Genomic DNA, 144,179 nt, shown 5'->3' on the forward strand with positions numbered 1-144,179 from the left:
TTCTTCATCATGTTAGTACCTTCTACATAAAGAGCTAGATGCAAAAGTATATAGGATTCAATACCAAAAATGTTTTATACCTCCTTTCACCTAAAAATGGGACTAAGGCTTGGTTCTACCATTGCCTTGATGATCAGTAAATTCAGTGTTAAGTTCAGGGCTTAAAAATAATCTTGTCCCTATTCTAGTAATTTTTTTCCCTCTTTGTAGGATTTCTGATCTTTCTGATTTTATTTTTAGTGATCATATTACATGTGACTTTAAACATGCTTAAATATTTGGATTTTTTTGGAGGGGAAGGGAACAATTAAGCTATTTAATTTCAAATAAATTATGGGTGTACATATATAATGTTTGCTCAGTCCAAACCATGATTGCAAATAATTGTTAAAGTTTTAGTTTTTGTTTTCATTTTAAGGGAATTGTGAATAATTTAGCAGTTTCAGTTTGAGCAATGCGTGTTTTCATCTTTTACTTTTTGATTTAAAAGGATGAAATTTTCCTTTTAGTTCTTAGAAGATGGAATTGATGGTAGGCTCCAGACCTATCTCTGTAGTGAGATCTCAAACAATATGGCTAGTTTTCCCCTCATTATCTTCAGTCATAAAATAAGGGAGTTGGATTAGGGAGGTTTAAGGGATTCTTTCCTGATCCAGCGTTATACTATTCTAAATTTAAGTGTGTTTGATCTTTATATTTAAACTCCCAATTATCGAAAGAGAACACACTCAGAAATGACAACAAGGAGTGGCCACATGAAGAGGAAGTGTCCACACTTGCATCTATTTACAAAGACACCCCCAGGAAATAGACTGTAATGAAACATTTCATTCCAAAATAGATTTCAATGTTATCACATAATGAAGCTCTTGAAGTTCCAAGAACTCAAAATTTGTTCAATGATCTGGCATCATGAAAGTAGATCCTTAACCAGACAAAAGAGCTAATTCATTATGGGGGGGAAATGAGATTTAAAATAGCTACAATTTCTTATTCATTCTAGTTAGTTTTATGAAATTATTATCAACATAAAAATATATTTTTTTGTTGAATACCATGCAAAACAGGAACAGACAGGGAATAGTTTCAGTATTCGGATTTGCTTTGTTTCAAACATAATAGCTAACAATTACTTTTTTCTAGCAGTCAAGATAAACAAAACCATCATCTGTGAAAGAATTTGGTATTAACTTTGTTGTGAAATGCCAGGTAATCTTTACATGCTGCAGCAGGTTAAAAACTGCTCATTTACCTTTAGTACTAGGACGAACTCCAAACAAAAATATGTGATACAAGTAGGTTACATAGCATTAGAAATGTGTTTGTTTAAATCTGTCTTACATAGTTTTCTAGCTAGCTGCCCCTGGTAGATCACTGTACACAAACAGGATATAAGATGCACCTTTCATATCAGATATGCGAGGATGGGACTTTAGTACCTGTGCCTAAAAGAGCAGGCCAAGAAAAGTAAAGAAACATAGTAGATGCTTAGTAGACATTTGTAAAATGAGTGAGTGTTTTTGTATGTTATCTTGATCAATCCAGTGTCTAAAATTGAAGTTAGTAGCCTTTGTCAAAATGGATCTGACTTCTCCATTGCACATGGAACACGTTAAAAGGTGTGTGTAAATATGTATATATATTTAGATGCTACTGATATGAATTACATTTCTGGTGTAGCATATATCTGTTTGAGGTGGTTGATGTAGTTTTCTCCTGAAATACTGAAACAGAATTCTCTACTTGTGAGAAATCCCTTGAGCCTCAGCTTATGAGGTGCTATAACCTATATTTTAATCTTGGTATTGAGGTTTTCCAAAGGATGTGTCTTTCAAAACCTCAAAGGAAACTATATATATATTTTTTACAGCCAATGCAATCAGCCACAGTATAAAAACAACACTTTTCTGAAGGCTTATAAGAAAGAAAGCCAAATACTTTGAATCTCAAGATTTGGCCGCAAAGGGCTAAAAGTCATTATGTGATAACCTACACTTCCATTGGTTTTCCATTTTTGTATCCTGAAAATCATTTGAGAGTACACATAGGGAAACAAAGGTCATATCAACAACTAACATAGGGCAGGAATAGAGATTCCAGGACCTCCTGGAGACAGAGCAGGTGTGTTTCTTTCAGTGTTACATGCTGTGAGTCAGGAGGAAAAGGCTAAATTATCATTCAAACTCACATCCATAGTCTTCACTGGGCCAACCAAATTAATTTAGGTCCACTAGTCTGAAAGACTCAGGATTGAACAGAAGAATGAGAATGTTGTCATTTGTAAGATGTTGGTAAGGAACCTGGAGATATTCTCTTCCCTCCCTTTCTCCCTCCCTCCCTTCCTTCCTTCCTTCCTTCCTTCCTTCCTTCCTTCCTTCCTCCTTCTCCTCCTGGTGGTAGTGGTTTTCTTCTTCTTCCTCTCCTTCTCCTTTCTTTCTGTCTCTCTCATTCTGTCTCTTTCTTGTGTGTTTAAATTCAATGCAGCTGCCTCACAGGTCTCTTTCCCACAGAAACAGGATGTGCTGGTACAGATACAGTAGGTAGAGGGAAAAGGCAACTTTCCTGCTGTGGCTGCATCTCAGGGAGGGGTTCACTGTGTAGTTCCGGTTGCTGCACTGTTCATTCATCTGTGGTCCTACTGTTCTTTTCACAAATTGGGACCCTGGGACAGGTCTGAAGTTGCATTTGAGGGTATCTCAGTTATTTATACATAACGTTTACCACTCTCCTTGCCTTTCTGTGCTATTTACTGTGCTTCTTTCTTCTGCTGTTCTTGTCTAATCTATTTCATGCACTTATAAAAAAAAATCCTGTTTAACACAGGGCTAATTTGCTCTTTTGAATGAAAATTTTTAGTTTCCTTTGGTCACATTAAAAGCAATTTTAGCCACTCCAACTAGAGTTTTAAGATCCACAGGGACAAGAACTAATTCTTTTAAGCTAACTTCAGAATTAGGACAATGTTCAGCACATAGTAAACCTACAATATATATTGACTGGTGGGCGAATGTCCCACTTCCAGGCCCTTGTTCTCTTTAAATTTGCAGGGGTACAGGCCAGTTGTGCTCATTTTTTAGATAGCAGAGATTTGGTGATAAACGCCTGGTTTCTCTGGAGTAGATTGTTGTTGATGATCTTCTGCTATTGGTATTGTTCATGACTCACAGGTGATAGGGATTAATGTTGTCCCCAAATGAGTCTTAATGTCTATTACTGACCCAGACTTCCAAGCTAGCTATCACCACTTTTGCATTGAAGCAGTTGGCATTGCATGAGTATAGAAGCTGCATACACATTGCCACATGGAATTCACTTGCCTGATTGTGTTCTGCTTCTTTGTTTTTGGTCATACAAAAGGGCATTGCCACAGCTGCTGGATTAAGTAATGGCTCAGTATCTGTCTTCAAGGTCATGAAACATGCTATCTCTTGGGACAAGGGTAAGAATTTCAACTCCCATAAAAATCCTCAAAACAATCCTCTTTATTTGTGAATTACCCTACCATGGATCACCTCTTCCTCTCAAAAAATATACTGAAGATATTGTGTGTGTGTGTGTGTGTGTGTGTGTGTGTGTTTTAAACTTCTGGCATTTCCCTTGTTGTCTTTCCTTTAAGTGCTCTACATTCAGAATTCCTAAAAATGTTGAGATTGTTTTCCAGATGTTAGCTTTAGAGCCTGTTCCTGAAATGAGAGCAAGTGAAGTACCTTAAAATATTTGGAAGTCATTTTGTTTTATTTTGTTTATCATCTAGATTTTCCCAGTGAGAATGTCCTGTTGAGAATGCATATCTTAAAATCTTATAACTCTCTCTCAGTTATTGAATTCATATTGTCAATTCGTTTTTACTATTTTAAGCTTTATCACTAAAATTTGGAAGACATGATGAATGAAATTGTTATTTTTAAAGAACCCAAGGAGACAGTTCTTGCCATGGATGAATATATTATTCATCCTGTAAATTTGAAAACAGAGAAGTCCTCTAGTACCAAACATTCTTCTAATATATACCAGCACCATCAGTCCCTTTTAGGACATAACTGAGATACTAAGGAATTAACTTCTTCAAGACACAAGGAAGAAGTTCCTCATACAGAGGAACTGACTAGTACCACCCTGTACAAGCCAATGAATTCATTTGGCATTATTGCAGAAATGCAATTAAATCAGTAATCCCCAAGCACCTTGTTTGTTTTTCAGGTGTGATTTTTAGACTTTAGAAAAGTACAACCAATTTAAGAGGAAGAAGGGATTACACACAGGTGTGTGGTGGCACACGCCTATAATACCAGGTACTCAAGAGCATGAGGTAGGAGGATCACAAGTTCAAGGCCAGCGTGGATACTTTAGCAAGATTCTGCATCCTCAAAAGAAAAGAAAAATACCTGGACATGTAGCTCAATGGTAGAGAGTTTACCTAGTATCATGCACAATGCCAAAGTTCCATTACCAGTATTGGGGGGAAAAAAAATTAGAATCACCTTACTCCCACTCCCATCTGAACAGAATAGTTCTCATGACATTCATTGTCCATTAGAAGGTTTACTTTTAAAGCAAAATTAATATTTGCTAGAAATGACAATTTTAAAGTAATGGATTCTCCATCCAAAGTATTGATCCGATTTTAAGAGCTGAATTTCATATCTCTTTATTTTATTTTGTAAGTAGCAGATAAGAATTTAAAACGACCCTCATCTTATATTGTTAGATAATACCACAGAGAGTATTTCTAACCTCAGTTTTGGCTCCTGTCTACTGGCTAGACCTATTTAAATTACCTAACCTGTTTAATGAGCTCCAAAAATAAATATATATTATAGAGAAAACTCAAACACACCCACTATTTACAGAGAAATTATACATAGAGGGCACTTCTTCAGTATGTGACCCAAATAACCCACATCAGATTTAATTCAATATGGGAACCTGGGATTACACTGGAGCTGTTATCTGGGTCTAACATAACTGCAAAAGCATCTTTAAAAGGTAATACAATCTTGGATCGTCTGTTTCCTAACAAAGATTGAGATCTCCCTGAGAAGAAAATTAATGCATTCTTGTTCTCCCTTTCATCATGATGAGTTAAAAAGAAATTATTTAAATTAAATGCAGTTTCCTTGGAATTTCGTAGCTAATTCTAAAATGAGAAATGAGCCAGTAAGTAATCCTGTTATTTCTGACAGTGCCCAAAATAAGAGGGAAAAAAATTCTTCCTGGCAATCTCTCTTCATTGTGCAGACATCACACATGCTGAGAGGTACCTGGAAAGGCATCTCACAGAGGCAGCAGGTTTCACCATTGAAGTTCATTCTATAAAAGAAGATCATTTCTATAGTGATGGTGAGGAAACTCAAACCTTCCAAGACTTTGATGCAAATGGGTTTATCCAGGTAATTTTTGGCAGGTGATACAAGCCAGCAAGGGAAAAAGAACAACATGGAAAGTACTGAAAGGGAGCAGTGGGTGGGAAACAGGGCCAGAAAGGAGACGCCAATGATAATTTCATACTAAAAACCTTGCCTAGGGCCTCCATGTCTATTCCTTCCACCAATGCTACTCACCGAGATCCTGAAATGGCCCTGAACCTGGTGATAAGACCTATGGGGAGTGGGTGAAGCAAAATAATAATAATAATAATGATAATAATAATATATTTGTGTTTTGATATTGTGTGTTATAAATATCTATAGTGGATATAAAGTAATGTAAGAGAGTAGTTAATAGATCAAATGGGTCAACACTCCAAGAGAGGAGACAAATTATAATGAATTTAATTTCTGAGAAAACAAAGACAATTGAAATTTCAGTATGTACAGTGTTATCCCTCTTAGTCATGAAGAATATTATAGGGTTCTAAGTCTCAGCTCATCTAAATTTAGAAGGAAGAGGTCAAATATTTCTGAAAAGGAGCAAATTTGGCATCCTTTAACCATTTCAAGAAAGCATTTTCATGATGTCAAGGGAGCAGTTCAAAACTTATTTGTTGCAAACTTATTTTTGCGGTGTGAGGAATAAGATTGCTGGTGACAGTTCAACTTTCCAAGAGCTGGGTCTTTGCATGGTATGTATAGGGATAATGTCTCTAAGAGATGCCATGGAGTATAGGTAGAAGAAACCTTTTGTGAAGGGGAGATTGAGAATAGAGGAAAAGAAGAGAACCTGGATGTGAACTTGAGGGGGGGGTATTTTAATGTGGAAACATAATAAGCCCTTTCTTTGTCTCCTTTTTTGAAAGGTCATTTCTTCCTTTGTGTATTTCTTCTTTCTCTGACAGATCTAGTCCCCAGCAGTCAGGCAGTGGGGAAGGCAGAGTGACATTTCCTGAGTCCTAGCGCCACAAAGCACCAGCAATGTGTTTGGCACACCCTCTTTTGAAAATCTGTCTCAGAATATTTGGTAGAGAAGAAAACTGTCTAGTTTTCATTTCACATGGAAATTTATTTCATTGGTTTCATGTCACAGTCCCACAACTGTATAAAGAGTCTTAATGTTCACAAACACAGCAGTGACTCAACAGACATGTGCTGCCACGCTGTAATCCAAAGATCTGATATTAACTACTGAGGCCATTAATGCTTTTAAAAGGAGCTTTTGCTAACTAAACAATCAAATACCGATAATTACTTGTCAATTTTAGCACAGTTCCTGTCACCCTGAATAAACCATTTTCTTTATATTGTGAATGACGAACTTGCCAATAGAACTTTCAATACTAAAACTGCCATGTAGAACAAAACATCTCAGAATCAGTTAACAGGTGTAGCTGCAAGGTAGAGCCTCAGAAATCTGATTAAATGCAATGAAAACGTCTTTGTCAATATGTCAAATCTGGTGACTTCATTTGAATTCAATTCCTTTCTTCTATACCTCATCAACATGAAAAAAAAGTTTTCAAATCATATTCATAAAACTGCTCCTTTACCATTTTTGTTGATCTATAATTTTTTAAAAAAATGAGTTTTTAGCACTTTTAATTTGCATGAAAATAATAATAATAATACATTTAATTATTATTATTTTTATTATTATTGTTATTAGTGCCAGTGGTTGAAGCCAGGGGATCTTAACCACTGAGCCACATCTCCAGCCCATTTCATGTTTGTTTGTTTGTTTTTTGAGACAGGGTCTTACTAAATTGCTTAGTGCCTCACTAAGTTGCTGAGGCTGGCTTTGAACTTGTGATCCTCCTGCCTCAGCCTCCCAAAGTTGCTGGGATTACAAGCATGCTTTGCCTTATTATTATTATTATTATTATTATTATTATTATTATTATTATTATCATCATCATCATGGTGCTAGATATAGAACCCAGCACCTTGTGCACACTAGCCAAGCATTCTACCACTAAGCTACAGCCCTAGCCCTTGTATGAAAATTATTCACCTGATGTTAATTATTGGTTGCCTTTGGGGATACTTAGAGTCTTGATTTTTAAATAATTGTTCCATTTTTTTTTACTTTTATGAAACAATTGAAAATGTGAACCTTGACCAAATATTTGACAGCATTAAGGAATTTTGTTAATATTTTGAGGGTGGGATAATTATTATTTTTTTGTAAGACTAAGTGGATTGTTTATTATGCTTTGTCATTGGCTTAATCACTGAAGAGATGTTGACCTTCTGTATTTAGAGCTCTGTGCTCCAGAGGAGGTATTTGACACTGGGCCATTACCAGGTGATAATTATTCCATCTCTGTTTAAAGGTCTTGCCCAGATTGTTTAGCTATTTTAAATCTTAGTTCACTCTTGAGCACTTGCCACTGAATTCCAAACATTTCAAAATGATAAATTATTCTTTATGAAGTCAAAGAAGACTGTGTTAGCAGTTCTGAAGTAACTCATTGGATGTGATATGATATGTTAACTTGAATATTATTGCCAAAGGATCTGTGATGAATACAACACTTGGCTTTACTTCTTTCTTAATATGTGAATTCAGTTTATACCAATGTAATACGTCTATATATATGTATTTTTAAAAATCATCTAGTGTGACAACAACTTTGAAGAAAAGCAATAGATTTTTTGTACCCTACCTCTCACCCCAAATACCCAAAACTAGATCAATGTCTTCGAAGCAAAGGCCACAAGGTCCCAACTAACTGGCTCAATAATCATTTCAGTAAGGGAAAACCCAGGCCACAGGGAGCTACAGGGTTTCTCAGTTAAAGGGATCTGGATTTGGGGTGATTCAAGGTTAGTTTCCGGTTTTGAATTGGAAGCTGTATAAGAGTGAAGACAATCCTATGATTCAATTTTCTAAAGAAATCCTCTTTATTTTCCAGCAGTGCAAACGATTGAACACAAGACTTTATGCATGCTAGACAATTACTGTATCAGTTAACTACTTACCCAGCCCCTCAGTAAATTTTTTTTTCCATAGTGAGAGAAGACTAGAGTGAAGCTCGGGATGACCTTGTTAACCAGCAATCCTTTCAGCTGCTGGGAGAAGGATCTGTGTTGTATTTTTAGGGCTTGGACAATGTTCATTTGTTATCTTCATTTAGGCATGATTACAGAATGGTCTTTATGTTGCATCGACCCATCAGAGTGGTGATGTTCTGTGAGATCTTTATGTTCAGAAGGAGGATGTCAACACTCAAATGGAACTGCCAGTTGGTCACAAAGGTAGTGGTGGGGTAGTTCCACCAGCCCAGCTGGTGGTCCTGGGGTAGTTCCTATAAGTCAGGAGGGGTTTTTCTCATTCCCAGAGGCAGTTACATCCAACTTTTTAGCAATCTCTTTTGGGACTTACCTCCAGATTCCTAAATGTTAGTTTCTCTTGGTTTTCAAATATTTGATTTTATTTTTAAAATACATGACTTCCTTCTGTAGAAGTAACACTTTTAACTCCCTTATATCTATACTACTGTATATACTTCCCACATACACACCTCCTGGACCCATCCTGGTAATATATTTACATTGTAATTTTTATTTTAACTAATTATATAAACACTTTCATTATTATGGCTATGTAAGTAATATTCATAACAGAACTATACAGTGTACTATAAATATATATCCTTCCCTTTCAATTTGGTTTTATAAATGTCTTGCATTTCATTGGCTCAGTTATCAATAATCTTTCCCCCAAATTCTCCAAGGAAAGAACAAAACTTATCTTCAAATATTTAAAACATCTGGAAATTCTCCAGTTTTTCCTGTTTGCAGCTTCCTGGAGATGACTACCCGCAGTGGTGGCTCATGAGCCCCAGAACCTGTCACCTTGAGACTTCATATTAGGCATTTAATTTAGCTGTTTCCTTCTAGATTTTCTGTTAACCTGATCTCAACACCTTCTTTTTTCTTGTTTTACCTTGTTGCTTTTAGTAGAGTTAAGTCCCTTAGAAGCTTCCCAGGAAATGGTACATAGAAGGCAAATACTTGGATTTTGCATCCTGAAATAGCCCTTTTTTAACACACACACACACACACACACACACACACACCTTGGGCCAAAAAGAGTTCAGAGAGGTTTGCCTTCTAATATTGAAATTACAGCTCTATTATCTTCTGTGTGCCAGTGCTGCTGTGAGAAGTCTGATGACTTCTGATTTAAATGTAACCTGTTGTTCCCCTTTGGAGGCTATTAAGATATTTGTTCTCGATGCTTTAGATTTTCATGGTGACAAGACCAATTTTGCTTCCTTTCTGTATATATCTTTCCAGGACCCATCAGTCTGAAATATCATATCCTTTTATTCTGAGAAATATGTTTTTTGTTTGACAATTTCCTTCTGTTTTTCTCTTTCTAGAACTTATATTTGTCAGACCATCTGGATTTGACTTTTAATTTCCCTTTTTTCCTGTTGTTTTATCTCTTCATCTTTTTGTTTGACCTTTTGACAGATTTTTTTTTTTCAATTGCTTCTTTCTGCCCATTTACTAGCTTAAAATTTTCTGGGATCAGCTGAGTGTGGTGGTGCACACCTGTAATCCTAGTAACTCAGGAGGAAGAGGCAGGAGGATTGCAAGTTCAAGGCCAGCCTCAGCAATTTAGTGAGGTCCTACACAACTTAGTGAGACCCTGTCTCAAAATAAAAAATAAATAAAGGACTGGAAACTTAGCTGAGTGGTAAAGCCCCCCCTGAATTCAATCCTCAGTACAAAAAAAAATTTTTTTCTGTAACCATATTTGAATTTCTGAGAGTTATTTCTCATTGGTTGGATGTTTCCTTTTTAAGAAAATTTCTTGTTTTATGGATACATTTTTTGGTCTTATCCTAGATTCTGAAATGTATGTATTTTAACTGCTGAAAGTAGTAATTATAAATGTGTTTGGTGTTTTTTTTAATTTAATTTTTTTATTGGTTGTTCACAACATTACAAAGCTCTTGACATATCATATTTCATACATTAGATTGAAGTGGGTTATGAACTCCCAATTTTACCCCAAATGCAGATTGCAGAATCACGTCAGTTACACATCCACAATTTTACATAATGCCCAATTAGTAATTGTAGTATTCTGCTACCTTTCCTATCCCCTACTATCCCCCCTCCCCTCCCCTCCCATCTTCTCTCTCTACCCCATCTACTGTAATTCATTTCTCTCCTTGTTTATTTTCCCATTCCCCTCACAACCTCTTATATGTAATTTAGTATAGCAATGAGGGTCTCCCTTCATTTCCATGCAATTTCCCTTTTCTCTCCCTTTCCCTCCCATCTCATGTCTCTGTTTAATGTTAATCTTTTCTTCCTGCTCTTCCTCCCTGCTCTGTTCATAGTTGCTCTCATTATATCAAAGAAGACATTTGGTATTTGTTTTTTAGGGATTGACTAGCTTCACTAAGCATAATCTGCTCTAGTGCCATCCATTTCCCTGCAAATTCTATGATTTTGTCATTTTTTATTGCTGCATAGTACTCCATTGTATATAGATGCCACATTTTTTTATCCATTCATCTATTGAAGGGCATCTGGGTTGGTTCCACAGTCTAGCTATTGTGTGTTTGGTGTTTTATTCTCTTCTGTGTGTCGTCTTTGTTTGTTTTTTCCAAGTCCTTTATTCAGGTTTGTTAGCTTTAGTCTTTAATTTTGTGTTAGAGTCATATTCAAATGTCTGACCTCTTGAGCTGTTACTTCATACTTAAAGGTGAGGCATGAGGAACATTGTGTAGAAACTCTGCATACATGGGGCTCATGAGTAGGAGCTTCATTGTGGAAAGGTTGGCAGGGACAGGGAGGAGCTGGGAATTGGGGGAGGGACACTAAATGATTCATTACCAGTTAGTTAGAGTGTTTGGTTACTCCAGAGAGGAAGTCTTCAATTTTATGCCTAGGATGTTATGCTTGTCAGCCCGTGTTCTTATTTAGGGCTAAGCTGAAGAACAGAGGGGAAACTCATTAGACTCAGAAGGCTACAACAAGAGGATCACCAAGTTCAAGGTCAATCTGGGCAACTTGGCAAGACCCTGCCTCAAAATTAAAAAAAAAAAAAAAAGGGGGGGGCTGGGGATGTGGCTCAAGCGGTAGTGTGCTCGCCTGGCATGCGTGCGGCCCAGGTTCGATCCTCAGCACCACATACCAACAAAGATGTTGTGTCCGCCAACTAAAAATAAAAATAAATATTAAAATATTCTCTCTCTCCTCTCTCACTCTCTCTTTAAAAAAAAAAAAAGATAAAAGGGCTAAAGATATGGCTTATTGGTAAAGTATCCCTGGATTCAAGTTTCAATACCAGTGAAACAAATAAATACATAGGTAAATAAATAAACTTTGAAAAATAAAATTATGGATATAATCCGTATAGTTAACATGGTACTTCCGTTCCTTTCTCCATTCAGCCTAAGCCATGGTCCTTTCTGCTGCAATTTCTTCATAGAGAAAATCTCAGAGCTTCAATGCGTGGGAGAGAGATGCCTAGCTATTTGGGACAGAGGAGAGGGACATAGAAATCTACTGCTCCCAAAACCAGTCACAAGGAAAACTTCCGTTTATAGCTTCAAGTTCACTCTCACACTGAATGTTGGTAGGTGTGTCCAAATGCTGGAACCTTCTGAGGTTTTGACAAGAACTGTCTCCCCTCCTCATCATTTATATGCTTAGATGTCAACTGTCCTTGTTGATCAAATCACTTATCACTTGTCTGATGCTTTCAATCTTCTAGGAGTTTGTTGATACCTTTGTCAACCGTTCTCTTTATTTGGAGTTTATATATTGTTTACATATTTTTCATTGGTATCTTAGAAGAAAGCAGTTAAAATATATGCATTTGAACCAGAAATGTTAGCTTTGATTTTTACCGTTTGTTCCTTTAAAACATTTAACAATCGGTAAGCACTTTGAAAAATCTTATATTTCATTTGCATTTTTCCAGTGTACTAAGTTATTGGGGGAGAGCAAAAGCAAGACAAAATTTTTAAAATTTCCTTTTCCTTCTTCTTTTACCCTTCTTCCAGTTGTATGAGACTGTCTTCAACAAACACAAGATGGGCACTCAATGGCTGATTGCACAAAATCTTTGATGCAGCCAACTACAGAAAAAAAATGCCAACATCAGATAATAGAACTAATAATGTGGAGTCATAATCAGAAGCATTCATAACTCTCTTACATTGGACCTACCCACTAGTATTTACCACAAAATCCATAGAAAACAGCACACTTTATTAGGCCCCCAAATTTTATTATCCTCATCTCCAACAGGATTAATAGGTGGTCAGATCTACTTCAGAGCCTTATTTCCTCAGATAGCAAAGGAGAGACTATCCTGCCTACCTGAATTTTATCTTTAGCACATTTTGGTGCTTTTGATGTGAACAAATATTATTGTTCTTTCAACCATGTAATATTTCTAATGAGTTCAAGACTGCTAACGTCTTAAAGTCAGTGGATGCACAGGATTTTCAGTAAGAAAGTAAAAGGAATCATAACGAGTATTGACAGTGAAGATGCTAATCAAACGTTAAAACCAATCAGATGAACTTGTGCAGTTAACTCGCAAAATGTCAGTTCTTCCTGTGGTTAGTGACATCAATTAATTGAAAACGAGATGCAGGAACATGCAGATGCTTGTTTTAACAAGTCAAAGCAGCGTGGCTTGTGGTAGGTCTCATTTTGTAAATATTACTTGTTCTTAAGAAGCTAGACTGAGAACAAGTTGAGGCTTGAGGACAGCAAACATTATAGAGGCTGAGAAGAAAGGTTGTTAGTTTTTGTTCCTTCTTTATTTTTTCCCCCTCCCTGAGAAAGGATTTTCCCACAAGTCTATGAGGAAATGAATGTAGATTGGTCCAGTGATCTGGCATTTCTTTATCAGTTTCATTGAACACTTAAACATAGACCTGGTATAAATTCTTTGATGTTTTCTACTTCCAGGAATTCATTCATCACCTAAATTCTGACTTTTCATCTAAGAGCACATTCTAAAGGATTGTTCTGAGTTATATGAATCTCTACAAATCCAAAGTTAATCAGATTATCTGCCCATCAATCCCAGTGTTCCTCCTAAATCCCTGAATGGGTTTACAATCTATGAAGCTCCCTAAACTGAAAATTTTAGTTATATGCCACTACCAAGCACAATTCTTTTATCAGGGATCTAGAAATATTTCTAAAATAAGTGAATGGAGGGATTTTCAATGCTTTCTATTCCTCTCCTTCAACCTGACAGCTGAAAATTCTATCCACTCCACTTCAAGTCCCTCGTAAGGCATCTCCTTCTCCTGTCTGCAGGTCCTCAAGCCTTGTGTCTTGTGTCTCTGACATCTAAGCCACCTGCATCCCTGCAGCACAGATTTGGTCACATTGTAGATTCATTTGAAAATATTTCCTCTCTTCTGTGTGCAAAATAAAATTCTAACTTCCCTTCCTGACTCTCTGCCCTTCTTCTTGCTACTTTGCCTGACCCATGAACCGAACCTTCCTCCAAAGCCTCACTTTGCCTTCTGTGAGCCCGCTCTGGGGTTTTCCTGGGTTGCAGTGTCCCTTCCCTGTGTTCTCTTACGTGACCCAATCCTGTTCATCCTTTAGCTCCTAATTCAAACATCTAAGCCTCTAATCAAAATTAAGTTTTTACTCCCAAAGTTTTCATGATACTTTTTGTTCATACTTCTGCCCTAGTTCTCAACAATCTAAGCTATATTTTAATAATCTGTTCATGCCGTTGTCTCTCTCTCTCTCTGAAGTCCCCAAAGCACTTAAATAGTGCTTGGCCCTCTGTAAATGCAGTGGAAAGTTTTCAGAATTGGCACCGAATTAAAGCCATATGTACATTATTTTGGGAATTACACATATGTTCCAGGAGTTAGAGAAAATAAACTAAAATGGAATCAGAAAGTCTTTAATATTGAGAAGAGCCTGAAAATATTTTTAAAATGTGATCCATGATGTGATATGGACTCATATTTCAAAATAGGGCTTCTTTCACAAGGAACAGAGGGTCACTGCAAAACAAGATGGTCAGCAGAGACTCTCTCCTGGAGCCAATAGTCCCCACACTGCTCCTCAACTCCCCCCTTAGATTCTCAGGCCCAGACCTGTGGCTTTGTTTCTTGTCTTTATTCCCTGGGCTTGTGTTCCTATCTAGTCTTCCAGGTGTCATGAGTGTAGCTCTAAGAGCCCCAGTGCTAAAGATGAGATAATGTGCTGCCTGTGGGAGGGAAACATTCCAGGTCCCCTTTGGAAAGCTTTCATTTCACTCCAGTACATCTGAGGGAACAGGAGCCTCTTTCAAATGCACCACCCTGTACCTTTGGTGTGTGCCCTCCCTTCTTCAGGGAGGGGGATTGGAGAGCCAGAAGCAGCCTGTTCTGGTGCACACTCCCTGGGGGGCCCTCCATGGAGTCCTGTACTGCAGTTGCCCCATGTGTAATGGGCTCACAGAGTGGGCAGCAGAGTTGAGAGCTTGCAGTGACTGTATTTTTAAATTATATATGGCAAAGACTCCTTGCTCATTCAGAGAAAGCCACTCTTCAGGTTTGCTCTCTTTTATTGAGAAGGTATTTCCCAATTACAGGGAAATTATCAAGGAGTAAGAAGGCCAAGTTCCTATCTCCATCTAGCTGCCAACTTACCATATAAAAGAGAATTAATTATACTTACCTAAACAACGGCAGTAGGATCTGCTCCAGTAGAAGAATCCTTTTTCTTTGAACTCTTTACTATAAAAATACTATATATATATATATATATATATATATATATATATATATGCTAATCAGTAAATTGTAAGGACCCCCATATGTAACTATATCCAGTTTTGACAACTATCAATTTTTATAGCTGATCTTATTTTATCTATATCCCATTCCTATACTTTGCCTTGAAACAAACAGGACATCATATTTGTTTTTCATTCACAAGTATTTTTAAGAATGTGTATTGCCAGTTCTGGAATCCATATTTTGTTGTGTCAAAGCTGAAAAGGATTTGAGCTTCATTAGTGTGTTGAATTTGCAAAAGCGAGCTGAAGAGTTGGGTTGTGTGAAGTAGCTGTATCCCCGTGATTAATCTATTCTGTACACAAAAGCAAAGGGTTTGGAAACGCCCCTCCTTTGGTCACCTAGTAACTTTTCACTAGTCAACAACAAGCTGAATAAGCTATTATGTTGCAGGAAAGTGCTTGACTAGCTGACTTGGATCTTCTCCTAGATTTTAGAAGAAATAACCATCACCAGGTTTGAATCAGCTAAACCTCTAGGCTTTGCTGGCAGGAAAGAGGCATATTATTTTTGGAGCATAAAATGGATACAGAAGACTTGGGCTCAGGTAAACTAGGCCAAATATTGAAGCAGATTTGGAGACAAAACCAAATGCTAAAGCAGGCACTCCTGGGTGATGACCTTTGTGAGGGGCCTGGGGCGGCCACCTGGTTGGCCACAGTGGTCTTTCTGGGTCAGGAACTCAGTGGGGCTCTTCACCAACTGTTGGAGCACACTGCAGGGACCCTGTGTTCCACCTGCCAGCAGCTGTATGTGCTGCTTGACAAGGAGAACGCATGTATCTGGAGGCAAGGTAAGTATCTTTTTGATTTATTCCTTTCTCTAAGAAATATTGATAGGACACCATCTAAGAGATGCTACAAGCAGACTAACAAGCCTATGGTAGAGTCTCTGTTTATAAGGGACTGGCAATAGAATAGGGTAAGACAAATTCATAATAATGCAAGGAAGTGGCAAGTTGGTCCTACTGGAGATAAAAGACTGAAGTCTTATCTCTTTGGAATCAGACAGGATCCTATTTTTAGGTGATACATTTAGAATTTTTCCAGAAAAAAAAAAACCCAAAAACCAAAACGTGATATTTGAAATGAAACTTCAGTAATGAAACTTCAGTAATGAATTGGAATTATGTAGTTAGAACCTTGAGAATCTTGAGGTATTATTAACAGGATACAAGGCTTAGAGGCCTAGTTTGGGGCAGAGAAAAGCAGTTTTTCTATATTGGAATATAACATTCTATTTCTAGAGACATTTGAGCCAGGATAACTAATTACAAAAGAACTTGAAGGACTGGGGTGATGTGGGATAGGAAACTGGATCCCCCCACACCTATGGGGCAAGTTCTTGGGAACGGGCCCAGTTATAGATGCTGAAACATACAGTGAGGCATGAAAAATGAATGAATTGATGAATACAATCTTAGACAATAGCAGTTACTCTACCCAAGAGTATAGGTGGCATCCTGAAGTCCAGCTGTAAATAATAGTGTCAAGCTATAGGGGCAGTCTCAATCCATCAGGAAAGCAGGGTGAATATTACTAAGAAATTCAGTCTAGAGGACAAATAGTGAGCATCAAAGAAATCTGCCAAAGGCAGCAGGGTCCAGGAGCTGTCAGCTGGAGCTCATGATGAGGTTTCCAGTGTCTCTAGAGAACATCAAACATGATCTTAGGTAATGTCAAGACAAGTCTTCAGCTACCAGAAAACAGGGAGTCCAAAATAAAGACAGGGTCTCCGGTAAAAGACAAAGAATAGGTTGTCAGAACTGGAGCCCAAAGATAAGCCCAGACTAGTGAAGGGATAATTTGGTGATGATTCTGAAAACATTGAGCTATGGACCCTTAAATCACAAATTCTTTAGTTCAGAATCTAATCCTAAAAACCAATAAGATGCTAAGCCCTCTAGAAGTCATCAGGTGACCTTTGTCATTTGCAAGAAGAGGGATGTGCAGATCAGAGACTGTTATGAAACGGGAATGGAGTGACGGATGGCATCAAATCAGGTCCTAACGAAGGTTTACACTGACGTAAAGAGCCTGGACTTCATTGAGCAGCCTTTGAGCAGACACCGTAGGTTCCTGTAGGCATAATAAGAGCGGCTCTTTGAACGACCAATTTGAAAATTTCTAATGACCACCAATCCAGTAGGAGAAATGGCGTAAATCTAATCCTATTCTCATGGGAGAAAACAGCTCTTCCCCAATATATCAGCAGAAAAAAACACAGCTACAGCATTTCTGCTCTCCAGGCCTCATTTGGAGTGTTTAGCTAATTTTAGGCTCATCATTTTGAATGGGTAATTGTTTAACTGTAGTAACTTCAGAGGCAAAGGAGCAAATCTCAAAATCACACCAAAAGAGGAATGATTGAGGGAGTAGCCAACTTCAGTTCTTACCCCAGAGAAGGAGGTCATGGTATTTGTTTTAAAAATTCAAAGCATTTTCTTGAGCAAGAGAGATCAAATGTACTTTTTCTACCATGTTTAAAAGTAGCTTGTTTCTAGTTCCTAGAAGTGTTTAAAAGGTCAGTTGTGCAAATCAGCCTTTCTTCAGGAGGTTGGCTTAAGTACCCACTAAGGGTCTTGGTAGGTTTCTAAGATTTTTTTTTGCCATATTTCATTGGAGAAGCATGATTTGGTTTAGTTTAGTATTTATTCTTTTGTGTGTGTGTGTGTGTGTGTGTGCATGTGTGTGTGTGTAGAAATTATTGCTTTCATAGAATGCCTCATGAAAATGAAGGAGCATTTGGGGAACACTGCTCTTCTTCTAAAGAAAGAAGAAAAGGAGATGTGTAATTTATGCAGGATGCATGATGAACATACTCCACAGCGGACAATGACCACCATTCATGACACCAAAGCAACAGACATTGCTGCAAGAGAGGAACTAAATGTCATAGAAACAGCTACTGTTTCTCCCACAAATGAGGAGGAAAGCCATTACACAAATCAGGTTCAGTTAAAAGAAAATAAAACACATATAAATTCTGAATTTGTGGAAAGAGAAAACAATGTGTCATTGAATGGAAATGTTACAGGGCAAGAAACGTCACAGAACACCATGTTCCCAGATAATGCAGAAAATGAAGATGATAAACAAATAGGACACGTGACTGCTGAGAACATAAATGGCAACAAGAAGGAGATTCATGACATAATCCAGATAACAAAAAGAGAAATTCAAGGGACTTCAGAAAGCCAAAGAGAAGAGATTACCACATCCTCAACAAGACGGGATATCTCCAGTAAACTTGTGAATAATCTTCCCAGTGACTCAGACAGTCTAAAGCAAAAGAGTAGCATAATGGAAAAGGAGTAAGTAAACACAATGTGAGATATGCCTTTCAATATCTACCTGTTTATGTGTTTTTGTAGTTAGGAAATGTCTTCGCCCATTTGGGTTGCTATAACAAAATAGCACCAAGTGGGACCTTTTAAACAACATAGTTCTGGAAGCAGAGAAGAGAGAGAAGGTGTTGGCATATCAGTGTGTAGTGAGGACTTTCTTGTTCATAGATGGCACCTTCTTGCTGTGTGTGCACATGGCGGAAGGGGTGGGAGTGTTTCTGGGGGGCCTGTTTTATGAGGGCAATAATCCCATTCATCAAGATTCTACTTTCAGGACCTAAGCATCTTCCAGATGGCCCCACCTCTTAATGCCATTACCTTGGTTGTTAGGATTTCAACATATGAATTTTAAGAAAGTACAATCATCAGGACCATACCAACATATATGTTATTTATACATGAATACGATTTTACATTTTCATGTCATATCTCTGACACATATTATACATCAGTAATTCAGGTTAAATTCCCCCCTCAGAAATTGATGTGGCTGCCATTACTTATATTATTTGTTTCTTACAGTTTTAGAAAACATATGTATTAAATGTTTCTTTAAAATAAGAAAGAATTAACTACATGAGAAAGTAATAAAAACAATTGTTCAAATCATTACTTTTTGAATTGTAAGAAAAAAGTAGAAGATTGAAGAATGTTAAAAAAAATTAAAAGAACATTTTCTAGCCTCTTATTTATTTATGTTTTTTCTGGCTTCAAGAAAATCACCATAATTTTTTAACCTGTGTCTTTTGAACTCTGGAAACTCATGGATAAGCCTTGGGAGCTTTTAAATTTGATTCTGTATGTTCATGCCAATTTTATCTCCTTGGAAAAATTTCACAGTTCTCATGAGACTCTCTAAATGTCCATGATTTAAACAGAGGGAAAAAGATTTATGAATCTGATGTATTTTTATGAATTATATCCCCTTCACAAAACTGCAAGTATCCTTTGTCTAGATAGAACAAAATATCCACAAATCATAATTTCCCAGATAAACAATACCCCTAGAAGCAATAGGGACTGGGGGGTGACCACTTGTTTTGGGAATTAGATAGACTTGATTTTTATTTTCTGTTTTATTACACACTATTTCTGTGACCCTGAGCAATTTGCTCCATTGTTGACCTCATTTTTCTTGTTTGTAGAAATAATATATATTTCCTGGGTATATTTGATAAGGTCAGAGGAGAAAATCATGGAAAGGGCCTACCACCATGCCACTCTGTAGGTGTTGGTGCCCAGCTAGATGTTAGTGTGCTATTTCATTTCACCCTCAGCTACCCTCACTTTCCCTGCCTCCTCCTCACTACCTCTCTTCACCTATCCCCTCCACATCACTGCTATGATGTATTGATTCTCTTTCAGATAAATTTACAGTACCATTTCCAGGACAACATCACTAACAGAGTCGGGGATCTTTGGCAAGTCAATATGCTCACATTGACCCTAGTTATCTATGAAATGAAGAGGTTCGGTTAAGTTTTGCTGTGATGTCCCCACAGTCAGACTCTAATGAAGTGTATAGATGACTCGTTCAATATAGGAAAGACTGCTGTGGTTTGTAAGAATTACTGTCCCTGCAAACCAACTGCTACAGTTTTTAGCATGTGGTTACCCATCTCAGTTGAGAAAAACATCAACACTTTATATCCTCACATTCAGAAATGACTCAAAACATCAGTTAGTGAGTCATAGGCCTGAACCACTCCCTCTAACACCTCCTTTAGGTGTTCCCCAGTTAGTGATTTCCTCTTTATGGCATCCAAATCAATTGTGCTTGGCTTGCATGTTTAAGAAGATGACTATTCATTCCAGTCTTCCAGGCTAGGAAGCCATCACACCACATAAAAGTACATGTCATAAACAAAACCTTTCTCAGAATCTGCTGTAGTTCCTGTATGGTTACCTTTCCAGAAGAACCCTATCTTCTTCAGAGTAGCTGTCCTGGTGTGTACACAAAGGAGAAACAAGACTAGAATAAACCAACAAGATTATTTTAGTGACTAGAGACTAGATAGTATTTTATTAAGGTTGAGGAGTATGGGAAGCCTTTGTAGTTCTCCTCATCCTACTTCATCTGTTGATTGGGAACCCATAGCTCTGGAAGAAGAGTGCATTGAGAGAGTGTCCAGACACAGAGGTGGATTATTCCTGAAGTCACTGTACCCTCAATTGAACGATGTTCATTTTATGAATTAACTTCATCACTATCACTAGAGAATACTCTAGCAGACCAATGCTCTGTGTAATCTTTTGTTCCTTCTCACTTTATGAGTTCAGAATTATAAATATAAATAAATGATTCTCTCTGTAATATGAGCATCTTTTTTAGATTTCTGCATTAAAGTGCCCTTTAAAATTCTATATACCAATAATATCAGTACATATATTGGTACTGATACATACCAGTATGTAAAATATACTAATAAAATTCTATATACCAAACCCAGATAAGATTATTTTGTAACTGTAAAATATTGCTGTGCTAAATATATAGATCTTTTTATTTCTCTCTACCTTTGCTATGTTTCAATCATTTCCCTAGTACAAAATGACAAATAGAAGAAGAGGAGAAACTCAAGTTGGTAATTTTAATAGAGATCTAATAGTTACTGAGTACCCAGCTTATGCTAATTCATTACTATAAGAAGTTTAGATGTTTTGTCTCATTCAGTCTTCACAACACATGATTATGGATGAAGCAAACAGTACTTTGGAATCATTTGAGGAAGTGTAAGAGTTGAGTTTGAGTTATTGTGTTAAATATGGATGGAGCCAATTATTGGTTCTAAAATTTACAACCTGTGAGATATGTAGCAAGCTAAATTTTCTTTCTTTTCTTCCTTCCTTCTCCCTCTCCCCTTCTTTCCTTTCTTTCTTTCTTTCTTTCTTTTCAGCCTCCATCTCTATTTTGTGGTGGTAAGGATGGAACCCAGAGCCTCATATACACGAGGCAAGCACTCTACCGCTGAGCTACATCCCCAGCCCTGTGGTTAGATTTTCTAACCCTGATTCCTTGTCTGTAAAATGGTGATGATAGTAGTCCTCATCTGACACAATAGTTGTGAAGATTAATGAAATTATGTAGACTTAAAACCTGGACCATAGAAAACATTAAGTTTTAGCTATTTTAATAATAATTATTGATGTCTATGGTCATACAAATAGAAAGTGACTGATCTCAAGTTTGAGTTTAAATCTATAAGGCTCTAAAAGTCTTTGGTAATTATAGTAGTTAAAATGAGAAAAATATTGTCAAATTAAGCTTTTGGAATGATTATTTGAGGATTGCAAACAATCTGTTCCTAATTACTACTGAATTCAATCTCTGAACCATTCTCAATCTTTCTAAAAAAAAATAGAGTTCACATCACTCTTTGATCTAGTGTGTTTATACAATTATAATACCTTGTACACAAGTACTCCCTTACCTTGTAATGTGGGAAACCATTTAGTAATTAGTTCTTGGTCTATCAAGAAGCATCAGCAATCTTCAAGTTCTTATTATGAAGTAAACGATACTAAGAAATAAATCAATCACATAAATAACAATAGTAGTCACATTAGTAAACAATAATTATGGCTAACATATAGTATAATGCCTACTTTCAAATTACTTAATATATAATAGGTCACTTAACCCACAGTTTTCCTATAAAGTAGATATCATTTAATACTACTTTATAGTTAAGGAAACTGGCATAGACAGGTAGAGTACCTCTCCCAAGGTCACAGGTTTTATAGGGAGAACTGAGGTTCGTACCAAGGCAATATGCTCTAGAGTTTGTGCCCTCTGCAGAAAGCTACGAAGTACATTTAAAAATAATAATAATTGGAAAAATGACATTCTGTTGTTTCTGCAGGTATCTAATGCTGAGCGAGGAGTCTGACCCCCAAGTGTCTTGCTACATTACCGCACCATCACGTGTCCTACAGCAGCTGGAGTGCCGGATAGTTAACAGCATGAGTTGCTTAATAGTGAGTGATAATGAAGAGCTGGTTAGCAATGTCATCTCCATTGAATGCTCAGATAAGGAAGAGAGAATTCCATTTCCAATATGCATTGCAATTCCATTTACTGCACGTTACAGGGGAAATTACAGAGACATCATGGTGAAAGTGTCTGACATAAACCTTCAGTCAAGTTACCTAACCCCAAATTCTCTAGAAGGAATGAGAGGAAGTTACAAGGTCAGTAAATCCTTGGCTACATTTGCATTTGCTGTAGGGCAGACTAATAGATTATATTGTAGATATAATGGCTCCATTGATAACAAAGGGTGGATAGGTTTGTGCCAATACATTTATACTTTTTTGCCATCTATAAAGATCAGAGAGCAGAAATGACTTGCCAATGTCAGGAATTGAGAACTTGGATCTAGGACTCAGCAAGTGTTATTTTTTCACTTAGGAAACAAAAGTGACATCATAGTTTAATTAACTTCATGCTTTAGCCTAGCTTTAGAATAGCATATCTAATGTGTTGGACCCTGGCTAAATTTAAGAGTGTTAAAATCCCCATGTGTTAATGACTTTATTTTTATCATTCATGAGTTTTAAACTATGCAAAAAAGGAAAAATTGTGTGTGCCTCCCTTGACCTAGTAATTAAGTCTATAAATGGAATTCAGCGTGCACATAGAAGATAGTGTGCATAGTGGTCAGTATTGGGGAGGTGGGGGAAGATTGGTGGGGTCTGAAATCAGGTTTCTATACTTTCTGGCAGCATGAACTTGTGTAAATTAAAAACTCTTTCTATGACTTAGTTTCTTTATCTGAAAAATGAACACGATAATAGTGTCCACCTGATAAGATTGTTAAGTATTAAGTAGACAACGCATTTATGAGCCTAAGAGGAAACCTATAAATACAGGCTAGTTGTTAATAAATTGTCACTTTTCATTATTGACTCTACTGTAATAAATCTGAAACTCTCTATGATCACAAATTCATATGTTGCAAAGAAAGGATATACACAATTATTAAATTTAGTACTGTAGAATTGATGGGGACTAATATTTGAGGTTCTTTTTAACCTATTAAAATATTCGTCTTTTCCATCTTTATGTAAGTAGAAAAGACAGAGCCTGGGGAATACATGTCAAAAATCTTTATAACATATCTCTATATTTTCTGATTTTGGTTTTTCCAAACTACAAACAAGATTATGCAATTGAATAAGCAAACAAAGCCTATTCTAATCACCCTTTCCAACTCATTCAACTAATTCATTTTATATTTAGTCTAGCAAGTCATTAAGTATGAAAGTCTGATCCACACTGCCCTTTGTTAGACTTTTTAGTCTGGCCAGTTTGCGTGACTGCCACAGTAAAGTAAAATCTGCTCCCAGCATGTGGGCTTTCCACAAAATGAGTTTGAAATTTGCTCAGTAAATGGATGATCAAAGCAAAAGAAAAAGAGAATCATGGTCTACCATGAAAAATAAAACCGTATACTTTTCCTTTTGCAGTATTCTGATGGTAGTTATCCCTAGTTTTAGCTCAAGAAAACTTAAATCCTGGATTCTTTCCAGTTTTTTCTGTGGGTCCTATGACATTTAAAAATTCTAATTCCTAAAAACCCTTTTTGTTGCCCAGTGTCTGCCAAATGTGTTCTCCTGGTTTCCAGGAGACTTTTCTTGCCTGTTTCTCACTATTTTCCCTCTGGCCAGTTGAGAACATTCATGCCTTGAATTTTCCCAACAATGAATTCATGCAGTGATATTGTGAAATCTCCTCCTTAGTCAGCTTTCAAATGATAGATTATTTTCCATTGTGATTGTCCTTGAAATGTTTGTGTGTGTGTGTGTGCATGATTATCCACTCATGCTAGGGCGGAGTCCACTGGCTGGTGTTTGGGGAAGCATGAATACACCGAATTACATCTAAGTCTGCCTCCTCATTTTAAGCTTTGGTGATTACATGAGGAGGTCATTTCGTTTTCATTTATGTACTCAGTTCTCTTTTGTGTGATATAAAAAGCTTGAATATGTGCCTGCATATATGATTACACATTTGAATGTCACTACATAAAAAAGAAACGCAAATGTATCCTTCTGCAGTCATCTGCTCCCACTACATGAAGAGAAATAGAGAAAATGACTTAATTTTGGCATCCTAAAAGATTCTGAGCTGTCAGAAGGACGAATTTGCTAACAGTACAGGTGCTCCAGCATTTGAATAAACTACCCAAATAATGAAATTCTACTCCTCAGAATTCCCAAAGACAGGGCTGAATGTTCTGAATAAAAAAAAGAAGACTAGTATTTAAAATCCATTCTAGCTAAAGGAGTCTAGAACTCCAGAAGCAATTAATATTTGTGAGAACACTGAATATGATCGCCTACCATACATGTACATTTGAGAGGATCTAATTTTAAAAATACATGGACTTTTCTTGTTTGTGTGTCATGCAATCTGAATTTGAGAAGCTTTTAGTTAGCTGTTTCTACTTTATCTCACAGAAGAACCCATTTTCAGTTAATTGGATCATTCCAAATCCTGGTGATCATATTGACAACCTATGGGTTTTTCTGAGAGTTCACAGAGTGTGGACAGCATGTACTTCCCCAGACAGTGCTGTAGCTTGTTTTAACATCTGTAATCCACACAGGGAACCTGCGCGGCCGTGAAAGCTTACAAGTTGGGTATATTTTCAGTTGTGTCTTGTTTAAAGAGAGAGTCCTTTACAGTAACCAAAAACGGCCTCACTGTGAAGTCATGCGTGGATTCCCGAATATCCTTGAGTTACCCCCCAGGAGTTTTCAGCTCATCGGTGCTGGTACAATTAAAGGTAAATATGAGAAATCAATTAGCTCCTTCTCCTAGCTCTGCTGGCCCTAAAGATGAACAAGATGCAAATATTTCGTGTAACAGTCAATGAGTTTACCTGTTATGGATTAGCATGCAGTGATATCAGCGAATATGATGATTCTGAGCATGTTGAGTTTCACTCCCAAACATATCCATGCTTTGTTTGAAAGTCCTTCCCAGCTGGTATTTGGCACTGTCTTGTTTATTATATTTATTATCAAACACAATGTTGAGTATATATGAAACAATTGATGGCAGATTTGTGGACATTTATATGACTCAAGATTTGCATCTGAGAGTATGACAAAAATAGCTAATCAATTAAAATCTTTATTATTATGACTGTTTGATTTCACTTAATTATGAAACATTAGCTTTTTTTGAGTCAGGATTTAACATATGCAAACACCGTTTTCAAAGAGTATAATGATATATCAGTGTCACTTTTTGAATATTTATTTCTTCAAATAATATTCCCTATTTTTCCAGGCTCAACTCATGCCCATATTTCTCCCAATTATTATCCTAAGTGCTAAGTGAAGCAGAAAGATGGGAGGAAAACATAATATAAATATTTTATTCATATTCTCCATAAATTTTGAAATTTTGGCATTATGTTATCTATTTTTATTATTAACCATTTTTATATGAGAAGGAAACACTTAAGTAAATATAGTCTTGTTTTTCTAGTTTCTAAAGATCACTTGATTTAACAATAGTTATAATTAGAAATTATATAAAATGTCTCTTTTGTTTTCTAGGTCATTTTGTTGCCTACAATTTAGAGTGCTCCTTAGTTATTTATAACACAGGACAGGGAAGCCAGATTTCAGAAAGACTTTGTAAACAAGGATCCCAGAGGCTGTTCTATAATATAAAACAGTGTTGTTTCCAGTCCACAGTGGACACAGTAATGCATGAAGATATGTCCTGTCAAATTTTAAGAAAATGGCTTAGGAATTATATTCTGCAATATTTGCTAATGTTTTATATATTTTGCTTTTAAAATATAGAAATATAAACAGTGTTTTCCTTTGTTTAGATCCAACCAGTGGACCCATCTCTGATTGCATATTTAAAAGCACAGCAAGAAGCTTCCTACTCAGTACTGTCCACAAGTCCTCTGATTCATGTTCAGCACCCATCAACACATCCTTTCCAGAAGCCCGTTACTGTATTCCTACCTTGTTTTCCACACCAAGATAAGAAGAATCTTGTGTCGGAAAAAGATCATAAAAGAGCAATTACTGCCACAACAAACAGGATCACACCTCTATATGTCTACCGGTGAGTAAGACCCCACTGTTGCTCACTGATAAAATGGTAAGCAAAGAAACTTAAATGATTAAAAACTGTAACAAAATGTCTTCTATTTAGAGATCAGTATTGAAATATTATGAAATAACTTTAATTTAGAGATAAAATATTATTGATCTACTAAAGGAAATAAAAATTTTAGTTCTAATGAACCCAATGATTGATATAAAAAAAAGATCAAATGAACTTCCTTTCAAAAACTTATGATGTATTACAAAGATGTGGCATACTGTTGTAATTATTGTATTTAAAAAAATCTTCTGTTAGTGTAAGGAAAAAAAATAACCTGACTTTTTAAAAGAAAAGTTAAATTTGAATTAATATTTACCCTATAGATAAATCTATCTGTAGGTATATTCTTTCTCCCAGTTTAATTGCTTAAACAAAATCTCCACCAATAAGTCAAATACACGTGTTAAGCTATCACCAAGAAAGAAAATACTAACAACAAATATAATATACAAATTAATAGCAATCTTGATCTTATTTCCTATCTTTTCATTGAATATTTATCCTTTTGTTTCTAACAGAAAAGGCAGAGAGAGGCTTTTCTTTAGTTGTGAAGGAAATACTTTTTTCTTTTAAAAACTAAATAATGGTTGTAGAAACTTACTTGAAACAAAAACTACTTTTAATTGGGGGGCTACTATGTGCCAAATTGATTATGTACATTATGTCGTACAATCTTATTGATGAGAAAACTTAAACTCAATGACATTAAGAACTCATACAAGTGCCCTAACAAGTGGGTAATCTTGACCTGGACTCACATATCTCCATTTCCAATCATGCCTTTTATTTAGCTATCATCCCTTTGGTTTGCGGCTAGCAAGGTTAGAAAGAAAGGGGTAGATTCTTTGCTCTTTGCTAAAATGTGTGCAGTTTAGGAAGCAGGCAGCAGTAAAACGTTGGAATGTGCCTGGGGGAAGCAATCAAGAGGACTCTGGTGTGAAGTATCTAGTGATATGTCTTTTGCTACCAAAATTATATAGATTGTGTGTAACCCAAGTGGTAATTTAGTTAGTCCATGTTCCTGCAAGTGAGACTTTTAATCAGGAGAATTTTGGAGATTCCAGTTTAAAATACAGTGGTTTTAAAGACTGAAATTTATTCTCCTCCAACATTAATGTCTATACTTATATTTTTAAAAAAGAGTGTAAACAACCTTAAAAATGGATTGTAGTTGATTGGTAACCCATTGCCAGAATCTAGTAAGTGTTTTTACTATTTATAGAGTGTATAGTAAGAATTAATATAAATAACTTGTGCTTACCATGTACTTTACATTATAAAACAAAGCAACTCCATTGGCCTGAAAGATAACAAGAAAAACCATGTGTGTCTATATTTTCTGATTTATATATATCAAAGTGAATCCAAATTTACCTCTATAATCCATAAATACCATCCTTTATTCATTAATTATTCTTTTTAAAGCATTATAGTTATAAGCAGTGCTTGTATTCATTTTGACAAAATCAGACATGCTTGGAATTTTATCTTATTCCCGTTTTCCCCCACCTTTCCATGACCTCCTCTCTCCTCCTTTCTCCTTCCTCAACCCTACTGGTCTTCTTTTTGCATGTTTATTTATTTTTTATTGATACTTTTACCTATAGATAAAGGTGAAATTCCCTGTGACATATTTATATTTGTGTATAACATAATTTTATAAAGTTCATTCCTCTTTTCCTCCCCTTTCTTGTCCCCCTTCCTTCTATGCTCTCAATCTCCTTCTATTCCACTGATCTTCTCTATATTCTGGTGGTATTCCATCCCTGCTCCACACTTTGTTTACTTGGTTCTCTTTGTTCTGCTCTAGCTTCTACATATGAGAGGAAACATATGACACTTGATTTTCTGAGTCTGGTTTATTTCACTTAGCATGATGTTCTCCAGTTCCATGCATTTACTGGCAAACCCCATAATTACTTTCTTTATTATGGCTAAGTAAAATTCATATATACTCTGGAGTTTTATATATATATAAAACTATTATATATAATATATATGGCTATTATATATTGATATGGCATTATTGTTATTGCAGGTTGATTTTGGTACTTTTGGATAAATACTAAGGAGTGAGATAGCTAGGTCATATGGTGGCTCCATTTTTAGTTTTTTGAGGAATCTCCATACTACTTGCCAGAGTAGTAGTTGTGCTAATTTGCAGTCCCACCAATAATGAATGAGTGTACACTTCCCCCCCACATCCTCCTCAACATTTAATATATTTGTGTTTTTGATAATTGTCATTCTGACAGGAGCAAAATGAAATCTTAGTGTTGTTTTTATTTTTGTTTCCCTGAGTGCTCGATATGTTGAACATTATTTTATACATTTGTTGGCCATTTGTGTTTCTTCTTTTGACAAATGTTAGTTCTTTTGCCCGATTATTCATGTTAACTTTCTTGAGTTCTTTGTAGATTAATATCCCTTGTCAAAGACTTTTTCCTACTCTGTACACTCTCTCTTGACTCCCTTAGTCATTTTCCTTTGCTGTGATGAAGCTTTTTTAATTTGATGGCATCCCAGCTACTGATTCTTGCTTTTATTTCTTGAGTTTTAGGAATCTTATTGAATAAGTCAGTGCCTGCACCTAAATGATGGAATGTTGATTTTGTGTTTCTTTCTAACAGTTGCAAGATTTCTGTCCTAATTCCTAAGTCTTTGATCCATATTGATTTGACTTCTGTGCAGAGTGATAAATAGAAAGCTAGTTTCATTCTTCTACATATTAATATCCAGTTTTTCCAGAATCATTTGTTTAAAAGGCCATCTTTTCTCCAACATGTATTTTTGGTAACTTTGTCATGTATCAGCAGATGGCTGTAAGTATATGGGTTTGTCTTTGTGTTTTCCATTCTGTTCCATGTGTCTTCATGTCTACTTTGATGCCAATACCATGTTATTTTTCTTACTGTAACTCTGTACTGTAATTTGAGATTGGGTATTGCGATACTTGCTGTATCAGTATCAGTTTTCTTGCTCAGAATTGTTTTGACTATTCTTCATCTTTTATTCTTCCAAATGAATTTAAGGACTTTTTTTTTTTTAGTTCTGTGATGAATGTCATTAGTATTTTGGTATTTTTATGGCGATTTCATTGAATCCATAGACTGCTTTTAGTAATACATCTATTCTGACAATATTAATTCTACTTATCTAAGAACATGAGTGGTCTTTCCATCATCTTCAATTTCTTTCTGCAGTAATTTCTAATTTGTATTGTGGAGATTTTTCACCTCTTTGATTAGATAAATTCCCCAATATTTTGTTGTTGTTGTAGATGTTACCGTAAAACGGATTTTTTTTTTCTGATTTCTTCCTCAGCAAAATCACTGTTGGAGTATAGGAAAGCTATTGATTTATCAGTATTGATTTTGTGTGCTATTTACTTTGCTGAATTCATTGATTAGCTCAAGAAGCTTTCTAGTGAAATATTTTTGGTTCTTCTAGATATAGAATTATGTTATCAGCAAACAGAGATAGCTTGACTTCTTTTCCTATTTATATCCCTTTAATTTTCCTCTGTTGCCTGATTGCTCTGGCTAGAGCTTCAAGAACTATATTGAATAGAAATGGTGAGAGTGGACATCCTTATCTTGTTCCTGATTTTAAAGAAATTGCTTTCCATTTTTCTTCATTCAAGATGATGTTGACTTAGATTCTGTCATATAAAGCTTTTGTAATGTTGAGGTAAGTTTCTTCTATCCCTATTTTCTCCAGAATTTTTAAAATTCGAACCTTACAGTTACACATAATAGTTGGGTTTATTCCAGCATTTTTTACATGCATGGGTGCTGGATTTTATCAAAGGCTTTTTCTGCATCTGTTGAGATATAGTCATATGATTCTTATTCTTAATTCATTTTTAAGTGGTAAATTACATTTATCCACAAATACAATTTTTGAGTTATGAGTTCATTTGCCCCTTCTTTTCTATAGTTTCACATCTGTCACAAATAGCAGGGCAGAATATAGAGAGAAGTTGGAGGCATTGTATTGAATTGTCAGGAATGAAACTCCCACAAATGTACAGATAGAGGCAAATGCAATAAGAGCCTGGTAGAAACATGTCCTGGAGGTGACATTTTTTCACGAACTCATCCTACTGAAAACCTCAGAAACCTAGTCAGCACGTGTAGGAGAAGGTCTCTATTCAATCCAGAGGAATCATACTGAGGAAAAATACTGAGGAAATCTTCGACAAACACTGAAGATTTCCCTCCAAATCTGAGAAAAAGATTCAGTGGCTACCACTGAAAATGGTTGGTTAGTGAACATTTAACCAAGGATAAGAAAAAAAAAATTCTACATGTTGTTTTAACAAAATAAAAAACAAGATTTCAACAGAAGAGCAAAGACAACATTGAAAACTCATAGAAATATTGAGAGACTGTCATTTTGATATTTTCTAGTCATTGGAACAATAAAAATTACAGATTATTGGAGATTATTATAGAACTCTATTTTGTGAGTTTAATGTTGCTCAGTAAGCATACTTAAAAAGAAAGAAAGAAAGAAAATGAAAGGAAGGAAGGAAGGAAGGAAGAAAGGAAAACAAAACCAAGGAACAGAAAGTCATCAGGATAAACCAGGAAAAGATAAAAGGACATTAGGATAAGGTGGTATAAGATAACAAGTTTAGATGAAAAAGGATCAAAGCATGATAAAGAATCATTACAATGTGGCATAAACTAATTATTTATTTGAAGGAGACCAAACAATCATAAAAAAGCAAAAATCAAAGGCATAATTGAATTTAATTTTCTGACGTTGATTAAAGACTTGAGTTAGAAAGTGCTGACTGACTGACTAGAAATAATCATGTAAAGCGATTTACATCTAGTCTCAATGTGGTGTTATGCTTTGAGTCCAAAATATCTCCCAAAAGCTGAAGTGTTGAAAGCACGGTCCCCTATGCAACAAGACTTGGAGAAGTGACTTAGAGGCAATGAGTGGATCATGAGGGCTCTGACCTCATCAGTGGATTAACCCACTGGTGTGTGGACTGTGGGGAGGCGGGACTTGTTGGAGGAGGTAGGTCACTGGGGGTGCATCTGGAAAGGACCCTGCAGCCCCTTTCTCTCTCTTTCTCTGCTTCCCAGCTTCCATAATGTGAGTGGCTTTCCTTTGCCACACCCTTCTGCCTCACCTCAGGCCCAGGGCTTGGCTAACTATGGACTCAGACCTCTGAAACCATGAGCCAAAATAAACCTTTCTTCCTCTAAGTTGTTCTTGTCAGGTATTTGATTCTCAGCAATACAAAGCTGACTAACACTCGTGGCAAACTCAAACGTAGGATTAAATAAAACATAAATCCATAAACCTCCATCAGCAAAAAGTAGATTAAGTAAAAAGGAATACGATCAATATGAACTCAGTCTTATTCTTGGCAGCACTAATATCAGTGGGGAGGGTGGTAGGGGGAACAGACTCAAAGTCCTAAAAGGAAACATGTGGAAATAGAATTTTCACCAAGCTAAAGTAAAATATTTTGCTGTTTTTTTTTTAAATATAGGGCTCAAATATGTACTACTTATATATTCTTAAATAGACAAGCAGATAAAAGTTAAAGGTGATTTAAATAAAATAAATTCAAGACAGCAAGAATGATAAACTCTTAAACTTTATTTTTAAAAAATCCAGCATTGAACATAAATAATATGAAAGTCAAAAAAAAAAAAAAGAAAGAAAGAAAAAGAAAAGAAATGTTTGGTTGTTATTTTCCACGTTCATGGTCAGTGCAACCCTTCTGACTTTCCAGTTTTATGACTGAATCTGTTCCAGCTCCCTCTTTGAGGCTGTTGATTTAAACTCTAGCATCCAGCTCCTGGTGCATGGTTGGGGTCAGGGAGAAGAGGCTGACAACCAAAGGCATGTCCATGGGCTCAGTCGCTCAAGTTCTCTTGAGGAAAGAAAATTCTTGCTTTTTGTGATCTTCTATTTCAAATCTAAGGGATTTTTCTCTTCACCTCTGATATGTGTGTGTGTGTGTGTGTGTGTGTGTGTGTGTGTAATGGGAAGATGGCTCTTTGTTATCGTTTCACTTGCAAATTTGCCAGCAGTCTCCACTTCTTTGCCTTTGCACATGATCTCTCTACTAAGGAAGTCTTTTTTTCTACCACACCTAATTGAAGAACCCTTGATTACTGTGTGAGCTCTTTCCTTCTCAGTGAAGACATCCTGAGATCTCTAGGAGAGATTAAATCCCTTTCTCTTTAGGCCAGCTCATTCTTTGTTTCAACCTGTATTTTACTGTAATAATATATATTCTTTTTTCCCATTTATTATTATTTAGGAGAATTGCAACATGGTGCTTTAAAAACATTACGTAAATTAAATAAATACGAGCAAATGTGTGTTAAGTTTAAATTGCATGACTAATTTGATTATACTTTCTGACAATGTCAAATTGATATATTATACTATTCTTTATTATTATTAGTGCCATAGTAAATACATTTTCTACATCTAATGGAACACAAAGCAAGCAAATGAGAATCCATTTCAACTTGTTATTTACATTCTTTTTCCCTTAAGTGAAATCCAATCGAACATTTTCTATGGAAACAGAAGCATCATGAAGTAGTAATCCATACTTCACAAAATAAAAAGGATCAAAATTAGTTCAGGCCAAAGCATAGTCTGAATATTAAGAACAAAATATCTGTATTTGATCACATTTTTTTCATATCTGAATGATTTCTGGAAAAAGGATAAAGAGATTTCATTATGAGCCATAGGACTAGCGATGTAGCTCAGTGGTTGAGTGCTGTCTAGTATGTACAAGACCCTGGGTTTGATCCCCAGAATCACCAAAAAGTGAAAAATAAAATGATGAGCTAGGAAATATTTCACGATGACAATGAAAAGGAAAAAATCATTGCTTAAATAAAAACATTCCATGTTATGAAAGCTGTATTTTAGAGAGGTAGTAAGGAAAATACCTTTTCGTCTATGAAACATGACATATTCTATATATTGCTATTGTTTTTAATATCTTGCTTGAATGCAATGTGTGAGTCATACCAAGAATATTTGTAAAATATACATAAATCATATCACATAATAAAAGAGACAACGGATTATGCTCCTACATAACTTAAGAAACTAAACATCATTAATGAAATTTCCCCTCCTTACTTGTCCCTCCCTTGTACTATCCCCTTTTCCCCCACTCCAGTTGCTTCTCATCCCCACCAAAGTTAAATGCTATTCTGAAATTTTGCAGCAGTGCTTGCTCTCATTCTATTTGTTTGACCAAACATACTTGCTTGCATCCCTATGCAAAGTCTCATTCCTTTTCTGCAGTGCTCTGCAGGCCACAAGTGAGTTGCAGAGACAGCTCTAGTCCTGTGGGAAGGTACCAGATCCACAAGGGCATGGATTCTGAGAAAACCAATCACCAGGGATCCATTTCAGTGACCACCTCCCTTGTGTGGCATAAGATTCTAGGATGACAGTGCTTTTTAAAATCCCTGAGGCTGTAACTGCACTCTTTATGGATCCTATTATGGATGTTAGAAAGATCACAGTGGAGACAATGATGCAGTGGGTACACTTCCCCATTTTAATCCACTCTGCTCAAGTTTCAATATATGTATTTGAAGCAGCCTTTTTCTAAATCCCATATTTCCTTTCTTTTCTTATATTTTCTATCTATCTATGTGTGTTATAAGCTCTGTAGTTTTTTTTTCACATTTCAGTTCAAAAAGACAATACTAAAAATATTTTACACTTTAAAAATCTACTTTTATATGTCATTTGAATTGTTGTTTTGGACAAATATTACTTTTTTATTTTTTAAAGTTCTATTTGGCTCTTATTGAAATTTCCTCAATCATTTCTGATAGTCTCTTGCTGCCTGTTTTTTTCTTCTTGAGAGTGTCCTTTATTTTACTCCACTTTCCACATGTTCTCATCCCCCCATCTTCAGTCTTTGAAGTACTTTGATTTGTTGCCTCCTTCTGTTGACTGTCCATGGTATTCACCTCCTCATTTGTTTGGGAACTTTAATTTGTGAGTGTGTACTGGTGGGCTTTTGCCTGAGTACATTGGAGTTACCTTTCTCCAGATGGTATCTGTTCTTGCCTCTGCTGAGAACCAGCTGCTACTTCCTTGGAACTACTTCAGCCTCCTTATGAAGGTGCACCTTTCCATTCGGCTGTGATGCCAAGGATTGGCGGCTTTATGTTCTGCTCATTTGATTATTGCTTCTAGTTGTTTGCTCATAAATACTAAATTGCTGGAAAGGCATTTGTCCTCATAGTAATCCCATTGTTCCTTTCTGGTTGCTAATAAGTGCAATCTTGGCTTTACACATTTTTTGGAAAGAAGTTTGGGGAATTCTTTTAAGATTCCCCTTCTTGTAAAGCCAAAAAATTGTATAAATAAAAAAAATCAAGTACGTCAGCATCTAGGTGTTCTGTATTATGGAGCAACAGGTCTCAGATCATTCATTTCCAATTTGTCTTTTATAGTTTTGTTTTACATGTGATATCAGTAATATTTTAGAGAAGCAACTAAAGAAATAAACAATAATTTTATAGATAACAAGAACAAATGTTCTGTATTTTCCCTTGTGCTTATGTACTATATGGTTAACACAGGAAAATCTCATTTACTAGAATAAAATATTTTCAGTAAATAATTGAAACAAATGTTTTCTGAAAAAATAAGATTTTTATTATTTATCAAACTTGAAAATAGAGTATTTGAAATATTTTTACTTACTTTCGTATACACCATTTTACTTAAGAATATAAAGTTGTGAATTGAAATGTCAAAGGAAATTTTAATTTTTCTTTAAATCAAAGAGAAACAACATTTGAAAAGTTCTTAGTAGTATCTATTTCTACTTGTTAAGATAAAGTATTGAGATGACTTGGAGCAAAAAAATTTTTTATCATGGGAAAAACTTTTGAATGTTCTTTGTATGGTATTAGCGCATTTGTGGAAAGATAGGAAAGGTAAAAGAGAGCACTCTTGGACTTGAGAAAGTACACTTGAGATATATATATATATATATAAAGTTTTTTTATATATAAAGTTTATATATATATATATATATATATATATAAAGTTTTGTCTACATAACACCTTATTTTTGGGAATTGTACTACAATTTCTAGAAAATGCCCTTTCTGTCCATATGGGTACAATGGTGACTTCCATGTTTATCCATGTCACTACTTACAATTAAACACTTGGCCCCAAATAGGCTGTTCACAATTCCTTAATGTTTGAAAGTTTGATGTGGGAAGGGTCTTGGACCCAGAAATAGCAAGGTCAGTTTCCTGGGTAGTCAAATTCTCCAATGTAAAACTCTGAATTTTCTACTGTATAAAAAAATTCTCACTATTAACTGAGAGGAAAAAAATGGAAAGATGCAGAGGTAAAAATAAGTAGATAGGGATGATGTTTAACAGATAAATAGATAAAAAAATGTGCAATATGTATAGATAAATAGATATAGACATATCTATATCTATATAGATATGCCTATCTCTATCTCTGTCTATATATCTAGAGACCAAATTTTGAGTGAAATAAGTCAGACTCAGAAAAGTAGTATGTTTTCTCTCATACATGAAACCTAAAAAAGTAAACAAAAGAAACAAATAAAAAGGGAGACCAGTAGGGTAGAAGGGGACTTAGGGAGATGGATAAAAGAGGGTGAGGGTGTATGGCGAGTGAAATTAATCAAATTATGTTTTTAATGTATGCATAAATATACCACAGTGAAACCCACTATAGTGTATAATTAACATGCTCCAATAAAATAATTTAAAGTGCTCATTTAAAAATAAAACAAATCCATTTCAACAAAAAGAAAAAAAGATGATTTTGAAATCAAATACAGCTTTTCTCTGAAATCTTCAATATTTGTCTATATTTGCTCCATTAACAAACAGGTATTATTTTAATTGATTCATTTTTATAATTGGGTACAATTGTTTTGGGTTTCTATTACTTTCCTAAAAGAATCTTAACAGTGACACCGACTTTATCTACATACTTCTTGGTGCATGGGGCTTTTTATCCCTGGGAATGATGGGTAAATGTGTAGAGTGGAAACAGCTTCTTGAAAAAGAAGGGATGGAAGTCATTGCTACCTTTTTCTGTGAGGGGTAGCATTACTGAAACATTTCTGTTGGATTGAGGTGGATATTCAGAAGTCAGCTAGCAAAAAAAAAAAAAAAATGGCTTAAAGGAGAAGGGAATTTGAATGCCTGACCTACGTATGTCAATAGGTAGGCCATGAACAAAAAACATGGGGACTTTCTAGCACCACGGACACTCCTTTGGAATAAGGACTGTGTGTGCAGGTTGAGGACCAGTCAGTGGGCTCACTAAGATACAGTGGGTACTTAAGCGCAGGGTGGGATAACTGAATTAAATATAAGCATAACAATGAGAAAAGAGTTGTCTTATAGTTTCTTTTTGATTCTTGAAAAACTACTGTGACCTGGTACAATAGTGGAGCAGTGTAGCATCACATCACAGGAATCCTCTGCCCTCACCAGCAGTGAGACAGCAACACAGCCAAGCATAAGAGAAGGAAGACCATACAAAAGACAGCTGACTGCCTAGATTATGTCGCCTGTGTTCTCTGCAAGATGACTGTAATTGGGACTAATGGCACCTTGGACTAAAACCCTGAAGGTTCATGAGCCTTAGTCAGAAGTGATAGTTGAATCAAGAAAGAACTTTTCTCTTAGTGTTATGATAGGGACTGGTCATTTGAATTGATATCTAAAGGTTATATATTAGTTACAAATGTTGAAATTAGGATGCATGATTTGACACAGAATGTAGTTACTATTTTACAAGCCAAATAAAAAACCAGGTAGAAAAAGACTGCTAGACATCCATTAAAATATTGTAGCATTTGGCTCTAGGCAATGTAACTAGGTGTACTTTTCTTTTTCCATTTACTTTTCTATTTTAAAATAGTTGTACAATCAACATGTATAACCTAGAATGGGAAAAAAATTAATTTTTTGAGTGTAGCATGCCATTTAAAATCAGTACTTTAATAGCTAAATTATAGTTTTCTGAGAAAAAGTTAGTGACATTTACATTTAAATGACTATGCATTATGCATACCACAAAGGAAATATTCTGAAAGTAAAATATGATATGTGAATTTTGATGATATGATTGCTTGCCAAATTATGCATCATACTATTTTTTTTCACAAATAAAGAAACATGTGCATTTTAATTAGTATTCTCTATGAGCATGGTTCTGTCAGTGTACCTTTTGGCCAGGATAAAATCTGGTCATTATTGAATTAACAAATTGTTTTAATAAGGGTTTGCTATATTTTATGCAACTATGATGACATCATAGTTAGGTTTTGTGGATCCTTAAAATTACCATTCATTGTCAGACAATAATAGCTGTCAAATTTAAAATATATATATATATTGTTAGTTGTAGGTGGACACAATATTATTATTATTATTATTATTATTATTATTATTATTATTATTTGTGGTGCTGAAGATTGAACTCAGTGCCTCACACATGCTAGGCGAGTGCTCTACCACTGAGCTACAATCCCAGTCCCCTAACTTTATTCCTGAAAACAGTTTTTAGTGGCAGAAAAGCAAATTTAAAATGTTTAAGTGAAAAGGAAATTTTTTGGTCTATATAAATAAAACGTCTATGGCTACATTTATCTTTATATTTTTTTTAATCAAGAAGATCCTCTTTTCTTCTTTTTTCTTCTTCTCTTTCTCTTCCTCTCCTTCTTTTCTTTCTCCTCCTCCTCTTTCTTCTGTCTTGACTGTGCCAACTCAGTCTCTGACTTGCCTACCCCTTATGCTGACAATGTGGCTCTACTACATATTTAGAGCTACTGTTCATGGAAAAGAGCATAGTTCTTTTCTCCATGTATATGCATAAAAGCCCATGGCTTAATTCTCATTCCAAATCTGATATAAATCCATCTCTGAAAATTTCACTGAAACAAGAAGGAAGATATAGTGCAGATTAGCCTAGGTTATGTTAGAATGACAAAACTACCAAACCCAAGGATTTGTAACAATAGTCTTTATGTCTCACATATACTGTGTGGCCATCAGAGGTAGGCTGCCTCTCAAAACGTTCTCACTCTAGGATGTGGGCAGATGGAGCAAGTACTGATTGATTGCTGTTATAGTGGTAGAAGAAAGACTTTTGGATGGAACCATTAGCAACAAAATGCATGGACTCAAAGTGACACATCTATCTTTCATGTACAATGAATTATCCAGAACTAGACACATGGTTCCACTGAACCATAGGGGCCAGGACATGCTGGGAATGTTTCTATTCCCTTTTGAGTTGTAGCACATTTTCCATATCATGTACTATGAACAAGGAGAAATTGGATATTTGGTGAACAGCACTGATGAATGCCAATTATACTCACTCCAGGATCTGGGCATGGGGTCATCTCATCACACTTGGGAGCCTATAGTCTCCCACAGAAAAATTTAAACTATTGGCAGAAAAAAAAAGTGAATAGCTTCCAGAAAAAAAAAAAGTCAACATTATACTTAATTAACTCAATTTATGGTAAATGACCAAGGTTCTTATTGAGTCAACCTTCCTGTGTGAATAAATTAACTACCAGGGCTTAAAATTTTACCATCTCTGTGGTTATAATCCAACAGTCAAGAGCTAAATATTTTTACCCTACTCTTGATTTTAATTTATCTCCTGAAATAACTAATAAAGATTTTTCAAGGTAGATATTTTAAATCTTGTGCAATTAGTAGCCGCTAGGTAATAGGACAGCTAAATCTGTTAAACTATGGTGGATTTAAGTCTATAACCCCCAAATAGATGTGGGATTCACACTTGTATCTTCATTCTTGTACATAGCTAGAATGTTTCTATTCCCTTTTGAGTTGTAGCACATTTTCCACCTAAGACACTCAGCATCAAGGACTTTCCTTCTTTTGGCTTTGAGGAACAGATAACCTCTCAAATGAATTCAAGAAAAAAGTTATTATAATGCCACAATAGTTAAGCTCTAATTTTCCCATCTTGAGAATTTTTGCATCTCATTAATCATCTACTTTCTTCTGTAGCATCTATTTTCCTCTCTTAAATCTATTAATTTCCATCTCCAGGGCTCTACAGCTAAAGGAAGGTGGCAAGTTACATTCTCTGAGCTTCTTAATTCCAAAGAAAGAGAATCAAACTGGCTGACTGTTAGAAATTGATCTACTGTTAAACCACTTCTGGTTGGTGAGAAGTATCATGAGGCATTTAAAACTGATCCTTTCAGGACCTTTGTTTGGCAGGTTATGTGAGAAGGAAAATTATGCAAGAAAGCTAACTGACTATGCTTGATTAGATTGAGGGTATTAATATTACTTCTTTTACTCACTACAGTTATAAGTGATTTATAATTATACAAGTATCACTTAAACCTAAGATGTAGGTAATACAATTATTCTCATGTTATAGACATAAAAACTGGCGTATAGTCAAACCAAAAAAATTCCCATGGCCATTTGTGAATAAGAGGCAAAGCCACTGAGGAGTTGAAACTGGGCAGTTCTGTAACAGAATCTGTGGTGCTACGTGTTACGCTGCACGACTACTCTTGGCTATTCTAAAACATTTGGTTTATATTAGGAAGTTCATTAATGATTTCAAGAGTTCCCTTTTACCTCTTTTGCCTGTGGTAAAATGTTTCTCATTCTCAAAATCTCAGTTTTAAAATCAGCATTTTCACTTTGCAAGCTTCCCTGAGCATTTCACATCTGCTCCTAAACCACTGTATACCTTCCTTTAATTACCACACAGATCACCTTGTAATCAGATAATCTTTTGATACCATGCTTAGGTAGGCAAGTGCTGTATCTACTTATCTTTGTCTTCCTGGTGTCTGGTGTAATTACTGGCACATAACATATACTTAATGCATTATTATTGAATTATTCACCTGATAAAGAATGAATGAAGGCATTATATATGGTGTACGTTAAGTAAAATTTACCAATTTCTCTTCTGCTGCCTTTATATAGGACAAAAAGTGCTTCCACAAGAAAACTTGGGAACAATACCTGTGAATCTTTGAAATTACTGGGATACAGAAGCCAAGACACTGGTTGGTTTGGGCTTGATGATGTTGTGGTGAGAACCATCCAGAGTGGCTTGATATCATTTGAATTGCATGAACATTTAGAGAGGTAATATAGTACTAAACGATTGGAGTTGATTTTCTCTCCTGATGGTCTATCTTTGATGTTTGTGGAAATCCAATCACAGGATTGGATTTTAATTCCTCAAATAAGAATATAAAATCCCTTTTAAGATCTGCTTAAAATATAAACTAGAATTGACATGAATATGCTGTTTGTAATTTCTTTCATGATAGTTTAAAACAAGTGCTTTTGGAAACCACTCATAACTTAGATTTCGTTTTATAGGTTTCTTTCAACTCCAGAATACTTTTAAAATAGCATCTTCGTTTCTGAAATTCACGGGGATAATAATTAACTGTTCATATCTATGCTCATCTCATAACTATGTATAGATGAACTGAATTGGTTATTCCAGTGCCCTCATTTTGCCTTCTCATTTCCATGTTTTCTAGACGGTCCATTACGAGGAGCATTTGAATCAGTTTTAAGGTTCATGAGGAGTAGATACTCATGAAGAGAGGGCAATCACCATCTCTAAAGATAGCCTTTATTTTATAATGAAAACTTGACATCTACAATTATCTTGGATCAAAATTCTGTAGAAAAAAATTCTAAAAGTGCAATTTATTTACTGAGGAGCCTCTTAGGCCAGTCTTGTAAGGAAATGAAAGGAGGTAGAGCCAGGGAGGAAGATAGGAAAACTCTGGTTCTAGCTGAAGTTTTTCCCCAGCTGATACCTCAGGGGGGCTCTGGAGTACTAGGGAGCTTGGCTCTGTGCCCTCACATCAGTCAGTCCTTGTCTGTGGGAGAAGGCTTCTCTGAATTAGGGGGTCCTGGAGGGCAACTTCTGGAAATGAACTGAGAAATGACTGGTCTAACCCAGGGTTATGGGTCTGTATGAGTTTTCTAGTGCTGCTGTAACAAAATATCACATTCTGGATGACTTGAAACCTGGAAATTTATTGTTTCACAGTTCTAGTGACTGGGATTCCAAAACCAAAATGTTAGTAGGGTTTTTTGTCCTTCTGAGCACTGTGAGGAAAGGATCAGTTCCAAGGGTTTTATTGTCTCATAGATAGGAATATTCTTGTTCACATGGTGTTCTCTCTGTATGCCTTCCTGTGTTGAAAGATCTCCTTTTTGTGACACCATTTATATTGGGCTAGGGTCCACCCTAATGATCTTGCCTTAACTTGATTACCTCTGTAAAGACCCTTTCTCCAATTAAATTCACATATTAAGCCAGCTCTGGGTTAGTATTGCAACTTACAGATTTGAGGGTGGGGCACAATTCAACCCATAACAGAATTCATCATAAAAATTCTTACCACACAGGGGCTGGGGCTGTAGCTCAGTGGTAGAGCACCTACCTTGCATGTGTGAGGCACTGGGTTCCATCCTCAGTACCTCATAAAAAAATTAATAAGTAAATAAAGATATTGTATCCATCTACAACTACAAAAGTATTAAAAAATACTTACCACACAGAGATAGAGATGAATATTTCAGTTCCCACTTTATTATGGTATATATTCTGCATCCTATAAGGAGTAAATAGTTTATCTTAAAAGTATCTCTCTTCTATATTTTGAAGTAATACTTTGGTAATTCTAGTTAAAATATACTCATGCTTTGCTTAAAGACAGGCTATGTTCTGAGAATTGCATAAGTAGGTAGTTGTGGTATGATGTGAACGTCAGCATGTACTTAAACAACCTGTGTGGTATTGAGTACATCAGACCTAAGGCTGTGTGCTGTAGCTGACAAACCTGTAAAACATGCTAATGTGCTAAATAAATACTATGGGCAATCTTGACACAAGAGTGTTTGTGTATCTAAACAGAAAAGGTACAGTACAAAAACAGTATAAAGATCAAAAATGGTAAACTTATATAGGGTGCTTACCATGCATAGAGCTTGCAGGACTGGAAGTTGCTCTGTGTGAGTCAGTGAGGGTGTGGTGAGTGAATGAGAGAGCTAGGATCATATACTTTACACTTAGGCTGCATTAAATTGACAAAATAAATAAATAAATAAATAATTTAATTAATTAAAAACTTCACTAATACATTAATTTGCTTACTATAACTATTTTTGCTTTATAAACTTAAAGTTTTTAGACTTTTGACTCTTGTAATAACACTTAAAGCACAAACACATTGTACAACTTAAAAAATATTTTCTTTTGTTATAGCTTTAATCTCTAAGCTTTTTCCTACTTTTAAAATTTGAATTAAAATGTTTTTTTTTTAAAAAAATCTTTTGTTAAAAACTAAGATGCAAACACACATATTAGCCTTAATCTACACAGGGTCAGAGTCATTAGTATCTGACTTCCAACTTGGCATCATGAGCCCCTGGAAGCTCTTCAGGGACAATAAAATATTTGGAGCTGTCATCTCCTATAAGACAATGCTTTCTTGAATACCCCAAAGGAACCTGCCTGAATCTGGTTTATTGTTAACGTCTTTTATATAAATAAAATAAAATCACTCTTAAGTGCCAATAGAAAGTGCATTATAGAAATATATAAACCAGTGACATACTCATGTATCCTCATTATCAACTATTATGTAAATTCACATATTGTATGTGCTATACTTTCGTATGACTGTAAATGTGGTAGGTTCGTCTACACTAGTATCACCAAAAACACATAAGTAATGTATTACATTATAATATTAAGATGTTTGTGATATCACTGGGTGATGGAAATTTTTAGGTCCGTTATTATCTTATGGGACCACAGTCATATATATGGTTACCATCAACTGAAACATTATGTGACTCATTATTGTATGACTTAAGCTATGATGTCATGTTTAGAGCTGAGCCTGTATGACTTCTCTATTTAAGATCATGTTTGAGAATTTAGTTAGATCTGAGCTCATGTCTTGACGGCCAAGGATTTCACTAAAGTCACTCATGACTGTAACTGGATTGTCATCAGCACATCTGCTTTTAAGGAAAGTTTGGATGATAAGGGCTTTTTTTTAAAAAGATATTGATCTATTACTAGGTATTGGTGGTGTTTGTAAGGCTGCATTTCCCCCTGTGGTCTTGTCCCTCTTCTTCTGTGCAGGTTCATTGTACTTCACCTCTCTTCCACTGTGGACAAGAGCCATTTGGTTTCTTTTGTAAAGTCTTTGGAGAATGCCTTGCTCAGCACCACTGCTTGCGTAGTTTTGTCGCACCAGAAGGACAATCCACACAGAGTGGTTGTTTTAGTGGTGCCTTCTAAAGATTTAAACCAGACACTTAAGGACTTGCTCTTAGAAGGATTTGGAGGACTTCCAGAGTCATCTCGTCATTTCCAAGTAAGAGAAGGAGAACAACTGCTTTTAAGGTTTACTGGAAACATATTTGGTTCAAGTAAGTATAGAGAATTCTCTTTAAGTCTTCTATTGTCTTCAAGCCACAAATTTCAGAAGGAGTTCCTTAAACTAGAATCACCAAGGAAACCTTCAGAGAATCGAGGGAGGTTTGCAGGAAGAAGGAAGAGAAAAAGACATACTTCTTCCTTTCCAGTCTCCTCTCTCCTCAGAGGACGCTTCTTTTTTTAGAGCTAGATTCTAAGTGATATTCTTTTTTTAAAAAATAATTTTTTAGTTGTCAGTGGAGTTTATTTTTATTTATTCATATGTGGTGCTAAGAATCGAACCCAGTGCCTCACCATGCTAAGCAGCACTCTACGATTAAACCACAAACCCAGCCCTTTAAGTGACATTTTTTTAGAAAGGGTCTTCTCCATGATGAATCTCCCAGTCCCAAGCTAGAGTCTTCTACTTCCTGAGTAGCTCCCTCCATGCTCCTTTCTTAACTCTTGCCACATGCCATCTCTTTCCATATGTAACTATGATTTGTTAAAAAACATTAATCATAGTGGTCCCTGACTTTTGATGGTTTGAATTAAAATTTTAGTCTCATCATGGTAAAAAAGCTATATGCATTCAGTAGAAACTGAATTTGGAATTTTGAGTGTTGATCTTTTCCTGGGATAGTGATATATCCTGTGACACGTCCTCTACTTGTGGTGCTAGGCAGTGAGCTGCAGCTCCCTGTTGGCCACTGAATTGTCATACTGTGTAGTGCACTGTCACTAAGCTATGGAGTTTGGTAAGTTAAATATATTTAATGCATTTTTAATTATGATACTTGAAACTTATGGTAACTTATGATGGGTTTATAGAGAAGTAGACCCATCATAAGTCCAGTACCATCTGTATATTACTTCTTTGATGAAAACATTTATTATTATTAGTAGTAGTAGTAGCAGTAGTAGTAGTAGTAGGTATTGAACCCAGTGGCACTTAAACACTGAGCCACATCATAGCCCTTTTATTTTTTATTTTGAGGTAGGGTCTCACTAAGTTGCTTACGGCCTTGCTAAGTTGCTGAGGCTGGCTTTGAACTTAGAATCTTCCTGACTCGGCTTCCTGAACCAATGGGATAACAAGCATGCCCAGCTAAATCCTTATTATTACTCTCTACTGTAACTACAATAATATCCAAGCTTTTTAACATGCCTTAGAAGGAATTAAGTTTGGAGTCAGTGAATTATCAATAAATGTGCAGATAGAACTATATTCCAGTGTAATGACATTATTGGTTGTTCCATATATTTTATTTTATATATTTAAAGGATGACTCTCAGAAAATCTACAGGTTTCATTAAACTTCAAAAGGATCTGTGGCACAAGATAGCTTAAAAACCTCAGATTCAGATGATACAAACTGCTAACCTCCCATCCCCATATTTATGTAGTGTTATTTTTTTGTTCACATTATCAATCTTATCATAATTTAAAATTTCTTATCTATCGGTTTACTTTCAGTTTATATAACCATACTGTGTTCTTTGCTGGAACAGAATATCATGAGGCAATGACCATGTCTGTCTTGCCTTATAACTTCTGAACCTGAAACATAGTGCCTGGTATGTCAACAGCTTTCAATAATTGTATAGAGAAAGAATTTTTTTCTCTAATTCAGGAAATGACATCAGACCCCAGTGGGTCTTTGTTGCTTTAAAAAATAACTGGGCTAGGGATGTAGCTCAATGGTAGGGCATTTGCCTACATGCCCAGGCTTTATCTCTGAGCTCCTGATAAAACTTATTGCATGAATGATAAGGATGTCAGAAAAGGGGAAAGGAAAGAAGAAGAGGTAGAGGAATGAAGGGTAGCAAAAAACCCTTTGTACTCAGCTTTCAGAGCAGAAACCACCATGTCCACGTAGGGAAATCTCTCTAATGAAAGATAGTCAAAAACCAGAAGTGCCCCACCCAAATAATGATGCAAATGATTTTCCTGCAATACTTGGAACAGCAGCTGTGTTTACATGCTGCTCTAAACAGGAGTTGGTTACTGTTGTTCTCATAGGCAGGGAAACTGAGTGTCCTATTGTCTGCAATGGAGTCTGGGATGCATGCTAGATTAAGAGTGGGTGAGGTCAGCAGGTCCATGTACAATTCTTTCACATAGATGAAGTCAAGGAGCTTATCTTCACTCAAAGAAAGTGAGTCAGTCAGGATGCCAGGATCTTTTCTACTTTGCTTTTCTTAGAAATCATGCTCAGACCTGAAACCTTACTGGACTTTTCTCTGCCTAAGAGGAACAAGAACTTCAGTAAAGAATACATATCTGTCCTTCCATCAGAGCCTGGGGTAGTCTGAGAATCTCAAAGTGATGAAGCCAGAGGATCTTTGCCTGGAGGGCTCTCCTTCTCTTCCATCCCAATCCCTTCACCCTCAATTCTTTCTCCCACTTTATCTCTGCATCTCACCTCAATGGTCATGTTTAAAGATGTCTCCCCATCCTCCCTGATTATATCAGTCCTTACTGTTTGCAGAGTCTTATTTTACTTCTGAAGACCTTCACTTCTTCTTTTATGTCCCTGGTCACAATTTTCTATCTACTCATTTGATGGTCAATGCCGTTTTCTCTGATGGCAGTCCTATGAGCAAAGGGGCTATTCTGCTGGTGCACACCATTCAGTCCCCAGCACCTAGGATAGTGCCTGGCATCCAGAAAGGGCCTCAGTGAGTATGTGTTGGAAGAAACAGAGACAAAAGCTTGTGGAAAGATTTGACTTTATAGTGCTAAGAATGGTTCAAAGTATTTAAAACATTAGTTAACAAATTTAGATGACTATCCTTTGAGAAATGCCCACATTTCTCTTTCCACTTATGAATAATACAGATGAATCATTTGAGTTAGATTTATGTCTATGCCTTCAAGGATAAAAGCTAGATAGATGCTTTCTGTGGTTTAGTATTGGTCTTTCTCATTCTGGACAGAGCTACAGGCTGCTTTCTTTTCCTGGGTTGGAGAGTCAGTTCAGCACTTAGACTTTCTGTTGCATTGCACTCAAGCTCCGAGTGCACAGAAAACCCAGAAAGTGCTGGGAAGCGCTTTTGCAAGGTTTTATATAATGACACCTTAGCAACACCCCTAACAACTAGGGAATGCTCTGTGGAGGTCTGTGTCTCCTAAAGTTGCCCTAAATACCTTTTGACCCAGGAAAGTCATTTACCTAGACATGTGTAAGATGCTTAAATAACCATCCTTTTACATATTTACCAAGTATTCTCTGCCCTCATATAAATTATAGCCTAATGGGGAGATATAGAGAAGAAGTAAATAAATGAATAAAACGTACTGCTTAACATGGCTGAAAAGTGTGTTCTGGAAGAACAGAGTAGGAAAAGGATGAAGGGAGTCCTGGAAGAGTTGCAGTGTTGCAATTTTACATAGTCATCAGGGGAGACTCTTTGAGAAAACAGCATTTACACAAGGTGAGAGAGTAAGCTGTCATCCGGTCTCAGGAGAATTTGTCCCCAGCACAAGGTTTGTAACTGCAGGTGAGCGGAGGCAGAAATGTGCCTTGTGTATCTGAAGCCCATTAGGGCCTGGCATGGCTGGATCAGAGGGAGTGAGGAGAGATTGCAGGAAGTGAGGTGAGGATTGATAATGCCCTGAAGGCCCTTGAAAGAACCTTGCCTTTTATATTAAGTGAAGTGGGGATCTACCAAGGATTTTCAACAAAGGAGTGGCATGATTTGAGGGAGATTATGGCTGAGTAAGGTAAGGGGTAGACACAAAGAGGTCAGTTAAGGAGCCACTGCAGTTAACTGAGCAAGTAAACTGAAGCTTAGAGGAAGAGGTCATAGAGGATGGCTTAGATTATAGAAATAGCTGAGCTAAGGCTCTCATTAGGATTTTTTGGGGTTTCCCTTATTGCTAGCCCTTTTGTTTCCTCATCTGACTTAGATTCTAAGTGAAAGCATATATTTCTATGTTTGCAACTTTCTATAACATCAATGAAAAGCATTCAATTTCTATTATTAAGAAGAAAATATATTGCCATAAGAAAATATATTGCCATGAGAAACATCTAATCAGTTGCAAAATAGAAGTGAATTTTGCTTAATATGACAAGTATTTATTGACCAGCTGGTACTTCAGGGTCCTACAAGGTTCTATGTACTTTGTATGTTGAAAAGGAGAAAATGATTCTCAAAAAGTCAACTAGTGGTAGATTTCAGGCTTTGGATATGCAACAAATAATTCTCATTTTTTTCTTCTACTCTAATGTGTCAGAAAAGGAAGAAAAATATGGAATAGTGAAATTTCTTCATACTATTTGTCCTTTTTTGCAGTGTTATACAATAATGAAACTCTAGATTTTAAAAATTTCCATGATGCTTTCTAATATTAGATCATTCTATTTATTGCTAGTAAACACTAATAATTTCATCCTGGTTTTATATGTAAATGTGATTTTTAGAGATTACTGATCTTTTAAAAACTGGTGATTGGAAGTATATACTTTAAGATCTGAATAGAAACAATATAGCTATGAGTCACTTTAAATTCTTGTATCCTGTATATAAATAATTCCTTATGAATAATTGTGCACCTGGCAAGGAATATAATGTCTCTTAAAGGAAGGAAGGAGAAATCTACCAAGCAAGATTTTATTCAGATCAAAGTAATAATATTTTTCTTGATAGTACTTGAGTGGCAGGAAATAGAAGTCAACCAGCTATTACTTGAGTGATTTATGACTTAGTGTATTTACACTATATACTTAATGGGAAAAATAATTGAAAATTTCATTTAATTACTCCCTATAAAGAATAAAATTCTTTAAAGAAAATTATTTTTCCAGTTTTTACTTTTTAATGACAATCATTATGTATATTAATCACCCAGATAATTTATCTTATTTAAAAAACCAAAGTAAAACTCTTTTAAGAAACAACCCTGGCTGGTCATTCCTTTTTTAGAAATCTGTTTTGTTCACATCGCCAGTTTGCCCCTCAAATACAGACTTGTGCAAAGCTATCTATCTTTGCTTTCCCTAACCTACATATATTCTGGTTCTAGATTTAACTGTGCTTTAGAATTTCACCAAAATGGCATCTAGCAGTCACAACAGGAGAAGGACAGAGGTGTCTTCTCCTCTATCACTGAATTCTTCTTTTATTGGGCAAAATGAAAGAAAGGTCTTCTGTGAGAGCTATGGGTAATCAACTATATTATGGCCAACAAAAGAAGTTCCAACCTAGATATTAAAGCTTCATCTTGACATTCTTAACAAAAAAAAAAGTAAGGGTTGATTTTTAAGCATTCATATGAAAATAATAGAAGCCTGCTTCTTATTGTTTGCTGGTTTTGCTACAGTTTATTCAGCACTTAGTTTGTGCTAGGCCCTTTGACAATCATTATATATATTTTCTCATTTCACTCCAGAATTATCCTACGAGATAAGTTTATTTTGCCTGTTTTAAAGAAAAGGCAGTTACGACACAAGAAACTCAGAGGCATAAAAGAACTTTGACCAACAGTGTAGTGTAGACTAATGGTGGCGGCTGGACTTGACTCCAGATCTCTATGTCTAAAACATGTTATTTTATCTGCCACATTATAGCTTTCTATATATTTTGCAAAATATAATAAAGTTACCTTGGGGAATAGCAATGTCCCTTTTGCTATTGCAATATCAGTATAAAAAATCCACATCGACATGGTAAAACTCCCATAAGTGAAAGGTTGTGTTCAGAAACATGTCAGTGTTTTCACTGAGGAGTTGAGAATTCTTACATAGATTATTGTTTTAGGAGCATCCACTACTTTTTGTTTGTTTGTTTTTACAAATTTCTTACAAATTTTTCAACACAAATCCCAAACTATCCCACTTGGAAGTTCTAAAATAGCATGGTCCATTCTGAAAACAAGAAAAAGTTTTATATCTGTGCTATTCAGTAATGTAGCCACTTAGACATGTGTTGTTACTGAGCATTTTAAATGTGGTGAGGAGTGGAATTTGAAACTTTCTTTAATTTTAATTAATTTTCCTTTCAACCTGAATAGCCACAGTTATAGGAGAGTACAGTACTAGAAAGTCTATTGTGAGGCTATGATAATGTACAACCCAGTATGAACAAGATAAAGGACAAAGGTAATTCTTGAGACTGAAGATAATTTTCTAAATACTGAAAGAGCTGAATATTTCTAATAGTTCCTTGCTATAGCAAAAGGGGAAAAAACAAAAAAGAAAAGATTTTTAAATCTAGAAATAGCCAGAGAGAACCTCACCCACCAACAAATGAAACATTCTTCTAGTGATAATCTGTTCTTAACCGATTGTTGGTTTTCCAAGTTATGTTTGACAAGATGCAATAATACAACAAGAAACTTTAATTATATGTAGAAATTGGATGAATATTTGGGCTTTAAAAATTAAGACAAAGTGATATATCTTAATGGCAATGAATGCATTTTACTTCCATTTAGGCAATGGGAAGGATTATGGAAAAGAATATCAACTTATTTTTCACTTGCAAAGAAAACCGAGGCTGGAACTCCAAATCAAAGAGGTGGATGAATTTGGAAACTACAGCTGTCCTCATTATAAGGGAACCATTGTATTTTATAAAGTACCTAAGGAAAAGATAGTTCCCAACCTGGACCAATCTCTCATACTTAATGAAAATCATTATGAGTTGCCAATTTGCAAATTACCGTTGAAATTGCCAAAGGTGAGTTATTGTACTTTCCTGAATGCTGTATTTTGTTAATTCTTTGTAATGCTCTATCACAGTCAGTTCTGCAGGCAAATGAATATACAAGTTTTTTAAAAAAATAAGAATAAATCTCAAACAGAAGGAGTAGGTAGGCCCAATGTTAGAATGGTAAAATATATATTAGGATTGATTTTTTCATATCAGTTTTTCTAACAGAGCAATTCAAATTAATCTGTTCCTCATAGTATGTTGTTAATGACTATGGAAATAATGTTATTCATTTTCTGTAACTACATCTGACTAGCTGGGGAATTGTTTATGAAAACATTGAATACATTTAGGAATGTATCACTTTAAGGAAAAATTAGATTGATTGGGAAATGGAATCAAAATATTTTCACTGAGTCTTAATAAATCCTGTATGTTTATTTTGTGAGTTAATTTCTCCTATGTAATATTGTTACTGTTATCAGAAAGTGAGGTTGAATTATTTATTCAAACACATCAAACAAGTAAATACATTATATTTATTCAAACATCCAACATACAAATATATGCATTTTCTTTATTTGTATACAATTTATTTATGACTTAGTGTATTTACACTATATACTTAATGGGAAAAATAATTAAAAATTTTATTTGATTACTCCCTATAAAGAATAAAATTCTTTATTCTTTAAAGAGAACTATTTTTCCAGTTTTTATTTTTTATGTCATAAATAGCTGAAATGTTTTCCACAGATAGATAGTCCTACTTGTAAATGAACCAGTAAAATAAGTAACTAATTAATGAATATTTTTGAAATTTTTTTTGGATACAATATCTTTATTTATTTATTTATTTTTATGTGGTGCTGAGTATCAAACCCCATGCCTCACATGTGTGAGGCAGACACTCTGCCACTGAGCTATAATCCCAGCCCCTAACTAATGAATATTTTTAATTGAGTTTCTGGAACAAGGAATATACTAGGCATTATGATAAATACAAAGCTATAGAAGATAATATATGACCTAACGCTGGTTGTCTCAAATGGTAGCTACTAGCTACATGTGACTATCATCAACCACTTGAAATATGGCTATTCTGAAGTAAAATGTGCTGTAAGATTAAGAAAAGCACCAAATTTTAGACTTAGTAAAAAAAAAACTCATTTAAAAATTACTTCCTATTGATTACGTGATAAAATTTATTATTTTGGTTATATCAAGTTATATGTTATTAAAATAGATTCCATTTATTTACTTTTTTAATGTGACTCAAATTGCACTTATATGGGGCAGAATTATTTGATGTTAATTTGCAACCCAACTGAGCATGCAAAATATGTATACAAACTTACATAAACGTTCCTTGTTATACTAATGTATAAGCAATGCATTAGCAGTTGTTCACAGGTGGGAAATAGCTTCTCTGGAGGCTAGAAGTTTTGTAGTGATTATGGCATTTTATCGAAACCTTGAAATTTGTTAAGAAATTTAATATGAAAAAAAGCAAGTCAGGGTGAAGGAAATTCATACTTCATGTGAATACCATCATGGTTTCAAATATGCCCAAGGTCTTTCAAATGCTTTACATGCATTCTATCATTAAATCCTCAAGAAAATCCTATGAGGCATTTTCATTGTTCTCATTTTATAAGAAGTTGAAATAGAAAATTTTTAGGCAAATTGTCCAGGATCCTGTAGCTAAGTCAATAGCAGAGCTTACCATTCAAAACCAGGAAATCTTCTTTACCTGGATTTCACAATCATGCTGTTGCCTCCGTAGCAGATAAAGGTACAGATAAAGGCATTATCTCAGTCAAGTTTACAGGACAGAGTTGAGGGCTTCTAGATTCATCCTTGGAGTTATGTGACAATACAGTATACCGTGCTTTAGTTTGGAGATGATGTTAGAAATATTTAACAAATGACATGATATGGACACCAACCAACCAAACTGAAACCAACCAGGGAAACAGGCTTCTAGAAACATTAACTTCTTATGTCCTGGTTTGAAAGAGATCTTGGGGTTCCTGCAAGGCATGTTAGGATGGCAGAGCCAATTGAAAAGCATATTATTCATAATTGTATAGCTATATAAGTGTATACCCATGATCAGTTTTCTTGCTATGAGTTTTCATTTGCATATAGGGCACTATTTACTCTGATAGTCACAATGCTGGCTCTTTCTTTTTTTGGAAATTTTATAGTTGATGTGCTTATTTATTTTGGCTTTATTTTTAGTTGACATAATAATTGTACATATTGGGTTGGGGATGTAATTTAGTTGTAGAGAATATTCTTAGCATGTGTAAGACTTTGGCTACAATTTTCAGCACAAAAAAAGCATATGTATTTTGTGTATTATAGCATGATGTTTTGATATAGGTATACAATATGTAATGATCAAATTAGGCTAATTAGCATATCTATCATCTCAAATATTTATCTTTTCAAAATGGCTAGAAAAGAGGATTTTGACTTTTGTAGGTGGTCCTTTTCATTTAGATTTCCGCTCACATTGTTGTTATCTTTATTCTTCACCTTCTTATCCAAAGTCACTCTTTAACCTGTAATCCTCTTTAGATTTATTTCCTGAAGCTCATTCGTAAGTGGAATGATTAGATTTATAATTTGTTCACATATTTTCTGTCTGCTTTTGCTCCCTGAGAAAGCAAAGTCCATGAGTGAAGGACCTGGTCTGTCCTTCCCCATGGTCGATCTCTCCATCAGTGATGAGAACTATGCATGGGGAATTCAAGAAATAGTCATTGAAAGGACTATTCCAATTATTTCTGTCAGTAATTTGGAACCTGTTTGTACAAACCCTCCACTGGAAGGCTAATGAGTTGACTGGATCAACATAAAGATTTGGAGTGGAGAAGTATATTAGAGCTGCTCTGGAGACAGCACCACTGGGCCTAGGTCTTCCAGAAAGCTCTATGTTCCATTTCCATGGGATGTTTAGAGGGAGACATGACTGGGGCTGGAATTCTCTGGCAGATAGTGTTCAAGGCCTTACTTTGATGATGGCAGACAATTTAAAGAAAGGCCCCAATGTTAAGAGAGAACTGTCTCAAAGTCTAAAACTGTGACACCAATTCATCTCTCAGTTATCTGTGTTTTCTCTTTGGCTTATCTGACTTCATGAATTAGCCAAGCTAGAGAATTAGCTGACGTAGCCAAGCTAGTCAATTTAGGGGTATATATAGATTTTCTTTGATGAAAGTCTTATGAGTGATGTGCCAGGGAATTTTCACTAGTCTTTTCTCTGTTTGATTCTGGCACACTTACTCCCCACCCACTTGCCTGGGTAATTCCTATTGGCCCTCCCTTACACCTCTTCTTGAGTGTGACCTCTTCTGGGATTTCCCCTCTGTTTTTATTTGTTTTTATTTTTATGTGGTGCCAGGGATTGAACCCAGTGTCTCACTAATGCTAGGCAAGCGCCCTACCACTGAGCCATAACCCCAGCGGGATTTCCCCTCTGTACCAGGTTAGGTGTTGCTGGTACATGCAGCCACAGCATTCTATAATTCCTCTGTCATTTTAGTTACTGTGTTTCATTATAAATCATATGTTTATTTTCTCCCTAATGGAGTAGAGTTTCTCAGGCTTTTTAAATTTTCTTTTTTTTATTGACTTCCTTGGGAGTCATCTTAGACTTTGTATTCTCTAATCACCTCTCTCCATGGAAATTTAATACCAAAGAAATACTGTGTATCTGATTATATACTTGATGTGCATCCATGCTTTAAACATTAAGAGTAAGTTTCTTCTTGTTATCACTCAGAACAAAGTTTCTTTAAGAGTGTCACCTTCACAGTTGAGCAGGTGTGCATGGATAGTAAAGATCCACACCTGGTCCTGCTCCACTTTGCATAGTGTGTACCTGATGAATATTTGTGAATGACTAGATGAATGCGCTAATTTCTGCCAGTCTTCAAAGTATCCAACCTTGAAATTGATGATCTTGAAACTATATTGGCACATTTAAAAGTAGTACATTTTCAACATCTGCTACTTCTCCTAGATGAATCCACTGCTGATATGCCATCTGTACTTTCCTTTTCTCCAAGATGGATTTGCACAGGGCTTTCCAGATTCACTCCCTCAGCCCTTTCTTGTGCCCAAAGTGTTCACAAAAAAAAAAAAAAAAAAGGTTTGTCAGAGTTGAGAAAGAATTTGTGGCTGTGGAAACTTTTTTTTTCCTGTTTTATAGCTAGCATACCTAAATAGGAATTGAAACTATGGCCTTTATTTTTGTGAGAACAGACTTCTACAAAGTTCAGGGTTGAAAACCCCTAACTCAGCTAAGCAATATTAGAATGTACAATTTTTTAGGAAATGGAGCTAGCCTTATTATAGCATCTTGCTAAAGATGAACACAGCTTTATCTATACATTTGTACATGTAGCATAAATTAGGTGAAGGTAATTTATCAAAACTAAAAGTTCTTTATAACAGAAGAAAAATAGTTAATATTTTTTGCAGTATAAATGCTGTTGTTTAACTTTTCCATAAATAAAAAAAGATATCAAAGTGTTAAACATAGAGCAAATTCAATTCAACCCCCCCCCTTTTTTTTTCAAAACTATCCAACTTGAAAAGATGCTTGTATATAAACTTTCACCCCAAACAAGGCAATCTCTGTAACTCGGTAAAGATCTGGAGTACTGATGAGATTGTTTACGGAGTAAATACAGGTTCAAGTTATCTTTTGTCTGTAAGTTCAAAGTTTTAAGAAAAGAAGATGAGGACATAGCTCTGTTGGTAGAGTGCTTGTCTAACATGTACAAGGCCCTGGGTTCAATCCCCAGCACAACTAAACAAACACAGAAACAAACTCTAAGGAAAGTTGAGAAATAAACATCTCAAAGATATTATTGTAGGTCATTAGGCAATAATAATTTTTTTTTTGCCCAGAAAAAACTTTTACTTATTATTACACTTTTTATTTATTATTCTATAAAAGTAGTAAATTTGTATATGTATACACACACACACACACACACACACACACACACATTAGCACACACATAATTACAAGGTGTGACGTTAATGTGCTGTTTGATGCCCAGAAGACTTGAAGGCACTTTCTAGGCTTTTGCTTTATGCTTGTGAGGATATGTGTCTTTACTCGTTCAGTTTCCATATTTCATTTATTCATATATTAATTCATTCATTAAACACTAAATCCCATGATCCTATTATTCAGTGTTGTTGCTGTGTGTATGACCTTATCCTTCCCTACCCCTCTTCTGTAGTCTTTCAAAGGGAAGAGTTACCCTTGAAGCCATCAGTCAAATCATTACCTGCTCTGCTTCAAACACTAAAATGACACCCAGTTTCACTTGGAATACAATCCCATACATCCATGGGGATGTGCTCCAAGGTCCTCAGTCTTAGAATATATCCTGGGTGTTTGGCATATTTTAGATGCTCAATAACTTTTTTGAATGATCGAATGAGTTCATAAATAGAACTTGCATTTTAAATACCAAAAGTGTGGGGAGAAAAGTAAGAAGTCCTGTGGAAGAAAATAAGCTAGCATCAGAAGATGGACAGAATTTGAGGTGGCATAGCCAGGAAAGACCCACCAGTGATGACAAACAGTGGCCAGAAGCCCCTCTGCCTGCGTGGCTGGGAGAGCTTCTGGCAGAGTGAGGGACACTGCAGGTACCTAGGCTCTGCGAAAGAAAGACTGCAGGGAAGGCCACCATAGCTAGTGTACACGTGTGGTGATGCCAGGAGATTTGGAAGAGAGACAGGGTCTTGGTGAAACTTCAGTTCAAGATGCTTTTCTGGAAATGCTCATATCAGCCTTGGATGTGAAAATATATGGCTTCAGAGAACAATTTGCCTCCTTGTCTTTTCTAAATTGCTTCTCAGTCTCCTTTTAGAAGTGTTGAAGAAAATTCAGTTAATAGTGTGTATATTTGTAATTTGGTAGAAACAAAGCAAGTTAAAAAAAAACACTTCAAAACTTTTTTAGGTGGAAGGAAGTGGGAAGAGTGGTTGTTTTTTTTTTTTTTTTTGTATGTGTATGTGCTTCTGAATAGGTCAGACGGGTTACTGTGACATTAGTGTCACCTTGTGTTGTGGCCGCCTTTTACTCTTCCCACCTGCTTCTGACGGTTTTGCTTTGAAGGAAGGAAGGGGTTCAGAGCTGATGGCTGTTGTCTCTCTGAGGCCGGGAGTTTCCCAGGAACAGCTAAACTACAGATTTACGTAAGCCAGCTCTTGACCCAGGTTTTGCTTAGTTGAACTTCCTTTTTTTTTTTTTTTTTTTTAAATAACTGAACTCATGACTTGTCATTTTTAGTAAATCCTGACACTGCTCCAACATTTACATTTTTCACTGCATTGAATAGCATGCTGTGTCAAAGAGAGGAAAAGTGCAGATTCAGTTTGTTAGAATCGCCACTTTCTCACGATTTTGGACTTTCTTTACCATCTCCCTGACTGGCTAGGCATGGTTTCTTTCTTTAATTTTTCTAACAATGTGAAATACTAAAGTGATCTTGACTAAATGAGGTGAGGCTGAGGTATGAGAAATGTCTACAACTGCAGACTATTCAGCTTTACTTCAGCTTTTAAGCTGCAATAAGTTTACAAAGTTATATTGGAATTCAAGAATAAAATAGACTTACTGTCTTACTGGTTGTTATTAAGAAAATGATTAGAAAAAGCACATGCATTTTTTAAACCCCATAAAAGAAATCAGGGGTGTTTTGTTTTGTGGTTCCTTCTGTTTTTGTAGGAATGGTTAACTTATGGCAATTTAAAAAATTTTCTGTAACTTAGTTTCATGCTTTCTACATTACAGGGAATTCTATTTATGAGTAAGGGGCTTCATACTCCACTATCAATAGGAGAAAGTCACTAGAGTCTTAGTAAATAGAAGTATTATATTTATATTAATTTTTTTTCCTCTGAAAGTTTTTCAAACCTTCCCTCTCTTTCCAGTGTCTTAATTCTGACTTTTCTTGCCTCTCCCTTGACATGGCTTACACTTCTGGTCTTCTGTGCCTGTAAGCCATCAGAATGAGCTTCAGAGAAAGATACAGTTGTACCCCTGTCACTAAGAGATATGGGAGAAAGATGAATAAAGCTAGTTTATTCAGAAACAGGATCTGGAAAGTGTTTTTGTTCACCAATTTAATCAGAGGAAATTCTTTCTTTTCTCCTTCTCCTATTCCTTCCTCTTCCCCTGTCTCTCCCTTCTTTCCTTCCTCCTCCTCTCTCCCCTGTTCCTCTTTTTTTAACCTGCAACCCTTGTTCATCAAAGGGGAGAGTTTGTCTCATTTGAGGACAGAATAGCTAAATCCGAAATTGAATACTTGGTTGTCATGTAGCTTTCAATAATTATTCTTCTTCTTCTTTTTCCTCCTCCTCCTCCTCCTCCTCCTCCTCCTCCTCCTCCTCCTCCTCCTCCTCCTCCTCCTCCTCCTCCTCTTCTTCTTCTTCTTCTTCTTCTTCTCCTTCTTCTTCTTCTTCTTCTTCACAGGGATTAAACCCAGAGACACTTAACCATTGAGCCACATCCCCAGATCCTTTTTATATTTTATTTAGCAATAGAGTCTCACTGAATTGCTTAGGGCCTCACTAAGTTGCTGATGCTAGATTTGAACTTGCTATCCTCCAGCCTCAGCCTCCCAAGCCACTGGGATTACAGGCGTGTGCCACTCTGCCCCACTTCAATAATTCTTTTACAAAGGAAATTCTTGCCTAAGAAAATTCAATAAGTAAAAGAGTAATTGGCATTTTTGCATTTATACTCTTGAAATTCAAAAAGTAAAAAGTAACATTTACTTATTCAAGCAATTTTCTAACTATATTTTTTTCACTGCAGATACACCAATCAGCTTATTAATTAGCAAATACTAATAAGGGCCTAACATATATACTTTATAGGACTTAAAATATAATAGTAATAAATGTCAAAGTTCTAGCTTTTAAGGAAATTGCAGTTCAGTTCAGGAAGTAAAACATAAATACTTTAAAAATTGTAAAACAATGCAAGAGATAAATAATAAGCAAATACAATATAACAGTACTGAAAGACAGGAACTGGTGATTATCAAAGAACAGCCAAGATAGCCAGAAGAAGGGAACAATTCTGGAGGACTGAGGTGACCTGGGGGTGCTTCACATAGCAAGATGGATTTAAGGATGCTTAGGACCCGGAGAGGATGACGGAGGGACAGTGAGTTCCACACAGGAGGGGCGATAGGAGCAGAAACTGAAGCAGAAAAGTACAAGGTGTGTTCAAGAAGGGATAATGAATATACCTGTGGGGTCAGAGTGGAAGATTTGACAAGGTCATACTGAAAATAAGTTTGGAAAAGATCATGGAGGGCTTTGAATGCCTCATTTAGGTCGACCAAATGATTGCAACTGTTATAAACAAGGCCTTCTGTCAGAGTTTCATCCAGAGAATGTGATCAATTTTATGACCTGAAAAACACAAGTCAGGCAGACATTCAAACCAGAGACCCTTATCATATGACTAAGCAAATGAATCACTCATCGATCGGTATTCTTGGAATGGCTATAATTGACGATGAAGATGTGGGTATTTAGTTTATGATTAAGTTCATCTCTCTCTTAGTAATGAGAAGTCATTGGAAAATTTTAGCAAGGAGAGTCATCAAGTTTGTTTTTAGTATCACTCTCTTGCCATTAGAAAAAGATGAGTTAAGCAATGGTAAATGAGAGAGCTACTGAAGAGTCCATGGAAGAGATGGTGAGGGTTTGATGTAGATGGAGGCAGTAAGGGTGGCAGGAAGAGAACAGAGTTGGAGAGATTTGGAATTTGGGACCAACAGGCATTGGTGGCAGAGTGAATGTGTATGGGGCTGGGAGGCACGAGGACCATGGGGGAGAGAGGGAGTTGTGGAGGGGGTCTCTCTGGGACCCTGGTCTGAGTTATTGTTTTGTGATATAACATAGTGTTTCTTTGAATTTACTTTTTAGGTGTTGTTTGAACTTGCATTTCTTCTCCATTGGAATTCCAATAATTCTGAACAAAAGCAGATAGATACCTTTGGCCCATAAAGGTAGCTTATGTGGAAAGTGCTGTTACTTTTTAAAGCCATTCAACAAATCAAGAGAGATATACAACACTGTTAGAACTTATATTACCTTCAGCCTCTTCTCTTCTTCATTTCACCCCTAATAGACTCTAAGCATAATTATTTCTAGACTATTCTAACAGATTTTTTTTCCTGTTTCCTTTTCTTTTTGCCTATAGACAGAAATAGCCTTTAGGCCTTTCTGACAAAAAAAAAAAAAAAAAGAAAGAAAGAAAGTTACTGGAAAGGCCTGGACAGCTACAAACATCTTCCTCTTAGGCCTTACCACAGTGTAAGAAATAACCACAAAAGCCTTTCCTTTTAAAACATGAAAGGGTTCTACTAGACATAACCCAACCCGAAAAAAAATTGGGAAAAGATTCTGTCAGCTGTGAAGACTCCACCATTAATTGCTTTATCAATGTCCCTAGCTTGCATTCATTTATTCCTTAAATAGTTTCATGAAGCAATACTGAACTCATCCTAGGAGAAGGGATTACAGAATTGAATGAGGTATGTTTCCAGCACTGAAGATCAGCCCCAGAAGGAGAGAGCAGAGTGCCATGGTCAGGGACACTACCACAGAAATCTCAACATTGCCCTAGTGGTTGATTATAATTCTCTTTGCTTATAGACCTATTGCCAGCTCTCTTTTCTGTTCTTGGCCACCTTTCTCACAATCATCAGTATGTTTTTTCCCCCCAAATCAAGCATTATTTTATCAATATTCTGCTAAAGCTCCTCAATTGACACTGAATGTCCATTGTCAAAAAATAATCCAAGGGCTGGGGATTTGGCTCAAGCGGTAGCACGCTCGCCATGCGCCGGGTGCTGGGTTCGATCCTCAGAACCACATAAAAATAAAATAAAGATGTTGTGTTCACCGAAAACTGAAAAATACATATTAAAAAATTCTCTCTCTCTCTCTCTCTCTCTCTCTCTCTCTCTCTCTCTCTCTTCTTTATCCTCTTTCTCTCTTAAAAAAATTCAATTACCTGGGCCCTTTACAAATGCTCACATCTTAGCCCCAAGATCTTTCCATACTATATTTGCCCAACTAATCTCTTGTCCTGGTTCTACTTAAGATCTTACTTCCTTTACCCATTACAGTTGTGACCACCTCAGAGGTTCTTTCCATAGTGGCTCTTGTGACAACATTAACTCCACACTTAGCTCTGCTATCACCTCTTGAGAAGAAGCCCTTGACATTCCCAAGAATAATTAGCAAAATTTGGTTACATATATCACGCTGTATGTATAACTAAAGCACTGTCACTGTATTAACATAAGGTCTATTACAAATTTTATTTATGTAATTAGGTAACAATAATAAAAAATGATATTTATTCTCATTTCCTGCCAGAAATTTGACAACTGATTTACTGAAAGTGAGTGGTTGAAGAACTTGAGGCACAGAGACGTTTTCCCCAAAGAGAAATAGCTGGAGACTGGTGGCAGTAAGGGTGGCAGGAAGAGAATAGAGTTAGAGAGATTTGGAATTTGGGACCAACAGGCACACTTTGAAACCAAGTTGGTCTGATTTCTGTGGTAGTGCCCTGACCATGGTACTCTGCTCTCTCCTTCTGGGGCCGATATTCAGTGCTGGAAGCATACCTCATTCAATTCTGCAATCTCTTCTCCTAGGATAAATTCAGTATTGCTTCATTAAACTATTTAAGGAGTAACTGAATGCATGCTAGGGACATTGATAAAGCAATTAATCTATTGACAGCTGACAAAATCTTTTCCAAGTTTTTTTTTCTGGTTGGTTTATGTCTAGAAGAACCCTTTCATGTTTTAAAAGGAAAGGCTTTTGTGGTTATTTCTTACACTGTGGTAAGGCCTAAGAGGAAGATGTTTGTAGCTGTCCAGGACTTTCCAGTAACTTTCATTTTTTTTTTTTTCAGAAAGGCTAAAAGGCTATAAGCCAAAAGGAAAAATTTTTAAAAAAGAGAGAAAAAAAATAAGCAGAAAAAAATTCTGTTAGAATATTCTAGAAAGAATTATGCTTAGAGTCCATTAGGCAACTTGAAAGGTCTTCTGTATAGGAAGCATAGTCTATGGGTGAAATGAAGAATAGAAGAGGCTGAAGGTAATATAAGTTCTAACAGTGTTGTGTATCTCTCTTGATTTGTTGAATTGCTTTAAAAATGAATAGCACCTTCCGCATAAGCTACCTTTATGGGCCAAAGGTATATGCTTCTGTCAGAATTATTGGAATTCTATGCAACAATTTTAATCATAAAAGGCATTAACATATATGGAACACTTGATGTTTGAAGGGCTTTGTTTAAGTTCCTATCTAGTCCTCATTGCCAGTCATGTGGGGTAGCTACTGCTTTACCCATTTGGCAGATAAAAAATGTACCACCAGAGACACCAGTTTAGAAATAAGATTTCTTTCCTTGGCTGACTTCATATATGTTCAATATGTATCTTCTGAATTGCCCAGATTCTTGCTCACTTTATGTCTGCAGCCATCACTGGATGTACCTTCCTTCTGTCTGTCCCAGTTCCTGAGATTCTTTGGGTTTTCCTGAATTTATCCATCTGGTGACCAGAGTCCTAAAGCTGTCTCCTTTTGTGACTGAGCTAGCTCATCAAGGACTGAGAGATGTATTTATGAACTCTTCCCCTTGGCAAAACCATAATCAGATTGAAGGCTTAAAAGGAGTGATTTCCTAAGAAATAAGCAAATGAAAAAAAAAACAGAGAAGTAAAACATAAAATTGGTTGTACAGTAATATTGCATGGGTTTAAAACAAAAATCTAAGCCGAACAAAGATATGGATCTACATTTGCTTCCCAAACATAGTCACTAGTTTTATTTCCAAGGAGACCACCCCAGGTTGGAACTTCTTGCTCTGAACTTTGTTTTTATTTTGTTCCTCAGTAATCTTTTCTCTATGCAGAGGCACTTCCTTTTATTGTGAGGGCCAAGCATCTCTGACTTGCCTCCAGGAAGTTGTAAGAAGGTCCACAATGACAACAACAACGGGATATTGGATGATGCTGGTGTCTTTTAATTTATTTATTTAAAAGTTGTGCGTGTATGTGTGTGTGTGTGTGTGTGTGTGTGTGTGTGTGTGTAAAGACTTCAGTACACACAAAAATAGAGTAAATATGCAATGAACCCACATGGACCCATCTTTCATCATTTTCTGCTGTGCTTACTTCATCAGATGGCCTTGTTCCTTCTTGTGGCAGTCTTTTAAAGTGAATCACAGACATATCAGTTTATCTGTAAATACTTCAGAATACATTTCTACGGGGTAAGAACAAAACAAAATGACCACAGTTCCATTGCTAGAATCAAAAAAATATTTAGTGATTACTTCTTAATATCTTCTACTATGCAGCCTCTGTTCTGTATTAAACTACTGACTCAATTTCTTTTTTTCAGTTGATTTACTCCAAAGCAGTATTCCCATAAAATCTGGACATTACATCTGATTTTTGTGTCTCTGCCACTCTTCGTTGAATTCTCCACGTGGGCCGTGTCCTTTGCAGACATTATTTTTGCCTACCTCTATGTACACTGCACAAGTAGGAACCACCTTTTCTGTTTTCCAGTTAGAGAATTCCAGAAGTATCTAGATGGCTTGCCTCAGCTTGCAGACCTCACAGGAGCGGAGGCGGACTGCAAAGCCATTCCTTTCATGCCTACCTTCTCCTCCTATTCTTTGCGCAAGCCAGATCCTTGCTTACTTTAGGCCTGAGATGTTTACCACTATGTCGTGTTGCCTCTAGCATCCTTTGCCCCTTGAGGGTGTTCGGAAATTTAAACTCTTTCAAAGAACCGGTTAGGAAGGGTGGTTGGATCTTTTTGAAACAAAGGTTTGGAATGGAGCCTTGGATGGTGGTTTCTCTGTTTATTTGGAATTTTTCAGCTCTCGAGTCAGAAGCAGGCTTCCTCTTTCAGCTTCGTTTGAAGGCTTAGCTACTTAGGAGCAGCCTGATAAACTTTCCTGTCCTGTTCATTTGGGGCACAGAAGCTCTTACTTCATTTTCAGAGCAGAGGTCACAGCCATTCCTATAGCAGGGAAGGACCTGCTTTCTCTGGCTCAGGTTACAAGTTTATATCCATTACTTTCTGTTGACGACTTATCACTCAAATGTCCTTAAAAATGCTGTCTTTAGAGTTTTGAAAGGCAAAGATGTTTTTCATTTGTGTTTACACTGAAAAGTATCATTCTCAGAGAATAAAAGAGATGCTCAGTTATAATGCTCTTCCCCAAATTTTGAAATTGCATGTACTTTACTTATTTTTTCTAAGGGCAATATATATATATATATATATATAATAAAAATAGATTCACATGATGAGACACTTGTTCTCTTAATCCTTTCTCTAATCTTTTGAGTAGATAGATCTCAGGTTGGTGTTAATGTATTTTTATATCTAACACTTGCAAAGTTTCCTTTTTTTTTAACAGAGAATTGTTCTGAAGTTTGGAAATCTTGGCTGATAACAAAACTTACTAACACTTTTTTAATGTACTTATGTTTAGCATTTTCTTATATTTATACAAGTGGAAATTTTTCCATTTATGGTAAAAATACGAGATTTTCTTTTAAAACTATTAATATAGGCAAGAAATAGTATTTTTAAAGAAAACATGGAGCAATAACAGGTAATACCTTGAGCACATATTTCATATGATGGTCTCCTTGAAGTTATATGATATAACTCAATACCTTATCTGAATGTCTATTAAGCAGGTACTATTATTTTTAAAATGAGGAAACTGAGGAACAAATAGCACACTTTGCTAAAGATCACAGTTTAGTGAGTTGTCTGAATAGGAGCTGAGCCCTTTGCTTCCTTCTAATCCTTCCTTCAAGGCCAGAATCTGACATATGAAAATGGGGAGCATAATTTGGAGGTGCTTGCTGGGATGAGCAAATGGAGATTCCAAGTTATACCATCGCACATACTAGTTTTAACTTACAGATAAGGGATCTGGATACTTAAAGATGGTTAAAATGTAATGTGCATCATTTTGTATGTATGATTTTGGTCAAGTTATTTTCTCTCTCTAAACTTCTCTCATTTGTAAAATACGCATAAGTACCATGGACACGCACACACAGAGAGACACAGGACTATTATTTATTAAGTTCAGGTCTTAGTCAGACCTGGATTTTGCTATAAATTAGCCATGTCACCTTGAAGAGGTTACATCAGCAAAACAGGGATGATACTACATCAAACCATTGTTATGGCTTTGGATGAAATAATGTAATCACACATGTGTTCTCACTCAACTCTGAGGTAAGCGCTCATGCTCATTTGATTGGTAGTTTTGTTGAAACCAGAACTGTAGCACCATTTATGCTACCATTAATTTTTGTGCCAGATTATTCCTTTGATCAATATTCTATCTAGATTGTTTACAATGCAGAGCCATTAAAAATTCTGCATGAGCCACATTATTATAAAACTGAGAATACAGTTTATGATTATGATGCAATAAATGCACTCAAGTTAAGCAAATGGCAACTACTACTTAGTTAAACAGGCCTCTATGCAAAAATAAATACACAGTAGAGTGAGCAGTGGAAGCCAGGACTTACTGACCAAATGCACCTCCTAAAAGTCCATGTTAAAGATACACAGAAAGATAATGATTATATGTACTTTCTCTTTCTACCATTGATCACATCACTTTCTCTTGTTTGTCTTCTAATATAAAATAAGAGACTGTTTACCAGAACAATCTATGATACATGTGTGGGGTGGGAGAGGTGTGGGTAGCATTAGATGAAGGAGTTGTTGCCACAAGATATTATAATAATAATCTGAGAAAAGATCTGGGTGCATGTGCCCTAGGGTAAATGATAAAAGTAACAACAGCAGCCTGACAGTTTTTGTTGTTGCTAGTTGTATAAAGCTGTTGTTTTGTTGTAATACCATGTGGCATCTGTGCTAAATGATGTTAAAATTATCAGAAAGTCCTTACCACATCACTGGACACAAAAACTGTTCCTGTGATAGAGACCTCAGGAACTGTGGTGATGTTAGCTTGGGTCATGCCAGCACCACCCTAAGCTCCTGAAAGCACATTACAGTGAGGGTGAGTCCTAGCCCCAACTGAAACACTGAGATTTTTCCAGGCCAAAGCATTTTCAGGGACTAAATGGTCAGCGGTGGCTGAATCCAGGACTGTTCTGAGACCAAGGGACGGAGCTGTCTCCAGTGCTATGATGTCATGGGGACATTTTGGTCCTGCCTTGCTCTACATAAAGTTTTTTAAATTTCATTTATTCTAATTAGTTACATATGACAGCAGAATGCAATTCAATTTTTATAACACAAATAGAGCACAATTTTTCATGTCTTTGGTTGAACACAATGTAGAGTCATACTATTCATGTTTTCATACATGTAATGATGGCTGTCTCATTCCACTGTCCTTTTACTCCCATACCCCCTTCCCTTCCACCCCCTTTTCCCTATCTAAAGTTCATCTATTCCTCCCATGTTCCCCTCCTCAATCCCCATTATGAATCAGCATCTTGATATCAGAGAAGACATTTGGCATTTGGTTTTTTGAGATTGGCTTACTTCATTTAGCATTATATTCTCCAACTCCACTCATTTGCCTGCAAATGTCATGATTTTGTTCTCTTTTAATGCTGAGTAATAGTCCATTGTGTATATATACACCACATTTTCTTTACCCATTCATTTACTGAAGGATATACTTACAAGAGTACCTTTAGTTACAGATGGATCTTTGGACCAACATCTTAGAAATTAGGGTTGGAAAAAGCCTCTCTGTCTGCAAAAATGACACTGTTGTTCTAGCAAAACCTGTGTGGTTAACAATTAGATGACTTTTATTAAGTACACATGTGCCAATAACTGAACTAAGTTGTTTCCTTAAAAATGTATCACAATTTCTTTTGCCCCCCTCCATCCTATTAATATAGTACTTTTTAAGTTTTAATTGCTTCGTAATATTTGTGTGTATTTATAGGGTACAGTGTGATGCCAAATTAATTAGATAGAAGGATTCAGTTCTAGTGTTCCATAAAACTATAGTCTGCAGCAATTTATTATGTTTCACAATAACTGGAAGAGTAGAAGGTTCCCAACACATAGAAATGATGAGTGTTAAAGGAGATGGAAATGCTAATTACTCTCATTTGATCATTACACATTATGTACATGTGTCAAATCATACTGTACCCTATAAATACATACAAATACTATGAATCAATTAAATTTTAAAAAGTACTATATTATATGGTAAATACACATACCAGTAATGTAGTCACTTACATTAATGTAGTTACTTACATACCATTGCCAAGTATCATGTTCTGTACAGAACTGTACATCCTGCACTTTTATACAGTACTTTTTTTTACACCATCGTTACCACAGACACTGAACAACACGTGCACAACAATGGATAAAAAAGATCATGCACTACGTATTTTATTTCATTTAATGCTTACAACAAACCTAGAGACTATGTAATGTGATGTAATGGTTTTAAAATTCAGGAAACTGAAGCATGGGTTGAATCAGAAGCCAGGAACTGACCAAGTGAGCCCTCACATGGTCAAGCAGAGTGGCACTGGGGAAAGATTAGCTTTGCTGCTCATGCCTGCTTCTGCACTCTGTTGGCGTCTCACAGGAGAACTAGCACTTTTGAGCTGAAATATTCTCAGCCATCATAGAGGAAAACAGGAAGTGCACTCTTGCACACTCTGTGTATATGGAAGGCAAGTGAGATAACTAACAAGAAAGGAATTTTTTAATATCTCTGAAGCAGGATCAATTTGGAGAGTATCATACGTGTCTGATAAGCATTTAGAGAAATGCCCAGTCTGGAAGGTTATTGTATGGATGCTGAAGTGCAAGCTGGATCATGAAATTAAGCTGAGTCTCAGAGATATCCAGGCGTATGATTTAGGACTTGACAGACTCTTTTCAGCAGGCCGCTGGGACCTTACCTAGAAAAATGCTGAATATGCCCAAGTCAGTTTGTGGGGTTGCACGCAGCAACAGATAAAATTGTCACTCTAGTTGAGTCCAACTATAAAATTATCTACGTAGTTTTAAGAATAGGAAGATTATACTGGGGTGGCATGTAAAGAATAGTGAGTAATTAAAGGAATCCTCACAGCAGGACCGGGAAAGCTCCTGGCACCCATAACAGCCACTTCCAGTGTGAGTGGTTCTTTGGTTTCAGTGTTTTAATCACTTCCAAGTAGATGAGGCCTGTGTTGCTCTTAGCAGTGTAAATACAACACATCTATCAACATCTGGATTACTTATAGTTTTATTATTTATAGATTTCTTGAGAGCTTTATAGTGAGGGAAAAAGTGCGACAGAAGCCCCAGTTTCCCTCTTTATAAGGACGATGTGTATCGAGGACACAGCTTGCAGAGAGCTTGAGAGCCACATTTTGATTTGCCCAATGAGCCACCTCCTTGTGCACTAACATGTTGACAGTGGCATTGAAGAAATTGTATTCTGCAAATTAAAATGTACAATATTAACATGAAAAACATGTTATTGAGAAGAATAGCAAAGTTGAGTAGAGGTAACAGAAGGGTGCCTTCTAATTAGAAGAAGGGGGCGGGGAGGGCAACTAAGAAAACTTCAGACTTCCTGCGGAGGAAGGCTTCCAGAAAGCCACGTGAGGACACTGGGCATGTGGGCGAGGGAAGACGGTGGAAGGACAAGCAGAAGCCTTCTGTTTGGCTTGGTGCTGACCCTGGACAAAAGTGAGTTTCAAGAAACAATGTGCAAAGCAAGATTAGTACACAGACAAAAATTGTGCACAGAGAAAATCATGCAAACAGAGAACTGGAAGGGGAGAGAGTAGACGGGTAGTAAAAAGAAGGGAAGGCAGCATTGAAAATCCCCTATGTCTGGGCATTCAAAAGCACCTGTGCTACCACAGTTTATTCCCTCTGTGGTTGTATGTCAGATGAAGTGCTTACCTCAATTTTCATAGATGAGAAAAATAATCCATCTAGTAAATACTAGAACCACTCTCAGTGCATTAAGATGCATCTGTGAACAAAGATGGACTGACAGGAGAAACAATTAACATAAAGAAAAGATAAAAACCTGGCATGTACCTCTTGCCCCAGGCTCAGTCCAGGTGATATGTCTTCTGACAGGAATGAAGAGTCTGCTGTCCTGTTTAAATTGATAGTCATCTCACAATTCTGAGGCACATCGTTGATGCCTCAAAAATGTAATTATGTTGCAATGCTGCAATGTAGTATACTTTAACTTCTACTGTTTCCTAATTCCAACCTATTAAATCTTCTTAAAGGAAGTTTTATATGGTTCCATGATTATGTAATGTCTACAAAAAATGAAATTCAGATTCAACTTACTTGTACTGATTGCTCAGCAGGAAGCAATGTGACGTACACTAACATAGCAGTTATGTCCTCCTTATCTCATACTTTGAAGTAGGCTTTTAAAAAATATTCTGGGACTGGTCATGTAGCTCAGTGGTAAAATCCATGCTCAGCATGCATGAGTCCTTGGGTCTGATCCCCAGCACTGAAAAAAAACAAATAATTATAGGTTTACAGGAAGTTACAAAAGAGTATTTTTTGCCCAGTTTCCTCAGTAGTTTCATCTTAACATAACAATAATATAGTATCAAAGCCAGGAGGTTGACGTTGATACACTGTGATATGATGTGTGTATATAATTCTGTGCAACTTTACCAAATGGGTAGGTAGATTCATGTGCCCACCACCACATTCAAAACACAGGACTGGTCCATCACCACAATGATCTCTTTTTTGCCACCTCTTTCTAGTCATGTTCCCAGATCAGTAAGTACCAACAATCTCTAATGATCTGTTCTACATCTTTAAAATTACATAATTTCAAGAAGATAATGTAAGTGAAATCAGAATAATGCAAAGTTTTGAGACTTGAATTTTGTACTTGGCATAATGCCTAGTGGCCCTTGGAAAACGAAGTTAGAAGCTATTGCATGTAGCTGCGATTTGTCCTTTTATTAATTGAATAATATCCAGGATTTTGAATATGTCATCAAAAACAATTTTTACAGTTTCTAGATTTGGCTATTACAAATAGAGTTGCTATGAACATTTGTCTGCAAGTTTTTTGTGATGTGGTTTATAACGATCATTTAAGAGAGATTTAGAGATAAGTGTTCCACAGTAACACTGCTCTCAATCACTTAAACTGGTATCCAAACTCAGATGTTTTTAACTTATCTCTTGTGCTGTTTACACCATCCCTCATTAAATGAGAATAAATTGTTCTGCAGATAGTGTAGAAAAGAAATGATTATATATGCAATTATTTCTTGATAAAATATTTGGTTGAGAATAATATATGCTCAGTGCCTTGATTGTTTTTATCAACTTGTTCATTGAACATTCACCTGTTCATTCTCACAAACTATTGTTCAATTAACTATCAGGTACCTGTTCTGAGTGTTGAAGAACAATGACCAACCTACTAGAGATTTTACCAAAACCATGTTTGTGGCATAGAGATAGTTTGCTCTATGTTAGTTGGCTTTAATAGTTTTGAGCTTTAGTTGGGAAATGTTTGTTCTGAGTTCGTGTGAGCACTCTAATAATATTCAAATGTGTATTCTTAAATTTAAATTGGGTTGCTTTACTTTGCCTTATCTTAGGAAAACAATTGCTGAACATGCATGCACAAATACAAGATCTAATTTTGCAAGATATGCAATTCAGTGCTTCTTCTAAGTAGGGGTGAGGTTCATATGGGGTTTTATTTATTTACCAATAAATAATTTCTTCTGCTTATTCTCTGTCCCTCCCAATAGCATGAAAAATTAATCAACCGTCCACAGAGTACCAAGAGAATTTCTAAAGATCCTCTAGGTAAGGAACATTTGCTCCGTACTCATAGTACTTTTTCTCCTCTCATATTTTATGTATGCATGAATCCTTCTACAAAATAGACTGGAGAAAGTGACTTTTCATTTAATCATTAAATTTTATCATGTTTAATAAATGAAATTTTCTTGCAAAGTCATGTACATATAAACCAAAATATCATTCTCAAATATGTATGTCATGAAATTTGTACTGAAATCTATAAGAAATATAAATCTTTTTTTATAATTATACAAAATAATGTGCATGTATTTTATTTTTTATACCTTTATTTATTTATTTTTATGTGGTGCTGAAGATCGAACCCAGGGCCTCACATGTGCAAGGCAAGCACTTTACCGCTTAGCCACAATCCCAGCCCCATAAATCATTTTTATTTAGAAATATGAATTAGATAAATAACAAATAATTTCTTAATTTGGTAAATAGACAGCAACAATTCATTCTGAAATTTTGACTATAAATTGTAAATGTTTAAGTGTGGTCAATTCAAACCTACATTTGTGGTAAATAGATTTAAAGAGAAGTATATATTGGTATGAATCCTCAAAGAACATATTTTATATTTGGCTGTGGTTATGCATAATATTCAGGGTTATGTGCAGGAAAGCAGGTTGGTGTATTATGCTGATGCATATTTGACACCTTTATTCTATTTTAGCCTTTAAAGCAATTCTTTCTGTGATGTTAATAGCTATTAATGCGATCACTTGTCTTCAAAAGACATCAGTGGATGGGTTTTCACTACTTTATCAGGCTCACCATGGATAGCACAGAATTCCAATCAGAGGTTACACTTAGGGGTACCAGAAAATGCATAGACTTCACTGAACTACATTAGAATAGAACAGGAATTAACTTTAGTATTACAATAACAATACAGCTGCTTTAAAAGAGAAGGAAAATGATATAGAAAAAAACAATAATAACAACATCAATAGATGAAAGCTTGGCAAGTTCATCATTGTTCACTTTTAAAGAAATTGATATTCAAATAAAAGCATAATTACTGCTCCTGTCAATAATCACTGGGTGGCATAAGAATACAATGATTCTTCTTATGTGTGCTATGAAGTCCTGAGTTGCTATCATGTCATCAAAGCTTCTATAGGAAGGTTGGTGGTAGATAAGGCTACATATTTTCAGTACGATAAAACTATTAAACGTTTAAATGCCAAGTTTAGAAGTTTAGACAATAGGATAATAAATCTTTCAAAGATTTATTAATAGGGGACTAACAAGATCAGATTGGATGCAGAACGGTTGTGCAGAAGTTGTGTGCAGAGGACAAAGTGAGTCAAAACTGATAGCAAGGATATAAATTAGAATGTTGTACTCCATCCAGCAAAGACAGATAGGGTATTGTGGTCATCAGTTCTCATCTCTGTGACAATATGCCTGAGTTAATCAACTTAAAAAAAGGAAAGGCTCATTTTGACTCACAATTATAGAGGTTGTAGTCCATGATGACTTGGCCCATTGCTTTTGGTTTGTGGTGATATAGTACATCATGGCACATGGTGGAAGATGCCTGTTCACTTCATGGTAGCCAGGAAGCAAGTAAGAAGGTACCAGGATCCCAATTTCCAATTCACTGGTAAAGATTTTGAGAAAAATGAATATTGCAAAGACTATTCTAGGATTTAGGAAAACAAAGTTAAAGATGAAGAGATAACAGATCTGGGATATTTCACCTAGAAGCTATGGTCAAGTAACTAAGAATTGATGAATTCATTGGTAAAGAGAGCAGAAATAGAAGAGGCCTGAGGTAGGAAGCAGTAATTTAGCAGCACCAGGAGGATGAGTCAGACAAGGGCGAGAGAAGGAACAGTAGATCTTGGGGAGAACATGAAATTCAAGGAAAGAAGTTAAATGTTTTGTGGAAGTCTAAGAAGATGCAGGCCAAGATTCACTTGCTGCAAGTAGTAATTAAGAATTCTCTAGGAAGGTTTGAATAAAGGCCGAAATAGCAGTTTTTATAAAGGTCATAGAATCCCTAAAGCAAGCATGTAAGTGCTCAGTAGATAGTGAGGAACTTGAGGCTTCATGGCACATTAGACATTAAAAGATTTTTATGATTAAAAAAAGAAAAGGGAAGAGATAGCACAGTGGCTTGATATTACAGCATAAGGGAACTAGAAGACCTGAACATGTTTATAAGAACCATGGAAGGACCCACAGTGAGGAGGAGATTGAGGGACAGATGTAAAGGGAAAATATTGGATGAAAAATGCAGGGTGGGATGGAATCCAGCAAACACAGAGGGAAATTTTGTAAGAAAGTACTTTGGGAATGAAAACAAGGTTATAAGAACTCAAGCAGAATGGCTTTGTGTAAAGTGGGAAAAACAGATTTGGGCTGGGTAAAACAGGAGAGTGAGACAGGAGAAAAGATTTTGTTTTTTGCTATGGAAATTTTGAAATTGTGATTAGAAAAATTTTAAATGGATTTGTGAATGCTAAGGGCTCAATAGAATAAAATAGCATAGTGTTTAGTAGGCACAATAACATATTTTCATAATTGGGTAGCTGGAGTAGTTCAGCTACTACTGATCAACCTTCAAAACAGAGGCCATTTGGGGACACTCAATATCCCCCAACCTGCATGATTAGAGTTGACAAATTGACAATAATGACAATAAGGCTAAGGTGGATAACATGTTTTAAGTTGGATGCATGACCATATTTGATGTATATAACTGATCTTTAGGAGCAGCACTGGCAGAGTATGTAAGACCCTACAGGGGCGATTGAATGACAGGAGGGATTGCTCTACTAGTGATGAGGACAGAGAACATTATGCAGAAGCAGAGGAACAGAAGCTGTGGGAGTTTAGCGGGTAGTAGTCAGCAGTAATATCGAGAAGCTGAGGCCATGAAGGAGGCATAATTCTGGCTGATGATGAAATGTGAAGAATAGCTCTGAAAGTCAGTTTCTAATTTGAAGTCACAGGACCGGTTACTGGAATTAATAAGATTAATGAACCATGCAGTCAGTAGCATGAATGATTATCAATGATGGCTGGCCATAGATAATGTGGATGGGGGAGGAAGGCCCACCTAGGTAGCATAGACATCTAAGTGAATGCATTGCATGATGGTAGAAGAACAATTATTTGAAAACAAACAAGGATATTTAGCTCCTTCCTTTACATAATATTCACAGATAAGCAGCTTTATAGTGTAAAATCAGAGCACAATTTATATGAGGAGGTAGGTGGAAGGGGTAATTAAGTAATAGGGGGAAGACATGGAATTCTTTGCTCATACAAGGCCAGGGAATGAGCCTGAGAGTAGAAGAAAGTATGCAGGCTAGGTCTGATATATGGAAGGGAAAAGATAGTTTATGGCTTGTATATGGAAGAGGAAACATAGAGGGATACAGGGGATTTACTTAGAGTGATGGCTTTGAATTATGCAATGAAAACCATAGAAATACCAGATGGAATCATGGATTAGGAAGCAGGCAGGAGTCTCAGGTTAAGGGGAAAACTATACAGAGAATATAGGATATATTCAGAGGAGATGTGTTCAAGTCAAAATAGTCCAGAGGTCCAGAGGAAATGTTGATGTAATGAACTTTGCCCAGAATGCTCTTCGGGTAGTGAAATTGGTGAGCTGTGTATACACACACACACATACACACACACACACACACACACACACACACACACACTCACACATACATGTGTATGTGTATTTGCATGAATATGTGAGGACCAGCTAGCTTCTAGCATAAATTATTCATCACTTTAATAATAATAAAGATGAATATCTTTTTGAACCTATGAAACATCCTTTGACACAGTACTACAAGGCTAGGAATGGCAAAGGACCTCCGGTGTCAGCATTCTTAGAAGATGCCATGTTTTGCCCCGTGCTAGTCCTATTCAATTAACTGTGGGCCGGAAACCAAAGAAACATTTTAACAAGTCCTTATGGTTCTCAGGTACATTAAAATTTGAGGAGCATTTCTAGCCCTTTACCATAGCTAGCAGGCTCAGATGATGACCTCAGCAATGGCAGGAATTCAAAAGCTCTCAACTGTCCACCTGGGTGGTCCCACACTTCTCTGCTGCTCAGAAGCCAAACCAGAGGGCTAGTATATTCCTGTGAGCAGGTGTGAAGGGTTGGATTAGCACATCCCTCAAGCAAGCTTCCTAACACTTGGGTGTTCTGTGTGTGCCTCCAGAAGCCCTTTGGGATAACTTGTTCCACTGGCTGGCAGAGGAACTCTCAGAAGAAAATGCTGAGGTCCTTACCTCGTCCCTCCCTCTGCGCCGCAGCACCATTCAGCTCATCAAACTCAAGCACCCTGATGACCTCACGGAGCAGATCCATGAACTTCTTTGCTTCTGGAAAAAATCTCTCCCAACTTCCACTGACAAAGTTCGCCTCCTGGCTCGTCACCTTCGCAAGATGGGCAGGAGTGATCTTGCAGGAGAGTTCAAGTTCAAGTGGGAAAATAAAGTGTTCACTGAACCCCAACAGTGGTTTGATATGGAACCTGAGTAAGAGCTGGTGACTCATCCTTTTGCCCTAGAAAAAGCCTCATGGTTTAAAGACTGTTTCTGTCAAGGTTTACTGAGAATTTTTCAAGTGACATTGTTTGAAGGGGGTTTGTTTGATAGACATGTAACTGAGAAATCAATTGAAACAATGGAGAAATGTTAATGACAATAAGACATTCCTGGTTCTTCAGGCTTCTTCACTGTGAGTGACATGTTTTCTGCAACTCTGAAAGTCTTGGGTTTGGTCAAACTTCATAGCATTTGCAATAGAGTTGGTCCTATTTACATTTTAATAGCCAAGGCTGCTTGCTATGTACGCACGAAAGATATGACTACAAAATCACTTTTTAAAAATTGTTATCTATGTAAAATTAAATGTGTTTCCCATGACTCCAAGCAACCAAACCAAGTTACAGAGATACCTTGGGACCCACAGGTAACAATACAAAATAAATGGGGCTGATGTTAGTAATAGCAAGTTACTTTTAGAAAAAAGAAAAACTTGTAATAAATTAAAAATAGAAAAATTCTTTAGCTTCTGACTGCCACAGCTTCTCTTAAAAAAAAATGTAGCTTAGAATCGGGAAATATTCTTATTTTATTATTAGTGAAATGAAGCAGTGCAGAAAAAATGAATTGTAAATAAAAGAATCCAGGGCCTCTTTTACCTACTTAAAAAACAAAGTCTCATAGGCAGATACACACCTGCACACATCTTCACACACATAGACACATTTATTTCCCAGAATTAATAATTTACACATATTATTGTAACAGAAAGACAAAACAAAGTATCAAAAGAAAAAAAAGTGATCTTCTCTTCAGTGTCTCGTATGTTTAGGTAATCCTGGATTCAGTCTGATGTGGTGACATGTGCTGTTTTCCTGTGTTGGGAAACTACCCCTGAACGCCCTCACAGCCATACCCCGCCCCTCCCCATCCTGTGCACCTGATCTGTCCCGTGGGCTGATGTGTATGGATCACATCAGTGATGATGCTCCAGGCTTCTCATTGGGTTTGGCTAATGGAGAGCTGTAGCAGGAGAATGATGGCCAGACTGTGTCCCTCATCCCACAGTCCCTACTTCTCTGGAAGAGGCCCCTACAGGCCACTCTCTCCTGGGTCCTGGTCACTGGTTTTCTTCTTACCTCTTTAGTTGTAGGTGTAGCCCAGCTGTCGTCTTGCTCAGGATAACTGGGTGCTTCCTGTGGTTCCGTTGTGTCCTCTCTTTCCCTTTTAAAATAAACTTTCCTTTGATTTTCTAGTGTCAGTGTATTGTATGTTTCTCATTAAGAGCCTGACGGATAACACCTCTGAACTCCTTATACGGAGATAAGCAACTTATACATGCATATTATCTGAGAGTGGTATTCATTTATTATATATACAATTTTATACATTACTGTTTTATTCAATTATAAGCATTTTAATGTCTTTAGGTGCTTTAATAGCTGAATAATAGTCCATTTCATAGTCCTATGATTAATTTTTAGTATTACACATTTTTGAAAATGTTTAAAATGCAGTAGATTCTCTGTTATTCCTGACATTTTTTATCAACTTTATGTTGTTAAAATTCATTCATGCTCCATGTGTGGCCATGATTTCCTCATTCTCATTATTGTATAATATTCCAGCATGTGCAAGTACTAAATATCACAAATCTATTACACTGCAGATAGACATTTGAATAGATTTGAATGGGGACTACCATAAATAGTAATATTCTTTACATACTTTTTAATAAACTAAATATTAATTTCTTTCAAGTGTATTCCAAGAATGGAATGATAGATTACCATAATAAATTTAACCTTGTTGTCCATTCAGAACCACTTAGCAATTAATCTGGGACATTATTATTGAAATTCCTGTTTTATACCAGAAGGGTAAGAATGATCTACCACTTACAGCCAATCTTTGCATCTTGAATCACCAATTTCACTGACAAAACCCCATCATTATGCCAATTATTAAGCACCCAATTTTATAAATGATATAGTTCTAACATTTATTATCTAAATTAACAAAACCTAGTGTTCATGACAGTCATTGTGATTAAATACTATATTTGGAGTATTAATTCTTGGTTAGAGCAATTGACTATTTTTAAAATGTAGCTTAAATGAAAACATATAAAATGTCAGATTATATTTTCTGATGTATTTTAAAGATATAGAGACAGCTTAAAAATTGAGATAGGTATGCTTTGAGAACATAATAATCCATTTTTATAATAGCTAAATTTCATGGGAAAAATTCTATTTTTGTAACCCAGTATTTTTTTAGTGGGATTATTGGCATTTTTTAATGCAACTTTTTTTTTTTTTTTAACTTGAACCGGTTCATGAATTGCTGGCCATTCAGCATCCCTAACATTTGCCAACCAAATGCTCAAAGTACTCCCTACTCCCTCACCTTAGCAAGTACAACAAGCAAAATTCCTCATATACTGTTCTGCTCACTGTTCCGCTCACCAGGAGGGTGGGGGTGGGGGTGGGGACAAAGGGAGACTTTGGAGAACAACTATTTTAATCAACTTTTGGCTTGAAGTGGGGCATGAAAACGGATGGGAAAAGGAAGCTAAGGAAATCTAGAACATTAGAGGAGTCTAACTTAAACTCTGCAACTGCTACCTGTGTTTAGGAGGAATGTTAACTGCTGATTGCTGACTTGCTCAGAAGGATTCTCAGTGAGGAGTCTGGAGCTGAGCTATAGAATGAGCAGCTTAATTTACAAAGGCAGGCTTCCATAGAAGGGCACAAGTGCAGGGGAAGAGGAAAATACTGAATGAGGTCAGAATCATGGCTGAGCTTGCTGGGGGATTCCCTTGTTGCTTTGTGATCTAATCTCGTCAGAGGGCATCTTTTCTGCACAAACATTTTGGCAAATGTGACATCATTTAATCTTTAATTCACCCCATCTTCCAGTCTGCTCACTGGCAATCACCCACTTATTATCTAATATATTAAAGATTTACTTACTTATTATGGTTATTATTTATGTTCTGCAAACAAGTACCCACTTCACTTCACATATGCAGGATCAGGGTGCTTGTCTTTTTTGCTCCTTGATGTATTTCCTGTAACTCTGTCAGGCACTCAATAAATGTTTTGTTATTTTTATCTTTTAAGTAGGAAACTGCAACTTGGAGTTACAGTGATAGTCAGTGGTACAACCAAGGTTATAACTCAGATTATTTTATTCTCAAAGGTTTTTGATTTTTTTAAAAATTATTGTTATTTTTATTTTTTCCTTTTAGTTATACATGACAATAGAATGTATTTTGATATCAGATGTACATGAAGTATAACTTCCCGTTCTCATGGTTGTACATGAAGTGGAGTTACTGGTCGTGTATTCACATATGAAGACAGGAAAGTTATATGTGAATCATTCTACTGTCTTTCCCATTCCCACCCACCACTCTTTCCTCCATTTCCCCCTGTCTAATCTGGTGAACTTCCAATCCCCTCCCCACCCTACACCTTGACCTATTGTGAGTCAGCATCCACATAACAGAGAGAACATTCAGCCTTTGTTTTGGGGGGATTGGCTTGTTTCACTTAGCATTATAACCTCCAGTTCTATCCATTTACTGGCAAATGCCACAATTCCATTCTCCTTTATGGCTGAGTAATATTCCATTATATGTTACCACATTTTCTTTTTCTTTTTCTTTTAACACTTATTTTTTAGTAGTAGGTGGACACAATACCTTTGTTTTAGTTTATTTTTATGTGGTGTTAAGGATAGAACCCAGTGCCTCACATATGCTAGGCAAGTGCTCGATCTCTGAGCCATGACCTCAGCCCAATACCACATTTTCTTTATCCATTCATCTGTTGAAGGGCATCTAGGTTGGTTCCATAGCTAAGCTCTTGTGAATTGAGCTGCTATGAATATTGATGTGGCAATGTCACTATGGTATGCTACTTTTAAGTCCTTTGGGGAATATTCCAAGGAGTGGAATTATTCATAGAATAATTTGAGGAGTATTGGTATGTTCTTCTTTGAAGGTCTTGTAGAACTTGGCTGAGGCTCCATGTGGTCCTAGACTTTTCTTTGTTGATAGGCTTTTGATGGCATCTTGAATTTCATTGATTGTAACTGATCTGTTTAAATTTTCCGTTTTCCTGTTTCAGTTTGGGTAGGTTATATGTCTCTAGATATTTGTTGATGTCATCATGATTCTCTATGCAGCATGCCTTTCAGTTTAGTCAGGCAGTGTCCTTTATCCCCAAATGCTCCATACCTAGATACACCTCAGGCCTCCAAAAAGTATGGGTTCCTTCAATTCCCTATCCCTCCACTTTGCTCGCAGAGGGATGGCTCTGACTGGTACTTCTAGCCTGGCCTTGGCTGCAGCTCTGACACTGGGGATTTCTTCCTTATTTTATTATATCCAACCTCCTGAATCCCTGATCTGCTTTGAATGTCCAGTTTTAAATTCCAGTAAAGTCCTCCCCTTTTTTTGTTATTAATCCACCTTGCTGAGAAGCTGCCTGTTTGCTTTCTTGATTTCATGCCACAGAGTAGCTAGGAAAGATACCTCCTCTGATCTGCCAACTTGAAAACCCTGAAACTCTTTTTCTTCTGTTGCCATCCTTCTATCCCTTGCCTACCCCCAGTCCAAACCTCCTCACAAGTCTTTTATTTCTTTCTCTGTTCAAATATTTGAATAAAAAAGATTTATTTATTTATTTATTTATTTATTTATTTATTTATTTATTTATTTATTTATTTATTTTTAGTTGTAGTTGGACACAATATCTTTATTTTATTTATTTATTTTTATATGGTGATGAGGATCGTACCCAGGGCCTGGCACATGCTAGGTGAGCGCTCTCCCACTGAGTCACACCCCCAGCCCTCTGGGAGTTTTTTCAGGTTGCGGAGTTCTTAGGATTGGATTTATTGCCCATGACATCTTATTTTTTAGTCCAGTTATAACATTTCTCTAAACTGTTCTGTCAACTTACCTATTTTTCTCCAACCAGTTTGTTCATTCCTTGAGGACAGTGCCTTGAGTTTTATCCATCAGTAAATTTCCAACACCTTGCACAAGGCCCAGCACACAGTAGATAATAATTCTTGGTTGAATTAATGCACAAGTAACATCTACACACTCTTTCACTTTTCCTGTGTCATTGTTCTTCTGGAAGCAGGCCTGTGGGGGCAGATGTCATGCATGAAAGGGCAAAAAGTTAGCTCAGATTGTAAAAATCTGCCATGCCATTCATCAAGCCAGAATAACAGACTTAGATAACACCAGCTGCAAAGTTAATATAAGTCAATATTTCCTCCAAGAACACACTGCAGCTGTAAAGTGTGCCCTTCTTTGAGTAACTGCTTTTGTTCATACTGAAAAACTTTATCATCAAAATGACTTTCACAAATGTTGCTGTTTGGAAGAAATATCCCTTTCTTGCCTTCAGAGTATCGCAGTCACTTTGACACAGAAAAGAATTCTTGATTTAAAAACCAGGTGCAGAGCTTCAGATAAAGAATTTCTGGATACAACATTGCACATCTATCTCAACATTAATGTTTCCAAAGAAATGGACTGTGGATCCCTTCCCACTGCCGACCTAACATTGACCCCTTTATACCAGCTCTGCTTTGCTTTGAGCCTGTGGAGACACTAAACTCCACCCTAGTTAGTACTATATTCTAAAATAAGCCTTTGCCTTTGTTTAATGACACAACCACCATTCTCCTAGTGTACAGTCGGGCTTATTGCAATGAGTCAAAAACTCAATTTTTTTTTTTTTTAAATTTTGGGTGTGTCCCTTTTGGTCCTTCCTTGAATGAGACACTGATGTTATCCTTTGATGGGTGGTTTGCCCAGTGTTTCTCAAATTCATGGCATATTAGAATCAGCAGGAGATGCCTGGAAATAATCAGAGAAAATCAAATTGAATCAGTCTAGGTTGAGGCCCAGGAATCAGAATTACAACGCTGCCTAAATACAGCCAGAATTAGGAATGATTTTCTTTGGTCACATGAACAAAGAGCAATGTGGAATAGGTGCTAAAATTCAGTTTTTCAGGATCCAAACTCTGCCCTCCACATCAGAAGCTTTGGCTGTAGTCCTGAGGAGTCTGCATGGTCAGTGACTATCTTAGGTCATGTGTACACTCAGGAAAGCTAAAAAAGGACATTCTTGACTTTATTTTACTTTCTGTCCAGAGCACACTGTCATATCTCTCTCTCTCTCTCTCTCTCTCTCTCTCTCTCTCTCTCTCTCTCTCTCTCTCTCTGGTTAGCCCTAGACCAAAACTAGCAGGAGAGAAGAAAGTGATGCATAGAAAACTGTGTGTCATGTTGAATACAAAGGCTTTTCTTTGCGAGTCATCATTTGTGAGGATTTATCTATTCTCAAGAATAAGCAGGGTGGAGTCAGGAGCTGAGGCAGGGAATTGGAACAGCTGACAAGGAGAAACACTTTATCCAGTCCTCTAGGACAGAAGAACTCAGACTTAGTAAATAAGAAAAGTCTACCATATTACAAATATGAACCGACTCCTCAGGAAGCTACTTACTGAACACTCATCAATGTGTTGTGAATTAATATTTTGATCACTTCTGTCATTGAAAAAATAAAATTGAGGCTGGGGATGTGGCTCAAGTGGTAGCGCGATCACCTGGCATGCGTGCGGCCCGGGTTCCATCCTCAGCACCACATACAAACAAAGGTGTTGTGTCCGCCGAGAACTAAAAAATAAATATTAAAAAAATTCCCTCTCTCTCTCTCTCTCTCTCTCTCTCTCTCTCTTTCTCTCTCTCTTTAAAAAAAAAAGAAAAAAGAAAATTATACTCCAGTTTCTGTGTGCTAAAAACTTAAAATGCACCATGATATTCTATTCTTTTTGAGATTTATTTTAAAATATGCTGAGGACATTAAAAATTGGAAGTGAGACGAGCCTTGCTCCACTGAAAGTTTCTGTGTGTGCCAGGCAACCTGAAACCTTTCTTTAAAGATAGTGCAAATGCCCAGATGTAACCACAAGGGGGCCTCTGTGTCACAGATAAAAGTTAAGAATGTTATCAGGATATGAATTTCTTTACGTAGTGAAAAATCTGTTTGTATGATCCTTTAAGTAAATTATGAAGTCATTTTAGAGGGGATAATTTTACCTATGGTCAATAGAGTACCAATTTAATAATACATTATTTTGTGGCTAACTACTGCTCAAAGATCTGAAATCTCTCCCATTTGATATGAAGAAATATATATATATATATATATATATATATATATATATATATATATAAACTGATGCAATTATAAGGTCTTTATATTGCACTGTAATTTGCTTTTTTAGTCAAGGTAATTTAAATGATAATGCAATGTATTATTTATTATTGGCATTCCATGTAAGTTTTTTGAAATTGCCTGGAAATATGACTAAAAGTTCAAGCTATTAACTCTGCCTAATAGCTAGCAAACTACAGCTCTACAAAATTAAATCTTGCAATGAGAATTTATTCCTAAACTTCCTAAGCAATGGATCTTCTTTTGTGTCTTTCTTAAAGTAGGTTTCATTATTCGTTAGTATCTACTGTCAGAGGCCCTTTGCCAGTTTTAAATTCCAAACTATTGACTCCGAAATCAATATATTTTTGACTCACTTCACTTTCCATCAAATGCTATTGACTGACCTGATTTCTAAAGACTTTCAATTTTTGAAATATTTTGAACAGGGATATTGCCTTAGTTTCTCATTAAATAAAAGTGGCTCCCACACACTAAAAAATTAATTTCTGATATAGGATTATGATTTTTTAAATGATCAGGTGATATTTTTCAGGCTATTATTTTCTGTTGTGATTTTATAATAATATATTTAATGAGATAAATTAGAAACAAAGTCAGCTATGTCCCTCCACAACACATCTCAAAAGCACATAAACTAACCCAATAAAAATAATAAAAGCAAGGGGCTTTTTGGAGGGCAACTTATTCATATACAAGAGACTTCTCAGCACCGATGGAGGTTAGCCCATTCCTGAGCATGCTCAGTTCAAGATCATCCAGCTTCATAGATTACAATTTTTTAAAAAGGGGGGAGGGGTTGGCAGGAATGCCTTCTGGGCAGAGAATTTAGTCAATAAGATTATTATTTCAGGTTACCTAGAAAGATGGCTTAGGCTCTGGCTAGTTTAGATCAGTTCCTGTAGTTTTCTCTGGAGGGCCTTGTCTTAAATAAACAACTGGAAAGATTAACTATTTTTTTTTTAGAGAGAGCTTGTTGCTGAAAGTTTCTGCCTAGTAGCTAGCAAACCTTAAAATTAAACCTTGCAATGAGAATTTATTCCTAAACTTCCTAAGCAATTGATCTTGTGTCTTTCTTGAAGAGGGTTTCATTATTAAGTATTTACTGTCAGAGGCCCTTTTACCACTTTCAAATTCCTTTTATTTAGCTTGATACATTGTCTCCATTCAAGAAAATAATCCTCCTTTCTCTTGGTTCTTTTAAAGTATTTTGGGATATAATTACTTTTGGAGTCAATACATTGTTTCAATTAATATCTCAAGTAGTGTTTCTTGGACAGACTTGTTCTTGTGGAGTCTATTTGGGGTTTGCAGTGTTTTGCATAGCATGTTAAAAAAAACCTTAAAATGCCACTAGTAGACATTTAATAAAATGTTATACTCAACATTAAAGAAGTTATTTATCTAATTTATATTATCTCAGAGAGGAGGAGTCAGTCTGTAGAAGACTCTGGGGTCACAGCCTATAAAATTTCATAGTTTAGGCTGTGAAGTCACTGCCCTGTGATAAACACAAGAGCATCAGCATTAGATTCTGGTCAGAAGTCCCAAGTGCCTAATTCAGACTTGCAGACTAATTTGCCATTGACTTTGGACAAACTTCTTATACTCTTTTCTCTTAAAGATGAAAGAATTGGCTATATTTGAGAGAGAAAATATATTGCTTAAGTGTTGTTATTCTTTAACCATCTGCACATTCATCCATACAGATAGCTGGTCTTGACATGAATCACTCATTCATTTACTCAAATTCAACCCAGAACCTCATTCTTAAACTCAGGCATTTCCAATATACTTATGAACAAACTGAGCTATAATGTAACATAAGATAAAACACTAGTCTTGGGATAGATGAACTCCAGGTCATCTCTTTCTAGTATTTCATGATTCTCGCAAGTGTCTCCTGTGCAGGATTTGGCTTGAACTCCCACAGTGTTCCACTATACACCATTTCTTGACTGTCCCTCCTTGCCTGCCCTTCCTTACTGTGGGGCATAGTTTGCTCCTGGGCAGAATGAACTTCTAGGATGTAGGTTTCCAAATGTTGGTGTGCATTAGCATCTGTTGAAAATACAGATTACAGGAACTCAGTTTGAGTACTGATTTACTGGGTGAAAGAAGAGCATTCAAATGTTTCATTCTAACAAGTTTCCAGGTTGTTGTGTTGCTGCTCTTTTGAGGATCATGCAGAACCCCAAAACATTCTTTCACTTGGAGTTCACAGGTCTCCAAGGCATCTGCAGATAGATTTTAGGGTGTGTATGAAAAAAAAAAAAAGAAGGTAAGTAATTCCATCTGCATTAGTAGTGTCTGATTTGAATAGAAATAGAAGACATTTTCATATTAGTTCACAATTGTTTCAGATATCTTGAAATGTGGTTTAACCACGTCACTTCTTTGACATGATATTGGTTTTTCATCTCTAGATTTGGTGAGTTTGTGTATTATTAAAAAGACCACTCATTATATCTTAATGAAAAATGTAATGACACTATATTTCAATGTAATGTTTCCTTTGTGATTTCATGAATTCTATTTTTCACATTGAAAATGTTATTCCAAATATAATTTGTAGGCCTTCTCCATTTTCCCTGAATAGTTTTTGGAAGGAGATGCGAAATCCCAACCTAAAGTATGAGAGCAATAAAGATACTAATGCAAGTCTTATTCCACCCATGGGAACTTCCTGGTCATGTACAAACTGCTAGAAGACCTGATGGCAGCAAAACTGGAGGTGCTGGATGAAGTGCCTCCCATGTCCCTGCACCTGAGCAGGTAAACAAGGTACATGAATGGACAAATGAATCTGCACATTTAATTGTTACTTTCCCCGTGATGAAAATCTATTTACCACTGTTGTTTTTCTAGATGACACAATAGTAAGATGAGACTGATAGTTCTTTTAAGTGTGATTACTACTTAGGGCAGCAATTCTTAAATAGGAATTTTTTTTTTTTTTTTTTTTTTTTGCGCGGGAGGTGGGGGTGGGTGGAGGGAAAGGGGCAAGTTATAGAAGCCCTATCAAGGAATTCTAGAAGAAAACATAAAAACCCTTTATAATACTACTAAGATGTTATCTACTTTTTCCATTTATATTCTCATTTCTATGTAGGGAGTTAGAGTTTACATGATGTATGACAGTTGAATGAAAGGATAGGAGATTCCAGCTGTTTGTGTGCCAGCTGTTTATGTGCATGTGTGTGTGTGTAGCCAGATATTGCAATTTGGAAAAAAAATTAAATAATGCTTTTTTTTCATTATTACTTTGTTTCAGAAAATATAGTTCTTTTAAATGAAGCGATGTCATAAAGAGTTTATATAATTGTTATTTTAAATGGACTAATTAATAAAAATGACAAAATCTTCTGCCTAAATTTTAGCATGGTAAATATACCTAGGAATAATCACCACAAACAAAAGCAATTCAAGGTCATCAGTTTTTAAGAATGTAAAGGAGTTTTGAACCACAGTGTTGTTTTGGTTTCAGTTTTAGAGACTTAATAGCCTAAGCAACATAATTAGCAAGATATCAGAAAGTCCATGAATATACAGTTGTGTACTTTTGCCATGTCTTTGATCAAGTACATAAAATTCTTTCCTTTTGTATTTTATTGAAACTGATACTGCCTGTTACCAGTGACCAGTTTATAAAGCAGGGTTTATTTAAAAAGGGGTAAGATAGACTTCCCCTGGGGGGTGGGGTGGGGACGGGGGCCATAGCTGTTATCCTAGTATCAGCGGAAGGAGGTGTTCTGCCATTTTTGTATGTCTGCTTCCTTTGTTCTCCTGCCTTTCCTCCCTTATCTTTCTCCTTTCTGTGTACATGACTAGGCCCAGGACTAATACCAGGAATGCTTGGTGGGATGGCCCAAAGGTGGGACACAGGTGGGCTGAAGGGGAAAGGGCAGGATGGTGCAGCCCAGGACACATTAACAACCTTATAGCTCCCTGTAGGGAGGGGCAATTCCTGGGATAAGTTACCTTGGCAACAGGTTGGAGCAAGGGCAGGTTCTTGATAAGGGTGGAGGAAGGGCTCTGAAGGAATTAACATTTCAGTCCCTCAGGGGACAGTCTTCAACTTGTGGGACTCACTCAAAATAGGCCTGACTCAATCTAACCTGACTTGATTTACCTATTTATACTGGATCTAATTCTGGCTTCAAAACCATCTACATTGGCAGGAACTAGTGTCAAAACACAATAGAATAGAAAAGAGGATTGTGGGTGATTTAAAGAAGTTTTTTTTTTTTTTTTTTTTTTTTTTTAAGATCCAATAGCTTTGGGAATACAGGATAAATGAAACTGGTACTACAACTGGAGTTAGAGGTAAGTATTTTCCTCCTTCTAAGTCTCCTTTACTGACTCAACAATTTTTATCCAAGAAGAAATAAGACAAAGTAGAAATATTTCAGAATGGAAATACATGGAGTAAAATTGTCACTAAGTTGTGACTGTTAGAATATCACCACCTTGGGGCAGGCAAAGAATGAAAAAGTGCAAATCCCTTGGGAATGTGGGATTAGGCACTGGCTTGGACTTCCTTCAAATGCTGACCAAGCTAAAATTACCCTGCAGGGCACAAACATGAGCCTCAAAGTAATGCCCCTAGTGACCCACTTCCTCCAGCCACAGTAAGATGCCTACAGTTACCACCCAGTTAATCCATACCACTCCCAGTTCTCAGAACCCAATCACCTCTGAATAGTCTCACCTTGTCTCACGCATCAGCCTTTGGGGAGCACCATATATCCAAACCATAACAACAATGATTAAGAAGCTTCATCTCACAGGATTTGAAGAACTGTAGGTATATCTTCGTGACCAGGAGTGTTGCCAGGGCTGATTGGCATAGGCCTGGCTTATTTGGCACACTTGGTGACAAGGGACAACATAGTCAACATGTCCTTCTGTGCTGATGCCGAGCCTTGTCTATTCTCCTTGTTACCATTAAGGCTCCAACCTTGGGTGAGAGGCTTCCTTTTATACCTAAGCACTAATTAAGGCTTTCCCCCTTCATACAAATATATTACCAGGAAAAAATAGGTTAAAGAAAAATTTTTAAAACTCTAAAGTAGTAGCTACCAAAGGTGGCTGATCATTACAATCATTGTTGAATTTTCTAAAAATTCAAATCTACACCTGGGATTTCAGTAGACTCTTGACAATCAGTTGGGTTTCAGAATCGTTGCTTTAAAGCACTGCAACAAAGGTATAGGATAATTCCTGAAATACAGAGGTTGCTGATGATTATCAGGTTTGACACTCTGCCTTGTAATTTGTATATTTACTTGCTTTTGTTTTCCCTGAAACTGCAAGCATATTAAAAGCAAAAAATTACATTACTTACATTTATATGCCTCATCTCATCATACATGATATTTTGTGCATAATTTTCACTCAAAAATTTGATTGCAGTGAGTTGGTTCAAAGAACTAGAAGATGATGTATGCAAGTTTACACAGGAGAGAGACAGGCTTTAGATATAGCACATCTGAAAGCTCACCTGGAGTCAAGACTATTCTCAGAAGGTGGGAGAATCTGTGCCTCACTTAACACTAGACCCCCATGCACATGCCTTTTCACAGTGATCAGGGAATGCTCAGTAGAAGAGGTCTGTTAGTTTCAAGCTTGCATTTTATTAACAAAAATGAAATATGTCTAACATTGATAGTTGACATTTGCACAAATTCTATGTCAACATTTATCAAATAAAGTTAGAGAACAAGAAGAGACAGGTAGATTTAAAAAAAAATCAATATTTCTTCTAGAGGCAGTGAGATGACAAGCCAAAGACTAAATATCCTAGCATATATTTTTCACTATGAAAAATGTTATTATATTTTCTACTGTAAAAATTCAGCAAGCAATTCTTATTGTGCTTTAAATCAAGAGTTAAGTTGAAGTCTTGAAAAGATAAACATTAACTCAACCAAATGTAGCATTTGGATGTTTCTTTTAGTGTAAAAATGTATAATAAAGTGAACACATAAATATATTTTATGAAATACAGAGATCCAATATAATTTGATCTTTCATGTGAAATATAAATTCCACTTCCTCTTGGAAATATAGGGAACAATTCTGTGACTATATTTATAGAAAAACTCAACTTTTCCACTCTGTAGAGTCACAGTGTCTGGATCTACAGTTTGCCAAGAATTTGATAAATTGTTGGAATTAATGCACTACTCAGCCAGTAAAGTGCAGGTGCTCTTTGGGGATAATTGTCCTCACTACTTAAAGTAACATTAAGCATTTAGTAAGATTGATCAAGGTCTGACTTGCTGCCAGAAGTAGTTTACTTATAATGAAAATTTGTCTCTTTGGGTTTTAATTTTAACTCTCCATTAAGTAGAGAGTGGACACACAATTAAAAGCCTGTAAAAATATAGGTTTTGCTTCTAAAAACTGAAAAGTAACAGATGAAAGAGCAGGAAAAGATCTTAGGGATCAACATGATGTGACATTATTTTGCACACCAGAAGAATAAAGTCCAAAGTATTCAAATAACTTTTCACAGACCACACACCTAGTGCCAAAACAGGGTACAATCCAGATTTCTTAATATCCAGCCCATTTTTTTTTTAGTAAGTCTAATATTCAGAATATTGGTAGTGAACTCAATGATTCCAGGTGGATACAAATGAGCACTAAATAGTTATTAGATATTCATTGAAAAATATACTGGAGAATTTTGGTTTCTGCCAATAATTGGGGAACAAAAATTGGTAAAAGCATTGTCTATACTCTAACTGCTTTTGTTGTTGTTGTTTCAAAAAAGATGATCAATAAAATCATAAAATTTCTTGAATCCATCAGAGAATTGAGGCCACAGCTCTACAAACTGACCTGAAGTTGAAGAAAGTTTGGGTACTTATTTTTTAAGTTAATTTTTATTTGTTCTTTTTAGTTATTCATGATAGTATAATGTATTTTGACATAATATACATACATGGAGTACAACTTCCCATTCTTCTGGTTGTACATGATGTGGGATTACATTGGCAATGTATTCATATATGAACATAGGAAAATAATGCCTGATTCATTCTACTATCTTTCCTATTTCCATTCCCTCTACCTTCTCTTCATTCCCATATGTCCAATCCAATTAATTTCTATTCTTCCCTATCCCCCACCCCACATTGTGAAGTAGCATTTACATATCAGAGAAAAGCCTACAGGTTTTGAGGGATTGGCTTATTTCACTTGGCATGATAGTCCCCAGTTCCATCCATTTACTGGCAAATGCCATAATTTCATTTCTCTTTATGGGTTAGTGATGATATTCCACTGTGTATATATGCCACGTTTTCTTTATCCATTCATCTGTTGAAGGGCATCTAGGTTGGTTCCATAGTTTAGCTATTGTGAATTGAACTGCTATAAACATTGATGTGGCTACATCAGTGTAGTATGCTGATTTTAAGTCCTGGGTATATAACTGAGGAATGGGATAACTGGATCAAATGGTGGTTCTATTCCAAGTTTTCTGAGGAATTTCCGTACTGCTTTCCAGAGTGGTTACACCAATTTGCAGTCCCTCCAATAATGTATGTGTGTACCATTTCCCCCACTGTTAAGGTCTGTAAACAAGTCAAAATAACACCTGGTATTTTGCCAGGGGAATGTTTCAGTTCGTAAACAAGTCTGGATGGTACCTGGCAAAATGCCAGAGGGAGTGGTTTGAGAAGTAACAAAAGTGAGCCATTAAGTGTGGAGATTCCTTATTGGTTGACTGATGTATCTAGTTTATGCTAATTAAGATAAGCTGTGCAAAATGTATAAATATCTCTGTTGTCCTACAATAAACGGCTTCCACTCCTGCTGTATCAATGTACATAAGTTATTCGTCACCCCGCCCCTCCCCCCCCATTCTGCTGCAGCCGGACAGCGCCACCCCACATCCAACATTTATTGTTACTTGTATTCTTGATTTCCATTCTAGTAAGATGAGATCTCAGTGTAGTTTTAATTTGCATTTCTCTAAGTGCTGGAGATGATGAACATTTTTCATGTTTTTTGACCAATAGCATTTATTCCTTAGTGAAGTATCTGTTCAGTTCTTTCCCTAATTTATTGATTGAGTTATTTGTTTGTTTGTTTGTTTTGGTGTTAAAGTTTTTTGAGTTCTTTATATATCTTGGAGATTAATGCTTTATCTGAGGTATATATAGGTGGCAAAGATTTTCTCCCATTCTGTAGACCCTCTCTTCACATTCTTGATTGTTTCCTTTGCTGTACCAGAAGATTTTTAGTTTGATACTATCTCATTTGTTGATTCTTGATTTTACTTCTTATCCTTTAGAAGTATTGTTAGGAAGGCAGTTCCTAATTTGACATGATGTAGATTTGGGCCTATTTTTCTTCTAGTAGGCATAGGTTCTCTGTTCTAATGCTTAGGTTCTTGATGTACTTTGAGTTGATTTTTGTGCAGGGTGAGAGAGAGGGATTTAATTTCATTTTGCTGCATATGGATTTCCAGTTTTCCCAGCACTGTTTGTTTAATAGTTTATTTTCTCCTCAATGTATGTTTTTGACACCTTTGTCTAATATGAGATAACTCTATTTATGTGGGTTTGTGTCTGTGTCTTCTATTCTTTATAATTCATCTGCATGTGTGTTTTGGTGCCAATACCATGCTGTTTTGTAACTATGGTTCTGTAGTGTGACTTAAGTTCTGGTATTGTGATGCCTCCTGCTTCACTTTTTGTGCTAAGGATTGCTTTGGTGGTCCTGGGTTTCTTATTTTTCCAAATGAATTTTATGACTGCTTTTTCTATTTCTATGAAGAATTTAATTGGAATTTTAATAGAAATTACATTAATTATGGGTAGCGCTTTTAGTGACAATATTAATTCTGCCTATCCAAGAACATAAGAGATCTTTCCATCTTCTAAGGTCTTCTTCAATTTCTTTAATAGTGTTCTGTAGTTTTAATTGTAGAGGTCTTTTACCTCTTATGTTGGTTTGACTCACAAATATATATATATATTTTTCTTTCTGAGGCTACTGTGAAAGGGGTAGTTTTCCTAATTTCTCTTTCAGTTGCTTCATCACTGATGTTTGGGAACACAATTGATTTATGGGTATGAATTTTATACCCTGCTATTTTGCTGAACTCATTTTTGAGCTCTAGAAATTTTCTGGTGGAGTTTTTTGGGTCTTCTAAATATTAAACAGGCCATCAGCAAATAGAGATAAGTGAGTTCTTTTTCTATTTTTATTTCTTTAATTTGTTCTCTAAAATTGCTCAAGGACAGGTACTTTTTAAAATTTTTATTTTATTTATCTTATTTTTTCCCACACACTTATTTATTGGCACATTTTAGTTGTACAGGCACACAATATAACAATATTATTTAGTTAATATAATTTCCCAACACTTCCTCTTTTCTTCTTCCCACTCTCTGGTCCCTTTCCTCTATTCTACTGATCTCACTTTTAGTCACTCTAGTAGTGCAATCATACATGTATATAATAGGGTAATAATGTTCTTCTCATTCTACTGAAGGACAAGTTCTTTTAAGGTAGCAGATAGAAGCCAGAAATAATGACTCACTCAAAAGGTCACATGGGATATGAGATGTTTTAGTCAGTTTTTCATGGTTTTGACTGAAAGACCCGATAAGAAATACTTAGAAGAGGAAAAGTTTATTTTGACTTACAAGTTTCAGAGATTCAGCCCATGGTTGGCTGACTTCATAGCTCTGGGACTGAGATGAGGCAGCACATCATAGAAGAAGGTCATAGAAGGGAAAAGTGTCTTAGGATATGACAGCCAGGAAGAACGCGAACGCGCGCACACACACACAAACACACAGAGAGATCTGATTATCAAAGACAAAACATAAACCCCCAATGCACACCCCCATGAACCTATTTCTTCCAGCCACACCTACAGTTACCACCCAGCTAATCCATTCAAATGGATTAATTCACTGATTAGTTTATAGCTCTCATATTCTAGTTATTTCACCTCTGAACATTCTTGCATTATCACACACAACTTTAGATGATAGCTCCTATTCGAATTATAGGATTCCACTCATGCACATCTCACAATGCAGAATACATATATCCCATTTCCAAGAATCCCCATCTTAGTGGTTCCAGTTTTCTCCAAAATCCAAATCCAAATCTCATCTGAGACTCAAGATTAACTCATCCCCTGTAAAGATCAAAAAAAGTTATATATATATATATATATATATATATATATATATATATATATGCACACCCTGCTTACACAGGAGCTGTTACATATTTATATATATAAATATGTAATGGCATAAACATTCCCATTACACAATGAAAATGTAGAGGCATAAACAGAAGTGACATAACTAAAGCAAGACCAAAATTCCACTGGGCAAACAAGTTCTTTAGTTTCGTGTCCAAAATTTGCAGCATAGGGCATTGCACTATTCTCAGCAAAGGGTTTGTGTAGCTCTGCCAATATGGTCTTTCTGGTTGCAACCCACATGGTCTCTCTCTTGGCTTGCCTCTGTTCAATTTATTGAGCTTTCCTCATCAGGCACTCCATGCTACTGGCATCTCTTAATCTTGGGGGTCTCCACTGCAGCTTTGACTTTCTTCTCACATCTTCATACTTTACCCTCTCAGGGGCAGCCTGAAGGGATTTCAATTCTGCTAAATTTTGCTTGGACTCCAAGATCTTTCTTTGAAATCTTGGTGCAAGCTTCCATGACCCCCTTACTCTAGCATTTTGCATTCCTGCAGAATCAGCATATCATAATTGATACTAAGTTCTGTCAGCATATCTAGTAGTAAATAGTCCTCCTGCGACCACAGTTGAAGCAGCCTCTGAGTGTGTGGGTGCCCAGACACAGGGAAACCACTTCCTAAGTTCTCCTGTGTAAGCAGAGTGCACCCACAATCTCATCTCAAAGTAGTATTTATTTTTACATTCTTGAGCCTGTTATGGATATGGTCTTATTAATTCATGAGATGCCCTTAAGCTGACTTTCTTGTTGTATATATGTAAAATACTTACCATAATTTTAGTAGCTTAATCTTTTCAATAACAACAACTTCCTTGGTCCTAGTTCTACATGCACTTTTTTGGCTAAATCACAAACTTTAAAAAATATTTCTGCTCTGCATTCTTCTCCTTGTTATCATAGGTAATTTAGCTAAAAGCCATCAGAAATATCCATGTCATTGCATGAGTGCTGTGATATTTTGAAACTTCCTCCACCAGATTAATTAGTCCATCACCTCTAAATTTAGTCTATAGAAAGTATCAGGACATGGAAAAAATGTAAATGGCTTATTTGCTGGAACATAACATAAATGGCTTCTAGTCTAAATTCCAATAAGAGTCCTCATGTTTAGAAACCTCATGAGCTCAGTCTTTACTTTCCACCAGAATCACCCTTTAAGCTCTACTTACAACCTTCTAAAGTTTTTCCAGATTGTCATCACTAAAGTTCTAAAAATCACCGTCCCACCCCAAACCAGCTCCAAAGGCTGAACCACATGTTCAGGTTCCTCATAGCAACAACCCCACTCCTGGTACCAATTTCTTTTTTAGTGAAGTTTTCATGCTGTAACCAAAAAATTTGAGAAGACCAATTTAGAGGAAAAAAAGCTTATTTTGATTCATGCTTTCAGGAGTTCAGTCCATAGACAATCAATCTCATAGCTCTGTACCAGAGGTGAGGCAGCACTTAATGGTGGAAGGGCATGGCAGAGGAAAGCAGTTCATGACATGACAGTAAGAAAGCAGAGAGTTCTGTTCACAAGAGGCAGAATATAAACCTCAAGGGCATATCCCCAGTGATCTACTTCCTCCAGCCACACCTTGCCCTCTCATTACTTCCAGTTAATACATCTTAGTGGATGAATTAATCAGCAAGGTTATTGCTCTAATAATCTAATAATTTCACCTCTGAACATTCTTGCATTGTTTCACACATGATCTTTTGGAGGACTACTCATATTCAAACTGTAAAACGGGGCTTCCATGCAAGTTTATAGTCACCTAAATTTTTTCTTTTCTTTTCTTTTCTTTTCTTTTCTTTTCTTTTCTTTTCTTTTCTTTTTTCTTCCTTCCTTCCTTCCTTCCTTCCTTCCTTCCTTCCTTCCTTCCTTCCTTTCTTTCTTTCTTTCTTTCCTTTTCTTTTTTATAAGTTACTAAAAGTGGAGTGTGGGTAAGGATGACAATGTAGAACTTCTGCCAACTGACAATTCGAGGGGATTTTCACTCCCTTGTAGGCTGCTCTACACAGCTCTCCATAATATGCTCACAAGAAAGATTAGGGGGAGGTGAGAAGAGACAGAATGCTTCCCTCATGATTCAATCCTGGAGAAGGAGAGAGGTAATTTCTTGGCAAAGCCAGAAAGTTCACCTGGCTGCTTCTCCCCAGGGAAAAGAGGTTCTGTCACAAGGCTAATGGCAGAAAACTCTGTCATATGCTAGTCAAAGGTCAAGACCTATTGGGGTTAACAGCAAAAGTTATATATCTTGGTAGGCACAGGAAATTTTTGAGTCAGATCACAAGAGGCCTGCTACCACTGCAAGAGAAGCATCTTTGAGAATGCCCTAAGTAGTGATATGAGGCTGCATCAGGGTAACAGGAAAATATACCAATAGGCCAGTAAGCACCCAATAGAATAGAAATCACAACAATTTCTTGATGGGGAAGGAGAGAAGCTTGCAGCAAGAGCCTCTTTGAAGTGCAGGAGCACAGGGAAGACCTGAAACTTCCTTGTAGAAGGTTGGTATATGTCCTCCTGCAAATCAATCTTGCCCTTAGCTGCAAGGTAACACTAGAGGAAGTTGAATCCTGTAAACCACTGAAGGGATAATAGCAAAAAGAGAACTCAAATCCAAAACAACTCTAACTGTAATGACAACTTTATTGCCTTCAAGCTCTCAAGCTGAAAATGTAGCTAGAGAAGAAGGGCACCCATTTCTTAATCTCAGTGTTCTGCAGACAATGTTAAACTTTCAACAAAATCCTGAGAAATGCAAAAGAATGAGTAAATAACAATATACTCTCAACGTGCCAAGCAATGCATAAAACTATACTCAGATATGACCCAGATGTTGGAACTATCAGAACACTTCTACATGAACCATGATTAATATGTTAAGGCTTTATATGAGGAGAAAAGAATTTCAATAGAGAGATGGAAACCAGAGAAGAAATTAAATGGAAATATTAGAAACAAAGGACAATAACTGAGATGAAGAATGCTTTCGGATCCATCAGTGGACTTGATGCAGCAGAAGAAGAATTCGTGAACTTAAAAGACAATTTGACAGAAAATTGTCCACCCTGAAACACAAGGGGAAAATAGAGTGAAAGTATATTTGAAAATGCAATCATGCCATCAAAAGTGGGACCTGAGCTCTGCTACTTATAGAAGGTTGAAGTGAAATGTAAACATGTTATATCTTTAGAGGTAAAGCACCTTGATAGTGTGTAATCCTGATATGATGTGATAAGAAAGGCCCTTTAACTCTGCAGTCTTCCTTGCAAAAATCCATAAACCCAGTCAGGGGAAAACCATCAGACAAATTCCAACTAAGAGATTCTCTACAAAATTTTCTGACCCATACTCTCCCAAAGTGACAAGGTCATCAGAAACAAAGAAAATCTGTGAAGTTGTCACAGCTAAGAGGATTCTAGGGAGACAATGATGACTGAATGTAATGTGTATTCCAGATAGAATTTTGATATATAAAAGGTACAATCAATAAAAGTTGAGGAATTATCAAAAAACTATAGCTTTTAGGTAATAATAATCTATCAGTATTGGTTTACTAACTGTGAAAAATGCACCATATTCATGTAAAATGTTACAACTTTTCTGTAATTCAAAAACTACTTAAATAAAAATGTTAATTAAAAACTAATTAATTTAAAACTCAGTTAAATAGTTATACAAGTAGTATGCAGAAATATTAAAATATTTTTTAAAATACCTGAAGTTTAGGAAACATTGCATTAAAACTGTTAAATGATTTAATACACCATGCCATTTGCTGATTTATTTTTTTAAACCTGATTTCTCTATCTGGTTCTATACTTTTGCTCTATTCCTTAATAGTGCTTGATGCCTCCTTAGCTTAACATCAGAGCTCTTTCTCTGGTTGGAATCTTCCCAGGGCAGAGCATGTTCTCTTCAATTCTTATAGCATGATGTTGTTCAAAATTAATGTGGAGTAATTTTTCAGAGTCAATGGATAAGATGAGGAAGGTTTCCTTGTTCATTTCTTTAATTCTATGCCACTGATTTCTATCAAGGGTTGAGAAGATTATTTTTTTCTTTTAGAGTCACTCCAACAGTTTGGTTACTGATAATCACAAGCTTGGCACAGGGATTTTTTTTTTTTTCTGTGATCACTTGCTTTGCCTTATATTGAGATAAAAACTTGTGAATCTCTTCATCTCTACTGGCTCTCAATAAATCTGCTTAGGGCCGAGAAAATAAACAGGCCAATTCAAACCCCTTGGTAATGGCTGCCTGGAAATCTGTCCTCAGGATACTGAGGCCCTGAGTTTTGTGGTTGATCTATGGGGAAAGGAGGAAGAATGGTGACAATATTATAGCTTATGTGTCACATATCTGAAAAACTCAACTTGAAGACTATTTGACACCAATGTCATAAGTAGTCTCTGAAAGCTTGAAAACTGTAATATTAAAATATATTAACTTAGGGCTGTGGGCATATTTCAGTGATAGTGGGCCCTTAGCATACATGAAGACTTTAGTTTAATTCTCAGCCCAACAAAAAAAAATGTGAAAATTTATAGACTTTTATGTACAAATCCAAATTGGTTGGCAGGTGGAGTAAGGAAGAACCTTACCTCTTACCAAAAAGGAAGTATTAAATGTGACTATGTGAGGATTATTTTGGTGACAGTTTTTCATAACTTTCATATTAAAATCCCTTGTGAAATTCAATGAGAATCACTAGTGAGTTACAATTATCATTACTGATGGAACAAGATAATGCATTCATATGAACATAGAGAGCTAGAAAGTTTCATTTTATCTTAATTTTTATATCTATTAAATTTATGTTTTTTAACTGATACATAGACATATTCATGGGTTGCTATGTGCTGTTTCAATACACATATACATTGTGTCTACAAATGGATCAGAACAGATGGAAAGGACCTGTCCTTCTATAATGGATCCAGTTGGATATATCTTTATCCTCAAACATTTATCATTGCTTTTTGGGTGGGTGGGGGCATTTACTGGGAATTAAACTCAGGGGCAATTGACCACTGAGCCACATTCCCATATCTATTTTGTATTTTATTTAGAGACAGGGTCTCCTGAGTTGCTTAGCATTGTGGAGGTTGGCTTTGAACTTGTGATCCGCCTCCTCAGCCTCCTGATGGGATTACAGGCACATGCAAATGTACCTGGCCATTTTATCATTTCTTTATGATGACTCTTCAAAAATCCTTTTTTCTAGCTTTTAAAATACATAGTACATTATTATTATCTATACTCACAAAAGGCTTCATTTTATACTTTAGTTTTTTTTTTTTTTTTTTTTTTTTTTTAAGAAGAAAGGCCAAATGGCAATCCTTCATACTTAAACAATGCTTCCCAGAACATCTGGCAATGATCTCATTTCTGATTTCTGGGAAAGCTCTGAATCCTCTTTAACTTATCATATATGCCAATTTAAGTCACTCTGACTGAGTTCATCCCAACTGATATAAGTGGGAAAAAAGGCAATCAATTCCCTCCCCATCTTACCTCATCTGCCACCTGCTTATTGCTGGTTGAGACATTTGTTGCTGTTCTTACCAATAAAATCTAATTGCTCAAAAACTTTGTACCATTTTTATTAATAGAAAGCATTTCTTGAAAACCAAGTAGACAAACTCTTCATTGTATCACTTCTTAGCTCTATTGTAAACTCTGAAGAATTGAAGATTCTTTATTTACCTTTGCATATTTGGGGCCTGAGGCAAATTAATGAGTTTGCCCTTTCACTGTTCAGAGCTGAGGTTCCTTGGCTCTAGTATATGCAGATCCCTCCCATCTGTTCATCTCTGTCTCCATCCATACATCCATCACACTACTCAACCAACATTTTACTTAGTATATAGTCTTACAAGACAGAAGGAGATGAAAAAATCAGTTTTTGTCTCAAAATTATCATATTTGAGCATAAATCATTATAATACAGTGCTTTAAATGTTACAAGTTAGAATAGAGGAACAAAATGTACCATGGATGGAAATGGGAGGAGTGATACTTTTCATATAGAGTAGATCATGAACACGGAGAGTGCACAATTCAAGCTCAATGAACCTACCAGGCACATAAGGTAGGCTAGGCTTCCTCTCTAGACTGATTATCACCTTCAAGGGCACAAAGGCACAGGGCAACATGGCCTTATATGCTCATGTTTCAATATTCTAAATTTGCTAAAGGTGTCTAAGAAGAGAATAGCTTTTCTACTATAGCTTTCTGTAAATAGACTAGAAGTACAATTATTGTCTTCCCAGGGTTCAGAGAAAAAAAAATATTTGAAGTGTGTGCACACACACACACACACACTAAACCCCTAAATATCAGTGCTTTCTAAGAAATAAAAAAAGGAAGAAATGCTATTTCTTGGAAGGCTTTTATTTAAATTTGGAGTTGCAGGTCCAAGGGACTATGGCTGACTACAAAGGACACTATAGTTCAATAATGATTTCTATCCACTGGAAATTCCTGAATTGATCCTGAGGCCGTGGAAGTGAGAACAGGAGTGAGCTTCTCCCTGAGCTCTGGCAGAAACAGAAAACCAATGGATTATGGTCCTTGCTTCAGAGAAGGACACCAATTCTATCACTTTTTAAATTTTTTTATTAATCTGACAAGTGAACACTAGAGACATACATGAAAACATGTACATCTCTCCCTGGACTCTGGACTCTGACAGGATACTTTCCTTGGCATCTTAAAAGCCAGGAGCCCAATTACAGTAATATCTGCATCATGACCAACACAGACACATGCAGATGCAAACCTGCCATGCCCCCTTACAAGCATCAATGAGGAAGTGCAACACTCACTATTCGTTAATTTGAAGGCTAGGGCTTCTGCTCACCAGGCAAACAAGATGGCTTTTCTTTTAGAAATATTAGGATGATAGAGTCAGTGGATAGATTGAAATTTTTAATATATATTTGATAAGAGAAAGCATCAGAGATGAAATATATTAGTCCCTCTAAATCCTATGCTTTTTCCCATAAAAACATATTTGTGATCAAATTTTATTTATAAGTTAGGAAAAATAAGAGATTAACAATATTAACTAATAGTAAAATAGAACAACTATAACAATACGTAATAATAAATATTACATAAAATCATTGTTTTTCTGGACTTTTGTTTCATTTAATGGTTTCAGATCTCATTTGACCTTGGATTACTGAAACCATAGAAAGTGAAACTGTGGATAAGGGGGGACCACTGCAGATTCCATCCCTGTTGGACCATAGTGCATTTTTTTCCCCCTGCGGAGATGACTTAATTCATTCAGTCAATCATAATTCATAATTGTTTTTTGATTAAGCTAATTACCAAATCCCATCCAGTTTCATGTCAGATATGATACTAAGTGTTATGACTTTAATGACTTGAAGAAGTTTCTTTCTTTAGGAAGCATTCATTCATCCACCCATTTGTTCATTTAATGCATGTTTTCTGGTGTCTACTATGTGCTAAATACTGCATCCGGTTCTGAGGATATAGTAGTAAACAAATCAGACACTGCCAGGTCTCTGCCCTCATGTTCTTGGAGTTTTTGTCTTAATAAATTATATTGGGTTCTCTGTTGCTCATTGTTGGGAGAGCAGGTTATATGCTTCCATAGGGTGCCCTGTTATTTTCTAATTACAGAATCAGGAAGAGAAAGGGAGTAACAATTAACTCTGCTCTTGGAAATGAGGTTTATTAATTAAGCCAAATAATTGGATATAAATGTATCATATCAGTGTATTATGCCAAAATATATATTAGGGTCAAAACAATGAATTTTGGAAAGTACAATTATCAATATAAGCCTGATGAAAAATGTAGAGAAACCATAATAAACGTACCTCCTTGATTTTATTCTTTTTTATCAATACATTGTTTTCAAAACCCTTTGTTTTTCACATTGAAATGACAAAAAACAGCACAAAGGCCTGAAAAGAAACAGAACAGTAGCACACCTGGGGTTTTTGATGTGGGAATCTCCCTCCATCAGACTGTTTTGGCCTCCGACATTTGGCATCCCTGAAAAATTCAAATCTGACCAGGAGGTTAAAATGTAGGTTTCCTTTATGGTACGCCTGCTAGAAGAGGCTAAAGAGTTTTTGAAAAACTTCTTCAGGCCATACTAAGAAAGTGACACGAGGAAAATGAAAAATATTCACAAAACTGATGGTTTTTAGGAATTTTTCTCTTTTCCTTATTAAAAAAAAACCTGGAAAATTTAATGCAAGATGACTAAATTAACAATCTAATATTTTGAGTTGAAAACAGAGAATTCAAAATAAGAGGCAAGGTGAGTCCAATGACTTCCTCACTGTCCCCCAAACACATGAACCGATTCCCTCACTCACGGCTTTTCCAGTTTACAGTCATCTCCTCTGAATTCATTGTACTTCCTGTTCTTATCACCCTTTTCTGTTTAACTGAATGCTTCTTTGAGGGATTCCAAGGCTTATTTGTTGATTACTTAGCTCCTCCATGTATTCATATCCCATCATCCCCCGCCTCAGTCATAGGCACTTGGGATCTGGATGCCTCCTCTACAGATTTCTATTTCCCTTTACATGAGTTAGTCCAGAATTGACCTGAAGCACTGGTCTTAGTGCTTTAGGAATGACTCCCTATATTCACAACTTGTCCATCCCATCTGGGCCTCACATGTCCTTTCCCAGTTTGAGCCTTTGTGAAGAATAATTTCTGGATCTTCACAATGGAGATTTGTTGAACAACTAAGTAAAGGAGCAGTCTGGCAGTCTTCTTATGTTTCCTAAGATGTGGAATATTTTGGACAGTTGGAATGAGAAGAATACTTGAGAACTTTTATTAGGTTAGAGGGCTTCAGAGGGACATAGGGTAATCATTCCAACCCCTTATGTCAAATACACAAAATATTGGAAGTGGGCTTTGTTCAAGATGATGTCTTGTCTGTATCCTCCCCTGCTCTGCCAGCCCTCCCTCAGCTTTCACTCTTGTACTTACAGAGATAAGTACACCCCCAAGTGTTTCCAAGGCTACATTTAAGACCACTTCACACCAGCTTTACAGTTCACTTAAGGGGGACTTTTCCTTCCTAACTCTTGTTATTTTAGTTACATAGTGGCATCTAATAATTTGGCTAGTACAAAGTGGAAGTAATGCTAACAGCCAAATTGATTGCATCTTCCTTTGAAGTTTTTAAAGGCCTGTGAGCCTTTTGATACATTTAAAAGTAATCATTATGAACATAAGTTAATGTGCCTTGGGGAAACAAGTAAGTGCTTTGAGCTTTCCAATTACTGGATCACTATTTATCTGGGGATTTAGTAGTTAGCTTATTTGTATAAGGAACATTTGTCCTCCTAATATCAAACATAAAAATGTTTAAAAAGATGATGCAAACATAAAAATAATAGTTAACACATAGGGAGTACTTACGTTTTCTAATTACCGTACTTATATTTTCTCTGTTGCTGACTCTGAAACCCAATGAAAAAGTCCTATCTTTTCAATCACCATTTCAGAGGGAAGGATTGTGCTATAGGGAAGTTAAGTAATGTCAAACAGTATACTGCAAAGTCAAGATCAGATCCTGGTATTCTGACTCTGGAACCCACACTCTGAATTGTGGTAGCACGAGTCAGTTCCTTCTGATTCACAGGAACCATTAAATTTTTAGGAACTTTGTGAGCCACCTGATGTCACAAAAGTGGCATGAAGTTGTCCATGGTGGGTATGGTAGCCAGAATAATGTCCTCAGGAAAAAAGTTATTTGTTTGATTGCTCATAATTTGTGACTGTGTTTACCTGGAAAAGGGACTGTGTGGGTCTGATAAGAGATAAGGCTGTTAAGATGGGGAGAGATGCTGACACCACAGAAGTCAACAAATGGAGTAAATTAGTCTTTAATTCCTAGAGAGACAGCTGTTAAACTTTTATCAACACATTAGTGCTCTTGATTATTGTATGATACTGTATCCTGTTAAAAAAGACAAGGAAATGAAGAGGTGAAATAACTTAACCAAAAGACAGAATAAAGAGAGATTCAATTGTTTTTATAAAAATGTTTCTATGAAAATTAATATATAAGTATGTTTTTGATCCTCGCAATAAACTTCCTCAGATCAGAGGAAGTTTATTTCTTTATTGCTGTGCAATATATTTAAGTAGATGCCATCTCCATTATAACACACCTCCGAAGAGTCGTCTATTGAGTTCTAAGTACATATTACTACACCTCTGAGAAATAATCAAGGTTGGATACAAGAATATGTAGATGATTTAAAAAAAAAACACAGAGAATCAGGCAATGACTATTTATTCATCCATCCATCCAGCCACCCATTTATTCAGTAATTTCTGAAGCCAAATAATGATCCTGTGACTTCTTTAGTTTATGAAATACTTAATAAACAGCTACTTATGCTCAATTCTCAATATTTGGTTATTTGTGGACAACAGGCAAAAAATAACAAGAAAATGAAAACAAAACTAAAAGCACAAAACTCCCTTTCTTTCATAGAGCTTAGGTTCCAATGAAGCAACACACAAAGCCACCTCCATGCACACAATATTATTTTAGGTGTAGAAACTTTCACGGACCTGAGTGTGTCATTTTGTGGAAGTCATGCTCATAAATGACGTATAGGGTTTGTCCTGGTAGCCTCCTGGCCTGTCATAACTCTTTTTCCCTCTCATGCTGCTCTCTTTCTTTTGTTTTATGCAAACTGAGTCTCAGATAGAAAGATACACTATCAAAAGTCTTGACATTAAGAGAAGGTTTAAATAAAGAGTCACTACTAAAGTCACTAATTAAAAAGGCATGGGAAAAACCATGGAAACAAAGGAGAGTGGGGTACTCAGGAGGTAACTAACAGGAAGTTCCTGAACCAGAAGGAGAGCCCCTAGACAGGAGCTGTGCTTATGAAAGAAACAGCATTTGAGCAGAGACAAAGGGAGGAGAAACACCACGAGACCCAATTCTTCCTGCCAGCTGTTTTCCTGCTGGTCCTCCCATTGGCCATTCCACTCAGAAACCAGTCAATACAGGAAACTGGATGATTCAGGTCAGTACTTGTGACACAGAAAAGCAGAGGATGGATCTGGGTAGGAGAAACTATCAGTTACAAAAATAACAAAAATAGTTACAAGTATCTTTAAATGGATACACTGCATTATCTGCATATCAACAGTGGAAAGTATCTGAACTAAAAATGCAGTCTTCTAATAGTGATATTTTATGCAGTGATGCAGGAAGGCCCATCTTCTGTTTCTAGTCCACTTTTCCCATCATATTTCTATAGAGTTTCTTTGAAGAACATATTAGCACTGCTATTACCAAAAGTTACTATGAATTTTTTGTTGTTGTTGTTGTTCTGGGGATTGAACCCAGAGGTGCTCTTTCTTTATACTTTATTATAGAGACAGGATCTTGCTGAGTTGCTAAGTGCCTCCCTAAATTGCTGAGACTGGCTTTGAACTTGGGATCCTCCAGCCTCAACCTCCCAAGCTGCTGGTATTAGGTAAGGTTAAATATTTTTTGACTGATGAGGGCTTCTTTCTGACCCGCAGACCAGAAGCTGCCAACTCTACCTTCTGTGTTACTAGAACTGTGTTTCCACCTTCTGCATTACTAGAACTCTGTCCTGCTTTCCTTCATCTACAAATTTCCAAACCAGTTCGTTTTTCTGGTTTAACTAGTTGATGTATTTCAGAGGAAAACACGAGGACTCAAGGAAATAATCATACAAAGGTTGTGAGAAATTTCAAATGTCCCATGTAGGCTAGCTTTCATTCTCCAATTTATTAGTTTTTATTTGGGTAAAATAGAATCTCATGGATTAAATAATGGCTCTATGAACACTTTGAGTGACAGAAAGGAAGCCTTCTAGCCCTGTGGGCATTATCCTCCCATGGGTAGCCTTGGGGATGTTATCCATTGATATATTTGGAGGAAAGAAAAATGAGCTTTTGCATCATACACACACTTAACCAGCAGATGTCATGCAAAGTCCTGTGCATGCACTTCTCTGCTTACTGTGTGGTCAGTGGAAGGAGAATGCCTGAAATTCAGGGAAAAACTTTCATAAGATTCTAACACCAAGAAGCATTGTCATTCCTTTGTCTTTGAGAATAAATTACAAGTTTAATAAAAATTGGATTATATTTTAATACATTTTGGGGAGAGTAGTCATTAGACACTGTTGAGCTTTTATCTCAATCTTAAATATAAAATCCTCTATTTTTTTTCTCCATTAAGTTCCAGTATTGCAAATTGTTTTAAAAATTGTGTCACATCAAAATGCACAGAGGTCCGGGTAAATATGGAGAGCTCTTTTCACTGACATTGATTTTGTTCCTTTGATAAATGGTCTAGGGCATTTTCTAAAACTACATCATAAAGATTTATGATTCAGAGCTCTACAATAAAGAAATGCTATTAGTCATCACCAAATCTGCTTCTTAAACACAAAGAGTTGCTTTCCCACTCACCCAGGAAAGGGTTGTTATGCCCCTTCTAATGTTGCTCAGATTTTACTGGAATAATTATTTTATTTTATCTTGTGTAGATACGTGTTTTTTTTTTTTATTTTAGATCCCACTTTGTTCAATCTGTATAAAGAAAATCCATTAGATTTATTTATTCCATTTCCCCCCTTTGCTGTGAGGTATTTCATTCAGTATTTCTATCCCCTAAGTATTTTATCAATTTGCTATCTCATATTGCTCTTCAAGCTCCCTAACAATGTATTAGACCTTATTAGGCTAAATGCTGGGTTTGTGGTGCTTGCCTATTGGCCATCTCCTAAGCATTTGAACAAAATACTATGCAACATTTTAGTCTAATATACCTGATTATATTTGCATTTGAACCGATGCAAAACATTCCGTTTATCCTCAGTGGGTGAATAAAACAATTATGGTAAACAAATAGCCCATTGCTAATCAGGCAGTGATTGCTAGTGACAAATGTTTAGGATGTTAAGTGTTATTTTTTTCCTTCTATTTAGCCAGAACTGAGTCAAAGGCCATAAAACACTTTGAGGCTCTTTGCTCAGTTTCCTTATTATGTAATGCAGAGTTTGTTTCAGGTCAAAGGTTTCCTAACCCAGCTGAACTTCAGAATCAAGTGGACAATCTGATAAACACAATTTTGAGAGGGCTTACCTTAAACACAATTTTGAGACTTGACTCATCTTTTCCCTCTATGGGTAGAAGCCAGGAATCAAGCGATTCTCATGTGGTTTTCTGGTTGATGATGGTTGGGATTCTGCAAAACATATATTTTTTTTCCATTTTCATTCAGTTTCTTATTAAGTTCTACCAATAGAATCTAGAGGGAGACTGGAATGCAGGAGAAGGAAAGAAGGGAGTTCTTCTATTTCCTTTCTGTTTCTGTCAGCATCACTTTAGAAATCACCCTTTCACTCTAGAAGAAAGAGATAAGCTTAGTTTTCTGTTTTTGTTTGGCACTTTCTGAACCAGTGGCTTTCTGGCTTCTTGGAGAGTCAGAATCCTCCCCATCTCTGAATTTTAGGCCTGCTTCCCTGGGCTCCTAATTTGATCCCCTGAGACATAGGCCCAGAAGGACCATGGTCTGTATTAGATGAGCTTTGACTACCAAAACCAAATACAACAGACAGGTGGTTTAAACAACAGGAACTTGCTTTCTCACAGTCCTGGAGGATGCAAGTCCAAGATCAAGGCTTCTCCAAGGCCTCTGGCCTTGGCTTGTAGACAGTTACCTTCTCAAAATGTTCTTACATGGATATTCTCTGTGCATGCTATTCCTTTTGTCTCTTCTTATAAGGACACCAGTCATATTGCTTCATGAACCTTAACATTTTACCTAACTGCAATTGCCTTTTTAAGGGCTCTATCTCTAAATTCACTAACATTGGGGATTAAGGCTTTAATATATGAATTTGGGAGGGACATAGTTTATACTGCAGCATGGTTCTTCCTCTGTGGCTTGGGACCAAACCCCATGGGGTTTTTCCTGAGTTCCCAAGATTCCAACACCATCCTCAGATGTCTGAGTCAAAATTCCATGGCTACTCCTGTGAGCTGGGAGGTTCTATAACCCAAACACTTCCTGTTTTTTTTTTTTTTCTCCCAGTTGTAGAGTTGGTAACTCTTTCCTGTATTTACTCTCTTACATTAACCTTTGTGATGTCTTTGGTTATTCCTGTCTTTTAAAACCTGTTTAAACAATTCCACATCAAATAGCCTCCCTGGAAATATCTAGCATGTCATCTATTTCTGATGTGTAGGAATTGTGTGAACTAGACATGTGAATGTCTAGATGAAGAGCTGTCCAAGTAGTAGGAAGAGCCAGTACAGAGCAGAAACTCTGTTTAAGAAACAGCAAGCAGGCTGCTGAGATTGAAGCAAAGTGAAAGAGAAGTATTTGGAGATGTCATCAAAAGGATAACAGGGCCAAATAACTTAAAAAACTCTGGCTTTAAAATTTTAAAACTTAAAAAACCTTATTTAAACTGCTAAGAAAAGCCATTGAAAAGTTTAAAAAGTATGACATGAATTTTTTAAAAAAGGATCACTATGGCCACTCTCTCTATTAGAATATATTTAGGAGAATAAAATCAAAAGCAGAGATGCTAACTGTACTCATCTAAGTCAGAATTTATGGTGGTTTTACTGGAGATGTTAGAAGTGGAGGCAATAAGTAGTCTGATTATGACTATATTTTGATGTTTGAATCAAATAGGTTTGCCAATAAATTGGATGAAGGATGAATGACAGGAAAGAGTTAAAATGACTTCAAGTTTCATGTGTATGATTGAATTAATGAAGCTGCCATTAACAAAAATGGAGCTATTTCTTTTTGTTAGGACAAAGGATGGGCATCAGTTGCTATTTTTAACATGCTTTATATCACATGTCTATAAGATATCCAAGTTGTCACTAAATAGTTTTATTGTAGATTTGAAGTTCAGGGTAGAGGTCTCAGATGGAGATAAATATTTAAGAGATATCACAAGATAGATTTTATTTAAAGTCATGAAATTGGATAAATAATCTAGGGGGTATAGACACAATAAAGATGAAATTAGTATATGACAACATTTGGAGATAAAAGATATGGGTAGGACTCATCAAGGGACTGAAGAACACCCAGGTAAGTCAGAGGAATACTAGGAGACAGTGGTATCCTGAAAACCAATGGTCGAAATTTTCTGGAGGAGATAGTGACAAACCGTGACAAAGGTTGCTGACCCATCAACTCTGAATGAAGAGGCTTTTGCCCCTTGAAGGTCATGGGTGACTTTGAGCAATTCCTGTAGCATAGTGTGGCCAAAAGTCTACTTAGAGGGGGATTAAAAGAAAATGGAAATAAATTGCAGCCAGAGAGTGAAGATAACTTATAAAAGTCATTTTGCCCTCTTTCCTTCCTTCCTTCCTTCCTTCCTTCCTTCCTTCCTTCCTTCCTTCCTTCCTTCCTTCCTTCCTTCCTTCCTTCCTTCCTTCCTTCCTTCCTCTGGTAGTAACTAAAGTGGGAAAGAGGGGAAAAGTGTTGAATTTTTAAAGATAGTAGTAAAAAGTACAGCATATCTCTGTGTTAGGAAATAGCTACTAAGAGAAGAACAAGGTGATTCAGAAAATAGGGGAGAATTGCTGGGGTGCAGTAGGCAGGGAGGGATGAAATTTAGAGCATAAGTGGAGAGATTGGCTTTAGCATCATGGATATAGTCAGTCCATCTTCACTGATAATGAGTGCTATATAAATATTTTGCATTAGAAAATATTGGTTTCATTTTGCCTCTTAAAACTTGTTTATGACTTGTGTTTTAGAAAAAAAATTTCACAATCCTTGCCCTTTCCCACAAGCCTTCAAGGTGGAGATGACTCAGATTCTGCCTTTCTCCCTACAGCATTTCCGCAACTCCCCCAGCCACACCACACTCCATCTCAGTTTCCCTTTTTGCGCCTTGGACACAGCCAACCTCTTTTTCTTAATTTTATCTTTTTACATTTTACTTCAAGGCCTTGAAGTAAATGCTGAGAAGTTACTCTCTATTATGTTTAGAAGCAACCGCCACCATTGTTGGGTAGGTATTTAACTTGTACTTGTTTACTTGCTCATTATCCTTCTTCCCCATGAAAATGTAAGTTTCAACTCTATCTCTAACACCTGATTGAATGTTTGGCACATGCACAGGTTTTCATATGTAGTTGTTAGAGTCAATGCCGCCAAGTTCCCTAGATCATTTCATATACAAACAACTTATCTGAGCTTGTTAGAGTCTGTAAACAAGTCTGGATGGCGCCTGGCAAAATGCAAGAGGGAGTGGTTTGTGAAGTAACGCCATTAAGTGTGGAGATTCCTTATTGGTTGACTACTGTATCTATTTTATGTTAATTAAGATAAGCTGTGTGGAATGTATAAATACCCTCCTGTCCTACAATAAACGGCTCCTACTCCTGCTGTATCAACGTACACAAGTTGTTCGTCACCCCCTGGTTAGTTTGCTGCAGCCGGACTGCGGCATGAGCTGTCCTGTAGGATAATTGCAGAAAATTTAGTTTTCTTCCCCAAATTTCTGAGCTCATTCTTTATATGTCCCAGAAATCCATCTGGTTTTCCTTTGTTTCCTCCTTTCCTCCCTCACCACTTCCCTGCCACAGTCTGTCTCACGACTGCTTTATTGTTCCTGAGCACACTTTGTCCCAAAGCAAAGACACAGGTTCCTAAACATAGCTTCTGTAATGCTGCGTGTTTAAGATCTTACTAACTCTTGAGGATAATGCTGCAGGTGGTATCAATAACAACTCCCTATCCAGTACTTGCTGTGAACTAGGCACTGTTCTAAGAATATTATTTCTACTGTATGTGTGTGCATTTAATCATCCCACCAATGCTATGATGTAGGTGAGAATACACATTTTACAGATAAGACTCTGAAGCACTGAGAAAGGATGCATATATACATTTCCCAAGAATATTTAACAAATAAATAATCAACCCAGGATTTAAGTCCAGGCTGCCTGACTGTGGAATCTAAATTATAGAAGGAGAGAAATTGTAACTTAAAAAAGGAAAAGTCAAAACTGGTGGTGAACTTTCTTTCTTAATATGTTGACTGTGGTCACTGATTGGTGTTCTCTTAGACACTGGATGTGTTGAAGAACTTCAAGCTGCTGGTTTATTTACATATTTGGGGAGTTTGAATCCCGTTGTTTGGGGTGACTTTATTAACTCCGTATACACTCTCACTGTCTAACCTGAGCTTGAGGAAACCATTATATTTTAACGACATTATAATTTCTGCAAAGATAAACTCAACTCAAAGTAAAGAAAGCCTTTTATATGATAGCAAAATGGAATCCTCAGTAGCTTGGCCTGTAGCACATGTATTTTCGATTCTTCACCTCCTTATGTCTACATGACTAAAAGGGTCACCAAAGAAGCCCCTATAAAAACAAAGAGAGAATGTTGACATTCACCCTAGAATTTAGAAATGGCTTTAGCCTTTAAAATGACATACTTTTGTCCCCACTTTATATGCAAGACACTGAAAAGGTTACATGAAACAACAGTGGCATTTGCTACTCCTAGAAGTTAAGAAGAAAAAAAAAACAGCAATAGCATGACATACGACTTCAAGAGTTGGAAAAATAATAGCCTTTTGTTCAGCAAAGATATGCCACAGTGCCTGAGGTCAGAAGTAAAAATCAAAAATGATCACTACCAACCTTTAAGAAGGCATTCATGTGAGGAGTTTTGTGGCAAAACTGTGCTACTGAAGAGAGGATCTTAGAACAGACCGATTCTCCTGCTTCAGCTCAGAATGGTGGGACCTCTAGTACATTGGGAAATCAACAAATTCATTCTCCTTAAAAATTTCGAGGGTAGGGCATGCCTGAGTGGGTTGGAGATAAAACAAAACAAAACAAAACAAATCGAATGACGTGATCTCTCTCCTGATAAATATTGTACATTTCACAATCTTGTACTAAGAAGCACAAGAACATGTGGATTTTCCAAAAACCAAATAGATAAAAATTTCTGTCTTCATGGGACCACCGTTTATGGAGTACCTCCTGTCAGTCAGTCATGGTAAGCTGGATTTTAGGACATTTATTATCTCTCAAAGTTTGAAGTAGTTTCTCTTTTGGAGAGTATTATGCAATTACAGAGTGACAAGAATGAGCCTTAGAAGAACTGAATCACTGATCAAGGGGATCCAGTGACTCTTAGGCAAGGGAACCGAGTCTCAGGCCTAGGCCTGTCTGACTCAGAGCCTGAGGGGTCTGATGCTCACTTTTAAAAGCCTTTTGTGCTGGCTACGACTACTCTCATTTGTGTTCTGGGGGTACTTTGGCCCTCTACTGCTAACCCTAGCCTGCTAGTTAGCCTTGCCTCCTTTATCTTGTCCCTAGGTGTTTCTGCTTCTTAATAGATTTGGTCTCCAATATAATATAACTGCTGATTGCACCGAGAATAGACATAAATATAGCATATCACAAGCATCTCTTGTTTGCTTTCTTAGATATCTGATGAGAACCTTTGTCAAAGAGCACCATTGTGAAATTCCAACTTATGGGATCCATCTTAAAAAACATTTTTTGGGTTAACTCAGTCATCCAATGAAGAGAGTACTCTGGCCAAAGCAGTGTTCTAACAAAGTCCTGCACACACATGGGCTAAGATTTCAAGCACAGACTCATTTACTCATTTCATAGCTTTGTCTTATTTTTACAAGGGCAGGACATACACAGGGCACACACGATGGCTACAATGATTATAGGTGAGAGCTACGTTTCCTTGTGTGGATCTAAATTAGAGTGGGTAGAAAGTACTTGTTAAAACGTGGAAGACAAAAAGAAAGCAATGCTCATTATTCTCTGAATGCCTTTTTCTAACCATATGTGACAGACAATCATAGAGGTACCAGCACTGTGTTCAGTTATTCCCCTGACCTCTGGGCCTGCTGACCACAGCTACTTGTGGCTTCTCTTAGGCCTCTTCGGAGACTCCCCTTTGGTGATTCCATATCTGCTACTGGAACATGGCTTCTCTGATTGAATGCTTTGGTGACTTGATCTCTAATTCAATCCCTTTTCTGTTCCTCTGTTTCCTATAGCTATGGAAAGTCTATTTCCTGTGATGAATGTATTTCCAGACTCTCAGACTGACAGGTCTTCACTGTTGAAACTTGGTTGATTCATCAAGGAGAGGTGAATGTTAATCATTAGCAAAGGGTAAATCAAGCTGGCAATTAATTATTCCTGTATAGGATGTATTGAACTGTTAATAAATATACCACAGTTAATCTCACCATCACATACATCCACAAGAAATTGATATAGAAAAAAACTATGGGTAAATGGTAGAAAGATCAATAGAAGGAAGGGAGCAATGGCAGGGAAAGGGAAGGGTAAGGAGAAGTACTGGGGTCTGAATTAGAACAAAATATATTCTGTGCTTCTATAATTTATCAAAATGGATCCTATTATGCAGTATGGACATGCCTCAAAAAACTTGGAATGGAACCACCATTTGACCCACTATCCTACTCCTTGGTAAATAAACAAAAGACTTAAAAACAGCATACTATAGTGACATGGCCACATCAATGTTTACAGCAGGTCAATTCACAATAGCTAAGCTATGGAACCAATCTAGGCACCTCTCAATAAAGGAATGGATAAAGAAAATATGACATATATACACAATGAAGTATTACTCAGCCATAAAGAAAAATGGAATTATAGCATATGCTGGTAAATGGATGGAACTGGAGACTATCATGCCAAGTAGAATAATCCAGTTCCCCCAAATCAAAGGTCAAATGTTATCTCTTTGTGATGCTGACTCACAATAGGTGGGGGTGAGAAAGGAGTGGAGGTTTACCTGATTGGACAGGGAGAATATGGGGAAGAGAGGGGGGATGAGAATAAGAAACACTGTAGAACGAATCGAACAGAACATTCCTATGTTCATATATGAATGCATGACCAGTGTAACGTACAACCACAAAAATGGGAAGTTGTACTCTATGTATGTAGAATATGTCGAAATACAAGAGAAAAATTTTTTAAAAAGGAAAAAAAACCACGAAACCCACAAATGGATCCTTCTATCATATATAAATAAAAAGAACCAATAAAATTAAACTTAAAAAAAGAAGTGTTATTCCACTGAGAAAGGTAATATACCATACAGGACTTGGCAGTTTTGAGCCTCTGATATTTTTTTAGATGATCTAATTTGGCTTCTGTTGATTTTGAGATGTTCTGACAGATGATGAAAGACAGAACAACTCCATGCCAGATACAAGTTTGATTTTTTTTTTTGAGAGAGAGAGAGAGAGAGAGAATTTTTAAATATTTATTCTTCAGTTTTCGGTGGACACACATCTTTATTTTATTTTTATGTGGTGCCGAGGATCAAACCCATGCCACGCGAGCGTGCTACCGCTTGAGCCACATCCCCAGCCCCAAACAAGTTTGATTTTTGACTTAATACAGGAGATGAAATCTGCTGATAAATCTTTGACTCTTTTATTTTCTTTTAGATAATTATTGTAGAACATAAAAAATTCAACTGAAATTAATGAACCGCAAGTTGTTTATGTAACAGTCTAAGGATAATATGTCAGAAATTATTATGATTTCTAGTAAACTGACAGGAGAAAATAATTCATTAGCTGTATTTTTAAAAGGATTAAAAAAGTGTTGGAGACCATGTTTGAAATATACATTCTGCCACACGAATTGTGTGATTTGTATAAATAATTTATGATCATACTATTTTTTATTTAATGTGGATGTTAACTTTTATGAGCACACGGGGATTATTGCAAGCCATGATTCATATAAAATATACCTGTATTTAAAGTACTTTATCTTATGCATTTTAAATATGTTTCTTAATGTGTAGCTGATCCAATATTTTTCACTTCTTAAAAGTAATCTTACTATTCTAAAATTTTAGATTTACATAAATGTTGAGAAGATAATACAGAAACTTCCTTTGTACTCTATAACCAATTTCTCCATAATTAGCATCTTATATTAATGTGATGCTTTTTCATATTAACCAATATTGAGGCATTATTGTTAACTAAGGTTCATGCTTTATTCAAATGTCCTTGCTTTTAACCTAATGTCCTTTTCTGTTCCTGGATCCCATCCAAAATACCACATTACATTCAGTTGTCACGTCTCCTTATGCTTCTCCTAGCTGTGACAGTCCCCCAGACTTTGCTTGATTTTGATGACCTTGACAGTTTGGGTAGTACTGTCCAGGCATTTTTTTTTAAGAACTCTTCTCGTTTGAGATTTGTCTGATACTTTTCTCCCAACTAGAGTGAGGTATGGTATTTTTTTTTTTTTTTAGGACAACCATGGATAAAGCACTTTTGTCACCACATCATGTCAAGGGTATTTATTATTGATTTGATTCATCACGGTTGTTATTGCTCTGCATGCGTGGCTGAGACTGTAGGTTAGGCTTTCCCACTGCATAATTAGTGGTTTTTTTCTTCTTTCCATGTCTTTATTTTTGGAACCAAATAACGGTTAGTTTGCAAGAGCTGACAATAAGGAACATACTCTGGATGGCTTACACAACAGAAATGTATTGTCTCATAACCCTGAATTGTGTTAGCTTTGTATCACTCTGGTGAAATACAGGAGATAATTAATGTAAAAGGAGAAAAGTGAATTTGTCACAAAGTTTTAGAGGTGTAAGACCATGGAGAGTTGGCCCATTGCTTCTGGGTCTGTGTGGAGGTAGTACATCATGGTGGAAGCCTGTGGTGGAGCACAGGTGTTTACCTCATGGCAGCTGGAAAATGAAAGAGAGAGATGGAAAGGGACTGGTACTTCGTTGTCCCCTTCTAGGGCACACCTGTAATGACCTACTTCCTTCCACTAGCCCCATCTATTAAATATTCCACCCTCTCCCTTAGTGCCACTCTGAGGACCTAGCCTTCAACATATGGGCCAAGATCCAAATTATAACATGCAGGCTTGAAGTAGTCAATAAAAGTTTCAGCTGTGTTGATCACTTCTGAGGGTGAGAAAAAAAAAATCTGTTCCAGGAAGTTTGCTGGCAATCTGTGGTTTGTACAGCCATCATCTCAGTTTTTGCCTTCTGGTTAATGTTGTATCCTTGGGTTTATATCTGTGCTCAAACTCTTTTTTTTTTTTTAAATAAAGACCCAATCATATAGGATCAGAGGCCATCTTATTTCATTATGTCATTTTCTTAACTAATTACATGTGCAATAACCCTGTTTCCAAATAAGTTCACCTGGTGCTAGGACTTCAATGTATGGCTTCATAGTGGACACATGCAATTCACTGTGCACAGTACACACTGGAATATTTGACCATCCTTTCTTATTTATTTATTCAAATCATTTATTAATATCAGAATGGGCTCATTGGTGCACATATATCTTATACTTTACATTGTATTACTTTATTTTGTAGCTCAAATTTTTTCATCTTTGGCCATGTGGAGTGCTTCCAGTTGGCCTTGTGATTCTTCAACATATTCCCATCAATATAATTATGAGGTTTTTGTTTGCCCCAAACATTTTCTTACTTTCTGATACTAAGTATGCTCTAGGTTTATCTTGCATATTACCTGCCTTGGTATTAAATCTACCATTTCTCCAAAGCTTCAGGAGCTCCAGATCCTTTTATTAGAGAACGATATTAATAAACAAGATCTGAGTATTAAGCTATTGTTGCTTCCAGGCTCTCTCAGCTGGTGAAGCAAAAAGATACATGTATGTATAGACGATCCTGTGTGCAGATAACCATATACATCCCCCCCATTTATATGTAACCATTTGAATATAGAATAACCTAAACCTGAATTCCTGCTGATGTTGCCAAGTCTAATCTCTCCCCATGTGAAATATTCTAGCCTCCTCCCCTTGCCTATCTGTAACTTCTCACTCCAACAGTGTGAAATCTGGCTCCTACCACCTGCCATCCATTTACTTAATTGTTCAAATCCACTACACATTTGTAGCAGTTTTCATTTACTTTTCATCTACAGAACTATTAAAGCATACATATTTATAAATCAATCAAAAATATTTAAATTTGTGCAAATTCCACAGAGTAATAGCTTACATTTCCTAGGAATAGCTGCAGTGTTAAATTGATGAAATATAATTTCTTCTCTGGATCATTGTTAATGAGGACAGTGCAACTGACGTTTCTCTTTAATGCGAGAAGTTAAAATATGCATGAGACCAATTAGAATAAGGGATGTGAACATCAACTTCATGTTTTCATCATAGTAGCAAATTATGAAGTTTATCTAATTTCTTTTTCTGTGATGTATTCATATGTATGTTATTTGTATACGCAGACTATGTGTCTAATCACATATTCGTATACTCCACGTACACAGATATACTAAAATTTCATTATGAATGTTTCAGAAATAGAGAAATTATTAAGACTGTCAAAAATACAAATTAGTTACAAGGGTAAAAGCTTAAAGGTATTTTCCATATATTAAATACCTTTGATTATGTGAGAAAATGGAATCCTCTGATGACAGAAGATTGTACTGGTAGAATTACTACTATTTCAAAGACGTGAAAATGTAAATTTTTTTGTTTGTTTATCATATGTGATAACTAATTTTGCTTTCCCTTTATATGTTGGGTACGATGTAGTGTTATTGATAGTCTTTCTTTTCATTTGTGGGGGGCATATTTAAAATTTCAGTTCCACATGTTCAAGACAAAGAAAACAAAATGAATCAGTTTGGGGAAAGGTCCAAAGAAGTAGAAACAAATTATGAAATGCACGATGTGAATTCTCTAGCCTGATGCTGTGTACAAATTTGTGTCTAATTTGTGTATTGGGTCCTGTGCACTGAACCTCTCTTATATATCACGTTAAAGTCTCTCAACCTCACTTGTCTTTTGGCTCAATGCCACTGTGGTGGCACAAGCTTGGTCTGATGCCACAAAGTGCAAAGTGACAGCCCTGGGCCTGAACAACATGATCTCATCCCCAATCCCGTGACTGTTGTGTTGATATTTCTTTGGGATCTATGCTTACAGTCTCATCACTATCATCAACAAAAGAACTTAACTTTTCCCCTATGAAAATATCATTCCAAATGCCAGTTTCCTTCTGATGCACTCTTTTTTTTTTTTTTTTGCAAACCCTTATGCATCTTTATGCTTATCGAGTTATGGGAAAAATGCTGAGCATCAAGTGACAGCCTAGCATGTGTGAATCTCTGGTCATTCAAGGAGAGAAAATGAGAATCATCACAGCATTAATAGAATTTGTTAAATATTTTTATAGCCTTCTTTATTAATTGTGTCATCCATTTGGGCTGCTATTTAAAAAAAAGATAATTTGGGGTATTTTATAAATGACATGAATTTATTCTGCATTATCTGGAGGTCAGACAGTCCAAGATAGAGGCACCCAGAAGACTTGATGTCTGGGAAGGACTTGATGGCCCTCTTTGGTTCATAGATGGCCATCCTCTCACTGTAACCTCATGAGCTGGGAAAGGCAAAGGACAGCTTTCATGCTTCTTTTATCAGAATCCCATTCACAGAGCCCTCCCCCGGCTATGATCTAATAACCTCCCAAAGTCCCTACCTCCAAAGGCTGTCACCTGAGGGGTTAGGATTTAAACATATGAATTTGGGGTTGGGGACAACTATGAAGAGCTGTGGGCACACCATGAGAAAAGGCTGGTGATACCTGGGTTGATCAAGGGATAAGGGGTGTGACTTTTAGTCTAGGCCGACAGAGATCCCTTAAGGTGGAAAATCTGCAGATTGTGGTTCAATGCAACTTATGCCCAGTGTCCCCTGGGCAGCTGACCTCTTGGGAAATGTCTTCTCGAGGCATTGTCCCTGATTTCAGGTCAAATGTCCTTCCATTTGGTTTCCTTTGTCACTGATTCCTTTTAAAATAAGGCTCAAGTCCTCCTTGTCCTTGTGGCCATACCTTAGCATAGAAAGGAAGAATCTGAACACAAACTAGAGGAGAAAATAAGGAAAAAAAGAAAAAAAAAAGAAAAAAACATTTCAGAATGCCTCCCAAACCATTCAAAATGAAATTTGGGCCATGAAATGACAAAACTTTTATTCACAGGAAATTCAGTTTAAATGTGTATCTCTTCTGTTTCCTAAAAAATTTAATTTGCATCTTAACTTGCTACTGCTGTGCCCAGGATTTTAAAATCAAATACTAAAAATGAACTTGTCAACTCCAGCAGCTTTATGCTGGCAGCTAAACACTTCATAAATTCTCTTTCATTTTGTAGTCTATTAAAATACCCTTCTAACGGAACTTGTAGTGTCCTCAATTGTTATTAGGTGTGTTTTATAATGAGTTTTAAATTAGACTTTCCTCTCTGCTCACTTGCTCTCTCCTACCTCATTTCCTTTACGTATTTTTATCTACTTGCCTGACTCCTGACCCAGGTTCAGCACAAGCCATTGTGTCATTTGCAGAAGCCCCATAGTCTAATTCATAAACTTGATTTTGTTTTTTATGTTTCTGAACTATTTTAGTTCTGCTTAGTCAATAATGCAAAAAAAATTCAGAATTTATTAGCCCACAATGCAGACATTATGACTACCCTTTAATAATTTCAACATTGAAATTCAAGGTTTTAAATGTGTATAACAACAGTTAATTATAATATAATGATATCTTCTTTATAAATAAGAATTATTTTTACCTGCAAGTGGAAGGAGGATGCCTCACACTGAATTTTTGGGAGTTGTGTGGTATAGTAGCTCAGGCATGAACAGATCCTGGGGTTCCTTCAGGTTCTGTCTCCCTCGTTGCATCCTCTGTGTTAGTGGCTTACTGAAGTACTACTCTCAAAACCCCTATACTTATGTCTTTCAGATTTAATAATCTCAATGAAAGTATTCTTTCCAAATGGTCCTTGAAAGAAGGACAAACTGCACAAAGAAGTGAATGAGTCTAGCTGGAATTGTCTGATGATCAGACAATGGACTAATTGCTGTGGTCAGGTTTAACATAGCTATGTTTGGCTAGCCTAAGACCTCAAAAATATTCCTGTCGCTCCACAGTATGATGTGCAATAATTTCTCCCCCCCGGCCCCAAATCAGAGTTTGTCTCCCAGAGAAAAGAGGAAGACAAAATACTAATAGATGAAAATAATGGTAATCAATCCACCCTATCTCCTCTTCTCTGTTTCAATCTCTCCTTACACCTTGCCTTGGACTGTAGTCTCCTGGATTATAGAATTCACCATCTTGCATTATTATTTTTATGTTTCTTGCCCTAAAAGAACTCAGAACATCCTGGTGACAAGATGTTGAATAGTATTACTTTTAAAAATTTGTTGTGATTATTTCCTTTTCAGGGTCTAATCTGGTACTTGGCACTTGGTGACTCTTTAGTATAACATTGCTAATTAAACTAATGATGTAAGTGCATGTTCTCTCCCATCTTCCCATTCTTATTTTGGCATCCTTCTACCTCCTTCTCCAGGTTTCTTTAGTCCTCGTATCTTATAATTCTTTTAAATTTTTCTTTTCATTTCATCTAGTTCTTAGCTCACTTTCTTAGGAAGCCAAATGAGAAAAGGCAGGCCATTATCTTAATAATATATTTTATTTAGGACAGAGACTTCTCTGTTTGGGAATGGGCAGAATCTCTTGGGTCTATTGAAAAAGAAAAAGTAAAAGTAGAGCAAACTTAACTGTTTTATTCATGAAACTAACTCAATATACTAAAAACTCCAACCCCTAACTCCCTCTTTTACATGATATCACTTGGTTTCTTGTTGGCCTTAACCCTAAACCACAGGAGCTTTGAGGTTATAATTCTAATTTAAAATGGACATAATTCAATTTGACTAGTGTTTTTAGGCACCTTTTGTTGTAGATTTTTTTGCATATTTTTATTTTCTATTTATGAGTCAAATGTATTATTATTTAACAGGTCCAAGGCTGATCTTGTTCTGGTTAAACCCAGTGAGAGTGACTATGTTTCTTCTACCTGATATCGCTGGTGCTATGTTTATGTCTCCTCAGAGAGTGCTTTCCCTAAACTCCTAAAAGTAACAGGGTCTCCCTATCCTGTACTGTGACATCCCTTGTAATCCAGTTACCTGTTTTATTGCTGGTTGCAACTGTGCAGTTTAAATCTAATTTTTTGTTGTTGTTGTTTTTCTTACTAGGTAGTAAATTTCATGAAAGCAAAAACCATCTTTTTGTGTTCACTATTGGATATGACACACAGTGGCAGCTTTAATAAATACATTTTGGCTACATGAATGAAGGCGACATCAGAATGAATCTATTTCTCATATTGGAAAATAACCTAGTCAAGTTAAGATTCTTAAGCCTAACAGAATTTAGGCTGTTTCAAATCATCATTTTTGAGTGAAATATTCAACAAGTTGAATGAGAGATACTATATTTCTCTAACTGCTGTATCTCTCAGTACCTCCAGTACCTCAAAAACTGCTTGCACAATATATGTGCTCAGTAAATACCATTTTGAATAAGTCAAGGAAACTTAAATATATACGCATCAGGTGATAAAACGCCTGGGCATCAGAGGAGCAGCTGCTGAGCGAGTGGTGCCCTCTGCTGACCAAAAGTCATCATCACATACTTGTTCTTGTTTCAAACAACTGGACCTCGAATTTCTTAGGTCTTGCACTATATATGATAATTTAATTGGGCTTGTTTCAAATAGAAACCCTTAGAAAATCATAGGAAATCTAGCAGTGTAAAAATAATGTCATATATGTATATTTTATATAGATAGCTAGATGATTTATCCACATACTTCTGTACAGTTTTCTGGGACCTGGAGTATAAAGATGAGTGACATGTAGACCTTATCCTACAAAGATAAATGCAATGCAGAGAAATGTACTGACATAGAAATCTGCAGAAAAAATGGGAAAAAACAAAGCAAAGCAGAGTATTTCTACAGAACAGGTGAGTTGGGAAGGAAGACCAAGAAATATTTCATAAAGGAGATAATGAGGCTTTTTGTGGGCTTTAGGGAATGAGGAAATGTTTGCCATCTGGATCAAAGGCTTGGAGGGCACTGTGAGTAGAAAGAGGAGTTGAGCAAGAATTTTCCGTGTAAACCATTACTATTTTCAAGGAACACTGCACCACTTTGTAGGTAGCACAACTACATTATAGTATTGAATATTCCTAATTGCTCCCCCTGTCCCTTCTATCATTGCTCTCTTTCATATCACTTATACCTAAGCTATGATCATCAAATATGTTACTACTGTTATTATTTTGTACAACTATGACCTGTTAGATCATTGATCCTTCTTCTTTGATGTCCTTTCTTATTTATATAGTTTTGAGTTTCCCATCTCTATTCTTTCTGCAGAACTTTTAATACTCCTTTATTTCTTGAAAGACAGTCTCCTGGTAACAAATTCCCTCATTTTTGTTTTTATGATACAGTACTTCTTCACTTTTGAATAAAATTTTGCAGAGTACAAAATTTTAAGTTTTTTTTTCCTTCTGTCAACCCCTAAGCATTTCATTTCACTCTCTTCTTGCTCACATGCTTTTTGAGGACTCATCAGCTATAATTTCTTGCTTTTCTAGAAACTTTTTTTCTTTCAAGATTTGTTACTTTATTTTTGATTAACTGCAGTTTGAATATGATATGTCTAGATGAAATTGTTTTGTTCTGTTATCACTAATATTATTATAGTTTTTGTTCTGCTTGATGTTTTCTGAACTTTCTGGATCTTTGATGTGGTGTGGTGTCTCTGATTTGGAGAAATTCTCAGTCACTGTTGCTTCAAATATTTCTCTGTTCCTCTCTCTCTCTTTCTTCTCCCGAAAGCATCCCCATTACATGCACATTACATCTATTGTGATTGTTGCATAGTTCTTGGATATTTTGTTTCTTTTTTTTTAAAGTTTTTTTTTCCCTCTTACTTTTTAGTTTTGGAAGTTTCCAGGACAATTCTCAGGCTCACAGCTTCTTTCCTCAGCCAAGTCATCTGTCAATGAAGCCAATGAGACATTCTTCCCTCATGTTAGAATATTCTTGATTTCTAGAAGTTCTTTCTGATGCTCTTTTAGAATATACCTGTCTCTGCTTTGCAATACTTTGTGTTCTTATATGTTGCCTATGTTTTTCTATATGTGGTTGTTAAAGACCTTGTTTCACTTATCTTCATTGCTTTAAATTCCCAGTGTGTTAATTCCAATACCCCTGCCATATCTGCATGTGATCCTCATGCCTTCTTTACTTATGTGGTTATTTTGCCTTTTCATAACCTTTTAACTTTTTGTTGAAATCAGACGCCATGTAGCAGGTCAAGGGAACTGTGGTAAGTAGGCCTTTAGTGTAGTTCTGGTACAATAGGGGAGGGAATATTCTATCCATCTATTAGGTGTCAGTCCTGCAGTGAGCCCATGCCCCTCTTCTGTTGCCTTCACAAATATTCCTTTCCTCCCTTCAGGTGGGACAGGATGGCTACAGGGGGCTACAGTCAGGTAACCATCCCCCTGCCTTCTGCCCCAGGTCTGCTCATCTCTAATAAAACCTGAGCACATCAGGCTGGTAAAAGGCTTTTGAGGTCAGGCCTTGTAAAGAAGACGAGAAGAGTATGGTGCATTTCAAAATCATTACACTCTCCACTCCCCACTGGATACTCCCTGAGAATTTTCTCTGATCTTCACTGTCAGAACCTAGCTGATATCTGGGTGGTAAAACGAAACAAGTGTGGAGGTTGCTAGGACTGGGCCTTGCTGGAGTTGCTAGCTTTCCGCTCTCTGAGCTTCAGCCATCTGTCCACTTGCACTTCAGGGTTTCCTACTCTGGGACTGGTCTCTGTTTTGATTTCCGTTCCAGTGCCCTGTGATTTGTGGTGTTTGCCTGGCTCACCAATTCAGGGGCAGCAGTTCACCCTGAGCCCTCACTTTAACAGATCTTGGAAGGGCTGCTGATGTTCCAGTGTGCTCAGCTCTAACTTGCAGGGGTGTGATGGTGAGTTCTGCACTCCTGACATGTTGTGCTGGAAACTGGAAGTCGGAATCCATTATCATTTAGTGAAATGTGTGACATCTTAGTTTGTTAGTGGCTAAGAGTTCATTATTCCTTCAGGAACCAGAACGACCCACCACAGCTAGTCATTTCTAATATTCATAATGCTAATTAACAAAGCCTCTGGTGTAGGTAAAGCTAAAAATAGCTGAAGCTTATGGGTTGAGGTTTTTTTCAGGTGTTTGCATTTTTTTATTTTGAGTTTCTAAGTGAAAAGTGACCACACTTAACATAAGAGTTCTGGAATAGGAGGAGGATAAAATTTTTATCACAACATACTATGTGTCACAAATGACAGAGATGGAGGAGAACACAGAGACTGTGACTTACAGAATACTGCCATCATGACAGCAGAAGGGATCTGGGTAGTGCCTACAAGAGCAAAGATACTTCCCGACTCACCATTGGATGAAGCTTTTACTACTTTTTATATGAGGGAGAATCAATGTATTGTAGAATCATAACTATATGTATTTTAACTACTAAATATTTCAAGTATATGACATCTCAGAAAATTAAATGAAAAAATGGTCTTCCACATTTATCAGATGATAGCATTTATCAAGATTTCCAGCATTCTGCTACTAGTATGTCTTTCTTTTTTGATTTTAATTTTTGTTACTTATACCTATATCCACAAAAATACAAATGCATGATGTCTTTCAAGTACAACATTATTTCTTAAATTTGCATGAGTGCTATGGTTACGTAATTACTTGCAGGCTGCTTTATTCTCTGATAGTTGTGCTTCTGAGTCTTTGACATGTTGCTATAGATAGCTCTACTTACTTCATACTAGGAATTGGTTAATTGATTGTGTATCTGTGTTTGATTAACTCATAGGTCATAAAATCAAGTCCTCATGTGCAGGCACTCAATACAGGAAGGAGAAGGACTGGGGAAACTAGGAATATGCCCATTCTCAATGGAACAGCTGATGCTCCGGCATATATGCTGTAGCCAATTGGGTAAGTGGTCCCATTGGTAAGATCATATCTTCAAGTTGTGTTCAAAGGAAAATGAAAATACATATTTTATGTACTACTCTGAAAAGTTTGCAACTGATCTTACTCAAAAAACATAATAAAACACTCTGTAGTTCCAATAAAATACTTCTGTTGTCTGAATACAGCCACTTAGGATCTCTGCTTACAGTTACTCTTTGGTCAAATATAGGCCATTAATTTTACATGGTGGGTTTAATCATTTTCCATTCTTTCTTCCTGTTGATATAAAAACTTTTCAGTCCAAATTAAAGCATAATAATGTTACTGTGCAAGTGTTGTCAGTGTGAACCAAGCAGTTTCTTCTTATAGTCAAGATACTAAACCCAGGAAAAATTATCCAGGAAGCAAAAATATTTTTAGTGGTAGTATCCATATTTGGGCTACATATTTTAATGAGATCCTTAAAGATACACATTAATGAATCTCACTACAGAATTCTTATTAGGTAGCTCTGGATTCCACCCTGATTTCTGGGTTTCCAGATGTCATTTTTTTTATACAGTATTTAAAAGTTAAAAATGGCCTGGCTTTATCAGTCCTGCCTTCTCTTATGTGTTATCCCAATAATAATGAATACAATGATAGTTATTTAATGTCTGCAGGCATAACCAACAATTTTTTTCCACATGAATTGGACTCCGATGACAGTTTGTATTTAAATGATTATAAATCAATGCTGTATGATTTTTAAAGATCCTTAAGAATCATCTTTAACATTTAAATAGGCTTTTTTACATCTACAAATTTAGACTGCAGAATTTTCTGAGGACGATTTTTGAGTGGGGAAAGTAAAAGCAAGTGAGACAAAGGTTCAGAGAGAGAGTGAGAGAATGAAAGCAAATAACATATTGGGTTTTGGAAATCAGAGTGTGTGTGTCCACCCTGAAATAATGTTTAACCTCTTTGCTATTTAGGCTTTAATTTACTTTAAAATATTTCATTATAGAAAACTTATGTATATGTAAATGATTACTCAAGGGCTGTATTTAATTACTCTAATCAGCAACACACTCTCTGGAGGATTTTATCCACCATTTGAAAGATCCTGCTTACAGCACAGAAATGGCAACTCTATGCCTTCAGCTTTATTCATCTCTAATCAACACCACAAGATATTTAACTAGAACAACAGATATTGCATCAGGGGTTTTACTGATGAGAAAAAGGAGAGATCTAATTTGTAAATTGGCTAGAAATACATGAATGGTGAGCCCTGAAGTTTATATGTTTCTGGGCTTTCCCAGATTTTTATTCCCAAGGAAACTAGTATTCAATTACTAACTTAAAAGAATCTGGTTATCTGTTGCTTACAAGTAGATACACAAGCTCCTGTATCTAGCATATTGTTACATGTGCATCTATGGAACATTTCATGCCAAGAATGATCAATACATTTAGAAAGACAGAGAACTGGAATTTAGTTGAGCTTAGGTAAGATGCTGAATGACTGCCTTAGCTACTGTTTGCTAATGAACATTTATATGTGTACAGAATTTGCTCTTATGATTGCTTTGTTTCTAGACAGAAGGTGTCTAGAGGAGAGCCCTTAGTATTCATAATTAGTAGTCCTAGTTTTACCATTGCTTTGTTGTTTATATTAATGTGTAAATTTATGTCTCTGAGCCTATCTGATCTTTCTGTGAAATGAATTTCTTTCAGACTATGAAAGTCTTTCCTATGGAACACCAGATTCTTATCTCTCTGGAAGGAAGCATTCCAAAAGATACATCCTCTGAGATGTAAGGTCATTCTAATAGAGAGATTTGTGGGATTCAGAGTCAGACATGTAGCAAAATACTATGAGAAGTTGGAAAAAGCACTCAATTTTTAAAAGGTTAAAATTCTTCTCTTTAAAAACATAGGCAATAGTACTAATTTGTTGTATTAGTGTGAGAATTTAATGCTAAATAAAATAACTTAGGAAAATAATTTATAAACTTTAAAGTATTATATCAAAATCCTGGTCCACCTCTCCCAACCTTGGAATCTTCTATTTCAGAGACAGAGGAGCATAACACCTCATCAAGGGCTCTTTCAGATATCAGCACTCTTTCCTGGGCAGGATGCTCCAGTTAGCTCTTTCAAACTTGCAGAACGATTACCTCAAGTAAATATAAACAAGTGCTTCCAGGTCAAGTATAGGAAAGTCTTTCTTTTTAAACCCATAATTCTTGGGAACCAATTCTATACTGAACAGAATTTTCATTTAGTTTTTGATGGTGATAAAGGAAAAAGTAGAGGAAGAGCCTAAAAAGTGAGGCAAGGAGAAACGTGTTCCCATTTAATAATTACTGAATAACAAGTAAATGACTCCTCTGTGTTACTTTCTATTACTTCCTAAGCAGCATTTTCCTCCTGTTTCTAAATTTCTCATTTTTTTTTTCAAATGTGATTTGGCTTTCATTGTATTTCTGACGGGTTTCTATACAGTGTGATTGAATTAAGAGACTGATTTTTTTTTTTTACATTTAAAATATAATTGAGATTGATATGTTTTCAGAACATAGACAACTTTTCCTGGGGTCTTTATTGAAAGGAAGACACCTTTTTTATTGTCAAGGACACTAAAGATTGCTGGCTGACAGGCTAGTCATTTCTTTTCTAATGAAAAGAGACAGCACAGAGAGTTCCTGGAAGACAAATCACTGGGAATGAGTTGAGTGCTTTAAAACCTTTCTGCTGAAGTATTGAAAACATGACAGAGACCAAACAAGATTAAAGTGCAAAATGAATTGGTATAAAATGTGTTAAAAGGCCCTCATATCGTGCCTTTAACACAATTGTATCTTCCATGGAAATAGCCTATGCCAACCAAGCGACTGTGATATGCAGCTGTACAGAATTGGGTCTTCCTGTGTTGGTGCACGACACTAGGGCAAAGTGTCTCTCCTCTATTTATTTATATTTTAAATCAATATGTCTTTTGTTTCCATCAATCAGCTATCATCATTCACTTTCTATTTACCTAAACTTTGGAAATCTGACTATTATTATAAGGAATGATCAATGACTTTAATTAAAAAAAAAAGATGATGGAGTGTCTGGGACTTAAAAGCAAAATTTTCTCAGAGTGCAACCTATCATTTTAGGGAAAGAAAACTATTTTTGGAAGTTTATCTTTGGAAGCTGTATAGATCAAGAACTGCTGTGTGTGCATATCACCCATCTTGGATAGACAAACTTGGGAGAATGGACCAAATATAAACAAAGTTCCAAAAGGGAAGGAAAACAGATCTAAATTATATTATTGCCTAACATATTGTTATATGATTGCAAAATACATCCACTTGCATTTAAGGGGGAAAGTTTTCAGTCATATATCTTCTTTTTTTTAATTTCAGAAGTATTACATGTTTATATTAAAATAAATTAAAAGATGCATGTAATTGTCTTTTGGTTTCAGCTTGGCTAGACTGTGAGTCCTCAGTTATTCATCAAATACTAATCCAGGTGTTGCCCTGAAGATATTTTGTAGATGTGACTGCAGTCATACTTAGTTGTATTTAAGTAAAAGAGATTATTCTAGATGATATGAGTAGGTCCAATTCAATTTACTTGAAGGTCTTAGAAATGCCTTTGAGTCATCTCCGAATAAAAAATTCTAACTGTGAAGAGTACTTCAGCATGAGCCCATGAGCTTCAGCCTGCCTGTTCTGATAGCCTGTCCATCAGATTTTGTTCTTTCCCTGTCCAACCTGACAATTGCACAAATCAATTCTTTGCAACAGATATTTTACTGTATGACTTTTGCTAGATTGGCTTCTTTGAACTCTGACTGATAGAAACTTTGGTGAGATTAGAGAAACAGAATATAAACAGTGAGTTTTCTGATTTGATTCTAGCTTTTCTCTAATTGGTTAGACAAAACCTAATTATATTTAAAGGCACTTTGACTATTTCCAGTAGTAAAGAGTGTACTGTTAGTCTATGGTGTGATGTGACAATAGAGATATAAAAATTTTTGTCATTGAATATTCCTGATCAAATATCTATAGAACTCGAGGTTCTGGGTGGCTATGTATTTGCTACATTAGAACATTTTACTCAAGCTAATTAATATAATGAGATTTGTTGGTTACTCCTAACTATATTAGAAAAAGGTAGGGAAATAAAGGGTGAGGTTAGGGCTTCAAATTCTCAACGAAAGTTCTGCATAAGGAGCTTGGAAGCTTCAGCATTTCCTCTGAAAGAAAGTTATTCCCCTGTAGTTGTAAGGCCAAGATTTGGGGGAATTTAGAGTCTCATCTTATGAGTTGCTTAATTACAATGCAAAGTGAATTCCCAACTTCCATTGATGTCAATGCATTGAATAAAAAGAATTGGATTCTAAAAAAATTTTAAAAAGTACATTTATGCAGATCCTAATAAAAGCTGGGAATACTGAACTCCTAAATTCTGTTTTCCTTGCCAGGAAAAAAATAATACTTTCATCTCTGGCTTAGTTAATCACCCTTTGTTTGTCTACAGAAACTGTAATGGTCTCCCTTCAAGTAGTTTTCTTACAAAATACCACTGATTTCTCCTCAGGACTTAATACCTGTCTTTACATCTAGACCTATAATTAATCTCAATTCCCAACAAGCCCAAAAGATCACATAGAAATTGTGACTCTAGAATAGGTGCACGTCTCAAAATAAGAATTGTAAGATTCTTTCAATGTTTGTGGGGAACATGTGTGAAAATGGACCTTAAGGGTATGGGATCATAGTGAAAGAATATAAAGTTGGATCAGCATAAACTTATTGATATGATCTAATTAGTAGAGATTCTGGATTCAAAGTTTTAGCTTGAAGGGTTATAAAAAGCTCTAACAGTTTGGTTGGCTGGATCAAATATGGACTAAAGAATGTATATGCTTGGGGCTGGGTTTGTGGCTCAGTGGTAGAGCACTCACCTCACACATGTGAACCTCAGCACTACGTAAAAATAAATAAGTGAAATAAAGATATGAAAAAAAAATCAATGTGCAATACCCTAACTGCCTTGGAGTACTTTAGAAGAAGGTTTAGGGATACTGGAATGTTACAGCACATTTATGACCCACCCTGGGATGGTCCAGAGGATGCTCCTTACACACACCAGGACTGTGTGTAATCAGCTTGTGAGGGAGCCCCAGGATATGTGGAGAGCTTGTGATTATTCATTCTGTAGTCAGAAAATGTAGTGTGAACAGCTACCCCATTGAACTGTGATCTCAAGATACAACATGGATAATGGAATCCCAGGGTGGCAGGGACCCAGTGGTGGCATTTGATCACCAGGGTGAAAGTGAATGTCTTTACCGCAATGGAAAACAGGCCCAGAGCAGTAGTAGGCATAGTCTGACCGGCAGAAACCATGCTGAGTGCTGACTGGACATTGTTCTTGAGCTCTGGGAGCTAGTAGTGCTCAACAGTATAAATTGTGCTATTATTTTAAGTCAATTAAATATAAAACAAAATTATTTTTATAATCTAATTTTACACACAATATTAGTCTTATTATGTGAGTATGAATATGCCTCTTTTTAATCTGAATTAGTGATTAATATTATCACTAATTATTTGTATATAATTAAGTAAGAAGGCTGATCTTCTCTTTTAATTTATTAGGTAACTTAAAAAACACCTCTTTTTGGTAGCCTAAATAAAATATCAAGCAGATATCACCTCTTCCAATCCTTTTATGAACAAATCATAATGGTTGCCCAGCAGCCATCTGAGAAACATCCAGAATAGTTTCTGTTTAAAATAAAATAATTTAATTTTAATGAAATTGTTATGGAGCTAGAAATAGAAAAGCATTATATAAAAAAAAAAAGCCAGAATGTATTTTTCAAAAGCACAAGAAACTGATTTGTTGGCTCTTTAATTAGCCAGAATAATATACTATATTTAAAACAAATTTGCAAAGGTTAACTTAATACACATCAAAAATTTTAGTTTCATTTGGAGTGGAGAATTCTTATTGCTCTATTTAAAACAACCTAGAAGCAAGGCAAAAGGCAGAAAGAGAGCACAGGTTTAGATTCTTGAGAGTTGAATGTCTCCATTAAGAGGAACAAAATAAGCTTTCATTTTCTAGGTAAAATATGTGGATGCCAAATGATAACCTTCTCTTTTCTTTCTTTGGAGAATTAGGCAAATAATCTAATCTGAGGTCACAATTTTCACTCACTCACCATTATATTCTCTCTTTGTCTATTATAAAACCTTTTCTTTGGCATTTTGTTATGGCATAATAATATTTAAACATAAAATATAATGATATTGCATAATGTTCAAGGATAATATTGAAGTTCTAACTTTCAACCATATGGTCTAATAAAAATTGTATATGACAATGTATATATAAAATTGATTTTATCATTTTTGACTTAGATATTGTTAGACACAAATGTGTGTATATGTGTGTGTGTGTGTTTGTATACATGAATTTAATATGTATTTTATGCCTACAAATATTTAGAAATAAAAGAAAATTCTATGAAAACTCTTTATTTTAAGAGAGAGAGAGAGAGAGAGAGAAGAGAGAATTTTTAATATTTATTTTTTAGTTCTTGGCGGACACAACATCTTTGTTGGTATGTGGTGCTGAGGATCGAACCCGGGCCGCACGCATGCCAGGTGAGCGGGCTACCACTTGAGCCACATCCCCAGCCCATATGAAAACTATTTATATTTCTTCTGTTTTAGGCTTGATTACCAAAGGAATTTTTTTTGTGTAAAATAAAATTATTCACTAATGACTTTTGAGTACTCAATGTCAGTTGGAGGTCTCAGAAGTGAATTAGAATTATTCTTTAAAGAAAAATGGAACCCTGTTGACAGTAAAACATTAAAAATTATGAAAATGATTGGAGTAGTATAGTTATATTGACTTATATAATTTATAGCACTATCTGAAGTCATAAGAATATGTTTTATAAACCCTTTTTATATTATATATAAAGTTAAACACATGTTTTCATCTCCATAATTGGAAATATTTAGGGCCTCTAAATATTTTTTTGAAGAGTAAAATCAGAAAACAAACCTTAGAAAGTTGTAGTTATTAAGCCTTTTTGTGAAAATGTGAACAGTCTTCCATGCACTAGAATATTTTCTAGTATTGCTTATGTTACATTATTTTTACCTTCCGATAACCAGAAAGCATATTATCACATCAGTATAAATTCTAAAATTCACCTTGAATAGGTATTTATATGTCCTTATTTTTACAAACATATGGAAATTATTGACACTCATTAAAAGCAACACATACATCCACAATCCTTATCTTGAAATCTCCTTAAAAAATTAAAGTAACTTACACCAAAGAACGTATTATTATCATTGCACGACTGCACAACTTTTTCCTCTTAACTAATGCATATATTTAAATAATTAAAGCTATTTTAAATTTCTTTAGCATTTCTTTAGATTTTATACATTAAGTTGCTATAAACTCCTTTTAATCCTCATAAAACCAAAAGCACAAGTGCTCCAGTAGATTTTAAAAGATCCCCAAACTGGTCTTACTTTCTCCTCTTTTATATTGGATTCATTTGGGTGAGATACTTCCAGAGTGCTCACGACAAGACAGATTTCACAGCCAATGGGAAAGGCTGACCCTTGTAAAACAGAATGCTGCTTTCCTTTTTGTTCTAGAACTTTCTAGAACTACAAAACTGTTAGAATCCAAATTTCCTCTCTGTGACCACTGAAATTTTAAATTATCTTTAGTGAAGGACTGGCACCTGACCAGTCAGACCCAGGAACAGGGGTTTAAGTGAACAAAACAGAAAGTAAGAGTCCTCTTGGAGGTGGTTGAATTCTAGAAGTGGATGAAAGTACCATGACCAGACAAGGCTTCCTACAGTGAAGTGAGCAGAGCTTGGCCAGTTTCCTCTGGACAGAGCATTCAGATGACAAAGGCCTACAGTTTTACCAGCGTTCCTTTTTTTGTGAAGCTTTAAAATTAATTTCTTTGCCATTTTTGGCATGTAAACATTTTTGAAAACTTTGCTTGGTTCCTAAGCATCTGAGAACCAGTACTTATAGGAAAAAATAGTGGCTCTAGGAGTGAGACTCAATTCTTTGTGTCCCTGTTATGTCCCAGATGTTGCCTTTTAAATTCTTTCTTGCCTTGATCGATCTCTAAAATGCATTACAACAAATTTTTAAACATTTCTCGTATAACTTTTCTCGTTGTTCTCAGTGGGAAGATCAGTCCTAACTGATTACTGTGGTATTAGCTGAAGCCAAACTCCCATTATGTTTATTTTTAAGTGTAATTTGTGTGTTTGGTACAAAATAGTGAATCACCTATGTACAGTAATGTCTCAAATTTTTCATTAGAATAAATTTAGTGAGTAAAATGGGAGTCAATTTAAATAAGTCAATTTAAACATTATGCATTTAAATTGGGCAAATGTGTCCAAACACTTTAGAAACTATGGCAGTGACTGAAGCCTGGAAAACACAGAAGTGAAATAATATGTTTTAAATGCCTATATGGTGCCACAGGTTGTTCTCCTCTTCTGATATTCAGCCGCCATTGATTCAATCTCTGATCACATACTCAATTTTCCCAGGAACTGAGTTCTTGATTAGTTCCTGTGCCTAAGCTCCTGTGTGGCTCTCTGCTTCCCTAGTTTTGTTCTTTTGTCCTTTCATCAAATATTTATTTGGAATCCATCATGTGTCAAGATGTTTATTGAATGTTGGCAATGTGGTGCCTGATCTCAAATTGTTCAGTACCTTCCCAGGAGAGAATAATGAGCAAATTGCATTGGTTACAAGTGAGCGATAGAATCTTGGGCAAGAAACTCAAGCAGCACGGAGCTGTCGCAATAGACTCTCCTGGACTGGGAAATCATGAAGAGTTTCTTGGGAGATCTAGGACTTAATAAATTAATGATAATCTGTCAGGCAGAGTAGAAAGAAAGTGAACCATGAAGCAGGACTAAGTTAGGGAGGAAATGAGAGAGAGAGAGAGAGAGAGAGAGAGAGAGAGAGAGAGAGAGAGAGAGAGAGAGAGAGAGAGAGAGAAAGAGAAGCTTGAGAGATACAGAGGCATGATGTAGTTAATATTGAGCATCGTGGTTTGGTTGGGTAACTGGAAAGAGTCATTATCACTGGTGGTATAATAATTGAAAGGCAGGAGAAGCAGGATCATCTGTCTGGAGAGAAAAGAGTGAGTGAGATCTTGAAAGTAAAAAATGGGCTTTGTTCTCTGCAATACCTCTGGTGCTGGGTAAGCAGAGCAGTGACATCATACTATTTGTACTTGCTGGGGACATGTTGGTGAAACAGGAAAGGATGATTAGGTCATCAGAGTGAGGGATGGAACCCACACAAAGGGACCATGAGAGTCTGAGACTTACTTTCACTGAAGCCATATTTGATTGGAGTTATAATAATCAAGAATTTTAAGACTCCAATATATATGGATTTTGTTTATAAGAATATTTTGTGGTATACATTACCAAGGCCAGGGATTAGATTTTACTTCAATTAGTATCTTATGGAATTGACATTTAAATTTTTCCTTAGAGCAAAAAGTTCTTGGTTATCAACATTTTTTTTTCTTTTTAAATTAGAAAATGTTTTAATTTCTCAGGGTGAATTTTAAGTCATGATTGTTGAATCCAATGCTTTTTAATTTTTTAAAAATTCTAATCTCTTATATATGACAAAAGAATGCATTGCAATTCATATTACACATATAGAGCACAATTTTTCATATCTCAGGTTGTACACAAAGTAGAGCCACATCATTCGTGTCTTCATACATGTATTTAGGGTAATGATGTCCATTTCATTCCACTGTCTTTCCTATCCACCTACCTTCTCCCTTCCCCTCCTTCCCCTTTGCTATATCTAGAGTTCATCAAATCCACTCATGCTCCCCTCACCCCACCAACCCCATTATGAATCAGCATCCTTATATCAGAGAAAACATTGGGCATTTGGGTTTTTGAGATTGACTAACTTCACTTAGCATTATATTCTCCAATTCCATCCATTTACCTGCAAATGCCATGGTTTTATTCTCTTTTAATGCTGAATAATATTTCATTTTGTATCTATACCACATTTTCATTATCCATGCATCAACTGAAAGGTATCTAGGTTGGTTCCACAGTTTAGCTATTATGAATTGTGCTGCTATAAACATTGATGTGGCTGTATCCCGGTAGTATGCTGTCCTTAAGTCCTTTGGGTATAGACTGAGGAGTGGGATAGCTGGATCAAATGGTGTCAACATTCTTTTAATAAGAAAACACAACTCAATTTACTAGATGATAACTTTTCCTATATCATGAAAGGTAAAAAGCACATTCAGACTCATCCAATTTTTGGAATTCTGTTGAAATGAGGAGAAAAACATCACCAGATAACATTTTGCTGCTATTGTACAGCATATGTGTCTACAATGGAACATTAGCATATTCATATAAGAACTCTTAAAACTCATTTCTGGTAAATGTTTCACATTAAATAGCAGCATAGACAATGGTCCTAGTTTTCTGGATATCATTTTATTTTAACATTTGCCGCAGTCTGGCTGGGCACAAAATCAGGAGCCACTCAAGCAGGAACAAACTTTATTTTTGAAACTGCCGCCAATGCTTCCTATGCTCCCGGCAAGCTTGCCGACCCACCCACGCGATGTTCTCCCGGATCCCAATAGGAAGTCCCTCCTCCGGAATTCCCTCCCACCGCACTTCCCCAACCAATGGGAATTCTCCAGGAGTCCGTAGCAGGCCAAGGTGGACAGCAGGAGTCCAATATCCATATAAATGCAGATCTTAACATAATCATATCATCTCAATGGCTAGCTGGCGTCACCTTTCAACCCAAAATGCCATGCATCATATTACTTGGCTGTGGCTCTTAGCACATTTTTATAATAATTATAAATTAGCTGAGGAGTAGAAGAAAATAGAAATGAAATAAGTAAAATAAGAATTTATTTTATATGTTATTGAAATGGAAAAAAGTTTCTCTTTCCTCTTTACCCAACTCCCAATCCTGACTAAACATGTTTAAAACTATTCACAATTTTTTTTTGTAAAATGAGAAGTATCAAAATAGTATCAAATCAGAAAATAAATTTTTAAATTTTTAGTTTAATTTTTATTTTTTTAATATTCAAATGAGGAAATATATTAAGCTTAGTAAGCTTTTTATAAATGGGAATGTAACTTGAAATTTTAATTCAAACAGCTGTTATTGTTTTAATTATTTCTAATAATATTGACCAAAATGAATACCTATAACATTAAGCACTGACAGTTACTAAAAGTATGTCAGCTGGTTACCATTCATTGATTCTAGGGCCCTGAAATATTTGTTTATATTCAAATTTTATGAAGTTTCACACCCAGTTTTTGGAGAGAGGATGTGTCAAACTTTCCATTCCACCAAACTATAAATCCTGCTTCTCATTTATTTATTTATTTTTAAGTTCAGGAAGAAAGTAGTTTTCTGTCTTAGGATACCTTTGTTAGTGGGGAGTGGTAGGTGAGACTGACCAGGTAGGGGGCCTTTCCCAGTGATCAGATAACAGATCATCTGAACCTGATCCTAAGCAGCAAGATGAATGGGGTCTAGACTCCAGTGAAAGATGGTTCCTGGATATTGGGTCTGAAGAAGAATGCAGGGTACTTTTAGATTTCTGACTTACAGGACTAAAAAAAATCATCATTTTTTTTAGTTCAAAAATATTTCTCTATTTTAATAAATAATTAGCAAAGTTCCTTCCATAGTTCTTTCTGTCAGGAAGGATGATATGCATTAGGATACAATGTTACACAAAATGGTTCATATCTATAGCTTGCATCTTTCAACAGTGCAATAAAATAAAACCAAGTGGTTAATAAATCACAATTTTTTGATTGTTGTTGGCATGATTAATTGGGCAGCTCTTATCAATAGTCTCTGCATGAATCTCAAGGTACCTTGTATGATATTAAGCAAATGAACTAAAATTGTAAGAGGGTAATGCTAGTTTAATTCCACGAGGGGGCACTTTTGAACTCAGAAACAGTTCTCTGCACTTGTGGAAACCTTGTCATTGGGAAAGAATGATTGTTGATGTTTGAGTTAATTTTCTGTATTTTGAAAAGATTTTCTTTTGGAGAAAGGCAAATAATAAGCACCTTTTCCTCAAACTCATTTGTAAAAATACTGTCTTTGAAAAATACATAGTCTCTTTCCCCCATTTTTCTTCTTATGACACTAGAAGTATTGTGCAAAAAGAAATTTGACTTGTGTGCAGTTCTTCGATTTTCCATTTATTCTTCAATTACTTAGAAAATCTAGAAGGGCAAGTAAGAGCTGATTTTATATGTGTGCTTGTATTTTCCCTGATCCAAAATATTCTAATTAGGAGAATTTTGAGGAAAATGTGTAGAATCTGAGTGCTTTTTTGGCAAATGCAAGGGATTCTCTAACCCTGATTTCTCACTTGGATAAAAGAAACCTCTGACTGTATGCTGTCTCCATAAAAAAGTCATTAAATAGTCACTTTCATTAAATGTGCTTAAATATATATATATACCTTTATTATTTCATAGTCTTTCTGATTTGGCAGATATCAATGAAAAGAAATTCTTTCTTTTTTATTGGACAATTGTTGAATACTTAATCGCAGAAACACCTATTGTGAGTTTTACAACTTAGCAATTTGTTCTGCTCTGATATATATCTTCCATGTTTTCTACAATTTAGTTCCACCCCATCCTTCTTTTCTTTTGGAAGGTTTCAGAACAGAGGAAATGAGATGATTATTGTCTTAATTGAGACTCTTCCATGAACCTGCTTCAGAGTTTTGAATAAATTATAGAAGTTATAAAAAGTGTTTTATAATCATGTTTTTCTTGAACAAAGTGAAGAAATAAATCTACTAAATCTGGGGTTGCATTAGTTTTCTATAATATATTGTAAATGAGTGAAACAATACTTTAAGCAAGACATTGATTATTCCTATCCCAGTCTATTAAGATTTGTTTCTCTTTTGAATAGTCTTCTATGCATTTATTATACCAGCATGCTTGGCATTTATTCAAAGAAGAGCAAATTCTTTGGAACTCTTGACAAGGGAGATGTCTTAAACTTAGTTTAGTTTTTGAAAGTCATCATATTCTTTCAGAGTTAAACATGACAAATAGGATTTATGGATTTTCCCATCTATTATGCGTTGTATCATTTGTTAAAATCCCCATAGGTGTTTTTATTTTATGGTTGGTTTTTATATTTATTGTACCATGCTTATATATGAAGCAATATATTATAATTATTTTTTTTATTTTTAATATAATTCGCTACTTCTAAACACTTTGAAGTGAAGGACAAATATCCTGACTCATTAGATATTCTGTATAGCTCACAAAAACAGTTTCAAACATTCAGATGCATCTGATGCCCTTTTCATTTTGTGCAGTTTAGAAATCACTCTTGGAGACTATTTATTCACTTGCGTTAATCTGGAGTGGTAGCAAGAGGTACAAGTGTCAACATGAGATCTCCCATCCATCACCATCTTGAAAATTTCCTGTGCCTCTTTTCAAAATCACATCTTTACCTTGATCTTCTATTTTTGGGAAGGGTATTGAAAGAGGCTTGGAACCAGACAACCAAGGTTTAAATACAACTCTGTCACTTTCTAGTCACCTGATGTTAAACTATTTACCTGACCTCTGAGAACTTGTTTTTCCAATTATTAAGTAAAGATTAAATTCATTAAATTCATAATTCATAAAATTGTGAGAACTGAATGAATTTAAATTGCTCAGTATATTACCCAGTAGAAGTATTTACTCAATTGTTAACTTTTATGATTACAGATGAATGAATGAATGCTCATTATATAAAATGGGAATAAAGTATAAAGGAGACAAATATTAGATGATCCAAAGATAACCATATGTTGATTCTCTACACACACACATAGTTAACTTTTCCTTCAACTGCTTGGCCAGAGTCTTCAGAGGGGAAACTTCCAGGTGTGGGTGATGCAGAAATTTATCCATTTCATAGTCCTTGGAAACTTGATGGGCAAGGCAGCGAGTGTCAGTATGCAGGATGCAATTATTTATCTCCACCTCTTCCCATCCAGAGTCCTGCTCACACCTGTAACTGCTGTGCCTTTGTTCAGAGTACCATCATTACACATTTTTTAAAAAATGAAATAGAATCAAATGTTCTAGATATGGATTAGGAGCCACCCAGTTGCCAGCAGTGAAAGACTTCTTACTGGGATACAATTGATTTTTAAGCAGACTTATTCAGAGTTTTCACAAGAGATCAGGGAAACATAGGGAAGGAACTCAAGAATAGATATGCAGTATTATCCACTGTACCACTTCTTTCTTCATTAGCACATCTGTATCTGTTTTTCTGCCTAACCCTGATTGCATGCCACCACCAGATTACCCAAGTATCCAGTTTTTCTGTTACTCCAATTTTCTTATTCTCTCATGAAAACTGTTTCTTATCCTAAGAACAAAACAAATCAACACTATCAATAAGAAAAACAAAAGAGCCCAATAAGCATACAGATTTCTTTTATTTCAGGATCCTATTCTCAGCTTGATAATCCATAATTTTTTTAAAAATATTTTTATTAGTTGTTGATGGATCTTTATTTTACTTATTTATTTATATGTGGTATTGAGAATTGAACCCAGTGCCTCACACATGCCAGGCAAGTGGGCTACTGCTGACCCCCAGCCCCAGCCCTTTATCCATAAATTTTATAAACTATTTTATTCATTGTGTTTGCTTCTGCTTAGATATTGTTCATAACATGTGAGACTCAGGTATAAGGATGCTGAACTTTAGTAACATTTGCCACCAGAGACTCAGCAGATGCAAGAATTGTGTAAATGGTGGTCACTGGTATCACATAAGCTGAATGAATAGGCTAGTAGTGTGACAGATGAGGCAAACTCAAGAGGAGCTCAGGTTAGTGTGTGATGTGGTGAGATGAGTGACCTTAGCAGTGTGGACATTGACCTCATCTAAAAGGCATGACCAGGGAAATCATACCTGTCAGGTGAGGATACACTAAGTCAGACGGATGTCATCACTGTAGATCCAGGGGCTCTGTCTATTTTATAATCAGGCAATGGAATGCAGCAACAGTGACATTCACTCATGTTATTACCTTTTGGGCCATGTGTCAGGGCCTCTCCCGCATGATTGCAGAGGAAAGCAAGGCTCTATCAAGAGTGGATGGGAACTCGTGGGGAAAGCTCATAAACAGCACTTTGGAGACTCCATGTTATCCAGAGAGCATCCCTGACACTATAAGAGAATTAACTAGAAATGCTCCAGAATGTTTCTCAGAGTGATAATCCATGGGCATCCTGTATCAGAGTCATCAGGAGATTGTGCTGGGGGAATGATTTCTTTGTTTTTTTTGTTTTGTTTTGTTTGTTTGTTTTGGTTCTATACAGAGCTCATGCCTTGATTCTCTCACAGAAAGGAATACAAGTATGTGAAACATACTTGTGGAAAAAATGGATTTGTACATTAAATGTACAGTGTAATGTCATTGATACAGTCTTCTGTTTGAAACAAATGAATTGACTTTTTAGTCAATTGCTAGTGTCACTTGAAGCTACATAACTATGCCAAGTATACTTTAGAACTTAAAATGAATTTGACCTCATGCTAAGAATCCAACTTTTTTTTTTTATCATTGAAGTTTTGTAATGTGTATCTGTTCTTTGCACACTCTGACTGGATGCCACCACCAGATTACCCACACAGCCGGTTTTTCTGTCATTCCAATTTTCTAATTCTGTGTTGCATAGTTTTATAAGAAGGAAAAAATGGATTGCAAAACAAAAGACAAAAGTAATTTAAAATTCAACCAAGTGGCTGTAATCTGCTGATTTCAACCAAATCTAAGCATATTCTTGCTTTTCTTCCCATAAGAAGTTATTTCAATAATGAGTTACTTTCTTGACTCTAAGCTAATGATGTAGAAATGACTTGCAAAAGCATTGATTGTGAGAACTTGTTTATTTTTCGTTTTAAATGTAAAGCATTCGCTCTGTGTGAGCATACTACCAATTTGTTTCAGTAAGTGGTTTCTTCATTCTAGACTTCAATGTGATGAGTTAGACAGAATTCCTTTCAGCCTCAGATTATGCCCAGAAATGTTTTGCACTTAAAGGAGATGATTTAAATAATATTTTCAAGTCAGTAAAGTAATTCAAAAAATAAATATAAAAGCTATAAGCCTATAAATAAAAATTGAATTCTCCTGGGTTTTTAGGCTGAAATTATACAAGTAATAAGATAATGTTAAAAAATGCAACATCTTATTAATTAAGGCACTTAGAAAACTAAGTTTTCAGCTGTTTTATTCCCCTTGATGTATTTACTTGGAATTTATACAAATGATACTTTGGATCAGAAAAATAAATTTTCTAATTTGGGAAATAATTTCTATTTTGGGAAATAATCAAGAAATTCTCCATCCATAACTATATAATGGAACACTGTATATAAGAATTACATGTTTAAATGTAATTAAGAATAACATGTTTAAGTGTGTTTACATGAAAGACGAATATAACATTTTTGAATAAAAATGGAACAATATTATTTTTATAAAAGAATGTATATAGTTTTTTATTTCTCCACTTTTTTTTTTCTTCAAGGACAGGCACTAAAATATTAATCACAGACAGATTGAGTGATAGGATTTGAGGGAATTTAAATTCTTTTATGCTTTTTCTGCATTGGGTTCATGCACTGTTTTCTAAATGTACTAACATGAGAAAGTTTATCCTAAAAATCAAGATCTAAATGAACAAATTTCAAATCATAAGAAATAAGAGAGGTCGCAGTCCTTCTGGAGAACTTCTCCTACAGAAGCAGTGTCTATTCTCAACCCCAAATCTTGGGCTCCAATGAGGAAATATACTCTAGCTGCTTTTACTCTTCCAACTTCAGCATGAATGTGACCCCTGCAATATGAAACTGAGTCCCAATTTTGGGAGTGTGTCTGTGGACAATTAGTTAGGCAGCACCTGGAAATGTGGATTAATATAATTCTCTCAATCCTCCCCACTGCCAGACAAGGAGGCTCATAATGTAAATGAAAGCAGGATAATTAATATTTCAAAGCCACACATCTCACAGCAAATCCAGCTTTGCATTAATAGGCAAGAGCTGGGAGCCTACACAGGTTCCACTTAATTACGTACTCCTTCAGAGTTAGTGATGCATTACCAGAGTGCCTTACCTTCCTGAGCAGCAGTAACTGGAAGGGTGCAAATGAAAGAAAGAAGTTCAAGTATTTTGTTTTCCTTTCATAAGATGAAACTCTTTTGTACAGGTCTGAAAATATTTGCAGGGCCTGGAGCAAAAGTCCAAGTGGGGAGTTGAGGACCATACATCTAAATAATAAAACATTATAGATCAAGTTAGGAAACTGGTAAAATAAAATATGTTCTTCTAGCACCCTTCCTTGACATATATCTCTGCATGACAAACTGAAAGTTCAAGTTTGAGTGGAGAGGTTTTGGATTCTTGGGTTGGCAGTGTGCCAGTTTGGTTCTGTGAGGACTGGAAACATGATGTGACAATATTAGGCTGCACTCTGTTCATGTCTTTGAAGAGACACACCATGACCACTCGCCTGGGCTAAGATTGCACACACTGGTAGTGCTGCCAGATCTAGAAAGAGGCCAACACAAGTCCTGTATGTAGGTTTGAGAGCAGGAACTTTCAGAGTCTTGGCTATCTACACTGTGGTCTACAAAGGGGTGGTGACAAAGGTTGGAGATGACTATCTCCAATTGAACCTGAAATTTTTCATACCATATAACAGGTCAAGATGGATATAGCAGCGGAGGGATTGAATGTGATGCTTCTGAGCGTGTACCATCCAGACAACCCAGTAAGGAAAGTCTTGAAGCCTTAGGTGCGAAGGGTTCTGTCAGTCCTTCCAGGAATTGCTTCAGCTACAAAGAACTACCTAGCTGAAGGTTTCATTATTCCTTGGGCAGCCTGTAATCGATGACGGTTGAGGTAGGCCTGTAAAGTCCTGATCATTTTGTTCCTATGCTGTAGAGCAGTGATTAAGATCCAGGGCAACCCTTGAGGTTGGCCAATGCTGTCAAGGAACCTGACTTGCTTTCTGTCCAATCTTGCCTTTCTTTCCTTCTTTCCATAGGGGTTGATCACAAGAGTTCTTTCTAATAACTCCCTATATCCCAGGTTCTATCTCTGGAAATATTTCACAGAAAGCCTAACTGCTCTACCTAGTAGGGTAAGGCCCCTTAAAGAGCAGAACCAGGAGGGGGCTTGGCTCTCGGTCCTATTTAAGCCATTTACCTCATCATAAATAGCAAGCATAATAACCACCTAAAAGTGCTTAATTATGTGGGTGCATGAACTCACCTGCTAGAGATCCTGATACAGAGATGTGGAATGCAATTGATAGAGCAAAATTTTGAACACATATGACTGGTGATTTTAATGCAGGTGGTTATAAGACTCTACATGAATGACTTTGCTCTGTAATAAACATACTTCAAATACAGAATATTTTCAAAAGCCCAGTGCTACTTAGATAGGAAAGAACCTTTTTTCCTGGTTTTTTTTCCTTCAAGTTAAGAAGGAAAATATCACTTATTGCTTAATATATAGAGAAGATAAAGCACAAGGAGAAAACACCTAGTGCAGGAATTAGCAATATTAAAAAGCTCTACAGTGTATTGTATTCCATTTCAATCTCTCCACCACTAGATGTTAAGCCTCATGAAGACTGGATTTCTGCTTACTTAATTCACATTTTCCATTTTTGGTACAGTGTCTGACCTACAGTAAGTGCTCAACTCTTGGTGAATGAATGTTAGTTATTTTTACAATAGATGATAGGAGAGAAGCAACAGAGATGCACTCCATCATGTACTTTTCCCTCCAACATACAAGAATGCTTAGCCTACCCATCCCCACAGTGAAAAAGGCATTTCAGAGCTAGGCATTGCCAAGACTCACAATGACCTGAGTTGAGCGCCACCCCAGCCTTCACACTGACTGTGCAAGAAGCAGAGGAACAGAAATAGGAAGAGGTGAATATGCATATTTCGTGAAATAATGTATTTTGATGACAGAGGAAATATAGTAGACTGACAAGGTGATCCAACTCAGAAACAATGGAAAGGAGAGACCAAACAACAGAAAGAAGCAAAAGTTGATAAAAGGAGAGAATAAACCCAGAACATAAGCAATTGCTTAACTAGGAACAAGTATGGGTTTTTATCAACTTGTTAGCAAAGAAAGATTGCAAGTGGTTTCCAATTTCAATTTGCATATAATTTTGAAGACTGTTTACAATTGACTCATATTTAAATTACTAATTATCTAAGTTGAATATGGTTTATTCTCTAGAGTGATTTCAACAAATTTCAACTAACATTTTAATGTTAACAATAGTATTGAGGTTGGGGAGTGAGTTTAGTGGTACCCAGAGTGGGCAGAGTGACAAGTGGGACTAGTTTTGGAATAAATGCCTAAATGTGGCCTGCCACTGTTTTCGATGAGGCACCCATTTAAACAACAACAACAATAAACAAAAACAAAACAAGAGGGAATAGGATAGTGGAGGCATTGCTACATTGTCCTAATCTCAATTTTGTTGGTATTTAAATGCTTTGAATTATGCTAAGTAATAAATAATCAAAGACAGCTAACTAAATGAAAGGTTGTCAAAATCATCAGGAAAATGTCTAACCCTTGTGTCAATAGTAGGACTTGATTTTCTGCAAGCATGAAAATGGTATATTACACATATGTGCAATAGTATATATGAGTTCTTATTTAAATATCAGTATATAATGTACATTTTCTAAGTATCTGCTACCTAGATACTTTTGATCATTTTTCTCTTACTTCCTCTTTACAATAATACCACTTGATTTTAGAGAGAGTTGCATTTTTAGGGCTTATATAACCTTCACTTATTTCTTTCCTAAATAAATAGGAGTTATTGTATATCAAGAGACACAGTAAGCTAGCCATGTTCTTTTTATTTTAAAGAGACAGAGGGGGAGAGGGAGAGAGAGAGAGAGAGAGAGAGAGAGAGAGAGAGAGAGAGAGAGAGAGAGAGAGAGAGAGAGAGAGAAGAGAGAGAGAATTTTTAATATTTATTTTTTAGTTTTCGGCGGACACAACATCTTTGTTTGTATGTGGTGCTAAGGATCAAACCTGGGCCGCATGCATGCCAGGCGAGCGCGCTACCGCTTGAGCCACATCTCCAGCCCTAGCCATGTTCTTAAAACATTACCTTTTACACTGGATTATAGAAATTTCATCTTCAA

The 144,179-nt window shown here is 36.1% G+C and overlaps 1 protein-coding gene across 3 annotated transcripts; it reads left to right on the forward strand.

Moving 5' to 3' along the window:
• The first annotated feature begins 15,573 nt into the window (after nucleotides 1–15,573).
• Nucleotides 15,574–76,567, forward strand: Dthd1 (death domain containing 1). 3 transcript variants are annotated; one of them, XM_005319901.4, is made up of 10 exons: nucleotides 15,574–15,962; nucleotides 17,870–18,482; nucleotides 22,379–22,706; nucleotides 25,127–25,306; nucleotides 26,369–26,613; nucleotides 40,683–40,847; nucleotides 43,885–44,174; nucleotides 50,603–50,847; nucleotides 70,716–70,773; nucleotides 74,979–76,567. In XM_005319901.4, the coding sequence occupies exons 1-10, from the start codon at nucleotides 15,692–15,694 to the stop codon at nucleotides 75,299–75,301; spliced, it is 2,718 nt and encodes a 905-aa protein (XP_005319958.3). In that variant the 5' UTR covers nucleotides 15,574–15,691; the 3' UTR covers nucleotides 75,302–76,567. The 3 variants fall into 3 exon arrangements, with proteins under 3 accessions (XP_005319958.3, XP_040148484.1, XP_077877303.1); XM_040292550.2 differs by lacking the exon at nucleotides 17,870–18,482 and having other exon boundaries at nucleotides 15,855–15,962; XM_078021177.1 differs by lacking the exon at nucleotides 15,574–15,962 and having other exon boundaries at nucleotides 17,874–18,482.
• The last annotated feature ends 67,612 nt before the right edge of the window (nucleotides 76,568–144,179 follow it).

This window comes from Ictidomys tridecemlineatus, chromosome 9 (assembly GCF_052094955.1).
Source record: "Ictidomys tridecemlineatus isolate mIctTri1 chromosome 9, mIctTri1.hap1, whole genome shotgun sequence".
NCBI classification, from domain to species: Eukaryota; Metazoa; Chordata; class Mammalia; order Rodentia; family Sciuridae; genus Ictidomys; species Ictidomys tridecemlineatus.

Bases quoted from the DNA above. Each gene is read 5' to 3' on its own strand.
- Dthd1 (XM_005319901.4), top strand. From the start codon at position 15,692: ATGGATACAGAAGACTTGGGCTCAGGTAAACTAGGCCAAATATTGAAG. The intron at 22,707-25,126 runs GTCAGTAAATCC...TAATCCACACAG, and splicing joins GAATGAGAGGAAGTTACAAG to GGAACCTGCGCGGCCGTGAA. The intron at 26,614-40,682 runs GTGAGTAAGACC...GCCTTTATATAG, and splicing joins ACACCTCTATATGTCTACCG to GACAAAAAGTGCTTCCACAA.